The 144,179-nt window shown below is 42.6% G+C and overlaps 5 protein-coding genes across 9 annotated transcripts in view; 3 read left to right on the top strand and 2 right to left on the bottom strand.

The window, feature by feature from the left end:
* Positions 1-759, bottom strand: part of LOC306962325 (photoreceptor-specific nuclear receptor-like) — a gene marked incomplete at both ends in the record, with an annotated part of 4,341 nt that extends 3,582 nt beyond the window's left edge. Inside the window, one exon of the mRNA XM_079555445.1 lies at positions 599-759. Within this exon, the coding sequence (XP_079411571.1) occupies positions 599-759 (161 nt within the window). The remainder of the gene's footprint in view (positions 1-598) is intronic.
* A 33,249-nt stretch (positions 760-34,008) lies between these two features.
* slc67a1 (solute carrier family 67 member 1) lies at positions 34,009-48,912 on the bottom strand. Of its 2 annotated transcripts, none has more exons than XM_079554917.1 (10): positions 48,759-48,912; positions 43,754-43,851; positions 42,087-42,232; positions 41,383-41,515; positions 40,697-40,809; positions 40,491-40,595; positions 38,856-38,956; positions 38,659-38,760; positions 38,440-38,560; positions 34,009-34,364 (listed from the first exon to the last, which is right to left on the bottom strand). In XM_079554917.1, exons 1-10 carry the CDS (start codon positions 48,885-48,887, stop codon positions 34,147-34,149), a joined length of 1,266 nt encoding a protein of 421 aa, XP_079411043.1. In that variant the 5' UTR covers positions 48,888-48,912; the 3' UTR covers positions 34,009-34,146. The 2 variants fall into 2 exon arrangements, with proteins under 2 accessions (XP_079411043.1, XP_079411044.1); XM_079554918.1 differs by lacking the exon at positions 48,759-48,912 and adding an exon at positions 48,462-48,712.
* Positions 48,913-54,144: 5,232 nt separating this feature from the next.
* Positions 54,145-73,674, top strand: LOC306961949 (very-long-chain (3R)-3-hydroxyacyl-CoA dehydratase-like). Its single transcript, XM_079554924.1, has 11 exons — positions 54,145-54,397; positions 56,400-56,442; positions 56,637-56,710; positions 59,687-59,851; positions 59,929-59,980; positions 61,099-61,209; positions 63,607-63,734; positions 65,103-65,215; positions 65,306-65,412; positions 66,854-66,985; positions 73,338-73,674. The coding sequence occupies exons 1-11, from the start codon at positions 54,317-54,319 to the stop codon at positions 73,412-73,414; spliced, it is 1,083 nt and encodes a 360-aa protein (XP_079411050.1). The 5' UTR covers positions 54,145-54,316; the 3' UTR covers positions 73,415-73,674.
* Positions 73,675-75,012: 1,338 nt separating this feature from the next.
* LOC306961932 (sodium/potassium/calcium exchanger 1-like) lies at positions 75,013-106,521 on the top strand. Of its 4 annotated transcripts, none has more exons than XM_079554903.1 (12): positions 75,013-75,335; positions 82,285-82,689; positions 83,823-84,408; positions 91,183-91,416; positions 92,745-92,853; positions 92,978-93,022; positions 93,129-93,194; positions 100,216-100,328; positions 100,789-101,016; positions 102,884-102,973; positions 104,383-104,549; positions 106,221-106,521. In XM_079554903.1, the coding sequence occupies exons 2-12, from the start codon at positions 82,415-82,417 to the stop codon at positions 106,468-106,470; spliced, it is 2,163 nt and encodes a 720-aa protein (XP_079411029.1). In that variant the 5' UTR covers positions 75,013-75,335; positions 82,285-82,414; the 3' UTR covers positions 106,471-106,521. The 4 variants fall into 4 exon arrangements, with proteins under 4 accessions (XP_079411029.1, XP_079411028.1, XP_079411030.1 ...); XM_079554902.1 differs by having other exon boundaries at positions 75,013-75,161; XM_079554904.1 differs by having other exon boundaries at positions 75,013-75,161; positions 92,981-93,022.
* Positions 106,522-112,295: 5,774 nt separating this feature from the next.
* ctsd (cathepsin D) lies at positions 112,296-136,100 on the top strand. The gene is made up of 9 exons (XM_079554920.1): positions 112,296-112,501; positions 120,994-121,147; positions 124,667-124,790; positions 127,497-127,615; positions 130,234-130,433; positions 130,605-130,727; positions 131,377-131,521; positions 131,702-131,800; positions 135,877-136,100. The coding sequence occupies exons 1-9, from the start codon at positions 112,434-112,436 to the stop codon at positions 136,036-136,038; spliced, it is 1,194 nt and encodes a 397-aa protein (XP_079411046.1). The 5' UTR covers positions 112,296-112,433; the 3' UTR covers positions 136,039-136,100.
* Positions 136,101-144,179: the final 8,079 nt, after the last annotated feature.

Consider the following 144,179-nt stretch of genomic DNA (forward strand, 5'->3'; position numbering starts at 1 on the left):
TTGAATTTGAGTTGAAATGTTTTGCATCGGAATTACGACAAATGTTCATTACATTTAACAGTGGCGGGTTCCGAATTGGTGCCACTTGGTTCAGAAGGACCTTTGTTTATGAGAGATCAACAGGCCCGGTTGGAATCATGAGACTGTCCTTCCGTGGACTACCTGCAGGAGGACGTTTGCCCCACAACCGGCAACGGACAAGTGGAAGAAGATGGATGGATGGATGGATGGATGGATGGATGGATGGGTGGATGGGTGTGTTCTAAATTGTTGAACTGACAATTTTGGGTTTTGGAACTTAGAAAAACACAGTGGATGTTTTCTGGTCCATACTGTGACGATGTACACCATAAATGATAAACAAATGTTCGAGTTTTCAGACAGAATGAAGCAGCTCTGAAGCTCTGAATCGTTCCGAGACTTTTTGCTGGTAAAGCCTTGAAGCGTCACAAGGCTTCACTCGCCCATCACTGTAAAGAACCATAATCCAGGCCTAGACTCGGCCGTATCCCTGTCCCTAACCCTAATTTGTTGGGTTAGGGACAGGGACTTGAACTGAAAATCGCGTCCTGCCGTTTAAGGCGGGGCGGCTGCTGACCTGTAGATGAGCCTCCGTCGGACGCTGCGTTTGAAGAAGCCGCTGCAGCCGTTGCAGGCGTAGATCCCGTAGTGTTTCCCGCTGCTGCTGTCGCCGCACACTCTGCAGACCAGGACCGGACTCACCGACTTCCCGGGACCTGGGGCCAGAACCAGAACCATCAGACCACAGCACGACTCACATTACACCTTATTTGAAATGCAACAACATTCTGAATAACAACATAAAGAGAAGAAAATAACCAAGACAAATTTTAAAAATGAAGCAAAACAAAAAGAAAACAAAAAGGCGATAGCCATGATAATAATAATAAAAAAAGAAATAGCAAGAAGAACCAAAAAAAAGCTGCTCTCAAATACTCCACTTTGCCGGACTGGAATAATTGCATTCCCACATTGTATCGCTAGATGCACCATCTTCAAACAACGAGCAAACATTTCACTGCAGATGAGCTCTGCACCTCCCTCACCTCTCAGGACACCCTCCACCACCTCATTCACCTCACAGGACACCCCCCACCACCTCCCTCACCTCACAGGACACCCCTCACCACCTCCCTCACCTCTCAGGACACCCCTCACCACCTCCCTCACCTCACAGGACACCCCCCACCACCTCCCTCACCTCTCAGGACACCACCCACCACCTCCCTCACCTCACAGGACACCCCCCACCACCTCCCTCACCTCACAGGACACCCCCCACCACCTCCCTCACCTCTCAGGACACCCCCCACCACCTCCCTCACCTCTCAGGACACCCCCCACCACCTCCCTCACCTCACAGGACACCCCCCACCACCTCCCTCACCTCTCAGGACACCCCCCACCACCTCCCTCACCTCACAGGACACCCCCCACCACCTCCCTCACCTCACAGGACACCCCCCACCACCTCCCTCACCTCACAGGACACCCCCCACCACCTCCCTCACCTCTCAGGACACCCTCCACCACCTCATTCACCTCACAGGACACCCCCCACCACCTCCCTCACCTCACAGGACACCCCTCACCACCTCCCTCACCTCTCAGGACACCCCTCACCACCTCCCTCACCTCACAGGACACCCCCCACCACCTCCCTCACCTCTCAGGACACCACCCACCACCTCCCTCACCTCACAGGACACCCCCCACCACCTCCCTCACCTCACAGGACACCCCCCACCACCTCCCTCACCTCACAGGACACCCCCCACCACCTCCCTCACCTCTCAGGACACCCCCCACCACCTCCCTCACCTCTCAGGACACCCCCCACCACCTCCCTCACCTCACAGGACACCCCCCACCACCTCCCTCACCTCTCAGGACACCCCCCACCACCTCCCTCACCTCTCAGGACACCCCCCACCACCTCCCTCACCTCACAGGACACCCCCACCACCTCCCTCACCTCACAGGACACCCTCCCACCACCTCCCTCACTTCACAGGACACCCCCACCACCTCCCTCGCCTCTCAGGACACCCCCCACCACACACCTCACCCTCACCTGCCCCTCACCATGTAAACACAAACACATATGCAGAGATCACAAAGGTTTGAAGAGGCAGACGTGCTACAGTTAGCGGCTAACACAGTCAGAGTTCAGCATTATGACTGAACTTAACAAAACATCATGAACTGACAAACATCTGAGAGACCGTCTCTGATGCAGCTGAAATGTCTGTTAATAATCCAATATCTACTTTTTCCTCTGTATGATAACAAAACAGGCACCGGGAGGCTGTGAGGCGTTCAAGGGTTGTGGGAAAAAGGGGGCAGAGCAGGGTTCACTACTGATACCTACTGACAAAAATAATTCAAATCGACATAGCTGAGGGCAGCTTTAAATTGGCATTGAATTTACATTTCTTAGAAAATTATGACATTGCTCAACAATTTTGACAGTTTGAGTTCATTGAAAATACCAAAGTTTAAAAAAGTGTCAAAATAGCAACGGAAAAGCGCCACAAAGGTAACAGACGGCAACAAAAGAGAAGCTAAAAAACGGACAAAAAACATTCATATAAGGTGTGACACTGGCCGAGAGGCTGTGAGCTCCATTCAAGAAACTTAGTTTTGGGTAAAGCTGAACTGGAGAAAATGCACTCGGCTAATGTGGAGGTTAGCAGGTATTAAAATTGTATTATTTGAACAAAAAACAAGTCCAGTTTCCAAACGTATCACTTTGTGAGCAGGCTTTAGGTGGTAGTACTTGTGAGGACCCCCAGGGGGCCCCAGACCCCACTCTGGGAACCACTGGTCTAAAACATATTCAGCTGTCCAGTTCTTCTGTCCTCTGTTTGATGACTAATTTGCAGATCTTAATCTCTTTACCCTCAATTTAAACAAGTGAATATTCTCCAGTTTGACTTTACCCAAATCTAAAAGCTTCTCGACTTGAGCTCACAGCCTATAGGCCAGAGTAACGCCTCATTTGAAAGCTAAGGCCTAAAAACTGATATTTTTTGTCACATTTTGTAAGCATTTTTGTCATGTTTTGGTCACTTTTTCAGTGCAGTTTTGTCACTTTTTCGTGGCTCTTTCGTGGATAAAATGTGCTTGGTTCATGTGGGGGAGATAAATGTGCACCTTTTTTTTCTTCCTTTGATTGTGGCATTAAAATGTATTTTTTTTACTTTCAAAACATGGCATTAAATAGAATTACATTTGACTTGCCTCTGCCTATATTAACCATAAGTGCTTTTGTTTTGTGTATTTATTCTACATTAGGTGTATGTATATAAAGTGGCTTTGATTCATTTAAACTTCATCAACAGATCTTGTTTTAGTTGTCAATTTTTTCAATTTCTCTGGGTCGACTTGACATTTAAATTATTTTCTGAAACTCCCTGGGGCTTCACGGACAAAAAGCACAGACCTGTTCCTCTGGGGGGGACTTTTAGGGCCGGGCACCGTTAAACAATACCAGTCTGTGATCGGGAAAAACACTTAAGGTTCTACTGGTATCGACAACGTGAAAGAATAGAGAAAAAAAACTTTAGATCCAAGTTTTGATGCAGTTGGCCCAAGGACAGCATTAAAGCAAGTGACTTGGTTGTTTCAGCTCAAATAAATTTCCCCCATTTTGGTCCAATTTTTATTTTATTTTCCCCCCTAATATTTTCAAATTATTTCAAATTTTTGTGCCCCATGTTTGCCCCATTTTTCCAACCTTTTTTCTTTTTTTTGCCCCAATTTTTGCTCATTTATTATATATATTTTCCTTATTTTCTCCCATTTTTCACGTACTTCCTGACATTGGAGATGAACCTGAGATCGTGAATGTGCAGATCTTCCACGCATTATTCTGTTTCTGGTTCTAGATGACAGATATTTTAGGACAGGTATGGGAAAAAGTATTGTTCAGGTCTCAGTATCAAAAACCAAGTATCATTAAAGTACTGGTATGGGGGAAAAAATGTAACTGTACCCAGCCCTACACCCCTTCTTTGTACTTTTTATTCAGCTTTAAAGAGTTGCTGAAAATGTTAGTCACAGTTTTTGTCTCATTAGCTGCTCTTAATTCAGTTTTAGTCCATAAAATGGTACTATCCTAGTCCACCTGTCCTGTCCGGACTCACCTGCCGAGGAGCAGTGGTCGCCTGGACTCCGTGGAGACTCGTGAGGAGACGACGGCACCGACATCTTGCACAGAGGGTCCTCCATTCGTGAGATTGAAACAAAAAACTAAAACTAAAACTTAAAAATGAGCACTGAAAACGATGCCTCTGAAAGTGATTTCCAAAATGTCGCTTCAGAACAACGGCTTCCTTTACATTGTTTTTGCACAAACACTGTATTTAAAGGAGCAAACCAAAAAAAAACATAAAAGTGCCAGGCAACAATGTCAATAAAATGTCAAAGTTTGAAACAAAACAAAAAAAAACAAAAAAACTTGTTTGGCCCAAATGTAAAAAATGATTGTAATGCAGCGACAGGTGGTTCAAGCCTCTTTTTCCGATAGAATTTCTCTTCAAAAATTAAATATCACCCCAAAAAAAAAAAAAACGATAAATAACGTGAGCGAGAACTCGATTTGAAATATTTATCACGGGAACAAAAAGTCGAGGATGGTTGTCTTTTCACCCCCTCTGCGTCCTGCGTCCACTCTCGGGTCTGAACTGTGGGGTCCGGTCTCTGCGCTCCCTCATTAAAACCCGCTGCAGGGAGGAACCCGGGGGGGGTGGGGGGGTTGTGGTGGTGGAAAAGTGGGCGGGGCCAGAGCAAGGGGCAGAAGAACGCTGCGTCTGCGCTAAACTCCGGATCAGTTCATAATCTTTACCGTGTCGTCTGCCGTCGGCTCTCCTCCTCCTCCTCCTCCTCCTCCTCCTCCTCCTCCGCGGTGTGGGGGTGGAGGGGGGGGGGGGGGGGGGGGGATTATCATTACGGGACGTTTGCGGAGCTGGGACATTCAGCTATAATGGCGCCGACGGAAATGATCACGTGGACTCTCACCGGGCGAGGAACTTGAAAGGCGGAGGTCGAAACGTTTGTGATTAATATCTCTGTAGCGGCCGGAGCTGTTCACATGAAACAAAAACTGACACAAAGTCCTTTACCCAAATCCATAAGCTTACAGCCTATAGGCCAGACTAACCCGTCAGTTGAAAGCTAAGACCTACAAAACAAATCTAAATTGATCTTTGTCCTCACGTTGTTTTTCTGTTGCTCTTTTTTTGGGGTCTTTTTTGCTGTGTTTTCACTTTTTCATCGCTTTTTTGTCACGTCTTTGTCGCCTCTTTTGTTGAGTTTCCATCTCATTTTTGTTGCTATTTTGACAATTTCTTCAAGAAGCTTTTACATTTTTTATTTTGTTTTGTTAGCCGCGTTAGCCTCAAGACAAAAACATCCACCATCCAACATCATGGCACAAGGGTTTGTCTGTGAAAGATCAAAATAAACTGCAAAACATTGTCATAATCTGCTCTAAAATCATTGGAGTTAAACAAAGAGTCCTAAAACCTCTTTGGGAGGAGCAGGCGCTAAAGAAGCTATATGTATCTTGGGCCAGCCTCTCCAGGCTCTGTTCTCTGAGTTTTCGCTCATGCCGTCTGGACGTCGTTTCCATGTACCTTATCGGAAAACAAATCGTTTCTCCAATTCTTTTGTCCCCTCTGTCACTGAACTGTTGAATTCTGAAGGGAGTGTGTTCACCAAGTGACCTTTTTGAAATGTGTCCTTTTTTTTAATCCTCCATTTTCTGTATTGTTGGAAATGACACACAGTGAGTGTTGTAATGTGTTTGTGCAATATCTGTTTGAGGCTGCAGCAAAAACAATTGCCCTTGAGGGATCAATAAAGTTTTCTGAATCTGAATTTCAGGATTTTTAACGTAGGGCCTCATTTCCTATCCAAAGTGTTGTTGATTTCTAGAGATATTTTTTTGCAGTCCTTATATGTGAAGAGTTCAGTGGTGCCAGGCTAGTGCATGTCTATGGTAACTAGTAGCCTGCATTAAAAACAGTCGGACACATGCACAGTGCACCTGAGGCACTTACAGCACCAGACTACCCAAATAAATGTCTGTGTTGACTGAATTATTTTTGAAATATAACCATTTAAAATAACTTATATTTGAGCATCATCAGCTTCCTGGTTGTAGCTACGCAGCGGCGGAGTGATCTGCTAGCTTACCGGATCTACAGTAGTTTGTTTACCTGCGGCCGCATTACTACACGTGGAATTCACAAAGGAGCTTTTTACAAATCAGATATGGCAACGTTTGGAGGACAAATGAGGATTTTGAGGTTTTTAATCCAGGCTACTAGTTACCATAGACATGCACTAGCCTAGCACTAGCCTAGCATCACTAAACACTTTAAATATGAGGACTGCATGAATTTAAGAAATATATATATCTCCAGAAAGGAGATAGTCAAAAATCCTGAAATATCACTTTAATATTTTGGCAATGCTTAGTATTTATGTGTTTACCTGCGTCTCAAGACACATCACTGCGTCTTCTCCGTTGTCTCACCACTCTTCTCTCCTGCTCTCCTCTGTACTTCTCCGATGTACTTGTTTGTTTCTTTGTCATTATACATGAACTGTATAACGACGTTTGTCCTCTGCATTTAACCCACCCCTGGACGCCACTGGACGACCCATAGGGAGCAGCGGGCAGCATCAGCTCAGGCTATAAGCTCCAGAAGCTTTCTGATATAGGTAAAGCTGAACTGGAGAAAATGTCAACTCCTTTACATTTCTTTGCAGAACAGCCACTTAAGTCATATATTGCATACAACTGGCATTTGTTGAAAGTGATGCTTTACTTTGGGCGACAATTGACAATTTGGGGGTTCGGCCCTCTGTCTTTTGACCATGTAGAAAATCGGCCCTCCATGAGGCAAACTGGCCTACCCCTGATGTACAGTTAAGTGCAGAATAAAAAAATCTTGCATCAACAAGAGGGAGAGAGAGATTAACACTTGACTCCTCATCTAAAATGATGTGGACTACTGTTAAAGCCCTAATAGACAAACCTGATCCATATTTTCAACATGTTGAGGCGTTGTAACAGGCCGCCTGTTCATCGCGTTTTAATTGGACTTTGGTTGAACTAAACACTGAGGGTCGCGCAGAGTTCACGGGGCCTTTTCGTAATCTCACAATAATAACAGTTGCGTGCAATAAAGATATTCCGGGCTGTTGTTTGCGGTTCATCCACTCCACTGGACGTGGAGAAAGGCGCTCAGCTGCCGGGACATCTGCACAATCTCACTTTCCTCCCAACAGGCGGAACAATGGGGAATCTATCGGACCAGTTTTTGAGATTATCTGTGATTTACTTTGTTTGGGATTCTAAACATGGCGAGGAGCGATGATATTTGAGAGAATTTGCCAAAGTTTATATTTTTCATGGGGACATTTTATGATTTGAATGTTTGCTTCACTGATCCATTACCAAACCTGGAGGGAATAATATAGACATCTGGCTCATAATATATTGATCAAATTCATCAAATCTGCCTGAATGTAATGTCAGTTAGAAATCGAGAGGCCTATGTTTTATTATTTGCCGACTGAATTAATAATCCCGTCGTGGTCCACAAACTCTACATCCCTGGCCAGGAAAGGACATCAGCGTCTCTCTCTGCAAACCGAGACTCTCTGATAGTGATCTAGAAATACCTCAAATGTGCTCAAAATAAACAAAACATAAAGTTCCCACACTGTAATATTTGGTCGTAGCACCTTCAGCTTCGATTGATTTGATTCGGCCTGATTTGAGAAACTAAAGGGTCTGTCTCAGCAGCCTGGAGACTCAGTAAAAACGAACAGGGTCGGTTTCAGCACATGGAGTCCACATGGTCTCTGAGAGGTCTACAAGAGGTCTATGTCGTCTCAAGCAGTTGTGTCTCGAACACTATTTGTTGTCCTCAACCTGTGAGACGTTTCTGTGATGTTCCTGCAATGTCTCGAGGACCTGTCGGATACCAAGGAGATCTCAAAGAGACTTCATACGACTCTGAGATCTCCTTGGTATCAACTGCTTCAGACCACGTAGACCTCTCGGAGACTATGCGGACTCGCCTTATCTCCAGGGGACGGCTCAATAACATCTCTTTGACCAGCGCCGACTCTATCCCCCAACTTGGCCAGGCTCCAACTAGGCTCCAACTAGTCTGCAGGCCGGTTACTCTTGAATTAAGAAGGAAGATTTCAACACACTCAAAATTAGATGAAAAAAATAAATGAAATAAGATTGTTGTTGATGTTTGTTTTTATTCAAGGGGGTTTTCTGAGAGAAGTTCGGAGAAGCCATGGAGGAGGACTATCGACCGGCCTCAAGGATATTCTGGCAAACCATCCGGCGCCTCAGGAGGGAGAAGCAGTGCTTCACCAACACTGGGTGGGGAGCTGCTGACCTCGACTGTGGATATTGTCGCGGGTGCGTGTTGGTCTCCGCCAGGGCTGCCCTTTGTCACCGGTTCTGTTCATTACCTTTATGGGCAGAATTTCTAGGTGCAGCCAGGGGCCGGAGGGCGTCTGGTTTGGGAACTTCAGGATCTCATCTCATCAGGACCATCAGCGCGCTCTGGGGCGGTTTGCAGCCGAGTGTGAAACAACTTGGATGAGGATCAGCACCTCCAAATCCGAGGCCATGGTTCTCCACCGGAAAAAGGTGGCTTCCCCTCTTCAGGTTGGTGGAGAGTCCTTGCTTCAAGTGGAGGAGTTCAAGTATCTCGGGGTCTTGCTCACGAGTGAGAGCTGTATCGGGTTAGATTGCGGATACAAGCAGCTGAAATTCATTTCCTTCACAGGGTGGGTGGGCGCACCCTTTGAGATCGGGTGAGGAGCTCAGCCACCTGGGAGGAGCTCGGCGTAGAGTCGCTGCTCCTTCACGTTGAAAGGAGCCAGCTGAGGAGGCTAGGACATCTGTTTTAGATGCCTCCCTCGGGAGGTGTTCCAGGCATGTCCTTTTGGGAGGAGGCCTTGTGAAAGACCCAGGACACACTGGTGGGACTATGTCTCCGAGCTGGCCTGATGTCGCCTCGGGGTCCCCCCTTGGACCGGGAAGACTGGGCATCTCTGCTGAGACTGCCTCCGCGACCCGGCCCCGGATAAAGCGGAAGAAAATGGATGGATGGATGGATGGATGAGTGGTCATTTCTCTTCTCTCCCGTGGTTAAATACAGTGAGGCTGATGCGCAAGGCCGATGACAAATGCACTTTAATCGGTCCATGGGGAGGAAAGCTGTGCAGCCATATCTGATAATATAGTCCATTTTGCTTCATCAGAGCAAATATTAATTAAAAGCGGCGCTGGGGTTAGCGCTTGTGTCTCGCAGCAAGAAGGTGAAAACGAGCTAAGTGTAAGAAACTTGCCCCTAATAAGGCTCTAACATGTCAGAGATGTAAACATAGGGGTCATTTACCAAGCGTTTAGCTCATGTGCAAAACAAGCAGCACGTGCTGTATATAGGGCCCTGATATTGTAATTTGAAATAGATGCAACAGGGCGACAGTGGCGCAGACGGTAGAGCGGGTTGTCTCGTGATCGGAAGGTCGGGGGTTCGAATCCCACCTCCTGGAAGTGTACACTGTCGTTGTGTCCTTGGGCAAGACACTTCATCCACATTGCCCCCAGTGTCTGCGTACATTGGTGTATGAATGGGTGAGTGGATCCTTGCTGTAAAGCGCTTTGAGTGCCTAATGTAGGTGGAAAAGCGCTATATAAGTTGAGACCATTTACCATTTACCATGCAACATGTTCATGAACGGCTTTTGCACCCATCCTGATAAATGACCCTTTGTGGTGCGGATGGATAAAGCCAGCTGATAATGAACCTCAAAAATATAAATCAGAGAAAACACATTAGTGGATTTCCCTTTTGGTTATTTCCCATCAACAATGTACACAGAAAGGTATCTTCTGCGATCGAGAGACAGCACATTGTGAACTAACAAGTCCTTCTTGTCTCCACAACATCAAAAGCTCAGTAATTCCTTGAGATGTGGTCCATTTAAACCCATTGATGTAAAACAAAGCCGCTGTTGTAAAGCCCCGGTGTTTTCACGGCGCTAACAGGCTGAGGCTGCAGACCGACCGGGATCAGCCCCCGGCAGAGGAACCCGAGGGGGACAGGGATTAGTCCGGTCTGAGGCCCGATCAGCAGGCAGATTAAAAGAGCAGCGTGTTTCGCAGATGGAGCCACGAACTTTGACCTGGAGGAGTTCACACCTCAAGATCTGGACGCGCACACCCGGACACGTCTGCTCACGAACGGAGAGGGGGCGAAGTCACAAAGTCAAGTTCTGATGCCAATTCTGTAGTTATGTCAGTTGAAAAACACTTTAAGTCTGGGCATCTCTGCTGAGACTGCTGCCCCCGCGACCCGACCCCGGATAAAGTGGAAGAAAATGGATGGATGGAAAACCACTTTAACCAATACGTTTTCCAGTTCTGTCATGTACGCTGTGGACTCCTGCGCTGGGACAGAAACCAACAAATGAGAGACTTCTCCTTCCTCCTTCCTTCGCTAGGGTTCCTGGTGTTCCCATACAGTCTCCCATCCAAGCATCGACCAGGCCCTTCCCGCTTAGCTTTCTGTGATGTCTCTGCAATGTCTCCGAGACCTGTCGGATACTTAAGACATCTCAAGGAGACTCCATGTGACTTATTGAGATCTCCTTTGTATCCAACAGGTCTTGGAGACATTGTAGTCACAGAAATGTCTCACAGGTTGAGGACAACAGAGAGTGTTCGCAACGTGACCACAGCTGCTTGAGACCATGTACACCTCTCAGAGACCTTTCAGAGACTCCACTTTAGTCAAACTTGCTTTTTTCACCGAGACTACCTGGAGACTCACCTTCTCCAGGGGACATCTCTTTGACCAGCGGTGACTCTGCAGTGTCCAACTAGTCTCCAGGCCAGTGAGATTGGCCGTTGAATTTGAAACCCATGGACACAAACTTTGAAGTAAGTGAAATATGGGCAGAGTGAAACAAAAAAAAGAAAGAAGTCATTTATAAATGAGAAAATCAAGTACTTTTTTTGGTAGTTTTTGCGATTCTGAGTTCGTTTTGAGACTGGTCCCCATTAAACGGTGATGTTTAATATTTGAATAAGAGCTTCATTATTTATTAACGTCACATATCATTTGGATGTAATGACATTTACTCTGGCGTGATGAGAAAACCTTTTAGAATGCTAATATATCGTGCGGCCAATGAAGGGTTTACATTAGAATCTCCCACTCTCACTGGAATATCTCTGGTACAGATGTGTGGCTCAGTAGGTAGAGCTGCAGCACATATGCACAAGGTAATACCCTCCCATCAACAAGTTCACACAGTGGTGGTAAAGTAGGGCTGTCACAATAATGACTATATTCACTGATCGTTCAATAAATGACAGATAAACAGTACATTTTTGGGCTCACTATTTATCGTCCTTTTCCTTTTTTTCCCCATTTCTAAAAAGGTAGTACTCTATTTATTACACAGAGTAAGTTGTGTTTCATTATAATTCATGTTTATTGTAGACAGTTCTTTTTCAACAAAGCTTTTTCTGTCATTTTTAAGCTTTAGAGTTTGTTTCTGAGGCATTAAAAGGTCTTCAATTATATTTTCCTCCCTCGATATATCAAACTTCAGATTTTATTATCGTGACAGTCCTATGTGTAGTCACATTTTCCCCATGGGACAGACCAACAGAAGCACGACCCTCTGACAGATCATCTGACCACCACCATTCACTCACTGAGGTGGTCGTCTGCAGCACCGGGGCCCCTCAGGGCACAGTCCTCTCACCGTTTCTCTTCACCATCTACACATTGGACTTCACACACAACATGGACAGCTGTCATCTGCAGAAGTTCTCCAACGACTCCGCCATCGTGGGCTGTGTCTGAGATGAACAACTTGGAGTACCGGTCAGTTATCATGGACTATGTGGACTGGTGTGAGCGCAAACAAATGTGCTTGAACACCAGTAAGAAGGAGATGGTGATCGACTTCAGGAGGAAGTTCCTACCGCACACACCACAGAATATCCAGGGGGAGGACATTGAGGAGGTGGACAGTTTCAAGTACTTGGGCGTTCACCTCAACAATAAACTGGACTGGTCCCACAACAAGAAGGGCCAAGGTCGCCTCCACCTTCTGAGGAGACTGAGGTCCTTTGGAGTGAGCAGGCCTCTGCTCAGGACTCTGTGGAAGCCTCTGCTCTCCACTACGCTGCCGTGTGCTGGGCCCCGGGCCGCACAGAGCGGGACAAGAACAGACTGAACAAGCTGGTCAGGAGGGCCAGCTCCGTCCTGGGCTGCCCCCTGGACTCTGTGGAGGAGGTGAGGGACAGGAGGGTGTTAGCCAAGCTCACCTCCATCATGGACAACACCTCCCACCCACTGCACGGGACTGTAGAGGAGCTGAGCAGCTCTTTCAGAGGCAGACTGAGACACCCTCAGTGCAAGAAGGAGCAGGTCCTTCATCCCCACTGCTGTCAGACTGAACAACAAGACTGTGAAGTAACATGTGCAATAACCCCTTTGCAAAACTACGTGCAATAATCTCTGTATCTGCGCCACTTTATTCCCTGTACCAGCATCACTTATTGACAACCTGCACTAGGACTGTAACTTTACACCTACTTTTTATAATCTTTAATTATTTTTATCCTATTTTTTATTAATTCTTATTTCCTTATTGTTTAAGATTTTAGCTTTTACTTATTGTACATAAGATACCTCTAACTGTTTGCACATTTCCTATCTGTTGTTGTGAGATCAATAAAGGATTGTCTTATCTCTTAGCTTATCTGTTCTCACTCACTCACTCGGAACCTTCTTGCTGTGAAGCATGAGCGCTAACCACTGAACTCAGACAAGGACACGGAAACCCGGGTGATGAGGGTGCTGCAGCACTATCCACTAGTGGATAGTTTACGCGTTACAGGAACGTTTAATACATGGGAAATAAGCACAGAAAAAGCATTTTTGGAGGCAATTTCTCAACTCTCTGTCTCTCAGCACCGTAACCAAAAGAATTCAGATAGAAAATAAATGTGCCTGGGAAAAACAGACTCGAGCCGGTACCAGTGATTTAAGTCTGTTTAGGGTCGACATCTCAGAGTGGAACAAACACAGGCAAACAGGAAGCGGAGTAAACCAATCAGCAGGTGTCTTGTTGTTGATACGGTGTTATTAGCCTTAATATAGTGAAACAGAATTATGAATCACAAAACTGTCCATGTGTTTTTGGTCATTTACCGCACTCTCTCTCTCCCGTGCTCCATCCGTACATTGTGATTGAAGGGACTGCCGTGTCTCAGGAGTGACGCTGCTCGTGAACAACACGTGGTAGGTTTCCACTAAAAACATGTACAATAGGCCAGGATGAATGATGTGTGTGCGTGAATGACTGATGGTGGTCAGGTGTGTGCAGTCACGACAGCGCTTCTGTCAGTCTCCCCCAGGGGAAACTTACATTATGGAGTCAATGTAAAATTGTGTCATGGAAAACGCTTTATGACCATGTCTGTGAAAGGAGCTACACAAATGAAGCTCTTCTTCTTCTTCTTCTTCTTCTTCTTCTTCTTCTTCTTCTTCTTCTTCTTTCTGCTTCCTCTTCTTTCTTTGTTTCTTTGTTTCTTTGTTTCTTTGTTTCTTTCTTTCTTTCTTTCTTTCTTTCTTTCTTCTTCTTTTTTGCCTGTCCAAACTGATATCTGGTATAAAATATTTGGGCGGCACGGTAGTACAGTGGTTAGTGCTTGTGCTTCACAGCTAGAAGGTCCGGGTTCGATTCCCACCAAGGACGGGGCCTTTCTGTGTGGAGTTTGCATGTTCTCCCCGTGTCTGCGTAGGTTTCCTCCGGGTACTCCGGTTTCCCCTACCACTAAAAAAACATGTACAATAGGCCAGGATGTATGAGAGTGTGTTTGAGAGTGCGCGTGGGGGACGACGGATGAAAATTAGCCTAAGGCTACAATCCGGTGTGGCTTGTTCATTAACTTGCACTGTCCCCACCAAATAAACCATAAATAAAATAAAATAAATATACAGAGGAGTATCATTCTGGATGCCAGAAATAGCACTTTGGCGTCGCACATCAGCAACAGAGAGAAGATGCTCTGTGACGGTGGACACCCCTCACCACCCCCTGCCCAAATCAGCTCTTCTGAAGTGAACGGCTTCAATCAGATTTCATTTTGGGCAAAGAGCTAACCTCTAACCACAGAGGAGGACCTGTTGATGCAGAGGAGGGCCTGTTGATGCAGAGGAGGACCTGTTGACACAGAGGAGGACCTGTTAATGCAGAGGAGGACCTGTTGACACAGAGGAGGACTTGTTGATGCAGAGGAGGACCTGTTGACCCAGAGGAGGACCTGTTGACACAGAGGAGGACCTGTTAATGCAGAGGAGGACCTGTTGACGCAGAGGAGGACCTGTTAATGCAGAGGAGGACCTGTTGACGCAGAGGAGGACCTGTTGACACAGAGGAGGACCTGTTGATGCAGAGGAGGACCTGTTGACACAGAGGAGGACTTGTTGACACAGAGGAGGACCTGTTAATGCAGAGGAGGACCTGTTAATGCAGAGGAGGACCTGTTGACGCAGAGGAGGACCTGTTAATGCAGAGGAGGACCTGTTGACGCAGAGGAGGACCTGTTGACACAGAGGAGGACCTGTTGATGCAGAGGAGGACCTGTTGACACAGAGGAGGACTTGTTGACACAGAGGAGGACCTGTTGACACAGAGGAGGACCTGTTGACACAGAGGAGGACTTGTTGACACAGAGGAGGACCTGTTGACACAGAGGAGGACCTGTTGACACAGAGGAGGACCTGTTGACACAGAGGAGGACTTGTTGACACAGAGGAGGACCTGTTGACACAGAGGAGGACCTGTTGACACAGAGGAGGACCTGTTGAGGGTCAGAGGATGCCCTATTGTTACATAAGTGCATTAATGTTGAGGTCCAGATCATATTACGATGCTAATCTTTGTGCCGCGGAGTCAGCGCGCCTCAGATTACCGGCGTTATGCAAACACCTCGTCACGTCTTAAATCGAGGCTCGTGTCGCTCACAGATGGGTGATGCTCTTTCAAAGCGCAGACCGCCTCCCTCCTCCTTCCCAAATCCTCCGTGGAGTACTGTGCGGCATCAGAAACTGCACCCTCTGAGAGAGATGAAACTTGAGGACTTTGTTTCCAACCAGAGCTGCATGAAATATCACAGAATTATTGCACTGTCCATTTTGGTCAGGATTTTCTGTATTTACTTCCATTTGATCCTGATTTAGTTCCGTTTTGAGCTTATACAATCTGAAACAGTCTCCCTGATGACACTTTATTTGCTTTTTTAGTGTAATTCTATGCAGTCTACTTTTATTCCATCCCTGTTCTGTAAAGCACAGATTTCTTTGTCATATCAGCTTATGTACCAACAAACTAGTCCGTAAGTCTGCTGACAGCTTTTCTTACTTTACTTCTGAAAGTTCAAAATGATTCAACCATATTTTCTCCTGGTCAAGTCTCAAGTTTATTAAATTAATTCATGCTTGAACTTACGATAAAACATTGAATCAGTAAAAACACAATTAATAAAGATCAAGTTCACCCTTTCAAGCCTGAGAGTTGAGCGGGTCGTCTGATGACCAGAGGGGAATGGTCCAGGATTCATCCTGATCACAGGAAACGTAATGAAGGATCTGTGTAGGCTCTCAGTCATACAGGCCATGTCCATCTTCAATGAAGGTTCTTGACTCTGTAGTTCTCTGCAGTTAAAGTGTTGAACGTTTCGCCTCTCATCCAAAAGGCTTTGTCAGCGCACTATGGTTCAGCTGCCAACAGAGGGTCAACCAGCTGTTAAATCCAAGGGTTCACTCACTTTTTCCTCCCTGTCCTGTAAATGTTTACAAGTTATGGCTACTAAAAATCTGATAAAATGTAAATGTTTGGGTGGTATTAGTTTAAGCAGACACGGTTTATTCATTCTTGTGATTTTAACAAAGATCAGACCACATTTTATGACCAATTCGGGCACAAATGTAAGAAGGGTTCACACACTTTTTACTCCCACTGTAATATATAGTTAAGTCCTTCTGAGGTGATGTTGTGGGTATGATCTGCAAAGTACATTCAGGCTACATGTGTAATTGAATCATCCTAAACGCTCACGATAATTGTACTAATGATAATAATGGTCATCGTTTTTGAAATGGTCCAATATGGCGGCAGGTGGCGTTTTTGGTCACGTGACTCATAGAAAGCTGATTGCACATGTATTAAGGACGAACAGCAAAGGACAAAGAGGCCCCGTGTCCCTGTCCCTCGCTCCGATCAGGTGCAGGTGAGCGGTTAGCGTCAGGTGTAAGCGGGTTAGCTGCTCCTCAGTGTTCATCACAGTTATATAACGCAGTGTGGAGTCAGCAGAGCTCAGATCAGCGCTAAGCTAGCCCTCTGTCTGATGTTAGCTCCTGTCTCTGACCTGTTGCACGATATTACATTTCAAAACTTTTCCACGTGCTTTTGGATTTGGATTTGGGGGACAGGCCAAAACAGTTGCTGGAACACTCTCATTAAACACCATTTTATCATCTCAAATCTTTGTCGGATCCACCAAAACAGTCCTGGGGGGGATCCTATTCAGCTGTGGGACAGCGGGACTGGTCCTCCCACATGGGTCTGCGAACAGCAGTCCTACCAGACTCACACAAGCACCAATGTTTCCCATGTCCTCCACCACTGAAGGGTCTGATCCACCCCTAATCTGGGTGTGGGCAAACACAAGAAGAGCAGCATGAGCCTCTTTAAAGTGATAGTCTGTAAGTTTATATGTTGTACAAATGGATTAATTTGCGTATAATTCATTGTCCGGCTCTGAAAATGGACTTAATGTAAGTAATATTAAATAATCCTATTTTTTGTATAGTCCCTCCTTGCTGATCTCAGACACTACTCAGAAACTCTGGGCTGTCAATCTGACCAATGAGACGAGCTTATCCTGTGAACCGGACTGTCAGGTCCAATCAGGAGAGAGAGTTTGTTCTCGCTCTCCTCATTTTTTAAACTTACAGACCACCTTAACTGAGCACATATTCTGCAGTTTGGCTTTACCCAAATCTAAAAGCTTCTCGACTGGAGAGTGTTTTTATTTCATTTTTGTCATGTTTTTGCCTCCTGTTTTGTTGTGTTTTTGTCATATATTTGTCGCTCTTTTGCTTTTTATGCTATACGTTTTTATCCTCATTTACATTTTGTTTTTGTCGCTATTTGAAACTATTTGAAGAGTACATGTGCAAAAGCAGATATATATATATATATATATGTATATCTTTTTCTTCCCCAGAATCGAAATTTGTTGCTGTACTCTACAGAGGACACTCTTGAAAGTAAAGTTGTGTCAGTTTGATTAAGAATAGTGACGTCATTTTCACGGCTCTGAAACAAACCTGGAAATGAAAAACACTATGTAAAGATGGCTCTTCGCAAATTAACTCTACATTTCCATTTTGTAATACGAGTGGCCAAAGCTTCAATATTCCAGAACCTTTTACAGACGGTGAACCCCTTACCCCACACTGTAACCAAGAACATTTTCTGCAGTTCGGCATTACCCAAATCTAAAAGCTTCTTGACCTGAGAGTTTACAGCCTATAGGCCAGAGTAACGCTTCGAAAGCTAACCCAGGTAAAAATATAATATACTGTACTTGCTATACTAAAATTTAACATACTAAATATATTTTAGAATTTATAGTAAAATAAACTTTAAGCGTGCTCTTTTGAAACAACTTATTTTGTGCTTAGTAAATTTAAGTTGAATTTAAATATCATCTCATCTCAGCTTCTTCCTTGTTTTGTTTTAATCGATTTTGCCACATTTTTTGTCACGTTTTTGCCACGTTGCTGTCTTGTTACATTTTGTTAGATATTTGTCATGTTCTCACTGCTTTTTATGTAGCTTTTTTGTGTGAAATCTAAGGCCTACAAAACTGAAACAAACTTGTGTTTTTGTTGCTTTTCCCTTGTTTTTCTGAGTTGCTTTTTTGTTGTGGTTTTGCCACATTTTAAAAAATGGTATTATTGTTACTTTTCTGGCACGTTTTCGTCTCTATTTTGATGATTTTGTCAAGAGAGTGAGTCTTTATGATGGAAAATAAAGCTTTATTTATCTGTTGTTGATGTGGGACTGTGTGACTATCATTTCAACACGGATCAGACTGTGATTGCGTCCCTGGGCAGGACACCTCGCCCCATCACCTCGCGAACTTGCCACGGATTCGGAGGGTGGGGGGGGGTTTGACATGCGGACTGAGAGGTCTAATCATGAGGAGGGTGAGGCGGAGGGGGGTTAAGCCGCATGTTGTTTTGTGCGGCTGTAATTACCCGCATTGTCTTCAGTGTCTTCTGCTGCGGATTATCCTTTATCTGCTGACTGCTGACACAGGACGGACCGGAGAGAGAGGAGAGGAGGGGCGAGGATGAACCCGAGACGGACCGGGGAATAAGTCAACTAAAGCATGGATGACGATCGCCTTCAACAAAAAAATGCCTTTTGTCTATTGACGTGGCTCTCAGGCTTCTTGTTGAATTGGCACACTTACTGCAAATTTAAAGGAACAGGAACATACTGAGATATGTTCTTACCTGAGCTTAGACGAGTTGATGCGTACCTGCCTGGTCTTTGTGCCCGTGGAAGAGCTTGGCAGCTTCCAACTTCACCCCCGTTTGGAGCTATAGGTACAGTATATGCTGGGAGAGGCCAAATGCTAACATCTTTGGTCTTTGTGTGTGACTGAGGGCACACACAAAGACCATACAGGTACGGATCAACTCGTCTAAGCTCAGGAAAAACACAGTATGTAAAAACGGTGGCCTGTTGCTTTAATAATTCCACACAATTATAATGAAATTTGAAATTTTAGTGTAAGACAAAGCTGGAATCGAGATTCCAAGCCAAATTAAAGGTGTGGGGAGTTATTCAAATCTCTCTTAAATGCACCCAGTTGAATGTTTAAGTGCACTGACCACCGAATTGTGGCCCCCCATGCACAGACCGTGGACGGGAACTACTTTGGGACAGTTTTTGTTTGGTGTGGATAAGGTGATATTTAAGTTGGAGATCCATGAAGGGTCAAGAGGTTCTGTGACGGGAGCCCCTCACTGTTGTATTGGCGGGGGCGGGTCACGGGGGGTTCACTGGTGGAAGTGGTAGAAGTGTGATGCTGTGGTAAAGGTGGGGGGAGCTGGTTGGGGCGGTGGAGGGTGCTGTGGCTCTGGTTTGAGGGGGCGAGTTGAAAGGGTCAGGGCCGGGGCCGCGGAGGATTACGGACTGATGACACCATCTGCTGTTTAACTGCGTCGCTGACCCAACCAAAACTGGACAACTCTCAGTCTTTAAAGCCACACAGCGGAACTTTCCAGGTTACATGTCACTTTAAACGTCCTGTTTCTGACGATGTCCGGCTTCCAGCAAAGTCAGGTTTGAGGTGAGCCCACTCGGAGTAAAGTGACTTATCAAAGGATTGAAGGATGATGCTGTAAATGACCAAGTTCTGATGATGAAATGAAAATAAATACACTTTTCCAAAGCGTTAGTTTGGTTTGAATCAAACCTCGCATTTAGACAACAGGCAAAAATCTAATTAATGTAATTTGGGGGTACCACAGGGGTCAACATTGGGCCCCTACTGTTTTTGCTGTTCTGTCTAAAGTTTAAACTCTATACGGCTTGACTGAAGACTGCAAGGTAACCAGGTGCAAACACACAATTTAGCAAGAGATGATTGTAGAGAAGGAAATTTGCGCACTGAAGCGATCAAAATAAGGCTAGTGAAACAGAGAACGAACAGCTGCACGCCTGTTTTTCAGGGGTAAAAAAAAACAAAAAACAGTGAAATTGATGATTTAGCAGACGAGAGTTTACCAGTTTGGTTCTTTTTTTTGTTTGTTGCCGATAATCCCGCGTATCACTGATGTCACCGTGGAAACAGCTGCTTGTTTTGTGCGCGTGGATGTGATAAGACAATGGCGCGATCAGAGACAGTTGAACGATCAGGAGCTCCATTCATTAAACACAGCTCATTATGTCGGTGTCAAACTGCTGAGTGCGCTTCTCCGGCCTTCGGGAGGAATGAACGGGCACTTTTATAGAATTTCCACAGTCGGCCAGATGGAGGGGATTAGAGGAAACAACACAAAGATGGCTAATGGGCAGCGCATGACACTAACTGACGGACAGTTGTCTAATGTGAAGAGTTGCGTGCTTTCAGATTGTAGTTGTTTAGTGGGGAATCAGATTGGATTTTTATTACCAACAGAGAGCTGATTTTACACAGTGCTGCTTTTGTTAACTATGATGATGATGCAATTATTTCGTTGACACTCCTTTTCTAAACTTAGCTCTTTGGTGACTAAAACATGATAATACGAGACTGGACGAAAGCGTTGATAAGTGGCCTATCAGACATTCACAACGCACGACATCTGTCAAAAGCTTTCACTAAAACTAAACGGAACCTTTTTCACATCAAGGGCCAATCCTTTTCCAGAAAGTACTCCAAGGGCCTTACAATTATCAACAAAACATTCTGGAGTTCATCCAACACTGAGGTAGGACTGATAGTCATCATTTCTATGAATATCAGACTCACATAATGTAGTGGCTGGAACTGTTTATCGTTGTTGAGGCGTCTGATGTCAGCTGGCAGTGATGATGATGCTGCTTGAAGCTGGTTTTCCAAGTTTGGGTCAGTCTCGTGAAAGCTGCTTGCAGGGTACCCAAACTCCGAGCATTCATTTTTGAGGTGTAGCCCTGGTCAAATGATGTCCCCACCCCTGACATAGAGATTTAATTTACTAAAATGACTAAAACTAATAAGCATTTTCATCCAGAACTAAGATGGCTGCCTGCTCCAAACCACAGTGATTAGTAGACTTTTACATAATAAAATAAGAGGCTAAGTTAACATATACATCGGTAAGAAAGGACAGTAAAGAGTGGATTTGGCCCTGGAACGACGCCCTCTGGAGGCAGCAGCGTATATAAGATGCAATAGATACAGACGCCATGCGTCATAGAAGTGGACGTGGCTTCGCCGAGAGGGAAAAATAGAATCTTTAGGGGAAAACAGTTTTTTTCACTCTTTTTAGCCATTTTCTGTCAAAAATATAAATGTATTTATCACAAACAAACAAAGTCAAGTCTATGTCGGGTCCATGTGGATGTTTATTCACAGCAGATTGTTCAGTAGAAGCAAAAAAACGCAGTTGTAGCTAGCGTTAGCTCGCGTTCGAATTGTAGTAACATGTAGCATCTGTTAGAGAATTACCAATGGTGTTTGAGAGGATAGATGAAGAAAAGGCAGCAGTCTGGAGAAGTATATTTACCATTGTTGTGGGACCCGGAGACATGAACTCGAGACATTGCGCTTGTCCTACCATTCAAGTCTGTCTATGCTTCCAGAGAAAAGGGATAAATCCCCTCTCAGAGCGTCAGACTGATACACAAGAGTCTGAGCACCACAGTCAAGGCTATGACAGAGATAGTACGACTGTACAGCCTGACCCAGTATGATAATGGCAATTTAATGTTATCCTTTAACAGCATCATTTGCAGCTTTGTATGTATTGGCTGTTGAACCACTTTGCTCCTCTCCATGTCTTTGTATCTTTATTTAGTAAAAAACTATGTTCATAATTCAGCATTTGTCAAAGTAGTTTTTGAATAATTAGAGAAAGTTTCGATTTTTCTCCAAACTGTTTTCTCCCTTAACTGTTTTCAAACAGGACCATATATGTGCGATTCCAGCGACGCCGGCTGTATCTATACAGTGTGAATGAGACGCAAACAGTAACAACAAGTTTTGACATGGGGCCGTGAAGAGCGCACTGAGCAAAGTGAGAGAGCGGGTCGGTCAGTGATTCATTTCATCTCCCACCTTTCAGTTTCTCAGGTAAAGGGTCAGGGAACTATTTTGGAGGATCCGGCAAAGATCTGAGAGGATATAATGTTTAAGGACATTGTTCCGGCGACAGTTTTGGCCTGTTCCTCAAATCAATCACCGATCCAAAAGTGTTCCTGAAACGACTCATTTACAAATCAAGCACTGGGGTCGCTGACAGATTATGGGTTTAAAATGTAGTGTTAAAATCCAGGAAACGCAGTCTGGAGCCTCAGTGTGTGAAGAAATGGACACGATGACGAGTTAATAGCACTAAAACATGGTCAAAAGCTCTAATGAGGTCTATGCGTCCCCATTAAGAGGTCTGTAAAGTTTAAACGCACAGCCTGGCACATGTTAAACCTCGGCGAAGTGTCCCCTGTCCCCCCCCCTCTGCGGCGGAGCGCGGACAGACGTGTTATTACGGCCCATACAGCGGTGTACGGTTTCCCCTCGCGCGGCGTCCGGTGTGCCCCTCCGTGGCGCATTGGCGTTCATCTCTGACCTCACGGCGCTGGCAGGCCGATACCAGGATCACATGAAAGATTCAGAGCACCCAAAGGTCCCTGTCAGGGCGTCATCGGCAGCATTGTCCCCGAGCAAAGGCGACTGAAACTGGGCACCGCGGACCCCCCCCAAAGAGAGGCGCCTCCACCGGGGCATTGGGTGAAGCGCACGAGGCATCAGCCCTCACGGGGGGACACGGAGACGGAGCTATCAGATTAAAAATCCAGTGGTGTCAGGGAGCTCTGCACCACAGTACCAACTTAAAAGGAGTGACAACCCTGTCCTCAGTGAGTCTCCAGCCTCCCGCACCAAATATCTGACCTCATAATGTTCCACCAGATCTGCAATGACCGGAAACCTGGGCTAAACTAAGTCTGAGGTTGACTTCATTAATGGAACTAAATTGTGGGAAAAAACTGAGTCAAATGATGATGTTTTGAAGCGATACAGATCCGGTGGCAGCAGGTTTAGGAAAGGAAAAGCAGATTGATGAAAGGAGTGATGCGAAGATGAACGGGTTTGACACTGGTTTCAAAAGGCCACGCGAACATAAAGGGATATTTCAGGATTTTTGACATTTCCTAGTTATCCAGAGTGTTGCTGATTTCTGGAGATATTTTTTTTTGTAATTCAAGCAGTTCTTACATTTGAAGAGTTTCGTGGCGCTACGCTTGTGCAAGGCTAGCGCATTTCTATGGTATCAGCTAGCCTGCATTAAAAACAGTCTGACCCGCTCCACAGAGCACCTGAGGCAAATCACTTATAACGCCAGACAAACCATATAAATGTCTGTGTCGATAGAATAATGTTTGGAATATAACTGACCTTGCATCACATGAATGACCGCATTTTGAGGGACTATTTTCTAGCAGATCACTCCGCCGCTGCATAGCTTATACAACCACGAAGCTGATGCTGCTCAAATATAAGTTACTTTAAATGCAAAATGGTTAAAATTACTCTATGGACACAGACATTTATATGTTTGGTCTGGTGTTATAAGTGATTTGCCTCAGGTGCTCTGTGGAGCGGGTCAGACTGTTTTTAATGCAGGCTAGCTGATACCATAGAAATGCGCTAGCCTAGCACAAGCCTAGCGCCACGAAACTCTTCAAATGTAAGAACTGCTTGAATTACAAAAAAAAATATCTCCAGAAATCAGCAACACTCTGGATAACTAGGAAATGAGGCCCTATGTCAAAAATCCTGAAATATCCCTTTAATGTAAGAGCAGCACTTTCTAAATCAGGGCGTTTGGTCTGGTTTAGCCGCCTTTATCTTCTTTGGTGAATCTTGGTGATTTTAGTCATATTTAAGTGCTTATTGTGATGAAGTGTTGTTGGTTTGGGCTTAAATGTTAAGAATAGGTTTGGACTAGAGTAGAATAGAATGTTTTGCCAATAAGGTGCAGCATGAAGGATGGTAGATTCTCTCTTTAATATCCTGTGCCACATGTTGGACTGTAGCCGGACACACACTCTTGTGGAGGTGGTCTGTGGGCAGAGTGTACTTGTGTCAAAATACGCTCTGACCGCAGACCGCCTTTGCTCTGCCCGATCCCGACAGATCTCAGAGCTCAGCAGGAAGGGCCTGGGTGAATGTAGGAGGAGGAGGTGGGGCTGACCAGTGCAGGACACCATGCTCTGAGACGGGGACAAGCCCAGGAGGGGGCGCACCATTTCAGAGGATCAGAGACAGAGGGCAGCCAGGAATTTTGTGAATGTTGACTTAATGTATTGTGTTGTTGCATCTCATGTAAACATGTAACTAACTTAATTGTTTCATTACTACAAGCTACCAAGGACTGAACTAAGTCAGTTTAGCCACCACATTATTTAAATTACTTAGAATATATGAACGGGGTTGGGTGTAAATAAGTTTGTCTTCTTCCCACTGCTTTTCAAGCTAAAATGTTATTTATTTTATTTTGTTGGCCAAGTATAGAGGCAAAGGAAGTGTGTTGTGTGTAAAGGTAAAGGACTTGGACAGATAAGGCATGTACTCTCTGTATTCGTTCTTGAACACTGTTTGTATAGTTTTGTTTATATGACTTGAAATAAAATTGAAGATAACACTTGTCCGACATGAAACACTCAAATTAAAGCATTTGGTCCATTTTGTAAACAAATATTCACAGTTTCCTAATTCTAAGGGAAACCATAACAGGGACCTCTCCGTTAAAAGCAGCATTTGTACACGTGCCCCATAACTCACAATTTAGAGACATTTTATTTGGCGCTGAACATTTTGAACTGAATCTGCAAACTTTTAGCTTCATAGAGTTTAAGGACAAACCTCTGTGATGTCTCTTGCTACATAAAAGTGCCTCATCATGTACAAAGGTTAGAGACCCCTGACTCACAATGTGTAGTTCATACAAGTGTATTGTGTGTCTCAGATACAGCAGTGAGTTTGGGAAACAATATGTGACGTCACTAATCGTTTAAGCTTTCATTTTGACATTGTCTAATTTATACTAATATGGCTTGATTTCCCAAAAAATATACTGCACTGTAAATTCCAACTCATTGCGCTTACTTGGGATAAGTTGTAAACCCGATGCATAATTATTACGCCCAATGTTAAGCCACGATTACTAGTAACGCTGGTATGATTAAGACGGCTTTCACAGTGTTCATTGCTTATGATACAAGTTCTGATTACTAGACATGTTAGTACTGGCAACTGGGAATTCCGAGTACTGATTACTTTTGTTACTTAAATATGACCTTAACCTGTACTATTATGCTTAGTACTGGTTACTGGAATATTCCTGTTCCCTTTATGGTTTATTGGTTATTCCCATTATTGAAGTTTTACACATTTAGTACAAGTTATAAATGTTGTAATAAAGCAAAACAAAGTATAGTTATAAAGTCAATTTATTTAACATTAACACAGTGTAAAATATTTACATTTTTGGAGAAATTAATGATAGAACATCTCTATTTCTGCAGTTATAGTTCACATCAGTCCAAACAGGTGGATTAGTCTGTACTGAACCGATGAAGCTGAGGAGCTGAAGTGTCTCAGAAGGTTCCACCTACTTCAGATTGAGCGTGAGCACAACAGGATGACAAATAATCATTACTGGCATCATGTAAAGTTAGTTAGTACTTACAAAACCCTGTTATTGGAACAGAAACATAAGCTGTAAAATGGAAAAGCAATTAATCACAATTTTCTCTTGAAAATGTACTTCTTACATGGAATAGAGGGTAAATGCTGAAAATTTCAGGTCTCCTAGTAATTATAACACTTTATTTCATGTTACCACCTCAATCGGAATTTACAGTGTGCTTTCAATCGATAAATACATCAAATTCATTGTTTTGAATTTTGGGACCCCCACCTTAGTGTCTCGTGACCCCCCATGGAGTCCCCCCCCCCCAATTTTTGTCGATAATTGTCTTGTTTCCTCACATTACTCGTGACTGAAACATTTGGAATTGTAACGTCCCCAGTTGAAAGAAATGTCAGGTCCTGTTCTCCAGAGGCCAGGCTCGAGGGCACAAAGGCAGCCTGGCCTGAATGGGGGATGATTGTTGTATCATTTGAGATGAGTTCGTGTGTCCGGTGAGGCGTGCTCACTCTCTGACACGCTCCGCTAATCCCAAACCCAGGAGGAGAGTTTGATCAGAGGCAGGTCAGTTTTTCTATCATCAAAAGACCAAAGGGCTGAGGCGACACTTTCTACAAACGAAGGCCACAAACCCTAACCCGTTCTCAGACCTGGTGTAACACAAGGAAATGATAGAATTGACTGTATTTCCTGAGCGCTTTCACAGGTGTTTGATTTGTGTAATGATATTTCTCCACATCATCCGAGGTTCTACACTGGAGATTTAGTTCTCACCAGGACACACCTAAAACCTTTCATGACACAAATAAAAGCACACATTATGCCTTGAGCTGAAAATAATTTGCAGAATGGCCCTGTTTCAGTACAGCTCATATCGATCAGTCTTTGGTCACAGAGGTTATTGGAATGAAGATCTCAAAAAATCAGCTAATTTTGCAAATGGTCCCATGACCTACATTTGGAAAACCAGAGCCTTGCACGTTATTCAGGGACTGGTCTCTTGTGTTCATGAAACTGAAGGTCTAACTTGAACTGACATTGGCTTCGACTTCTGTTTTTGATGGACATTTCATGATCAACACATACACTGTGTTCCAAATTATTATGCAAATGACATTTTTCTAAGATTTTCTAAATCGTCAACTCAAATGAGAGTCAGCATAATTTTCAAGTCTTTAACTGGTAGAGGATCATTTAAATCTCCCAGTGGTCATTTGTTGAATTTGCAGCATTAGGAGGTCATATTTACTGAAATCAAAAGCAATTTCAATCAAACAAATATTAACAGGTCAAGTTATATTTAACAATAGGAGCCCTTGTGTGATAGCAGCTTCAAAATTCTTAAATCCATTAAACTTGTGAGTTTTTGGACAGTTCCTGCTTGGATTTCTTTGCAGGATGTCAGAATAGCCTCCCAGAACTGCTGTTTGGATGAAAACTGCCTTCCACCCTCATAGAAGTTTTTTTTGTTGAGGCTCCAAAGGTTCTCAATAGGGTTGAGGTCAGGGGAGGAGGGGGTCCACATCATGAGTTTCTCTCCTTTTATGCCCATAGCAGCCAGTGATGCAGAGGTTTTCTTTACAGCAGGACATGGTGCGTTGTCATGATGAAGAGGATCTTGTTCGGGAAAACACGGCTCTTCATTTTGTAGCATAGAAGACAGGGGCCTAATGGGGCCGACCAGCTCTCTCACCATGACTCTGGCCCAAAACATGACTCCGCCCCTCCTCACTGACGTCACAGCCTTGTTGGGACATTGTGGCCATTCACCAACTATCCACTACTCCATTGATTTGACCATCCAGGGCTACACGGCCTCATCAGTGAACAAGACTGTTTGAAAATGAGTCTTCATGTATTTCTGAGCCACTGCAGCCGTTTCTGTTCATGAGCTTCAATGAACAGTTTAGGGGAGGCCCGGATAGAAGGTTTATGCACAACTGCAGCCTCTGGAGGGTCCTACACCTTGATGTTCGGGAGACTCACCAGCAGCTTCAAATACCTGTATGCTGCTTTGTAGCTGCTGTTCTCTTAATCTGATGTGTTTGTCTGGCAGAAACCGTCCATGTTGTGCCATTATCTGCACAAACCCGAGTGTGCTCTGAATCATCCACAAATCTCTTATCTGTATGATGATTACGCTTAATCTTTCATGAAATATCGAAGGTTTTCATACCTAGACCAAGGCATTCAACTATTTCACACTTTTCAACAGCAGAGAGACCCTGTTTCTTTCTCATATTGCTTGAAAATTATGATCTGCGTAATAAAGTGGAACACCCTTTAGTTTTTCCCTTAACTGGGCTTAACCTGAAAACTAATCATCCCAGGTCTCTGAGATTATTGTCAGTGATTCATAGAGCCCTGAGACACAACACCATCCATGAGTTTCATTATTTGCATAATAATTTGGAACGCAGTGTATTTACCCATTTCCAGTGGGTAAATATATTGATCAGCTTTGGTTATTTAAAGTTCCTCACAGCAGAACCAACAGAAAGAACACCTTTTTATTCAGTGTGCAAAATAGCCGTCAATATTCGGGTATTTTGAATATTGACGGGTTCGAAACACCCAAACCCGTATTTCAAAGCTTTATCGGTCTTTATCAGTTTCGGCTTTGAAATGACCGCTCTGTCATGGCTACAGTGACTGATAAGAGTATAAAAATACGGTAGTTTCCCGACCAAAATGGGACACTTCACAACTATGACAAGGAATCATCAGTCGCATTGTTTAGAACTCATGCATAGCCTTGAAAAGTTCACTGGTTTTAATGCAGAAAAACGAACCTCTGCAGTAGCTGATTGATGATAATGTCCGGTCTGGCACCGTCTGGTTCATCGCGATACTTTCCTGCCTCAATATATCGACCTTCAAATTTGTTATTGTGACAGGCCTAACCTACGTGCCATCTATGTTACAGTATTTTCATACCGAGTCTGCACAATGTGCCCAACCCCTGCCCACGACGGGCCCTTCAAGTGCCGCTGGCCCAGCTCATCCACCGCCGGCAAGAGTGCAGAGTGGCTTCTGTCTGCACCTTTGCTCTAGTCTACCACGTTTGCCTTCGCCCTCAAGATCGGGCCCCAGTGGTCTGATGGTCTGCACTTGCTGGGCAGTAAATGTATAAACAAAAGCATGTGTTCACCCTTGCCCTCACCCCTTCCCGGCCACAGAAAGAGTCTGATTGGAGGAAAAAGGTCAGGTCCATTTTCTCGTATTTTAATGCTTGTTCCATTGGCTCTGGTTTCAACAGTCCAAACCTGCTCAAAATCAGCAAATGTGTAATATGGCATTTTTCCCAGCATGGGGGATCTCGGCCTGAAAAGTTAGTGAACCCCTGTTCTATAGACGCCCAACTGCAACAGCTTTAACCCCATGGACAAGAGCACGGAGGCTGTAACAGACACGAGCTGCCCTGTCCATGAAAGTGTCTTCTGCTGCAGATGGTCAAAGTGTTTGCTTCATGAGTTCAGTTTGTCGTGACCCATAAAACTTTGCTCCTGTGAGCCAGATGCCCTCCCGTCTTCCTGTAGTAGCTCAAATGGGGCAGATCAAAAGCACCGTGCAAAGAAATTCAGAAATGTGTATTTTTTTCAAGTAAATTTCTCCTTGATTTGAGTTACTCATTTTCAACCATCTGTCCCTGAGGCAAGTTTTTACATTTTGATTAAGACAAAAGATCTCAGCGCACTCAAAATCAGATAAGAAAAGAGTGTAAACCACGCTCTCTCCATTATTTGATCACTAAAACCCCTTTTACATGAAAACAGACAGCTCATTCTGAAGCCTGTCAACAGCCCCACACTAATAGCACATATCTATTGTTTTAGCCAACAGTGAAAAGCGTAATCTGGTTGATAATCCTGAAATGATGAGGTTTGAGATTAATATGGTGTTTTGGTTAATCAGACACGCGCAGCTCGGTTCAGTTCATTTGGACGGATGGCTCTGATGTTTGTTTTTGATCGGATTAGAGCTAAACGCTGCGACCGTTTGCGTGAGTCAGCGCCAACATCTGCGTCCAAACGAACCCCTAAACCAGCCATACGCCCGACACAATGGGGAGATTAGTGCCAGGCGTTACCCTGGCAGAGCGGGCACGGCCTGAACACACGTGGTCACAGCGTCGACCCTGTGCCGACCCCGACACGAGCCGTGAGCCACCCATTTCAGACGGGACTTGATAAATGGACTTTGTGACTTGAGGAAACGTAAAGGTCGTCCTCAAAAAACAGTATTAAATAGAACTGGAAAAAACATGTGCTCTTTCCTTTTGAAAATACTCTATACTCTCATTTTAAAGGCTTTTAACTGACTTTATAGTCAGGGTTTATGTTTGCAATGATACAGTAAAGGGGCTCATCTGTGAACTTTACAAAGTGCATTATAGTTTATGAATGAGCGCAATCCCCACGGTTTAACTCTTTTAGCTAAAATGTATTGTAGTTGACATACAGTGAGAACCAGATGTTTACATACACCTCATTAAAAGACACATTTGCACTTTTTCTGTTATTTTCTAGGTCAAGCAGAATTTCAAATAAAAATATTTCTATTTGTCAAATACCAGAAGAATGACAGAATTTTTTAGAAATGTTTTTTGTTAGAAGTCAGAAGTTTACATACACTAAGATTACTATACCTTTAAACAGTTTGGAGTACAAGTTTTGAAGCACAAGTCTGGTTCATCCTTTGGTGTAATTTCAAGACACTTGAAGGTTCAGGTTCATTGGTTAAGACAATGATGAAAATGTCCAGTCATCATACAGATCAGAAAGAAGGCGGTTCTGTCTCCCAGAGATGAACGTGCTGTGTCTGAAAGGTGAAGATCAACCCAAGAACAAATGACCTGGTGAAGATGCTGAACCTGGTAAGAGTTTGTCATTATCCAGAGTGAAACAAGTCCTGAACCGACATGAGCTGAGAGGGAACTCTGCAGGAAGAAGCTCTTAGTCCAATAGAAACAGAAAAGGCCAGTTTGGAGTTTGCAAATAAAAAAAGGATAAAGACTTTCATTTTTGGAGACATATCCTGTGTTCTGACGGAATAAAAATCAAATTGTTTGGCCAAAATGACCATTGTCATGTTGGGATGGTGTTTTCAGGCTTTTTCATCCAAACTGTGAAATACGGTTGGGATGTTTGTTAGGTACTAATTGACCTAACAAAGTACCAGTTAATTCTGGTTTTATGTCAGACACTGAGAAAAAAATGCAAATGTGTCTTTTTATTGTTGTATGTATGTTTAAAGGAACAGGCCACCGTTTTTCCATACTGAGATATGTTCTTACCTGAGCTTAGACGAGTTGATGTGTACCCAATACATTCCTATAGCTCCAAACGGGGTGAAGTTGGAAGCGACCAAGCTCTTCCACTGGCACGAAGACCAGACAGGGACGTATCAACTCGTCTAAGCTCAGATTAGAACATATCTCAGTATGGAAAAACGTTGGCCTGTTCCTTTAATTATATGCTTCCAATTGACCACTGTTTCTATGAATTAATGAATTGCACTTCAGTTTACAATGAGTTTACAATATCTTTAGACCCAAGGTTTGTTGTTTTCCCATCCCCCATTTGATCATGCATGCGTCAATATATTGGTATAATTATAAAGCTCTTATTTTCACAATAATACTACTTATTCATAAATGCTTACGTTTCGGGCCTTTAATCTCATGACTTCCTTCTTCACCTGTCGGTCTATGACAGACTCCAATGATTGCCTGGCCTGCCAAACTACATGCTATTACAGAGATGCTTTTTCAAAGACATGTAATCTGAAAGTGAGCGTGAACTCAGCGATTTCCCAGTTGGCGTGATTGACAGACGGGATCAACCAATGAGAGAAACGCTGGATATGACGAGCTGCAGGAAGCCTTTTCAGTAAACACTTATGTCTGCCAATACAGCGCTGTTTCTAATTTAAAACAGACGAAAGAGCAGAAGAAAACTGTGCATTAGTAGAAGCGCACTCTATCTTTAATGTTTTGTGTGGATGAACTCCCTTTCAGATCGTGACTGACCGATAGCTGCCCAGACGGTTGAGGAGGGCACATTGTATCCTCAGGGTGTCTGACCTGAAGAGTCACTCTGAAGAGTCACTTCATAGTAACAGTGGTAGGTTGGAGACATATTGACCGCCAACAGTGTCAAGTTAACACTGGGACATTTGTTGTGTATGTTTCACCACAAAAACCTCAATCTTCATCCACCAGGCTGCCAGAAGCTGAACTCTCCCCTTCATAAAGAACTCTTGATCAGTTAAAGGTCAGTGGAGTTCAAAGTAAAGCTAAAGTCTAAATTTAAATAACCTTTCCTTTCAAAAATAACTGTGTATAATAATAACCTTCTTTTTTAATCTGAAATGATTCCAAGTCAATTTTTTTATTTTTAATCTGCCCTAAAACTAAAATAAAGTTGGGAAAAAGAATCACATTTTTTGTAAGAAACACGCAGAAAACTGAAATAAAATATACATCATGAAAGATTTAATAAAATATCAGAACACAATCGGGATACAATCAAAGGTATACGTCTTACTTTGGTCCTAAAGACTCGAGTGTGAGCCTGCAGTGTGCTGCCCTCTGCTGGTCATATAAGGACACTTCTTCTGTTCTTGGACATCAAACGCATTTTTAACTTCACATTTGCTTTAACTCAACTTTTACAACAATCTGGTGATTATTCAGCATAAAAATAAAGATCATGCTCATATTTATGGAACTAAAACCATTTGTAGCGACTTTTCAAAGTGATTTTAAACGCTAAAATTGTCAAATGAAAAATATTTTCATTCCTGGTCATTTGTCATCATGGCTTAAAGTTTTTTATATTCAGATGTTTTTATAAATAATGTTTTGAAAAGGACAGAGAACAATAAAATTATTGTTTTATACAAATTTAAATAATAAATGTTTCGTAATATTTTTCGTAATATCAGATATTACATTTATGACACATTTACACACTGACCATTTTGAACAGATATAAGTAAAACATGAGCACCATCCTTTTGTTTGGTTATGGTTTGGAAAAGTCCAAACTTAACCTCTTAATCCCCACCTGAACACACGTTTTGTCCAGTTTGGCTTTACCCAAATCTAAAAGCTTCTTGGGGAAAAAAAAGCAACAAAAACGGGGATGAAAACGTGATCAGATTTGTAGGTCGTAGCTTTCAAATGAGCCGTTACTCTGGCCTATGGGCTGTAAACTCTCAGGTCAAGAATATTTTAGATTTGGGCAAAGCCGGACTTGAGAAAATGAGAATATTTAAAGGCACAATACCTGATTGTTTTTGACATGGAACGAACTTTGTTTTGTCCTCCTTAAAAATATTGTGAAGACGTTTGTGGGAAAATCGAATTATAAAAAGTTTGTATCAGTTTCATGAACTTGTGGTTTTCTTGCATTTCTGTGAAGTTGTGAAACTTGCCCATAAATAGGGCAATGACTTACAATTATTTTGTTATGTTTTCAAACTTTTTCCCACATAAAGCTAAAGCGGCGGCGCTGGAGGACGTGCTACTAGAGTGAACTTAGACTGAATGTTTGTAGGAGGCTCTAAGTGCTAATTCTGCTTTATGATCTGAGATTTACGAAATTTACAATGTGCAAACAACAAAGTCGTTTTTTACCAGAAAACGATTAATCGAACACTAAAATAGTTGTCAACTATTTCAATAATGATTATTATTCTTATTATTTACGGCTCAGTTCCAGTCGACTGAGGAACGGCTTCGTACACAGGGACATCGGGAAGCTGAACTCTCTGCCCTCCCTCCCACCCCTCTTCCCCCTCCCCCCGCTCCATAATCAAGGATGAGAGAAACATAATTTCAAACCATTCACATGGTTTGACAAATAAAAAATCGTGAATCTTGAATTTCTTTCAGCCCTTCCTATGCACTTTTCCCTGTGAAGAATTGGGAGGCTACAAATAATACCTGAATAACATTTTTTTTTTCTCTTCATTGTTAGAAATAAGAAAAGATCTTTAAGCTACAGTATATTCAATTTTATACATTTTAAAGCAGAACTAAGTAACTTGTTTACCTTAATAAATCCTTCCCGTAGTCCCTCTGGGGTGATACAAGTGTTTATGGGATGATTGGGGGATCTTTCAACTCCCCCTGGTGTCTCTGGCCAGAAAATCGCAATTGCTCTGACCCGGAGCACCAATACACACTAATGGAACCACGAAGAAGAAGCTAACAGGCTAACGGGCAAAGCTAACTGTGGGCTAGCGCCACAGTATTTACAGACAATCTCCATTGTGTAATTGGATGTACAATCTCCCTCTGTCCTTTTGTCTTTCCTGTCGGCGTAGTATTTACTCTCACGGACAATTAATGAGTAAAAAAACTGCAACATGCTACGACACCTGCAGTGGCGCTTATGGCCTCTAGGGGCATGAGTGACTTAGTACTGCTTTAAACTGTGGCTTCATAAACTAACTTCCTGCTTTAGGCCGTTTTTATACCTGTTTTTGTCCTAGTACACTCTGTTCAGTGCTGGCTTAATCCTGCTTCAGTCCTTACAGTCCAGAGGTTTGTTGGTTTGGTCTCGATTCAGTGCTGTTTGTCCGGTCGCTGGTTGGATTCCCTGAGGGCCGGGCTCTTGCTCGTCGGCTGCAGCAGCAGCAGCACGACGAAGACGGCGGCGTTGACCACACACTGCGTCAGGCCGATGGCTTTGATGCCCCCGTTCACGTAAAGGAAACCTCCTAAAGTGGGGCCCAGAGTTCTCAACAGGGACTGCTCCGCGGCGCACAGACCCAGCATCGTCCCTGCAAAACCAGAAAGCCACCGCTCCATCAGACAGCGCTCCAAAACTGCACTACAGTCAGAGCAACCAAGGCTTCAAATCATTCCCTCACCTCCACATTGGCATTTTACATTGTTACAAACTTCTGGAAATGGGTGAATTTAACACAAGCAGAGGATTGTTTTAAACAAATGCTTTGTCCAGTGAGAGCAGGGAGGGCGGCTGTTTCAGCAGGATATTACAGACAGAGAAGTCCCAGCTCTCTTCTCTCTGTGCAGATACTGGGTGTTTCTGCAGTGCCAGGATCACTGAAAAAAGCTTTTTGTTCAACCAACTTTAAAAAATCACTTCTATTGGCAGGATCCAATTAAATCAAGTATATTGAACTTATCTTTTATTGTTTAACAGACTGATATGTTAAAGTCAAATAACAGTAATAATAATAATCATTTGATTTAATCCAGTTAGTTGTTTTTGTTGTTGAGGAACCTACTCACTAACAATACTTCAATTGGTAACCCACAATTAAATTAACTTAACTTATCTTTTAATGTTTAACACATACACTGTAAAACTAAGAATGGACTGAAGGTGCGAGGCTCCCCCCGCAGTGTTCAGCGCGGGCTAGCTGAAGCTCGTTCATGCTAACAATTTGACTGGGCTTTTGAAGCCAGCTCTATTATTTACAATAGGACAAATTAGGACAATGTTGCCCATGTTCAGATAAACACATGAGGTCAAATTGACAAGCCTGTGAGCGGCAAAAAAGTTTCAATGGAAATTCCAGAAGAGCCAAGAACTTTCCTTACGGTCACAATAAGTTCATTAATTTTACAGTCTGTGGTTTAACAGACCAGAGATAATTACATTTTCTCTAATTGGCTGTTTCATCTAGCGTAAAAAGAAACAGGAAACCAATTTAATATTTACAGATACTGTTAGAAAAAATTATAAAAGCTTCACTCTAAGGCAGTGGTTCCCAAAGTGAGGGTGGGGACCCCCTGGGGGGGGGTCGCGGGACAGTGAAGTGGGTGGATACACAAACAAGCCACACCTGATTGAAGCCTTGGGCTAATTTGCATCCATTGTCCCACACTCGCACTCTCAAACACACTCTCATTCAGCCTGGCCTATTATACATGTGGTGGTAGGGAGTATCTGGAGGAAACCTATGCAGACACGGGGAGAACATGCAAACTCCACACAGAAAGGCATGGGACCTTCTACCTAAGAAACACGAGCTCCCACCACTGCGCCACCGTGCTGCCCGGTGGTGATTTTGACTCAATATTTTTTGCATTGCTGACGCTGAATTTGATGTATTTTTGTTTGAAAACAGCATATTTTAGTTAAATGAAGCCAAATATCAAAGTACAGTATCCAAACTAACACCATTAAAGCAGATTTGGAATGTTTTTCATTGTTACAAATGCTAATTACATTTTACAGCTGGGGGTCCCGAGTTGTTGGTTGAGTGATTTGGGGGGTCGTGGCCCCCCTGCTCTAAGGCAAAAGTAGACTGAAAATCAACGTAATAATTAGATCTTTTCCTGTTTCAAATAGTGCTACAATGTAATGCAACACTTATTTAAAAATCTACTTAATTTAATTGCTGAGACAAACCAATTTGTGTCAACATTACATTAAAGCAGTGCGTCGTGTCTGCAATAAGATCACAGATGACGATATCCATCCATTGTCCCATTACTTCGAGCTCCTTCCGCCAGAGCAGATTTACAGACTTCCTTGTGCCAAGAAAAATGTGTAGAGGAATTCTTTTGTTCCCTTTGTCATCAAGGAGCTGAACAAGTTGTAACCACTAATGTTGTTCAGTCAGTCTGTTCTTTTTCCTTTTCTTTTGATGAAGTGAACCTGCTGCTGCTGTTTCTGCAATGAACTGATTTTATAATGAACTGATTTTATTATGTACATTGCTGCGCAAATGTATTCGAATGTATGAGCAAGCCAAAGGCAAATTTCTGCCATCATTGTGCATGGTAGACAATAAAGTTTTTTCTATTCTATTCTATTCTGACCAATTGAAGTCATTTTTATAAAGTCTCCACTGCTAAAATTGTGAAGTTTTAGCCCTGCTTCCCATCCCTATAATTGTTCATGTAAGTCTGTCATTTTATCTGCGATAACCTGGACCTGCTAATGTTTAAACTGAATTCCTTGCAAATCTTTCATCATGCAAATAAGATTCCCTTCCTTCGCTCTCTTTTTTATTTTATTTTATTATTTTATTTTATTTAATAATGCTGATACACATAACACTTCCTTCCCTCTCTTTTTTATTTAGATTTGTTTATTTATTTAATTTAATGTATTTTATTTTATTATTTTATTTATTTAAAGTGCAGAGCCTGGCAGAGCCTTTCCCCACCCACAAACTAAAGTCAAAAATTGCTGAGAAAGGGGTGGTCTCGGAGACTTTGGGGGAGACGAGGGGGGTGAGTGTGTAGGCGGGGTCTGCTCTGTTGACAGTCTCAGACCAAGCCCCTAGATCTGACAGGACTGACAGACTGCTGTTACCGCTGTCACCACTGTGCGCAAGTTTTTTTTTTTGTAGGATAGTTGGTACACTCTCATTGCTTGATGTAGCAATCCTACAAAAAAATAGCTGCCGGTAGACGACTCGCTCGCTGTCAGTGACTGCGAACAGAGAGAGAGCATCGCACAGTAGCTTTTCTAAGGGATTTATTTCTCTACACCACCTCAGCCTAAGCGTGAGCATCGCAGGGGCGCCATCTACTGGTTTGACTGCGCTACGCGTGTCCTGCTTGCTACGTGACGGAGGCAGAGGCGTGAGTGGGCGGGGCCACAGAGGCACAGAGGCAGAACCACGGGCAGAACTGATGACGTTTTCTGGACGCCGTGGACACACTCTCCTCCAACCGCAAAAAATCAAATGTAGTTGCTGCGTGAAACCAGTAGAGGCGCTAACCCTGCGGTTTTAGACACAAAAGTGAGATTTTGAACAAGTTTGCACCAAATGTCAAAATATTGACTGGGACATGTAGCTAACTCTATTCAACAACCATTTAGACCGTTTATCAGCAAAAAAAAGTGGATTTGGTGTTTAGTTACTCTTTAATAATGCTGATACACATAACACTTCCTTCTCTCTCTTTTTTATTTATTCATTCATTTATTTATATTTATTTATTTAATTTAATGTATTTTATTTTATTATTTTATTTATTTAATAATGCTGATACACATAACACTTCCTTCCCTCTCTTTTTTATTGATTTATTTTTATTTATTTAATTTAATGTATTTTATTTTATTATTTTATTTATTTAATAATGCTGATACACACACACACAACACTTCCTTCCCTCTTTTTTTATTTATTTATTTATATTTATTTATTTAACTTAATGTATTTTATTTTATTATTTTATTTATTTAATAATGCTGATACACAAAACACTTCCTTCCCTCTCTTTTTTTAATTTATATTTGTTTATTTATTTTATTTAATGTATTTTATTTTATTATTTTATTTATTTAATAATGCTGATACACATAACACTACCTTCCCTCTCTTTTTTATTTATTCATTTATTTATTTATATTTATTTATTTATTTAATTTAATGATTTTTTTTAAATTTAATTTAATTATTTTATTTATTTAATAATTATTTAATAATGCTGATACACATAACACTTGCTTCCCTCTCTTTATTTATTTATTTATATTTATTTATTTAATTGAATGTATTTTATTTTATTATTTTATTTATTTAATAATGCTGATACACACAACACTTCCTTCCCTTTCTATTTTATTTTATTTTATTATTTATTTATTTATTTATTTTATTGTATTATTTTATTTTATTTAATAATGCTGATACACACAACGCTTCCTTCCCTCTCTATTTTATTTTATTTTATGATTTTTATTTTTATTTTATTGTATTATTTTATTTTATTTAATAATGCTGATACACACAACGCTTCCTTCCCTCTCTATTTTATTTTATTTTATGATTTTTATTTTTATTTTATTGTATTATTTTATTTTATTTAATAATGCTGATACACACAACGCTTCCTTCCCTCTCTGACCGCTTGATCCCTCACCTGAGTCCGCGGAGGGCACGCTCTTGGTGAGGATGCTGTCTGTGATGACGTTGAACACGCTCAGGGTTAGCATCATGGGCGCCGCGGTGAGGCAGAGGTGCACCACCGTCTGCATGTACGCCTTCAAAACAAGAGGAATGAAATGAGGTGGCGCTTTGACCTCCTCTGCCGTCGTCGGTTCATGGGCAGGGGAGTGCTTCTAGTGCTGGCGAGCGTTACCTGGCCCAGTCCGACCGCAGCAGCGCCGGCGATGGACAGCAGCAGCAGCGACCTCTCTTTGAACCGCGCCGTGAGTCTGCCGATCACCGCGCCCTGGATCACCTGCAGTAACAACCAATCACTTTCAGTTTTTCTTAGTTCATAGAGGATAAACTCGTGTCTCCAGGGCTGAGTTAGATCTGTGCAGCCTCTCTCACCATCTGCGAGATCCCGAAGAAGGCCATGAGGTAGCCGTTCTGCTGCGGCTCCAGTTTGAACACCTCCAGAGCGATGATGGAGAACATCACCTGGAAAATACCTGCAACAAAGGGTCGTGGTTTTATTCTGAACCCCCCACTTGTTACTTAAGTCAATGCACAGTTTCTATACTTCAGTGGTTTAGTTTGACAGTGTTGTTTGTACACAAGCTGTATACTCACATCATGTATACTTAGTGTGTAGTTTGTTTATTGTGTGAATGCTTGACTTTGTCATCTGGATTGGCTTTAGCGACAAAAATGTACAGGGTGTGATACAGATGTTTAAATTGGTAGTCGGCCTTTTGAAATGATTATTTTTACGTCGACCTTAATTAATAATATCACCTTAAACAGGGGGCTGCACTGGGGACACAGGGTATTTTTTTGTTGGTATAATAAATGTACATGATCTGCTTTAAAATACTAGTTTATCTTCGATAATTCATTGTATGATATGTTGCCTCATGCCTGTGCCTACAGTTTATATGTTGTTCAATTATTGTCCTAAAAAAGCTTGAATAGTCTTATACATTTTTACTTGAACCACGTCAAAAGATTCTCTAAAGCTGTGCATTTATAATGATTAGAGTTTGTTACAGATAGACATGGCAAGAAAGAACAAATGACCTGAAATGTGTCAATCACAATATGAAACAGTAAAAACAACATTAAGAAAACAATCAAGATCTATAAAACAATATATATATATAAATAAAATGAAGCAGTCTGCTAATATGCGTGGCAAATTTGCATAATTAATTTGACAGTGGATAAAAGGAAAGGGAAACTTTAGCGATTGAAATGAGGAGAGAAGGAGCGGAGAGAGCTGCTCAGCTTCCCTCTGCAGTGCAGGCATAGAGGGAGGCACTCGTCTTGGCTCATGTTTAACTGTCATCACAAGAAAGTTACATCCCAGGCCCTCTAAAATAGTGTTAAATAAGAGCGAGAGGCAAGACTAATATTTCTCTTTCCTAGCTCTGTGTCATTGCATTACAGAGCTCACCTTCTTCAAACACATGCACACTGTGCTGAACACCCATTTTTTGGCCCATTTTTAAAGGGGTGTCAGGGCCCTAGAATTCAGCCGTCATTGTCGTTTATGCAAAATTCTGTCTAGAAACCATTGTATTTCAGCCTGAATGTGGCCTAAACGAGACTAACTTTTTCTATCTATCTATCTATCTATCTATCTATCTATCTATCTATCTATCTATCTATCTATCTATCTATCTATCTATCTATCTATCTATCTATCTATCTATCTATCTATCTATCTATCCATCTATCCATCCATCCATCCATCCATCTATCGTTATATAGAGATAGAGATGGATAGACTCGATATTGTATGCTTGCATATCTCCCAAACAGCAATTCCGATATCACCCTATTATAATACCTTATACATTGCCCACCTCTAACTGTGTGCGCTAATTCACACACCTGAAACCTGGGATCCGTCTGAACGTGCAAGGGCTTTCATCTTTTTTTTTCTTTTTTGGAAAATTATACTAGAACGTAAATCTATAACGTGTATAAATTCTTAAACACTGACTAATTCTCTGTGTATTACGGATGCTTTCCGTTACTCACCTGAGGGTAACCCGGAAACGATCTTCACAATAAAAGTGGGAGCGACCCCTGGATACTTGAGCAGCCGCGTGATCTCCCCCAAACTGAACAGGGACTTCTTCTCAGCTGCAGAACAGATCACACGGGAAATGAGAAAGGTCTACACCCAGCAGAGGGGCTAACCACTCTGCTGCAGTGCCAAAGGCAGGACAGACGCGCGCTCTGACCTTCTGTGCTGGCCTTGGCGGCTGAGGATTTGGTGGTTTTGGGGATGAACTTCAGCACCAGCATGAGACTGAAGAGACTCCCCGCGGCCCCCACACACGCCGTCAGCTTCTCTCTGGAAAACAGCAGCTCTGTATGGCAACACTTCAAGACACGCAGTACACCGCGTTCCAAATTATTCAGGATTTTCTAAATGATTAACTCAAATGACAGTCAGCATCATGTCAAGTCTTTACCTGCTAGAGGATAATATGAATGTGATTGAAAAAACCTCACAGTGGAAACAGTATTTAACTAAAAAATATATATAATAAACAGCTTAAAATCTACTGTTCCAAATTATTATGCAACTCATAGTGTCAATGCATTTTATAAGTTGTAATTAACTGAAGGTGAAGTTTTTTGACACTTTTTTGTTGTGTTTTTTATCTCTTTTTCCAATTTTTCTGTCTTTTTTCCATCGTATTATTCAAAAATCGAATTTTCTCTAAATTTCTCTATAGGAAAAATACATAGAGGAGGCTCATGCAATGAAAAGTCTCCCAGAACAGGCCTACTTGCGAATTGTCCGCATACGTTAGGCATGGGCCGCTTCTCCTGTTTATTTCTATGGTTAGAACCAAGATGATGTTTCTGTCTGGTCTCAACGGTTGCCATGATTGGACGATGACTGTTTGGGAGCACTGACCCGTAGAGAGTGTTCAAGTGTCCTCCTAAAGTGGAGCCGACGATCATCCCGACCCCGAAGCACAGCCCGATCTTTGACAGAGACTCCGCCCTTTTCTCTGGCTCCGAGAGGTCGGTCACCACCATCTGACACGCTGCACCCACACAGGGAGTAAATACAGTCACAAGACTTTACAAAGCTCCTACCTCTCATTTCTCCTGCTCTCAAACAGTGTCTTAGTTTAACCCCTTAACTCCCACCTGAAGCGAGCACATTTTCTCCAGTTTGGCTTTACCCTAGTCCAAAAGCTTCTGGAAAAAAGCTGTGAAAATAGCAACAAAACAATGATGGAAATGTGACAAAAAAGTGAGAAAACATTGGCAAAAAAATGACAAAAAATGACAAAAAATTGACAAAAAAATAACAAAAAAAATGACAAAAATGTGACAAAAATGTGACAAAAAATTGACAAAAAAATGACAAAAATGTGACCAAAAAATGACAAAAATTTGATTAAAAAAAATTTGACACAAAAAATAACAAAATGATGACGTGAGGAAAAAGATCCTCTCGGTTCAGGCGGGAGTTAAGATGTTAAACACATTTCAATTTCAACACATTTCTAGCACTTATAAACCTTTCCACACATCTCCATTCTTCACGGTCATGAGCTGAAGTTTGAATTTTGAACGTCATTGCAACACAGACGAATCTCAGCGTCTTACCGGGCACAACGTGCATGAAGAGCGTGGGCAGTTTGTGGATGAAGAGCATGGCTGGGTGTTCTGCTGAGGCCAGGAGCAGGAAGAACACCACCGTCGCACCACAGGACAGACTCAGAGCCGCCCGGGCCCCAAACAGGTCCCCGAACCTGGGGAGAGGAGAGAGGTACAACTGGTCCAGTGTTTCTCCAGTAAGAGTCAACGATACTGCGGCAACTTCAGTGAAAGGAAGTGCTAAGGCGAGACGCTGCAGGTGAAAACGTACATTTTTCACACATGTTGAGAATTTGTTTTGTTTTCTCCTTTTAGAGTTTAAAAAAGTCACAACTTAGATTATTTTATGACTAGTATACAAATACAAAAAGGTTTGGTATCCACGTATGGCACGAAAGGCTGTGACTGAGATGACGCTGTAATCCAAATATGGTCATTTCCTGTGTGGGAGACAGCAGCGGCTAAAGACTGGAGATATATACACAGGGCATATGTGCAGACAAGGGACTAAACTTTAGGGCCGTTTTCATTCCACTCTTTACCCTCTTAAACCTGAACCGAGTACATTTTCTCCAGTTCAGCTTTACCCAAATCTAAAAGCTTCTCTATGCCAATATGCCAATTCATTGAAAAACACCTCATTTGAAAGCTAAGACCTACAAAACTGATCTGAACAGATCTTCTTCCTTACGTTGTTGCAACTAGGGCTGCTCGATTATGGAAAAAATAATAATCATGATTATTTAAACGATTATTTGTTGCCTTTAAAAAAAGTCTGTCTTTATTTTATTTATTTATTAATCAAAACACTGCGCTGATATTTTCTGTTTTCTGAACAGTCATAAAAGTACAAATGATATCAAGTTTGCCTCGATTAAGGAGAGGTCTCTGTTTCACACCTGCCCCCCTCCGGCCAGTCCTCACACCTGCACAAGTAAACTGAGCAGCGCGGCCTGATGACATCATCACACAGCGCTGTTTGTTTTCTATGTCAGGCAAAAGCATGAGCCATGGCACATGAAATGCAAAGGGAAAATAATCCCAGCGGCCTGAAATAACGCAAGTCTGCTTTGCAAAAGAAAAAAAAAGGTTTTTGAAAACAAGTGTAATAGTTTTTTGGCAATTATGCTAATTTTGTAATCGTTTAGTGTTGTAATCGCAAATCGTAATCGAATTTCGATTAATTGCACAGCCCTAGTTGCAACATTTTTTGACAATTCTTTTCATTGCTCTTTTGTGGTGGTTTTTTGTCACTTTTCCTCACATTTTTCTGTCTTTTGTTGCTTTTTTGTTGCTCTTTGGTGGCGTTTTTGTCACTTTCTTTCTTTGACACTTTTTAAAAAAAAAGCTTAGATTTGGGTAAAGCCAAACGCTCCAACAGACTCCACACTTTACAGACTCAGACTTTTTTCAGAATATCTAGGATTTTTTAATATCTAATTCCTGCCTGCCTTTATTCAAAAAATTAACTAAAATGTACTAAAATGTTGAAAAATAAAACCACACATTTAAACCTGGCTCTATCCATTATTTAGATTTTGTAGCAGAAATCATACATTTTTATGCATAAAATGCCTTATATATATATATTTATATACATATATATTTTCCCCCATTCACCTGCAGCCTCTGGCCTTCAGTATTCAAAGTTTGAAAAGAGGTGAGTGCGACTGTACCTCCCGAACAGAGGGTTCCCGATGAGCTGCAGAACTCCCACCATCGTCTGCAGGTAACCGAACCACAGCGTGTCCAGGCCCAGCTTCTTCGCCAGATACTGAGGGACAACCAGAGTTTTACATTCAAGAAAAGGCAAGACTTAACTGATCTCACAGCAGCTCTTATGAACACGCAGAAAATATACAGGCATAAAAGAGCAAGGTAAATGTGTAAACAACACGCACATATGCAGTACACAGTAATAATACAGCAATAACTAGGGATGGGTACAATTTTTTCCCATACTGGTAATTTTACAATAATTGATTTTCGATACCAATACCCGAATGATACTTTTCCGATACCTATACTAAAATATTTGTCGTCTAGAACCGGGAAACAGAACAATAATGTGTGGAAGATCTGCACATTCACAATATCGGGTTCATCTCCAATGTCAGGAAATGTGTGGAAAATTTTGAATAATTTAGGAAAAATTGGGAGAGAATATAAGGAAAATTGTGTTAAAAAAAATGGGCAAAAATTAGAAAAGATTTTTTTTATTTGAGCTGAAACAACAGTCACTTCCTTTGGCAGTCCAAGGAAAATGAAGGACTTTTACTTAGCACACGGAGTGCCTCGGATGTCTTTTTTGACAGCGAATACCTAACAAGGTAAACACAGTAAGTCATCTGCTCTGGTTTTGAGAATTTGCACTGGCGTCATTCTTGACGCGCACTCATGGACCACATTCAATCACAACATACAAAGTGGACCAGTTTGACGCACCTACGTCTATTCATTCACCTCCTTTAACGTTGTCCCTGGACCAACAGCATAGGAAGTCATTTTTTCCCCGTACCTGCTTTTGATACTTTGATACTTTTTGATACCGGTACCTAAGTTTAGTACCTAAACTTATTTTTTGATAACATACCGGTAGGGCTGTGCAATTAATCTAAATTCAATTACGATTTTGATTATTACACTATACCAGTGGTTCCCAAAGTGGGGTCCGGGACCTCCTGGAGGGCCTCAGAAGCTCTACAGGGAGGGCCCCAAAGCTTGTCTGCCAAACAAGTACATTGAAAAAAGTTCATTTTGAATGGAAAAATACATTTATCTGGACAAATGCACCAGTTTAAACCAGTATATAGCCTACTGCCATTGTTAGATGTTACTTTTAATGTCATTTTAGCTGTAACATTATAAAAAAGATCCACATAAAAGGTCCACAATGTCACAGACTTTGGGAATGGCTGCACTAAACAATTACAAAAATAGCATAATGGAAAAAAAAAATATATATTTTTTTTTACAAACAGCGCTGTGTGATGATGTCATCAGGCCGCACTGCTCAGTTTGCTTGCGCAGGTGTGAGGGCTGGCCAGCAGGGGGCAGGTGTGAAACAGAGACCTCTCCTTAAAGGGGGTGTATTATGCAAAATCCTGTGTGGCCATTGTTCCCAAAGTGATAAACAGTAGCTCCTTTCCAACAATAAAAAATAAAATGCACCGATCGTAGTTTCAATACTGTGGAGAAAGTGTTGTGATGCCACAGACAGCGTGTGGAGGGGGCGTGTCGGAAAGGGTCAGAGGTTCTTAAAGAGACAGAGGCCTATTTCAAGCCATTTGCTACGGCCATTTTGAAAGAGCAATTTTATACAAGGCAGTTATTCTAATTTACTGCATTGACAGACCAACAGAAGGTTTCGTCATCATTGTAGTGTGCTATAGACTGGTGCTATGTGGCTGAAAAAAGCATAATACCCCCTCTTTAATCGAGGCATAATTGAAATCATTTGTACTTTGATGACTGATCAGAAAACAGAAAATATTCAGCATGGTTTTTTGATTAATGAATAAATAAAATCAAGATAGACTTATTCTTAAAGGCAACAAATAATTGTTTGAATAGTCATGATTTCAATTATGACTAAAATAATTGTGATTACCGTATTTTCAATTATTATCATTTAACGGGACCCATGTTATAAAAAGAAAGAAAGATAATGTCTGGCTTCCACCTTTTTCTCGCGGGGAAGTGAGATCTTCTTGCAAGTGTCTATGAAAGCCTATAGTGAGAATCCAGCAGATCTCTGGCAAATACATCCATATTTCAAACTGACTCGCTCGGCTGGACAGCAACTTTCATTATCGGAGGAGACTTTAAACTGTCTGTAGAACTGTCATAAGGGCGTTTTGGATTGCTGCACGATGTGGCTACACTATTTGCGCAGACCTGTTGTGAGGAGTGTCAAAAAAGTGACGACAACGCGAGGAAAAACATTTGATTAGATGAGTTTTGAAGGTCTTTCAAATGAGACATTACTCTGGCATCTAAACTCAAAGCTTTTAGGGTTGGGTAAAGCTTAACCGGAATAAATGCGCTCGGTTAAGGCGGGGATTAAGAGGTTGATGTATTACTGTATGTGAGCCTTCAGCTTTATGACAGATTGATATTCATTAACTACAGGGTTAGCAGATTCTTGTTAGTTTGGCAAAGGAATAAGTAAACGCATGGAAAGTTCTGTCCTCTTTTGGCTGTGTAACACCTCATTTGAAAGCTAAGACCCACAAAACTGATATTTTTCCTGCGCTGTTGCTGTGTTGTGTCATGTTTTTTTTTTTTTTTTTTTTTTTCATTTTTATTGAGTTTTTGTGACATTTTTGTTTAATTTTTGTCACATTTTTGTCACATTTTTGTTGACTTTTTGTCACATTTTTGTCACATTTTGGTTGAGTGTTTGTCGCATTTTTGTTGACTTTTTGTCACATTTTTGTTGAATTTTTGTCACATTTTTGTTGACTTTTTGTCACATTTTTGTTGAATTTTTGTCACATTTTTGTTGAATTTTTGTCACATTTTTGTTGAATTCTTGTTGAATTTTTGTCATTCTTTGGTTGAGTTTGTGTCACATTTTTGTTGAATTTTTGTCACATTTTTGTTGAGCTTTTGTCACATTTTTGTTGAATTTTTGTCACATTTTTGTCAAATCTTTGTTGAATTTTTTCCCCTTTTTGTTACGTTTACATCCTTGTGTGGCTATTTTGGCGCTTTTTTTCCCCAAGAAGCTTTTTGATTAGGGTAAAGCCAAACTGGAGAAAATGGGATCCGTTCAGGTGGGAGTTAAGAGGTTAAATGGCTATTCATCACACTGGGTCAGGCTGTACAGTCGTAATATCTCTGTCATAGCCTTGACTGTGGGGCTTAGACTCTTGTCTGACGCTCTGAGAGGGGATTTATCCCTTTTCTGTGGAAGCACAGACAGACTTGAATGGTAGGACGAGCGCAATGTCTTGAGTTCATGTCTCCGGGTCCCACACCGATGGTAAATAAACCTCTCCTGTATAAGCCATCCAGACTGCTGCCTATTCTTCATCTATCCTCCCAAACACCATTTCTAATTCTCTAACACCAGCAAAAAAAAGTTTGTGAACCCCTGCTCTACCCCCTCTGCTTACTGTGCAAGGAGTACATGGAGTTGTATTTTGCATTTTTCTCCCTGTCAGGAGTTGCTTCTCTTGCACCTACAGGCCTAACATTTACATACTTAAGACACACAATGCACAACCATTCACCGGTCAACAGAAAACCATTCATCCTGCACAGCCAACAGCACCAGAGGATCGACTGGAGGCGTAACATTACTGCTTTTGAGCTTTTTCTTCTGTCATTTCTGTTTCTTAGAATATATTTCCAGACTTTGTTACTCTATGTAAAAAGGCCTGGGGTGAACCGGTTTGAATGAGTATAGACACAAGAGATAAGCAAGTTAATGAGGTGAAAGGGTGAACCACTTCAGAAACAGAGGAGGAGGAGGAGGAGGAGGAGGAGGAGGAGGAGGAGGAGGAGGGCAGCATCGTGAGCAGGTGGAGCAGAGCAGTGAGCAGGGGCGGACTGGGACTGAAAAACAGCCCTAGACTCTGAGCAGCCTGGCCCAAATTATCGTAATTGTGCACTTCCACAAATACATATTTGAACCTCTAACCACCCGCCTTAACAATAACGAGTGCATTTTCCCCAGTTTGGCTTTTTAATATTATTTTTTTGACTGGTATCATCAGCAAAAAGAACGGGAAAGGTGGTCGTAGAAACAGAAGCAAAATCATGAATATAAATAACAAATAATAATGGTCCCAAAATTGAACCTTGTGGTACACCATGCTCCACGGAATTCCTTTTAGATTCATGTTTTTTTTATACTGGGCTTTACCCAAATCTAAAAGCTTCTCGACTGGAGATCAACAATGTAACGCCTCATTTGAAAGCTAAGACCTACAAAAGCGATGGAAACTTTTCGTCACGTCGCCACATTTTGGTCATATTTTTGTTGTTTTTTGAATTATTTTTTCTATCATTTTTTGTTGTGTGTTTTTTGTCCGTGTTTTTCTCATGTTTTCATCCTCTTTTTCTCGCTATTTTGAGGCTTTTCTTTTGAGCTTTTAGATTTGGGTAAAGCTCGGTTGAGGCGGGACTGGTGGCCCTAGAGCCGGTGGCCCTTCTGTGCTCTTCCAGAATGGACATATGGCCAGTCCGCCCTTGGCAGTGAGGGAACAGAACATAAAAAAAATAGGATTGTTTGTGAATAGTGCAGGAATATTATGCTTTTAGAAGATTACGAAGATACCTTGAAGCAGCCGTTCTAAAATGACAAATAAAATGACAATTAGCGATGACTGTGTGAGCTAGCCTATATGCTGATGGCAAAATTAAACGAAAACATACAAATTCCCTTTGAAACTCAACTTTCCTCCAGTGTCCTTGTTTGCGCAGACAAGTTGTGTGACCCCACTTTGGGAACGAGGGCTTTAAAAGGCAACACATTGATATACAAACATTTCGTAACTATTCGTTCGTTATCGTATTATTGTATAATCTGGTGATGCAATTGTGGACCTTCCTGCTTCCCATACATGATCCCCTTCACTAACCCCCGTAAACTCCGCCACTCTTTCACCCCACAGCAGCAGGTTCAAAGGGTCGTTTCAGCTTCCCCAGTTCTTTCCTCTCCTCTTTACTCACAGGAGTCACGGAAAACTGCAGGAACATCCACGTGATGTCCAGCGCCGCGATCACGTAGGTCGCGCGGATCACGGTGCGTTTCCGCGCGGGGCTCAGCTCCGGTCCCGCGGCGGCGGCGTTTCGATCCATTTTCTGAGTCCCAAACCGGGATGAAAGCCCGGGGTCTGGAGAGGTGGAGGAGGTGGAGGAGGTCTACGCGGAGCAGCTGCGAGCAGGAGGGGCGCCCTTTGCCATAGTGGCTCCCGAGACTTTGGACACGGAAGGAAGGAGGGAGGGAGGAGGGACCGGGAGGGAGACGGCCGCGTTACGCGACTACACGATTAAAAAGATCATCATAATCATGCATCAATAAATAAGGCAAAGGGAAGTGAGAAACTGCGAGAGAAGTTATGGAAAGGGAAGGTTTCTGAAAGGAAAAATATGTATATCAGAGCCAGAGAAAGTGCTGTTGTAGCCGCTGCCTTCAGGAGCACCCAGGAAAAGAGGAACTTTAAACGTTTGTAGTTTTCAGACAGGGATGGGGCCAATTTTCTTTTTTTTAAATGTAATATTTAATGAAATGATTAGGATCAGGGCATATCCTCTGTGCATTTTGTTTTTCTCAAAAGTTTATTCAGCGGCGTCCTTGCTGTCCGTGTAAGAGTAATTCAAGCTTTAATGACCCTGGCAGAGTGGTTATCCTGTGTGTCTCTGAGGGTCAGACTCCTGACCTTTCTAGAGTGGAGCATGCATGTCCTTATATATTGTAAATAATATGAAGTTTTAATGATGAAATAACATAGTGATAATAATAACAGTATTAATAATAATGATACAATTAATTAATAGCAACCAAACTATTTTAACTTTTTTTTCTTCTTCTTGATTAATTAACCCTTAATCACACCTTTTAAATATGACACCAAGGATTTGTTTCTAAGTTAAAATGTGTTTATGTAGTTTAATTTCGTAAAACACTATAGTTTTGTGGGAGATTTGACACAAAACTGTGCTTGTAACTTCAGAGAGCTAAAACTCAATGAAGCAGCAAAAAAGGTAAAGACAGCAGATGTTTTGACAGAACCTACCCCTGACAACCATGAAGCTGCAGTTTGTGACATTTTCACTTTGCAAAAGTTGTTTACAGTTCAACTTTTCATCGGCACCGGTAAACTCTTGATAGACACCAGGTACAAACAGATGGAGGCATCTATTTGTACTCCTTTACGTAAAGGTTTTATATTTAGGAAAGTTGAAGGGAATGCAAAAAACATTTACCAAGCATTTTAAGAGTACTTTGACTGGTCCGTAAGACCTATTTTTTTTTATTGTTTATGGTCGTTCAAATAATAAAAGAGGAGAAAAGAAATACAAACACATTTACCAAGCATTTCCTCAGATCTTTGGTCGGTCTACAATACCACCTATTTTATCATTCATGATCGAGCAGATGATAAAATAGCAAAAGAAATGCCAGCATTCTGGCAGCATCTGGGCTCTTATTCATGTTTTACAGTCGTTTTGTTCATATTTGAGAAATATAGACTCTTTATAAACCTTTTTTAAGTGTGCCAGGTTTTTACAATGTTTAATGCTTTCATCTAGATTTTTCCATATTTCTGCACCACGTCTCGTGGCACACATGCTTTTCAAGGTAGTTCTGGAGAACTGTTTATCAAAACTCGTTTGACCTCTCAAGTTGTCCTTGACTTCTCCTTAGCAGAACATATTTTGTATATTTTCAGGAAGCGACATTTGTGAGGCTTTGAACATGATTTGAGCCATCTTAAATTCAATTAGGTCCAAAAGTTTCCTTGTTTTTGATTTCAAGAATAATGGATTTGTGTGTTCACGGATCCAGCTTAATGGATTATTCTTATTGCCTTTTTCTGAACTTTAAACAATGACTCAAGATTACTTTTATATGCGTTTCCCCAGATCTCTACACAGACTGTTAAATGGGGAAGGATAAGAGAATGATATATAGTATATAGAGCTTTGTTGTCAATGATATATTTTGATTTATTCATTAGGGCTGAAATCTTTGCAACTTTTGTTTTCATTTATGTGATGCGAGGTTTCCAGCTGATTTTATGATCGAGTGTTACACCAAGAAATGCATGTGCATAGACTCTTTCAATAGTTTTGTTGCCAATTTTACTGATTGTACATTCATTATTTCCAAAGAACATTGCTTTGTTTTTTGTAATATTTAGAGACTATTTGTTTACGCAGAACCAATCTTTCAACTTATCCATTTCTTCTGTAATCGCAATCACTATTTCCTGTAAGTCTGCACCTGAAAGTATGATTGTTGTATCGTCTGCAAAGAGGACCAGTTTAAGCTTCTTAGAAACCAAGTACAAATTATTTATATATAATAAAAAGAGTTTAGATCCCAGTACCGATCCCTGGGGGACACCACACACTAGGGCATCACACATGGATCTGCACTGTTCCATTTGAACATACTGTTTGCGGTTTGTTAAGTAGGATTTGATCCAGTTGACCGCAATACTCTTATCCCATATTTTTGTAGTTTATTCAGGAGTATATTGTGATCCAGTGTCGAAGGCCTTCTTAAGGTCGATGAAAATACCTATTGAATACTTTTTCTTGTCGATATAACTATACTACTATTAATATAAATGCGTCTAGTCGAGCTGTATAGAGCTTTTCTAAGATTTTTGAGAATTGAGTTTTGTCACCATTTTTATAGATGGTAAAAACTTAAGCCATTTTCATTAAATCTGGAAATTTACCAGTTTCGAAAGATAAGTTAAAAATATGGGATAGCGGTATGACGATGTGATCGCTCCAGGTACATCACTGGGAAGCAGAGGCTGGGGACTCAGATGGGGACTCGCCCATCAGCCAAACTGAAGTCACCGTGGTGGTTAGAAAGCTCCTCGGTGCCAAGGCTCCGGGGGTGGATGAGATTAGTCCTGAGTTCCTTAAGTCTCTGGATGTTGTAGGACTGTCTTGGCTGACACGTCTCTGCAGCATCGTGTGGCGGTCGGGGACAGTGCCCCTGGATTGGCAGACCGGGGTGGTGGTCCCTCTCTTTAAGAGGGGGTTGATTCTTGTTCAATTAGTACATGCTTCCATTAGGCCAACTAATATCCAGTAACAATGTGTCCTATCACAGTTATGCAGACGATGCATATCTATGTTTCACTGACAGCAGGTGAACATGGGCCTGTAGATTCACTGTGTCATTGTATCCAAGAGATTAGTTTGTGGATGCAAAACAACTTCCTCAGTTATATATAAAACTGAAATCAATGTCTTTTGCACAAAAACACAGAGAGGCTGTCATTGGTCATCTTGAAGTTCTTTTACTAGAACCAAAAAAAACCAAGTTAGAAATATTGGAGTAATCATGGACTAAGACCTGAATTTTAACAGCCATGTTAAGTCAAATGCATCAGTGGCCTATTACCATCTAAAAACATTGCTAAAATAAAAACATATGTCTAAACCAGACTTAGAGAGACTTATTCATGCATTTGTCTCCAGTCGATTATTGTAACGGCCTGTTCACTGGCCTTTCCAAACGAGCTGTCAGACAGCTGCAGTACATTCAAAATGCAGCGGCCTGAGTCCTGACCAGAACCAGGAAATATGGTCATATTAGTCCAGTGCACTGACTTTAAAACAGCTCTGCTTGTGTGCAAGTCTCTTTGGGCCCCAAAGTATATAGCTGACATGTTACAGCCGAATGAACCACCTCCACTGGACCTGAGGCCTCCACCCTGACTATGTTTAAGTCCCACCTGAAAGCACACCTATTTACTAGTATGGCACGTGTTTTCACAAATAATAATAGAATCATATATCTAGATCAGGGGTCGGCAACCCGCGGCTCCGGAGCCGCATGCGGCTCTTTCATCCTTATACTGGGCTCTGAGTGGCTTGGGAAAATAAATTAAAAAAACAAAAAAAAAATAAGTATTTAATTGAAGTGTATTTTATTTGTGTTAGTTCTTTAATATTTTAGTTCTAAATTGGAAGATTATTGTGATCTTGACATGTTAGAATAAATATATTTTATTGTTTTTCGTCGCTCAAAATAAATGTCATACTCGAAAGCCGGTATACCCGCCAAAACGCCGGCTTTTCCTCCTCCTGCGGTCGTTCCTCCTGATGTCCCCCCCCCCCTGGAGAACCCCACTGTTATATATTTGTCACGATTTTCCTGCGTTTGTGGGGGGGGGAAAGGGACAGTAAGAAGTGCGCCTTTCCTGCTGTCCCTGAATGCATCTCCCACGCTGCCTCGCACCAAAACAACAGCGCATGGTTCCAGCAGCTACACCACAGATAGGTTAAGGCTTATTTACAACCTTAGACACGTAAAGCAAGCGGCGATGGGCGCGGGGCAGGTGGAGACAGGCCTGTGTTTGTGGATTATAAAGTTTTTCCAGCTGGAGCTGAGGACTGACCAGACGAGTGAGAATCATTGCAATCACAGCAAGTTAGACTACGACGGATCCTCAGGAGATCGAGTGCACAGTGAGTGTAGTGTTTTTATGTTTATTCTGTGTAGTAAAGTCAGCCCTTAATGTGCGGCTGTTGCACGGACTTATCTGACATGAAGCGCGTGCGTTTGTTGATGCGTTTGTCCTGATAGATTCAGTCTGCGTTTGCCCGTGTTGCACATTGACAGGAGCGAGGTTGAACTGGTGTGACTGTCCCATAGACTGAAAAACTATTGCTATTCTTCAGTATATGGACAGGCCTGAGCTGGTGTATTTGCTTTTTGTTTAACCCGATTTGGCAAGAGCCCAACGAGTCAGGGGCGCACGGCGGAGCGAGACGTCCCTGCTCCGTCTCCAACCCGGTGTGCGCCCAATTCTTGACAGATTTTTGACAGAACGCGACAATTCCCAATAACTCGCAACAGCTCGCAGCAGCACGCAACAGCGCGCAACAGCGCGCAACAGCTCGCAGCTGTGCGGGACGCATATTCGTGACCGTGCGTAATAATTCGTGCCATTAATCGTAACACGCAGTAACAGGTCGCAACAGTTCGCGGCGGCGCGTGAAACCTCTACCCCGTATCATCACATTCGTGATCCTCGGCCACGAATGTGGATTTGTGGCATTCGTGACTTGTCGTCGTTGTGTGTAAACCCAGCATAAACCCAGCATTAGATGTCAAAAAGTATTTGCGGCTCCCAGTGTTTTCTTTTCCGTGGAAACCGGATCAAATGGCCCATAAGGTGAATATTTTTCTTTGGCCAAATATTATCATTATATTTGTGTGTGTTTTGGTTGTTGTTGTGAGGCACATTGAGTTTTCTCTAACATTAAATTTTACTATATAAATAAACTTGCCTTGCCTACTTGAGTACATATTTTGACTACTCTGGTTCTGTCTATCCAAGTCTTTTATTGTGAAACTCTCCCGCCGGCACTTCCTTCCGATGCTCTTCCTGTTGTGGGCGGCCTTTGTTGTATCCGTGATGAGGACAGCTCTCCATCATCCTTTAGCCTCGTTTTAACCAGTATTTCCATTTTGAAACAAATCAAACCTCCGTGTCATGTAGAGCGGGCCCTGACGCAGCCTCCAGCCGAAGATGCAGCTCCTCACGCCGCATGTTTACTGGGCCCAGCGCCGCGGGGAGATCTTCCTGCGCGTGGACCTCAGCGATGCCAAGGTACCGCTGCAAAAAAAACTTAATAAAACCACACGTTTCATGGGTTTTTATTTAATCTAAAGATGTTGCTATTAACTAAAAGGGCTTTGCAGAGATGCACGCGTAGAATAGCGTGATGAGTTAACTTTGTCACTAGTTTCTAACATGCTAAATGAATGCTAGTGTCTCCAGTGATGAACGGGGCAGTACGAGCATAGCACTGGATTAACATGTAGTATTAAATATTAAAATGAAAGACACTGTGCAGAACGTCCCGGGTTACAGGTCACAAGAGACGCCAAACGATGTGAACTTAGAGGAATAGTTCAGTTTTTTCCATACTGAGTTTAGACGAGTTGATGCGTACCTGTCTGGTGTTTATGCGTGCCCGTGGAGGAGAGCGGTAGCTTCTAACTTCACCCCCGTTTGGAGCTATAGGAATACATTGGGAGAGGCCAAATGCTAACAACATCTTTGCTCTTTTTGCGTGACTGAGGGCACGCACAATGACCAGACAGGTACGCACCAACTCGTCAAAGAGCAGGTACGGTAAAGTCATTTATTTCCTTTCTCATTTATAGAAACACAGAAATGGGCACTTCCAAGCCTCACTATGGAGTAGTTCGATAAAGTCCTGAGAAATAAACAGAGAAGTGGAAGCGCATGGAGATTGTTGATCATCTGCTGAAGTGAACAGGTTACAAAGAAAGACTGGAGAATAATCATATGAAAAGAGCCTTGTAAAGCATTTCACCTTCCAAGTGCCACCAGGCGAGGGCTGTGCAATGAATTAAAAAACAAACAAACAAACAAACAAACTCTTATCTCAGTTATCTTCCTCTCAGTTACAGTCATGAGAGTTTTTAATCCTCAGTTCTACAGCCAATTCCAATTCCGCGTCTAGAATAGGCTTGAAGTTGTGTAAATCCTGTCGAAAATACGTCTGTTTCATGTTTATGGAAAAACTTGTGTTATTTTTTTAAATTCTTTACAGATACAGTTGATTATGTTGTGTAAAAATAGCTCACAGGTGATAAAGCATTGGTGACGGGAATGATTTGCATAGCGAGTGTAGCTGAAGGCAAATGAACGGACGGCGTTACAGAGGGCCTTTGTCTCGTGGGCGGAGGTGGAACGTGGTCCACTCCGCCCTGCGTGTTGTAGCGCTCGGCCGACAGGTGCTTCCTACGGACGCTCCAGACATGTATCTTTAATGAAGGCAGCAGACTGAGAGCGGGAAGGACCGGGAAACGGGAGGAACGTGTAAGATCTTCTCTCACCTGTCATTTAAGGGTTAGGGTTAAAGTTAGTTTAGTTATAGAAATCATAAAGGCTGATGTTACTTGGGTAAAACGGTGTCCTCTGTAGAGAAGTGCATGTCCCGGTGTCTCCTCGGGGTTAGATTCTGTAGTTCAGAGCTCTTCAAGCGTGTGCGGAAAAGCCTGTGACTCTTGCATTAGTCGAGCAGCTCATATTTCTGTCTGTTCTTAAATGGGAACGATCCTGGACGTTTAAAAAAAAAAAAAAATGCAAATCTAATTGTAATTCACTGGGTGGAAAAATGTAATTATACCTTTTGGTTAAAGTGAGTCAAGAAGAGTCTGTAATGCTGCGTTCATGTGGACTGGGGAGCTCGTTCTTCTCAGATGTGACGTTATTGCCCCCAGTTAGTTCATTCAAACTCCAAAACTATGTGCTTTTACTGTTCAAGAATTGAAAAAAATGACAATTATGATCCAAGGCAATTATTGAAATTCACAAACAAAATTAAATTTCGATTAATTGCCCAGCCCTACCTCATCTTTTTAGTTTTTCAGGGTAAAGGGTCCGGGAACTATTTTGTAAAATTGCACAGATTGAGATAATGGTGTTTAATGAGAGGGTTCGAGTAACTGTTTCCCAAATCCATCACTTAGATCCAAAAGTGTTCCTGAAACTGTGATCGGTGGATGAAACTGATCATTAATACATGTATTTTCTCTCATATCTTAATCTCTTGTTGTTTCCTGGTGTTTATTTCCAGAATCTGAACATCAGTGTGGAGGAGAACACGCTTCAGTTCAGAGGTTTGTCTTTTCTCTCGGTCTTTGTTTCCTCAGCCGTCGCACTGACCCCGCCCTCGGTGTCGTGTCGCCGACCACAAACACTTACCACACAAAAACATGACCAAGACGGAACAGTTTCAAATTCTATTATTTCCCTTACCCAACCAGAATGCTTTCATGTACTTCCTGTATATTTTCATGTGGTGTTGTTTCAGGTCAGGGCCACGGAGCCAAAGGGGAGAACGAGTACGAGTTCAGCCTGGAGTTCAGAGAGCCGGTCAGACCAGAGGTTAGTGTCATTACAGACTCATTTCCAACGCTTTAGAAAACGCTTTTCAGACCTTGCATGTGGCCAAAGTGCTGTGGAGATTTTTTTAAAAGTCCGTGATGGACAGAGACGAGAGCCCGGCCCGCTCTGCTCATACGTGCGCTAATACACTGAAAGACTAGGGGAAACATCCTCTCTATTAATAACCTGATAACCACAGCCTCCTCTCTTCGCTTACTCATCCCCGCGCTACATTCAGGTGGTGAATTGAGGAAGAAGTTTGTTTTCACTCAGCCTTTTGTTTAACATACGCACGCCCACAGTAGATAACGTTCACAACACAGTGGACGTGCACTGTGCGCAGACCTCGACCCCGTCCCGGTTTTCAGGCTGGGAAATGTGGTGACCGTATTTTCAATTAACCTCTTAACTCCCACCTGAACATGTTTTCTCCTGTTCTCCAAATTCTCCAAATCTAAAAGCTTCTTCAAAATAGCGACAAAAAACGAGAAGAAAATGAGGATGTAAATTGACAATAATCCAGGAAAAAATAACAAAAATCCAGCAAAAAAGTGACAAAAATCCAGCAAAAAAGTGACAAAAGTGCCATAAAAAAGTGACAAAAACACATAAGGGAAATAAAAAGTGACGACAATGGCAAAGAGGAGAGAATGCATTTGGTTTTGGCGGTTGGTAAGAGGTTAAATAGACTGTAATCAAGGTAAAATGGCACATTTAGCTTTTGACTTTTTGTTATTTCACTCTGTATGGCCACATTACTGTTGTGTTTTTTTTTTCTGCATCACCAGATAGTTTTGTACATTGCAGTCTATGGTCGCTGGGCTGGCTGCTCTGCTTTATGCCCACGACACTAGAGGCCGCCATTGCTGTAGTACCTCCATAGCGCCGCTAGTCCCCCATCCTCTGGAGGAGCCCTCTGCCTCGGGAGCGGTGATTGCCTGTGGCTGCTGGGGGGCTGTCTTGTGGGTGTCTGGATGGAGGTGTGGTGTGGTGTTGTCCGGGCACCCTGTGTTGGTCCCTGTGGCTGCAGCCGAGGTGCCGCTCCCGATGCAGACGGCTCCTTGGATGGTGTTCCCTTACCTGGTTTATCTGCACCCAGCCTTATCTTAGCCTTTTGTTCATAGTCTCCACTGTTTTACCTTGAGTGTGTATTGTGTGCTTGTGCGGTGTGTCTCTGGGGAGGTGGGTGGGGGGAGTGTGAATGCGACAATGTGTCTGTATTTTTGGAAGGAAGTGGGTGTGAGAGAATGTTTTTAAATCTGTAAAGCACTTTGCGTTACATGACATGTATGAAAAGCGCTATACAAATGAAATTGATTTGATTTGATTTGATTTGAAAAGCATTGGTGTTTAGACACGTTAATAACAACTTTAACGCCTGGTTTCTATTTTTTCAACACTAGACTAGGCTAGATATTCCTCCTGTGATAACGCTGGGTTAGTCACAGAATTTTAGAAAACTCATACTTAATGAGAGTCGGACTGTTGACATTGGAGCAGCGCGAGCTACACGTCACGCAAGGGCGGAGTCAGATTCAGATTCATTTATTGGCCATTTGCAGTTTGAAAAACCACATTGGAAAAAAATGTGCAAAGTGCGATATGTAAAACATGTAAAAAGACACAATATAAAAAAACAGAACAAATAACAATGCCAGATTAAAAGCCTAAGGGCAAAACATTGTACAATAAAAGTCCACATCGATAAATATAATAGAAGTGCCTGTTTAAAGTGCCTTGTTTAAAGTGATCACAGCTTGAGGAAAGAAACTGTTCATATGTCGATCAGTAGAACATAGCTACAATGAAGATCCCGCCCTTATGCCCTTTTTAGGAACATGCTTCGTCAGAGCTGGGGAGGGGGAGGTGTCTGTAAATCCGCCATGACTTCCCCCACGACCGTGGTCATTATGGTAAACGGGGAGGAGTGAGCAGAAGCTGTCTATTTATATACAGTCTATGATTGCAGTGCACAAAAAAGTTATTGCCCAAGTTTTGTTTTCATTGCCAATCAACAAACACCTTTAGTAACAAATGGGATTGTAGATCACCCTCTATATTACACTGTAAAGACTAATAGTCTTGCTTTCTTGAGAAAAACAGACCAAGTAGAGTTACTCTATATCCAAAACCATGAACAAGTTGAATAATATAGTTTTTTCTTAATTTAGAAAATACATATTAGGTATCGGATCTCAAAATCAAATGACTTTTACTCTGGGGCAAAAATCCCTGATCGGGACATCCCTGGTTGTCACCACATTTTGTTGTGTTTTCATCACTTTTCTGCTGCTCTTTTTGGCTTTTTCTGTTACATTTTTGTTGCTTTTTCATCGCTTCTTTGTCACCTTTTTATCACTTTTGTTGCTCTTTTATGGCTCTTTTGTCTCTTTTTCATACTTGGTTTTTGATGGCGATACCTTTTTGGATACCTATGCCAAAATATTTGTCGTCTAGAACCAGGAAACCGAACAATAATGTGTGGAAGATCTGCACATTTACAATATCAGGTTCATCTCCAATGTCAAAATGTGTGAAAAATGGAGAATATTTTTTGGGGAAAATTTGAGGGAAATTGTGGCAAAAATTAGTGGAAAATTGTGTAAAGCGATATATTGTATTTTTTCCAGTATCGGCGCCGATACTGGAGTGAGTGTTTCTATTAGAGCTCGACCAACGTATCGACCAATATAAGCTGATAAAAGACTGATATACCCAGCCCCAAAGTCACACAGACTTCCCACTTTTCAGTCCAAACCTACAAATGAGCTGAGAGACATCGCAGTGAAAATAGTTAGAGTTTCCACACCTCAGAGACAGGGATTCCTATTGTATATATTTCATGTTACAGACTTTTGCGTATAATTTCAGAACCATAAGAGACAGAGACTTGGTGAAAATGTTTCGGAATCGGAAGTACCTACTAAACATGAATGTCCTGAATATCTAAACTAAAGCTGAAGGTCTGCCCTGCAGGTGGAGCACAGGTCGACGCAGCGGCAGGTGGACATCCGAGTGCGCAAACAGAGCGAGCACTGGTGGGACAGGCTCACGCAGCAGGAGAAGAAGCCGCTGTTCCTCGCCCCCGACTTCGACCGCTGGCTCACGGAGTCTGACGTCGAGATGGAGCTCAAGAACAAGGTCAGGACGGGACGGCTCGGATGCAATTCCTTCTAGCTCCTGCCCTCCCGCCGCGCTCACCTGTGTGTGTGTTTCAGGAGGAGGAGCGCATCAACAGCATCAGGGTGGAGTCCCGAGTCCACAAAGACCGTGAGTTTTCTACCCAATCTGAGCTGATTCCCCACTAAGGTGCGGTACCACGATACTTGGTTTTCAATACCAATACCTGAACTATGCTTGTTCCAAGACCTATGCTTCAATATTACAATGTTGTCTTTGTTTGTTTTTACATTTTTGTCCAATATTTCCATTTTTCCTATATTTTACCCCAACGTTTCCACATTTCCCCCACATTTTTCCTTGTTTTCCCAATTTTCCCATGTTTTTCCCAATTCTCCCCCCATTTTTTCCTCCATTTTTAATGACCAACAGCATCAAAACTTTTTTTTTTAACTTTTTATTCATGAACATTTTTTTAAATTTATTAAACATGAACATAGGTCACAAGATGACTCTTATGATATAAATGACAGAGAGAAAAATGCACAATTCCACTTATTACTGAGGACTATCACAGTTTGTAAAACCCCTTTTTCCAACGTCGTTTTCCTATCTCCCCTTGGAGCTGTAAGCCATAAGTCAGTTTTATGTTTTATACAATAGCTGTAAAAAGATTCAGCGTGGGAGACTGTTTCTTTAACCAGCATTTTGTTATAGCCTTCTTGGCTGATGCCAAAAAGATTTTCAAAATTAAATGAATAAAAATGTTCATATTTTGTATAAGCTGAAGTTTATTGGACAGCTCTGTGTCTTGTCTTTGATCATAAAACATAAGTACTAGTTTCACTACATGTGAATTCATCATTTGAAAGCTAAGATAATTCAGAAACTGGAGGCAGCACTAGTGAGTGTGGGACTTCTGCTTTAAGAATTGTCTTGAAAATCAAAAGGAAAATGTAAACATGAATTACTTTTGTATCAAGTTAAGTGTTTTTGTGATGTACTACATGAATCTATATGACCGTTGTCATCTTTAAAACCAACATCAACTCACATTTAGGAAATATTTGTAACATAACGTGCATACCCCTTCCTTTAAAGACAAAACCGGTTTACCATAAAAAAAGCAAAATGTTGATGTAATCCTTTCTTTCTCGGATTGATCAATTCAGACAGTCGATTCATCCATTGTTAAAACAGCTGACAATTGTTTAAATATTGGATGAGTTGTTTCTGCCGTAGATAATAACTGTTTCCTGTGTGCGCAGCGTTCCTGGGCGTGAAGCGTGGATATCTCTTCATGTATAACCTGGTGCAGTTCTTGGGCTTCTCCTGGATCTTCGTCAACATGACCGTGCGCCTCTTCATCCTCGGACAAGGTCTCCAGCACCCACAGCACCCACTGCTCACTGTGCCGTCCAAAGACACCACAGCCAAAACATGCCATGACATTTACCATTACCATACATTTCCCATAATATTTAGGAGAACGATGCACTATGTAGTACATCGCTCTCCTAAATATTATGGATCGATAAGTCTGCAATAAGTTTGCTAAACTTCGGTAATAATGGATTTTCTGCGACCAAATTGAAGAGACTGTTTCATATTTATCAATAAATATTTTCAATTTTATCTGTTCAGAAACTTTCCACATCCTCATCTCCGCTCTGAGGGGCCTTCGTCGCCAGCCTGACTCTCTGTCCCTCCCCTACAAAAATACTAACCCACTCTATTTTTCAGCTTCGTCAGAGTCTGGTTTTCAAAGTAAACTCCCTCCGCCCTGACTTTACTTTAACAAAAATGTCACAATATAACAATATAAGTGCTCAGTAGGAGTTTGTTATCACAAAAACAATCACACCATCCGATTAAACTTCTGCTGCTCTTATTGCTCACTCTAAAAAAAAAAACAACAACCTTGTGACAGTGAAAGAGAAGTGGTCAAGCTTCAAAAATATCTTTTCTGTGACCGGAGTTTACAGCTCGATACAGCCCGATATAGTCGCTGTAGGGAACACAGTGGACAGAGATTATAATTATGTTTCATCTTCTACACTGCGTTCCAAATTATTATGCAAATTGGATTTTTGTGTCAAAAAGGTAAAAAAAAAAACAATAATAATGAAACTCATGGATGGTATCGTGTCTTGGGGCTCTGTGAATCACTGACATTAATTACAGAGACCTGGGATAATTAGTTGTCGGGTTAAGCCCAGTTAAGGGAAAAACTACTGAAAAAGGGTGTTCAACTTTATTATGCAGATCATCATTTTTAAGCAATATGGGAAAGAAAAAGGGACTTTCTGCTGATGAAAAGCATGAAATAGTTGAATGCCTTGGTCTAGGTATGAAAACCTTCGATATTTCATGAAAGATTAAGCATAATCATCGTACTGATAAGAGATTTGTGGATGATTCAGAGCACACTCCGTTTTGTGCAGATAATGGCACAATATGGACGGTTTCTGCCAGACAAACACATCAGATTAGGAGAACAGCTGCCACAAAGCAGCAGACAGGTATTTGAAGCTGCTGGTGCCTCTGGAGTCTCCCAAACATCAAGGTGTAGGACCCTCCAGAGGCTGCAGTTGTGCATAAACCTTCTATCCGGTTCTCCCCTAAACGGTTAATTGAATGCTGATGAACTGAAACGGCTGCAGTGGCTCAAAAATACATGAAGACTCATTTTCAAACAGTCTTGTTCACTGATGAGGCCGTGTAACCCTGGATGGTCAACTCAATGGAGTAGTGAATGGTTGGTGAATGACCACAATGTCCCAACAAGGCTGTGACGTCAGTAAAGAGGTGGCGGAGTCATGTTTTGGGCCAGAATCATGGTGAGAGAGCTGGTCGGCCCCTTTAGGCCCTTTTAGGCTCCCTGAAGGTGTGAAAATGACCTTTGAAAAATATGTGGAGTTTCTGACTGACCACTGTCTTCTATGCTACAAAATGAAGAGCCGTGCTTTCCCGAACAAATCCTCTTCATGCATGACAACGCACCATGTCCTGCTGTAAAGAATACCTCTGCATCACTGGGTGCTATGGGCATAAAAGGAGAGAAACTCATGATGTGGACCCCCTCCTCCCCTGACCTCAACCCTGTTGAGAACCTATAGAGCCTCAACAAAAAAAACTTCTATGAGGGTGGGAGGCAGTTTTAAACTGTCCAAAAACTTACAATTTTAATGGATTTAAGCATTTTAAAGCTGCTATCACACAAGGGCTCCTATGTTAAAATATAACTTGACCTGTTAATATTTTTTTGATTGAAATAGCTTTTGATTTCAGTAAGTATGACCTCCTAATGCTACAAATACAACAAATGACCATTTTCAGTTAATTACAAGCTTTAAAATGCATTGAAACGATGAGTTGCATAATAACTTGGAACAGTGGATTTTGAGGTTTTTACTATATTTATTTTTGAAAAAAATACTGTTATCACTAGGAAATTTTTTCCACCACATTTAAATGATCCTCTACCAGTTAAAGACTTGAAAATTATGCTGACTCTCATTTGAGTTGACAATTTAGAAAATCTTAGAAAAATGTCATTTGCATAATAATTTGGAACGCAGTGTACTTATGAAACTCTTGCATGTTTTTCAAGTCCATAACAAGTCCTCACTGGTCTGTTCTTCACTCAAACTGCATGTTTTGTTCCTTATTCCAACATGGTGTTTTGTTTTCTCATGATTACAGTTTTCTATGTTATATCTGTTGTTAAAACTTTTGTAACCGAGTTTAAATGTGATGAAATGTCCATGTTTCAGACTCTTTCTACGACACCTTCCACTCCACGGCGGACATGATGTATTTCTGTCAGATGATGGCGGTGCTGGAGGTGATCAACCCTTTGCTGGGGCTGGTGCGGTCCGCCTTCCTCCCCGCGCTGCTCCAGGTAACGCCTCCTTTATGTCACTGTCAAACTATGCTGTTATTTAGGGCGAACGTTGTCCTCCACAGAGAACTGAACGCCACAGAGCTTTACAAACAAGTAAAGACTGGTCGCAATTTGTGAACTCGCTATCCTCAAAGTATACGAAAAGGAGGATGAAGACGCAACAACAATGTGATTAAAGAAAGCCACAAAGAAGCTATGGAAGACCGACAAAAACGTGCCAGAAATGCAACAATAATACAACCGAAAAGGGACAAAATTGTGGTTAAAAAAAAGATGAAAAAGCAACAAACACACGGCGACAACGAGACGGAAACGTTAGGATCGGTTTTGTAGGTCTTTGCTTCCAAATGAAACCCTGTTGCCCTCCAGTCGAGAAGCTTTTAGATTTGGGTAAAGCCAAACGGGAGAAAATGCACTTGGTTCAGTGTTAATTTCGTCGACTAAAATATTTAGTCTTAATTTTAGTAAAAGTGGTATTTTTGCCGACTAAAATAGGACTAAACTAAATTAAAACTTTCTCATGAGACTAAAACTATGACTAAAATGTCCAGATATTTTAGTCGACTAAAATAAGACTAAATAAAAATGAAACAAACATCTATTGACAGTCTGAAAAAGCCTCATATCATTTAAATTCACTGCCAAATGAACAGGTTTGTGCCTTATTCATGTGGGAGAAGCTCCATGAAGTCGAGGACCACGATTAAATATGATTATAATGAATATTATAAATATAAGTTGACTAAATAAGTCTTAATTTTAGTCGACTAAATTGACATGCAATTTTAGTCGACTAAAACTAGACTAAAATTGAAAAGTTTTTTTTGACTAAATCTTGACTGAAATTAAATTACATTTTAGTCAAAAGACTAAGACTAAAACTAAAATATAAAATATGTTGTCAAAATTCACACTGACTTGGTTAAACATTGAGCAAAAGTCAACAAACTGATAGACAAAATTAAAGATAAAGACTTGAAGTAATTGGAATATAATTTGAATAGATGTACAAATCTTTTCTTCATTCTATATAATTTTTTACTACAATCGATCCCTGGTTGAGACTAAACAACACAAAGGTTGTTTATGAACAGGTTGAGAGTATAAAGAGGCTGGACTAGGACAAGCTAACTCCTCCCAGTGGTCTTTATTAGTCCACTTGTGGGCAGAGCGCTTGGTGTTGCTGATGAAGCTTTTTGGATGAGAGGCTGAAAAGCCTGCACTTCAACTACAGAGTACAGATGATGACTCAAGAACCTTCATCTAGGATTAAAAAGTACTGCGACTAATCCGAATCTGATCTAAATGAGGATTTATTGAGTCAAAGAAGACTGAAAATAAGCAGTGGATGGCGTTTATTTGCAGGTGACGGGGAGGAACGTGATCCTGTTCGTGATCTTCGGGTGCGTGGACGAGATGCAGAACAAAGCCGTGGTCTTCTTCGTCTTCTATCTCTGGAGCTGCATCGAGATCTTCAGGTCTGGCCTCACTTCACCCGCCCCCGTTGGAAGCTGTTATGGAGTTCATGAACGTGCTGTAAATTGAGTGAATGTGTGGATCTCCTGCAGATACCCCTTCTACATGCTGGGAGTGATTGGCACCGAGTGGAAGCTGCTGACGTGGCTCCGGTACAGCCTGTGGATCCCGCTGTACCCGCTGGGCACCATCGCGGAAGGTGAGGAGCAGGGCCATATGGATTACTGTTGATATCACCATATATAAGGAAAATGATATATTTCATGCTGTAATTGACAAAATACTGACAAATTTCATCATTTTCAGCTATTTTATGAAGAAGAATAAAAAAAGCATTTGGGGCACGTGTTTGGCTTCAACATAGGGCTGGTCAAAATTATCGATTTGGTTTAGAAATCAAGTTGGTCAGTCAAATTGATTCGTATTTACAATTTTTTGAGTAGTTGGATGGTTAAAAATCTCCGAAGAGAAGTGTCATTTGATCCTAAAATAAATAGACAGTTAGCGAGTTGGCTAGTCCTTTTGCTCTATGTATTTTTCCTTTAGCTGTTAGCATTAGCCGTGAAACATCACAAAGGATGAATCAGTCAGATGTTTTCAGCTGTTATCAGCCACCAACCTCAGAAAGCCTTGTTAGAAATCATAAATGAATGTACAGACCTTTTGGAGATTTCACTTAAAGGGACTATACAGAGTTTAAAAATAAATGTTAAAATTATGTATTTTCCTCCCCCTACATGTTTCAGCAATGTCCTAATGTGTAGAATGACCTCAGACAACTGCCTCTAAAATCCTGCACTGTCATTCAAAAATGTGTTCATTCGGGTCCAAAGTGCCGTCATGCACGAGCTTAATATAGAAGCTGCAGTTACACATAAAACCTGAGGTGGCAGTAGTGAGTGTAAAATGGCCAACTTGCATCTAGCCCCTTTAAGTTACAAATTAGCGTCTAAATGCTAACTCAAATTCAGTCAGGTGTTTGATATTTGTGGGGGCAGATAATCCTCCAATGGCAATGACACATCATCCTTTAAGATGTTAAATAAAACCCACAGAATTTGTGTAAATGCCTGGAAGTAACACAACACACCTCTCTAGCGTTTTTCCGATACCAGTACTTGGGTTGAGATTAGTCGCCGATACCGAGTTCCTGTCTGATACTACAGTAAGGGAATAAAAAAAAAACAAAGTCTGTAAAAACATGTCGAAACCTACAACACATGGCTCATTATGCAGATTGAACAAAGTCTGTTCACTGTGACTTATGCTGCTTGATTCTACGTAGGAAAAAAAACAACCTCGCCTTTTGTCGCTATTCATGTGTATGGAGACAGAAGGCTCCATTTAAACGGGCCTGGGACTCCACGGCTAACAAAATGCACACAGACACCGCAAGATGCAGATGTTTTCACTTATTCCAAAAACTAAACAAGATCCATCTTTGAAAATTAACTAATACATCAACAATTCAAAGTTCAAACTTGGCTCTATCCAACACAAAATGTGACGGAAATGCTATACAAGAGCGACAAGACCGTGATGAAAATGCAACAAAGTGACAAAAAACAAAAAATCTATTAAATAAAACCCTGAAAATCCTAAAGATCCACTATGATGACGTTAATGTTCTTGTCCTCCAGCCGTGGCGGTGGTGCAGTCTCTGGCGCTGTTCGATGAGACGCTGATGTTCGCTCTGCCGCTGCCCTCGCTCCTCGGAGGCTCGCTCAGCTTCTCCTACTCTCTGCGCCTCTACCTCATCCTCATGTTCCTGGGTAAGAAGAAACGCCGCACACACTTCTCTGCATGATGACATGCATGATAATATCGTCCTTTATGACCTCATCACGATAAGCCGATAAATAATTTTTCGCCCGGTAATTATAAGCTCAAATTACATTGAATCTACGGCTCCAGCTTGCTGTAGTAGTAGTAGAAGATGTATTGTGCCCGTGGGGAAATTCATTTGCAACTAAAAAATACACAAGGTCAACAATAACCACAACAGATCCAAACATTGACAACATGTAAAGAAGAGGCCTGAGCTCAGACCTTAGTTTAAATGATGTTAAAAACATTACCTACGTTCTTTAAAACCCTCTCTGACAGACCAGCTGTGGTTGCTTCATTATCTTTCCATAATCTTTGTTTAATTGTAAAATGACTTGGTCCTGTTTTTAGACCGGGCTGGGCAGCTCAAAGTCTCTAAACAGGATGTTTTGAGTCCAATAGTATTTTATCTGCTTCATCTAGAGCTCGAGCAAAATAAATGTCCTGCCGACTCTTCAGGGGAAATTTTCCTAAGAGAGTTCATTTGCGCCTCAGTTATGGCCCTGAACCAAGAGACAATACAAAAAGTCAGAGCACTCTCCACCAAAGCATTGTAAAACACTTCAAGGGACCCCAGTTTCTGCATAAAATATAGTCTCTGTTGACCCTTTTTGTTATGTGGTCTGTGTTTTTGTCCCACTTTCATTTGTTCTATCCAACATCACACTCAGATACTTGTGCTCAGAAATGGAATCAGTGACTTCTCCTTTTATGGTTGGGCTAAGTGTTAACTCCCGCCTTTCTCTCAGCAGTGCCACCCCTTGGGTTACTCGGGTTATTTGTATCTACTTAAAGGTGCATTATGCAACTTTTTACGAGGAAAAAATAAGTTGACATTAGTGTGTATTTGACCTTGCAGTGACACACTGGCTGTATGAGTGGTCAGCATGACACCTTTACTTTACATCCCAGTAGGCTTATGGACACCCCAGGGTCAATTGTTTGAAAGGTTTTCTCTGTTGATGGACCCTCTCACCAGGAAACGTACAAAGCAATCGATCCTGGAGCGTCGTAGCGACCACTGTGATGGAAAGTAAAGGTGCCATGCTGCACTCACACAGCTGCTGGGTCACTGTGTGATCAAATACGCGCTAATGTCAACTATTCTTTTTCGCATAAAAAGTTGCATAATGCACCTTTAATGTGCAAACGTGAATCTGGCACAGGTTTAGCATCACTTCTCTCTAGACTCGGTCAAATACTCTGTCTATATTTCAGTTTTGTATCTAAGAATTCATAAATATGATGTCAAAAAACAGAAAAATACTAAGAAAGACGTAGTAATATATATATATTTTTTAATAAGTTGTGACACGGATGAGCAGAGACAGACCTGCCCAGATGATGGAATGGTAAAAACCCTGAGCTTTTAGACAAAGGTGGAGACCCAAACCCAAAGTAAAACCCATTATTTGATCTATATATTTATACACTTGTATATTTTTGGGTAGAGTTTGTACATTTTGGGCAAAACTGTGAACTGTTACATTGATTTCTTGTCACAAAATGAAGTGCAAATACATATACATCAGGTGGCATTATCGGTTATCGATTAACATTTCCATTATTGTGCACCACTAGCTAAAACATAAGAGAAAAGATCCCTGTAGCCTTTGCTGTGCATTCATTTAGCCTTTAGAGTGGAGTCTTGGTATTATATACGCAGAGTCATTAACCATGTGCTCCTTATGACTTTGACAAAACAATAGAACTGAAGCCCCTGGAGAAGCAGTTAGAGCTGGAACAATCACCTCTGCTGCTGTCGTTTTGAGAAGGGGCTTAAATGCTGCAATTCAAATATGTAAAAATGGCCGTAATGTTCCGCAGTGTGGCTTTAAGATGCACTGACTTGTAAGTTTTTGCATTATGTAATATTTGCGTAAATCAAACGGAGAGAAAGTACTTGTGTTGAAAAGAACAGTGGTGTTTTGGTTGGAGTTCGTGCCCAGCGCTTTGTCTAAATTACACTTATGTAAAATGGATTAACCTTCTGCTGAGAACAAGCAACATCTGGAGAGCCTCATCCTGTGGACAGACGGGCCCGACTTTGATGCAAGTATCCAAAAATCCTGTCGTAAACAAGGGACTGAACCAGGACTGGAGTAGATGGAGCTAAACCGGGACTAAAGCAGTTGCGGGCTAAACAAGGACAAGAGGGAGCCAGCGTGACATTCATCGACTGCTATATTTTAAGTCAAAGTCATATTGTTGCTGACTAAAATTAAACAAAAACTAAATTAAAACGAGAGTAAAACTGTGACTCTAGGGATATTCACATCAGAACACTGGGAAAAATGGGACAAATGACTTAAAATCATTTTGAGTCCGTTTGAACTGAACAACATATAAATACTAATGCCCACGGAGCAAGCACAAATTAGCTTTCAGTTTTAAAAAGATTTATTTTTCACTTGAAAGACTGAAAAACACTGCAGCACCCTCCCTTTTCATTTCCCTGTCACAACATCCCCATGCTGACCAGGCCGAACAGCACAACATTTATCACCAAACGTTCACATGAACCACCTTTTCCAGCTTCTGTTCAACCACAGAGTTTATCGGCGACTGTGTGTTGGGATATATCAGCTAACGTTAGCTACTCGGGCTGAGGTCTGTCTCCTTTTCTTATTAAGTCCTCTGAAATACTTGCCTGGCTCTGCCATACTATTGTCCATTCCACGCAGGGAAGTTCGTCTGGTCATGGAGCAATTGGAGCAGTTTGAAGGGGCGGGTCTAAAGCGCACAGATTGTCAGTGAAATAAACCAATCAGCATTTAGCGGACGTGACGACAGCTGTGGTCCAGTTCACAAAATATGAACTGAATATAAACTTGGGCGAGAACGCAGAGGCAAAATCCTCCACTACTTCATCCATGATTAGTTTTCGCTCATGTTAATGTTAATTGAACGAATAACATGCGTTTCATGTGTCATTTCTCTGTGACGGTCATCAGACCCGCCGCCTTCTTTCACGCAGAAAAGAAGTGGGTGTGGTTTATCAGGCTACTGGAATACGTCGCTGACTTTTATTTCCATTTGACTGAACTATAACTAAGTTCAGGACTCGAACCTGCAGCTCTGAACTGTGTTGTGCCGACAGTGATCACATGACCCTGTTGACCAATCGGACACGCACACGCGTTTTTCCCCCGCTCACAAACAGAGGCCGATCTTTGATCTGATCTGGGGTCAGTTTTTCTCGTCTAAAGAGGGAAATTGTGCAGGAGAGACTGTGTTATAAAACATCAGCTGTAACAGCAGACAACTATTTGATTAATTGTAAAATTAATCTGTAGATGAATTGATTATAAATATAATGGTTCGTTGCAGCCCTAGTGTAGTGATTCTCAGTCATTATGTGTGAAGCCCCAGACCTTCTATAAAATAACACTAAATCCAGTCGTGTAGTGTGGATTCTTTATGAAATGTTTCAGGTCTGAAACAAATGGTGTAGTGTGTGCTCAGCTTTAGGGTCCATTCCAGGCCTGGGACGGAAATACTGGACTTTTTTTCTATTTTCAAGTTGTTTTAGGTCAATGTTGCCTCTTGCAATGTTTAAAGTGTTGAATAATGTATGTTTGGAACAGATGATCACAAAATAATATGTCTCCTGTAAAACATACGAACTTCAGTGATACAGACTGAACAGGTCTGCGCTTTGAGACATGAAGCATCAATAAATATGTTTCAGCACAAATATAATCGTAAAGTCTATTTGAAATTCTAGATTAAAACTAGATTAAACATAAAACTGAAACTAAATGACATTTTTCATCAAAATACAAGCCCCAGTCTGACCAATCCTGTGCATGCCCAGAACTGAGCTGGGTCTAAACCAGAGCTGAGCCTGCGTTGCGCCCCCTCCGTCCCGCAGCGTGGAGGCCGTCATGGCGGGCGCGCACAGATGGGGCAGAGCTGTGGGATTGGGGACAGAGCAGGAGATTATGAGGAAAAAAGTCTAAAAATAAGGAGTTGTGTTTGAGGAGGTTTTTCACTGAGGGTGAGGGACCTGACCTCTGCCGGCTCAGATTAAACACCACCTGTCGTTCGCTGGGTTTGGGACCGTTTTTCTTTTGTCATGGCCTGTGCTTTTTTGCCACCAATACTTAGGGGAAGTTTGTGCCTCATCTATAAGGTCCCAGGTTCGATTCCCAGTCAGCTTGTGGGGTTTAATGAGGCTCGGAATGGGCAAAATGGTTGAAACGTCCATTTTGCTTGATAATGAAATCAGACTGTCATATTGGTGGGTTGTGGTATACAGTGGGGTGCCAAAGTTTAGATGCCCCGGATCAAAATGTTTATTAATGTGAAGCTTTTACATTTGAGCAATGCCAATATATGTGCAGAAGAGACGCGGGGACAGCTTTCCAAGAGCACGAAATGCACAGTATAAATAAACATGCCTTGCCTTGTTTGGACTGGTGTCACACTGTTTATTGTCCCACTGAAACATGGAAAAGCAGTTCAGCCTTGACATTAAGTAGGAGATTTCAAAAATTCTTCTTACGAAAACCAGCCTGGTCCCTTAATTGTAACTAACCCAGCGTTATCACAGGAGGAATATCTAGCTCTAGATAGTTCCAAAAAAATTGGGACAAGGCTTAAACAGAGATACACACAGGGAGAGGAGCGCACTCGTACTGTTCTCTTTTCCACAACGACGCGACACGCATTGATCCCAGTAGCAGCGGCCAGCAGACGGAGTGACGAGGGATTTCACGCCTCGGATTTGTAGTTAGCATGCAACGCACTGACTAAACTGACGACGGCGGCGGCTACTGCTTCCCACACTGATCAGAGGGAGACTGACATTTAAAACAGGAAGGAAGGCAGCTCAAACGGCGGCGCGAACGGTGGACAAATGGGGTGAGTCTACGACGCCACGGGGCGTACACCAGAAATGGTGCGGACGGTGGGGGTGGAAAGGCGCTCGCAACTCGAGAGTTGTTACAGGGTATTATGCTTTTTTCAATCACATAGCACCAGTCTATAGCACACTACAATGATGACCAAACCTTCTGTTGGTCTGTAAATGCAGTAAATTAGAAAAACTTGTATAAAATTGGTCTCTCAAAATGTCTGTAGCGAATGGCTTGAAATAGGCCTCTGTCTCTTTAAGAACCTCTGACCCTTTCCGACACGCCCCCTCCACATGCTGTCTGTGGCATCAGTGGGGAGGGGGCTCTGCTGAGGAGCAGTGGTTGGTTACTCGGCTGGTGACGAAAGCTCGGAGGCGTCTCCAGGAGGTGGGGGCGTTCCTAGGAGGACTCAGGCAAACCTATCCCTAAAATGGCCGCCATCAGAGTTTTTACAGATTACTCAAAAATACGTGAATGTGCCAAGGCAACACTTCAGGCATGTTTTTAATGAGGGAATGACATAATAACATGATGTAAAGCTTGAAAAAGTCGATTTTGCATAATACCCCCCCTTTAAAAGTTGTTTTTAACGTGTCTAAAGTCCAATGCTTTTCAATGGGGGCCCAGCGGCGATTATGGAGGTACTACAGCAATGGCGGAGCAATGGAGGCCCCCAGTGTTGTGGCCAAAAAGCAGAGCAGCCAGCGGCCATTGGTACTTAAGCTGTGCATTTCGTACACGAGGCAACTTGATGCCCAAATGATCCCGTGTTTTGGCTCAGTATGCAGGAGAAACAAACTACTGTACTGCAGAAAAAAAGCTATGGATGATGACACTCAGGCGTCCGTCCGAAGTAGAATTGTATATTTGTGTATATTTCACCTTTCAGTGACCCAGGGGGCTGTATGGGAGCTTTCCATCCCGGTGACCTCTAGGACGATCCAGGATCAATTGTTTTTTAAGTTTCTGGTAAGTTTTCTGGATGGAACATAATGTATGTAACCATGGAGACACTTCAATCAGCAACGGAAACCTGCCAAATACCTTAAAAACAATTGATCCTGGAGTGTCCTAGAGGCTACGGGAAAGCAATGGTGCCAAGCAACCACCCAAACAACCACTGGGTCACAATCAAATGGCTTTTTTTGAATTGATTGACTTTTTTTTTTTTGGGGAGTTGTACATTAGCAAGTTTTTCGACTCCGTATAGTCCCTTTGAACTTTTATTATTGAAATCAATGTAATGTGTTGCTGTAGAAATCCTGCTCCACTTTCACTGCGTTTGATAAATACCCCAGGTGCCGCAGTGTAAGCCCTTCGTAAATGAAATATACGAACAAATCAGTCTCTCATTTATGACAAGGCGACCTGTCATAAAGGTCAAAGTGTGGGATTTTACAACGCAAAGAGAAAATCATGTTGTGTCTGTCTGTCCCAGGGCTGTTCATAAACTTCCGTCACCTGTACAAGCAGCGGAAGAGGAGGTACCGCTCCAGGAAGAGGAAGCAGCACTAAAGTTCCACCGCTTTCAACTTTCACTCAGTCCGTCCACCGGTGAAATCAGCAGCTTCACCGACGCCTTTCCCTACCAAGAGCCTCCTCTTCAGTATCAAGTTTGAGTGCAGTGTGTGCTTTGATTTTGGGTCATATTTAACTCCACTAAACCTAAATGTATCTTTGCTCCTTCAAACCGACCAAAAGTGCTGATCTTTTATGCCTTTTATCCCTGGGTTCCATGTTTACACTGTGTTGATTTTTTAACTGCTTTTCCCTTTTCCCCCACAAGCCTTTTTTTAATCATGAGAATTCATTTTTGTTTTTGCGAATAATTTTCTGACAATATCCTTGTATCAGTATGAATAAATGATTTCAAAATGAACTAATAGTTGTATTTTTATTCTGTAGGGTGTTAGTTATGGAAGCTTTGAAGGGACAAACCTCAATAGGTGCCATGTCTGTTCAAATAGGTAGGTGTGACAGGTTTTTTGTGTGTGTGTTTTTTCAGTTCTTGAGCCGATTATCCAAACCTACAGATTGTTGCCAGATACTAAACTGTGTGACGATCCAAAGAATGTTGAATGTTACTTTGTCGAGCTCAAGGGCTCATCTTGTTTGAGTGACAGCAGTCGTACCGGTGGATTAATGACCAGGGATGAGCAGATTACTGATGACTGATACAATGTAGTTAATCTAATCTAGTCTAGTTACTACTTTTAATAACTCTATTTCAAACGTAGTAGGATTACTAGGTGTTTACGTCAAGATTAGTATTTGGTGACAACTTGATTACCCTTGTGGATGAATAAAGTTTTGCTAAGTGGATGAAACGATGGGCTCTCTGTGTCACATGAATCCGGGCTATCGGCAATGATAAACATTGTGATTGTGGATGGAGGAGTGTCGCTGCCGCCTCCTCTTTCTCTTCTGTCCTCTCTATCCCCCTTTCCTCTCTTTTCACTCTCCCCTTTTCTCTCTCCTCTTCTCTCCCCCCACTCTCTTCTCTTTCCTCCCTCCCTCTCTCCCCTCATCTCCTCTTTCACTCACCTCCTCGCCGTCTCTATTCTCTTCCCTCGTGTCCTCTCCTCCTTCCCCTCCTCTCCCTTTTGCCATCTCCTCCTCGCTTCTTCCCCCTCCTCCTCTCTTTCTCCCCTCAACTCCCTTCTCTCTCTCTCCCCTCCGCACCTCTTTTCTCCCTCTCTTCTCTCTCCCTTCGTGCCCTTTCACCTTTTCCCTCCTCTCCATCCTCCTCTCTCACTCTCCACTCCTCGCCTCTTCCCTCCTCTCTGTCTCCCCTCCTCTCTTATGGTCTCTCCCACCTCTTCCCTTCTCGCCTCCCTTTTCTCTCTTTCTCTTTCTCTTTCTCTTTCTCTTTCTCTCTCTCACTCTCCCCTCCTCTTCCCCCTCCTGTCTTCTCTCTCTCCTTTTCTCCCTCTCCTTTCCTGTCACTCTCTATCTTCCACCCCCCTCGTCTCCTCTTTCTCTCCCTCTCTCCTCTCTCTCTAACCTCCTCGCATCTTCCCCCCTCTCTCTCTCCCCGCCTTTCACTCTCTCTGTCGCCTCTCTCTCTCCCTCTCTCCTCTCCTCCCCTCTGGACAGAAGCTGATTGATGCTAATCCTCTTATCGTGGCTCCAGCTTCTCTCTCTCTCTCTCCCCCAAACCCTCGGAGTAAGCAGCATCCCTCCCTCCGCCGACCGCCCCGTCACAGCTGGAGCACCGGGCATGGCGCAGCAGAGGACCCTGGCGGCTGGAGCGTGTCCGCAGGTGAGGCATTTCCACCACATTTAACCAGGTTTTTTTGTAGCCGGAGACATAAAAGGGACGAATGAGACACGACGTGAGCGATGCGAGCGGGAGGAGAGGAATCCGAGCGTGTGGCGGTGTGTGTCGAAGCGCTTCTCGCATCAGCAACAAGTGGCTCACAGGCAGCGTCGGCAGGTAATTCCCCCTCCATAACGACCTCTTCGTGGACTCTGAGGGCTGAATTTTCAAATGGAAATGGCAATAAGCAAGGTCGTAATTCAGCCTTCTGTTTCTGTGTGCTCTTAATATCAGAAGTGGTTCAGATTGGCAGGTTTTCTTGTTCCTCATTAATGCATAAGCATCTTGTTTATTTTAGCCGACACCGATTTGGAAACGGTCTTTGTTTCTGAAATGTCGGGAAGGGGTTTCCTGACATTACACTTTTAGAATTTAAAGCATTTTTGATGGTTGAACTGCACGTTTTTGTGAAATGATCACAAATATATCTAAAGAGTAGTGAAGAACCAGATCTGCTTTGCACCTGAAAGGCAAAATGCTCATAATAATAGTAGAACCTGAAAGCAGGTACCAAAATGATATATAGTTTTTGATGTTGTTGATCCAGGGACAGCATTAAAGGAAATAATTGATATTATTTTTCAATTATTGAAAAGTCAATGCTTAATGCTCTAATTAGTTAAATTAGTTGGGTTTGAATATTGAGGGGGGGTTGTCACTCTCCAATCCCCCCACATTTTGCGCCTATAATTCAGATATCGGTGTCAAAAACCAAGTATCGTTAACCTCTTAATCCCCACCTTTAAGGTATAGGCCACCGTTTTTACATAGAAATGTTCTTACCTGGTGAAAATACCAGCAGTAGTTCGACATCCGCGCAGTAATGTGAAGGTATAAGCATGTTGAAGTACTCCTGGTATTATTACGCCTACAATATAGTTCCCCTTTTTCTCCGCTTAGAAAATCCACATTGTTTAATTCTGTGTAATTGTACTTTTGTAGTGGAACACTTCACGTAACCATATTTAAATAGGGAAAACTTGGAAGAGCTTAGTAGCTTCTATCTTGACCTGGTTTGGAGCCATAGTGGAGAGGGGGAGAGGCTAAATGCTAACGCCGTCTGTGCTGTGTTTACATGACTGAGGGTACGCGAGAAGACCAGACAGGTACAAATGAACTTGTCTAAGCTCAGGTAAGAACATATCTTAGGATGTAAGAACAGTGGCCTATTCCTTTAACTGAGCACATTTCCTCCAGACCGGCATTACCCAAATCTAAAACCTTGACCTGCTCACAACCTACATAGCGTAACGCCTCATTTGAAAGCTGGGCGGTGCGGTAGCACCGTTGTTAGCGCTCGTGCTTCACAGCTAGAAGGTCCGGGTTTGATTCTCGATTTCGTCATGTTTTTGTGGCTTCATCACAGTTACCTTACACTAAAATCAATATCGGCCAAAATGCTAAAAAGCAATGAGAATGTGACAAAAACTAGAAGTAAATGCAGTAAAGCAACAAAATCATGGCAAAACCCCACAAATCAAAAGATTCCAAAAACGACTAAAGCTTGACAAGAAAAACATGGAAGAGGCTGCTCCTTTGTTGACTTTGTCACTTTTTTGTAGTTCTTTTGTGGCACTTTCATCGGTTCATTTTGTCACTTTTTTGTTGTGTTTTCATCCTTGTTTTCTTCTCGTTTTTGTTTTGCTATTTTGGTGTTTTTTTTTCAAGAAGCTTTTAGATTTGGGTAATGCCAAGATGGAGAAAATGTGCTCAGTTCAGGTGGGGATTAAGAGGTTAACCCATGACTAGCTGATAGTCATGGGTTCGAGTCCCAGCTTGAATTATTGACTAAATTGTCTCTTATACATCCTTCGTAACAATTACAGAGCATTTTGTGCTGTTTGTATTTAACTTTGCTGAGTGAAGAATAATAATGCACTAGTGCCGCTAGTGGAGTTTAGACACTTTAAAAACCACTTTGACGCCTGGTTTCTGTTTTTTAAACACTTCCTATAGCTCGATAGTCCTCCTGTGATAACGCTGGGTTAGTCACAATTTAAGAAACCAGGCTGGTTTTCGTAAGAAGAATTTTAGAAATCTCGTACTTAATGAGAGTCAGACTGTTAGAATTGGAGCAGCGCGAGCTACACGTCACGCAAGGGCCGAGTCTGCGGTGAAGTTCCCGCCCTTATGCCCTTTTTAGTGACATGCTTTGTCAGAGTCATTATGGTAAACGGGGAGGAGTGAGCAGAAGCTGTCCATTTACAGTATGGTCTGGGCTCATGGAGCCCTTTGACTCCATGTTCAAATATGGAGGCGCAATCATAAAGGTGGGGAGAACATTTGCTCTAAAAATCCCAAACTGCTGTGGCTCATGTAGAACCCGGAGTTTGGGATAATCCGATTTCTGAAGTGAATATAAACACAATATAAACGTAGCCAGTGTCTCATCTCTGTTGTCTTGACCGAGATTGAACCTATTAGGATCTCGGTCAGGACAACCTTATAGCTGGGGGACTACACGTTTGTTAAGTGTGACCCCACACACAAAATAAGCTACTCTTGGTCCAAACTGTTGAGAGTTTCATAGATTAAAACAGCAAAAAACACATCTGAATCTCCTGCTGAAATAACAGCAGAAACTGTTGGCCTTTTATCTTTTATCATTTTATCTTTATAACCATCTGTACAGGAAAAATGAAGATATTTATTTATATATAAATTATCCCATTTGAGATTAATGCCAGAAAAGCATCATTAATGATAATCCAGAGTTAAAGTGATATTTCTGTGTGATCAGATGTTTAAACAGAGCCTGTAGTCGGCTCTACAGCAGATCCAAATCAGCTAAATCCCATTATAGTGAAATAGGGCTAAAGCGATGACATAATCACTTAACGTATTGTGCATGTTTTAGTTTGAAGGGGAAAACCAGCAAATATTTAAAAGCTGTTTTGCACCAGAGAAGTCAAGTATCTGACCTCTAGCCCGAGAGGAGAAACAAATCATTCTTCTTTGACTGTATGTGCACAACCGCCATTTCTGTATTTGTGATGATGGCCTTAAATGTCATTAAAAAGCATTCTGGATCCAAACCAGCTTTTTTGGGGAAAATAACGACATCGCTCGACTCCTTTTGCTTCACAACTTTGTTGAAAATACAAAAATTATATAGTCTCTGGTAGGTTTTGTTCTGATATGCCGCCTGAATAGATTGAAAAAGTAGATAAAAAGATTAAACCTGCGTGCACACACACAGGCATAACACGCAAAGTACACGCGGAGAGATCTCACCGGGACTCGAACCCAGGACCTGTGAGATTAGTGTCATCATCCTGAACCTCCATGTGCTGACGGCAGGTTTACGGCGGCGGAGGCGGATTAAGCTCAGGACATGTACGAAGGATCGAGAGTACAGTCCCGAGCCATTCACAGATGTTTACTTTTTTATCTGATGTGACATTGTGTATTTGGGCACTTCAGAGATTACAGATTATGATTCGAAAAGTTGAACCCGCTGAAACTGCTAGCATGAATAATCTTCTGTTACAGTCTGTGGTCCTGACAAACATTTTGACACAATTGCATTATTTCTTAAATGTTTGTCTTGTTTTAACGTCACATTTGCCTTCACCCAAAGTGAGTTACAGACAAAAAAACAAATGTCTCTGTCGTAGATTGGTCTAAATCTAAGGCTTGGTTTGGCGACACATAAACAAGCAGCCACCTCCCTCTCTCTTGATACAGCAGTTTTTTCTGCATTTTTGGTTTTGGTGTTCCACATTGCGGCACAGAGGAGCTGCAGGAAACAAAACAGGGACAGATGAGGAAATGGTGAAAGACTTTTGCGGGTTGGAGGGAGCTGCGCAGGAGGAAGAGGATGGAGGAGGTGGAAGAGCTGACCAGTGCAGGACACCATGCTCTGCTGCGTCTTCACAGTGTATTTGTTCAATGAGAAAGTCAAGAGTCTTTTTCATTTCTTCAGCTTCCTCAGTTGACGCCGGGCTCTTTCTCGTTAGGAGGCATATTGTACCGTTTACTTTTTACAATGACGTGTCAACTGACTGCGAAATCAGGCGCACCAGTTTGTGGCCGGCTTCGGCTCTTTCTTACTTTCTACGCAAGTATTTTTTTACTAAATCCAATGTCCATTTACATGTGTTTTGCCAAATTAATCCAAAAAGCTATCGCTCACAACCAATACAGCTGATGTTTATGAATTCAAATGACACAATGAATGTGTCTTTCGTTTCAAGGCACAGCTGACGTTCCTCTGAGACACAAAATCACAGGCTTATCCCTTCGCCATTTAGAGTGGATAAATAATGCAGGGAGAGCTTTGGGGGGCTCAGAGGCGCTGCAGGGGGGGTCCTCTGTGCACGTCTAATAACAAGCTCATGAAATGAAATGGACTTTATATTAAGCAGGCGTTAATTGTTTACATTTACTATTATCTATGTTTGTGTTTCCCAACATTTTTCATTTTTTTCAACACTATTTCAAACTGCTTTAAAGGGATATTTCAGGATTTTTGACATGGGGCCTCATTTCCTAGTTATCCAGAGTGTTGCTGATTTCTGGAGATATTTTTTTTTGTAATTCATGCAGTTCTTATATTTGAAGAGTTTTGTGGCGCTAGGCTAGTGCTAGGCTAGTGCATTTCTATGGTATCAGCTAGCCTGCATTAAAAACAGTCTGACCCGCTCCACAGTGCACCTGAGGCAAATCACTTATAACACCAGACTAACCATATAAATGTCTGTGCCCATAGAATATTTTTTGGAATATAACTGACCTGCATCACATGAATGATCGGATTTTGAGGGACTATTTTCTAGCAAATCACTCCGCCGCTGCGTAGCTTATACAACCACGAAGCTGATGCTGCTCAGATGTAAGGTATTTTAAATGCAAAATGGTTAAAATTGTTATCGACACAAACATTTATATGGTTAGTCTGGTGTTATAAGTGATTTGCCTCAGGTGCACTGTGGAGCGGGTCAGACTGTTTTTAATGCAGGCTAGCTGATATCGTAGTGCCTTGCCTTTATTCCATTTGGTTTGGAGGACTGTTTTCAGAGGCTCTGGGAGCCCCTACGAAGGTGAGCGAGCAGTGTTTTTGTCTTGAAGTTAATGGCCTGTCTTTAGAATAAATTAGGGCTGGGACTTTTTTTCACAGATTTAACACGTTTTAATGCAATTAATCGCACTTTCAAAAAGTCCAGAGCCGGAACCTTTCTATTTGTTTCTGGTATGTACACGCACACTACATCTGTTCACAGTGGCGATGCACGATGAAGACGTTTCACTTGGCGGCTTTGGACTGGGGATAGAAAAAAACTGTGAAACTGAAAACTAACCGAATGAATCTAAAAGCTTCTTGGAGAGCTATAAACCAGTATAAGCCGCCTCATTTGAAACCTAAGACCTACAAAACTGATCTATATGGATATTTTTCCTTGTGTTGTGGCCATGCTGTCATCACTTTTTTCCAAGATCTTTGTCATCTCATTTTGTGACGTTTTTTGTTGCACTTTCACTGCACATACTTTCTGACGGGAGGACCACAGTGTCAGCGGCAAGTCCTCCAGAACCATCACACTGAACACGGGGGCTCCCTAAGGCTGTGTGCTGAGTCCCCTCCTGTTCACTCTGCTGACCCATGACTGCACTCCAAAGTACGACTCAAACCTCTTCATCAAGTTTGCAGACGACACAACAGTGGTGGGCTTCATCAGCAACAGAGACGAGTCAAACTACAGGAGTGAGGTGAGCAGTCTGGCCATGTGGTGCACACAGAACAATCTCTCTCTAAATGTGGAGAAGACAAAAGAGATTGTTGTGGACTTTCGAAGAGCGCAAGTCCAGCATGCTCCTCTAACAATCAACGGTGCCGCTGTGGAGAGGGTGACCAGCACTAAGTTCCTGGGTGTGCACATCACAAAAAAGCTCTCCTGGACCATGCACACTACATCACTGGTCAAGAAAAGTCATCAGCATCTCTACTTTCTCCGCAAGTTGAGAAGAGCCAGAGTCCCAGCCTCCGTTATGTCCAGCTTCTACAGAGGGACGATAGAGAGCATCCTGACCAGCTCCATCACTGTGTCGCATGGCTATAGCTCTGCCTCCAGCCGAATGAGCCTCCAGCGCAACTTTATTCATACCATGCATTTCATGCTCAGTGCGCCTTACAAAAGAAGATATGCAAAATTTCAATCAGGTTAACGTTAAGGCAAGCTAAAAAAGTTATATAAAGTTTATAATGTAGTCATGCAGCCTCAGTCCATATCTGGTTTAGCTCCGTGACTTGGCCTTGAATCGGAATGTTATGTAGGAGAGATAAGAGGTCCAGCTGCTTTCCCTTATCCCTGGAGGAAAATAATTATTCCGGTTATTCATAATTTATGATTGATTATCTTTTACTCAGCATTAGCTAAGTTCTCCAGAGCAGGTAGTTCCCTCCACAGTTCATCCCTTTAAAGGGATTTCCGTCTCCACAGCGAGCTGCCAGGTCACAAATAACAGTTCATCACTGCGCGTTGCTTTTTGGTGTAATTCCATCACTCCCTGCTCCAAAGTAGCCTGTTATCATGAGTCCAAATTAGTAAATATCTTCAATGTTTTTGACTGACCGGACTGCGAGGCAAACGATCCTCCACCTACTCCACGCATCCATCACATACCCAGCTGTGAAAGTCCAGTCAGGACAGACGACCTCCTCCGCGGCCCCTCTTATTTGTAAAAAAAAAAAAGTATAAATTATATTGAGAGACCAGTTAATCAGTTCCATAGTTTAGCGGTTTGGGAGGACAGCGAGCAGGGGTCCAAGAGAAATAAAAGTCAGACAAAGACACTCGCAGAGGCAGGAAAAAAGTCCGAAAGCCTAGAGCAGTCAGAAGACACGTCTGCACTCGACAGAGACAGAAAGTAAATAAGTGTGAAAAATAGGCTTCAAAAACATGAGAATGTGTCCTGAATTCACCCTCTGTACGACAACACGATGGGGACAAATCTTCTTCCGTGTTGGGAGTCAGTGGCATTTGTCAGTGACATCCACACAGCACCACCTACTGTTCTGGAGTGTGCATTATGAGGCTTATCAAATAATTAATTCTTATTGTTGCAGGTCAAACTGAGTCCAGAGGGATCAACGACTGAACCATGAGCCTAAACCGACCTCAAAACATGCTCCAAACCCAGAGCTAAACCCGGACTGGCCCCGGGACCCGAGGGTTTGGGCTTGTCGGACCCGAGTCATGGCTTATTCACGGAGGAGGCTGCGCTTCGGCCGAGTGCTGCTCTTTGCGGCGTGTTTGCTTCTGGTTCTGGTCTACGCCTGGTCCCTGAGGCCTCGGGACCCGCTCCAGGTGGGAGTCCGGGATGTGAAGGAGGGTCTGAGCCGGGACCAGGGGCAGGCCGGACCTCCCACAGTGCTCACAGTGAATCGGACCGACATCGAGACCTGTGTTTACGTGGACAAGCCGGAGCCGGTTCCAACAGAGGCTCCCTCCACAGGGAAACCCGCCAAGAGGTACGACCCGCTCAAACCTGGATTTAGTCCTGGGCTAGTCTAAGGCCAGGTCTTCTGGATTTGGGGTCGGAGTTGTTTTACCGATTATGAACGCATTGTGCCTCTATGTAAACCCAGCATAAGGAGCAGTGCCCGATGTTTGATGTTACCCCTCTTGTTCCCTCAGCAAGGGCCAGTACCTCGTGTTTTACCCCTCTTGTTCCCTCAGCAAGGGCCAGTACCTCGTGTTTTACCCCTCTTGTTCCCTCAGTAAGGGCCAGTACCTCGTGTTTTACCCCTCTTGTTCCCTCAGTAACGGGCAGTACCTCATGTTTTCCCCTCTTGTCTCCCCAGTAAGGAGTAGTACCCTGTGTTTTACCCCTCTAGTCTCTCCAGTAAGGGGCAGTACCCAGTGTGTTACCCCTCTTGTCTCTCCAGTAAGGGGCAGTACCTCGTGTTTTACCCCTCTTGTTCCCTCAGTAAGGGCCAGTATCTCGTGTTTTACCCCTCTTGTTCCCTCAGTAAGGGGCAATACCTCATGTTTTACCCCTCTTGTCTCCCCAGTAAGGGGCAGTACCCGGTGTTTTACCCCTCTTGTTCCCTCGGTAAGGGGCAATGCCCCGTGTGTTACCCCTCTTGTCTCTCCAGTAAGGGGCAGTATCCTGTATTTTACCCCTCTTGTTCCCTCAGTAGGGGGCAGTACCCCGTGTGTTGCCCCTCTTGTCTCTCCAGTAAGGGGCAGTACCCTGTGTTTTATCCCTCTTGTTCCCTCAGTAACGGGCAGCACCCCGTGTTTTACCCCTCTTGTCTCTCCAATAAGGGGCAGTACCTGGTGTTTTACCCCTCTTGTCTCTCCAATAAGGGGCAGTACCCTGTGTTTTACCCCTCTTGTTCCCTCAGAAAGGGGCAGTACCCCGTGTGTTACCCCTCTTCTCTCTCCAGTAAGGGGCAATACCCTGTGTTTTACCCCTCTTGTTCCCTCAGTAACGGGCAGTACCCTGTGTGTTACCCCCTCTTGTCTCTCCAGTAAGGGGCAGTACCCTGTGTTTTACCCCTCTTGTCGCTCCAGTAAGGGGCAGTACCCTGTTTTTTACCCCTCTTGTTCCCTCATTAACGGGCAGTACCCTGTGTGTTACCCCCTCTTGTCTCTCCAGTAAGGGGCAGTACCCGGTGGACCTGTTCCCTCTGGAGCAGCGGCGCAGTGGCTGGGTCACCCTGCACTTGTTCGGGATGGTCTACATGTTCGTTGCCTTGGCGATCGTCTGTGATGAGTTCTTCGTTCCCGCACTGGAGGCCATCACGGAGAGACTACAGATCTCGGATGACGTTGCCGGGGCGACCTTCATGGCGGCCGGCGGCTCCGCTCCTGAACTCTTCACCTCCCTGATCGGGGTGTTCATTGCCCGCAGTAACGTGGGAATTGGGACGATCGTGGGCTCCGCGGTCTTCAACATCCTCTTCGTCATCGGCATGTGCGCCATCTTCTCGCGGGAGATGCTGCACTTGACATGGTGGCCGCTGTTCAGAGACGTCTCCTTCTACATCCTGGACTTGATGATGCTGATTGTGTTCTTCCTGGACAACGCCATCCGGTGGTGGGAGAGCGCGCTGCTGGTGAGCGGGTACATCTCCTACGTGACCTTCATGAAGTTCAACTCTCAGATCGAGGCGGTGGTGAAGAGAGGCTGTGGGAGACACAAGGGCACGGTGCAGGTGTGGAGCGCCGAGCAGCCGGACAAGGTCAGTGTGGCCAAAGACAGGTTTCACCACTTTGAGATTCATTTTCTTGATATCTCCATCTTAGTTTTAAAGGAGCTATACCTAAATGTATTTCTTTTTGTAAGGTAAAATTATTTTTGCCCCATAAAAGTATGTTGTAAAAGTAGCCATTTGTGGAAAAATCCACCTGATTATGATCCGATCCTGATACTCACTATGTGATGAAAAGAGGTTTACCTTTTTCGTTACATAGTGATGCCGAAGGACAGCAGTGACGTAAAAAATCCAATGGATCTGAGTCATGAAGATGTGCAGAGAAGAGGAACAGTCCTTCAGGATAAAAATCAAACAAACTAAGACATTCCAAAAGTAGAGATAATAAAAGGCCTTTATTAAAACATGTCTAGATGAGATGAGCGTTTCGGCTCTAGGCCTTCCTCAGGGCAAGCTGAGCTCAGCCCCTCAGTTGGTTTGATTTTTTTGCTGAAACTGATCCCTGCGCTGAAGAGCACCCAAAAGACCAAGTTTATACAACTTTTTTACATCCAAGTAGCACTCCAGCCTCCCAATTTTTTCTACTGTCCTTCAGGATATTCTGGAGGGTCTATGTGAGGCTTGGCTGTTTGCGTAATCCCACATATTCAGTCTGTCTCCTTCTTAAGGCTGGAAGATGCTCTGTCCCTCCTGATTAGGGATGCTCTGATCCATTAGCAGAGGTGATACAAAAAAAAAAAAAAAAATCGGGTCTCAGCTACAAATATCCGATATCTGATACTGAACCGATACCTGTTTTGGCTCTCGCCGCTTTAAAAACACAACTTCCACCAACTAAATCTCAGTGAAGGACAGGTGGACACCTTTTTAAGAGCAAAACCTGGAGAATTCAATCGCTGTGTTAGTTTTAACCTTCGCATAATAACGCAGCGAGCAACAGTATGCCAGTGCTTGCAGCAGCATGCTAATGCTAACGGAAACTATTCAAGGCTGGGAGTGATTTTTTTTTCTTCTATAGGATAGTTGGTACACAGTGTACTGTACATTCACCATCCAATCAGAGATGTATTAAGATTAGGCACCTGTCTCACTCTCCTTAAGGTTAGTGGCTAGGTCAGGGTTAAGCTGATTGGTTGATATACTGTATTTCATTCTCATTACTCGTGATTGGGTTGATGTATCCGCGGAAAAATAATTCTGCAGCCTGCGACAGAAATTATGATAGTTTCACCAAATTAACCAGTTACCTGCCACGAATCTTGCACATACTGTATTTTCAGAAATGGCAAAGTCTTGGCTTTCGTATTAGGCATTGCACTGGCCGACGAAAACACAACAAAAAAGCAGTGAATACGCAACAAAAACACAACAACAGCTTCCCTTTCTCTTCTTCTTTTCTTCTTCTTCTCTCTCCGTCGCATTTCTGTGGTCGTATAACACTTACATTACACAAAAAAACAAAACGGAAGAGTCTTGGGTGAGTTTTGTAGGTCTTAGCTTTCAAATGAGTCGTTACCTGGGCCTATAGGCTCTAAACTCCCAGGCCAAGAAGCTTTTAGATTTGGGTAAAGCCAAACTGGGGAAAATGCACACAGTTATTAACCTCTTAACTCCTACCTGAACGGATCCCATTTTCTCCAGTTTGGCTTTACCCTAATCAAAAAGCTTCTTGGGAAAAAAGCACCAAAACAGCCACAAAAAATGAGAAGAAAACAAGGATGTAAACGCAACCAAAAAGAGACTAAAATTCAACAAAAATGTGACAAAAACTCAACCAAAAAGTGACAAAAACTCAACCAAAAATGTGACAAAAATGTAACAAAAATGTGACAAAAATGTGACAAAAATGTGACAAAAATTCAACAAAAGTGACAAAAACTCAACCAAAAAGTGACAAAAATTCAACAAAAATATGACAAAAATTCAACCAAAAAGTGACAAAAACTCAACCAAAAATGTGACAAAAATGTGACAAAAATTCAACCAAAAAGTGACAAAAATTAAACAAAAATTGACAAAAATCCAACAAAAATGTGACAAAAACTGAACAAAAAATTAAACAAAAAAATGACAAAAATTCAACAAAAATGTGACCAAAAAAAACATAAAAAAGGTTACACAACACAGCAACAACGCAAGGAAAAAGATCAGTTTTGTGGGTCTTAGCTTTCAAATTAGGTGTTACACAGACCTATATAATGGCCAAAGTTCAGGCGGGTGGTAAGAGGTTAAGGCAGTTAAGAAAGTCTCTTGGTCTCAGTTAGTATCGGATATCGGCACATACTGAAACCCCCAGTATGTGGATCCTAAGCAAAAAGGCTGAATTGTGCCTCTCCACACCTGATGATGTCATGAGGTGGTGCCCTGCTTTGAAAGTCGCTGTGTCTTCGTCACCCAGTCATTTCTCGCCTTAGATCGCCAGCTTCCCGCGGCGTAGATTAGAGGGAGGTGGACCAAACGAGGGGATTCATGGACTGGAGATCAGTGGGTGTGAGAGGATGCAGAGGAGAGGCTCAGACGGTGCAGAGGATGTGTTGGCGCTGAATGGAGGGAGGCAGGGAGGAACAATGGGGCCCTGTTTGAACGAGGCAGGTGCGCTTTGATACAGCAGATGTCAGACCCTCCACCTCAGTCCCACTTTTGTCCTTCCCTGATGTTGTGCTGGTTTAGTCGTATTTTATTAGGTTCTTGATTCATCGTCCGCACTTCGTTGTTCAAGTGTTGGACGTCAATTTTCCATGTGTTTGGTTCATGTTAAAAGCCGCAAAATGCACACTCTACGAACAGTAGGTGGCGCTGTGCAGATGTACTGCCAAATGCTTCTGACTCACCGTAAGGAAAGACGTTTTGAGGGGAATTTAGGTTAAACGCTCATTTAAACGGATTTGTACTTTCTACTTGAAAGAAATCTTTGAGTATTTTTGCATAATACTTTGACAGACAATTTGACCTGTACTGGAGTAATATTTGACTAGTAATATCTGTACTTTTATTGGAGTCATGACATGACAGAGTACAGATGATGACTCAAGTGCAGTTCTGTTTTAGCCAGTTCAAAAGGTTTCACTCCATTCGTTGCTGAATAGCCAACTTTACAGTCGACGTCACTTTGGTGATGTGCTGTTGTCGCGGATCATAATGGTGTTTGGAAATGGGATCAAAAAGGTTTCCACTACTACTACTACTACTACTACTACTACTACTTCTGTTTCTTCCTCTTCTTCTTCCTCCTCTACTTCTTCTTCTTCTGTTGCTGCTTCTTCCTCGTCTTCTACCACTTCTTTTACTTTTTCTTCTTCTATTTTTCCATAGATATCATAGAAATGTCCTTAATGGCTACGTTCCATTGTCGCAATACGGACAGCACGCCGCCATCTTGATCTGGCATAATGTTATTATGCCAGTCATTGTAATGTAATGGCTTGACATAATGACTGTTGGCATTTTTCTGATAAAGCCCATCATAACAACAAATGCAAGTATGATCATGAGGATTAAGGGTTGCGATGGAATACATTATACTTAAATCAGTAAAAAATACCAGCGACACAAACTCCTTTTAACGTTTTGTCAAACGAACGTTAACCAAATCTGATTGTAACAAACAACCAACTAAAATTACCAAAATAACAATACAAACTTTAAAGTATAATTCATACCTGAGAAAGGTCATTCTCTGCTGTTTCATTGTGACTGTCCTTTGATTACAACAGTCCCAAACTGCACAGGAGTCTCTGCTCGGATCGTGAGCCTTGAGCTCTTGCTTCAAACCCCATAATGTTAACTTTAAAGGTGAAGGCAGCCTACAGTACGGCCAAGTATGATATGTTTCACGGTATTTATTTATACTTTTCTGTGGTTTCTTTATCATGTACATGTCATAAAATTATGTTAAATGTCCACTAGATGTGTGTTTGTGAATCCGACTCACCAAAAGCAGAAACTTGAACGTGATTTAGCATTAAGCTCAGAGGACACTTTTAGACGCTAATTTGTACAGTAAGTCTGTACATTCATGAATGATTTCAGTAAGTCTGAACATTCATGAATGATTTCAGTAAGTCTGTACATTCATGAATGATTTCAGTAAGTCTGAACATTCATGAATGATTTCAGTAAGTCTGAACATTCATGAATGATTTCAGTAAGTCTGTACATTCATGAATGATTTCAGTAAGTCTGTACATTCATGAATGATTTCAGTCAGTCTGAACATTCATGAATGATTTCGGTAAGTCTGAACATTCATGAATGATTTCAGTAAGTCTGTACATTCATGAATGATTTCAGTAAGTCTGTACATTCATGAATGATTTCAGTAAGTCTGAACATTCATGAATGATTTCAGTAAGTCTGAACATTCATGAATGATTTCAGTAAGTCTGTACATTCATGAATGATTTCAGTAAGTCTGAACATTCATGAATGATTTCTGTAAGTATGAACATTCATGAATGATTTCAGTAAGTCTGAACATTCATGAATGATTTCAGTAAGTCTGTACATTCATGAATGATTTCAGTAAGTCTGAACATTCATGAATGATTTCAGTAAGTCTGTACATTCATGAATGATTTCAGTAAGTCTGAACATTCATGAATGATTTCAGTGAGTCTGAACATTCATGAATGATTTCAGTAAGTCTGAACATTCATGAATGATTTCAGTGAGTCTGAACATTCATGAATGATTTCAGTAAGTCTGAACATTCATGAATGATTTCAGTAAGTCTGAACATTCATGAATGATTTCAGTAAGTCTGTACATTCATGAATTATTTCAGTAAGTCTGAACATTCATGAATGATTTCTGTAAGTATGAACATTCATGAATGATTTCAGTAAGTCTGAACATTCATGAATGATTTCAGTAAGTCTGAACATTCATGAATGATTTCACTAAGTCTGAACATTCATGAATGATTTCAGTAAGTCTGAACATTCATGAATGATTTCAGTAAGTCTGTACATTTATGAATGATTTCAGTAAGTCTGTACATTCATGAATTATTTCAGTAAGTCTGAACATTCATGAATGATTTCAGTAAGTCTGTACATTCATGAATGATTTCAGTAAGTCTGAACATTCATGAATGATTTCAGTAAGTCTGAACATTCATGAATGATTTCAGTAAGTCTGAACATTCATGAATGATTTCACTAAGTCTGAACTTTCATGAATGATTTCAGTGAGTCTGAACATTCATGAATGATTTCACTAACTCTGAACATTCATGAATGATTTCAGTAAGTCTGTACATTCATGAATGATTTCAGTAAGTCTGAACATTCATGAATGATTTCAGTAAGTCTGAACATTCATGAATGATTTCACTAAGTCTGAACATTCATGAATGATTTCAGTAAGTCTGAACATTCATGAATGATTTCAGTAAGTCTGAACATTCATGAATGATTTCAGTAAGTCTGTACATTCATGAATGATTTCAGTAAGTCTGAACACTCATGAATGATTTCAGTAAGTCTGTACATTCATGAATGATTTCAGTAAGTCTGAACATTCATGAATGATTTCAGTAAGTCTGAACATTCATGAATGATTTCAGTAAGTCTGTACATTCATGAATGATTTCAGTAAGTCTGAACATTCATGAATGATTTCAGTAAGTCTGTACATTCATGAATTATTTCAGTAAGTCTGAACATTCATGAATGATTTCAGTAAGTCTGTACATTCATGAATGATTTCAGTAAGTCTGAACATTCATGAATGATTTCAGTAAGTCTGAACATTCATGAATGATTTCAGTAAGTCTGAACATTCATGAATGATTTCTGTAAGTATGAACATTCATGAATGATTTCACTAAGTCTGAACATTCATGAATGATTTCAGTGAGTCTGAACATTCATGAATGATTTCACTAAGTCTGAACATTCATGAATGATTTCAGTAAGTCTGTACATTCATGAATGATTTCAGTAAGTCTGTACATTCATGAATGATTTAATGATGATTGTGGTCGATGGTTGACAACAGCTGAAAACATCTGTATGGTTCAGAATTTGCGTCGTTTAGTGGCTGATGCTAACGGCTATAGGAAAAATACATTGAGCAGGCTAACCGACTGAAAAGTCTCCAGGACTAGCTCGCTTGCTACCTGTCCACATATGTTTTTATTTCTGTCCTCTTTTTCTTCTTCTTCTACTTCTTATCTTCTTCTTGTTGTGACCATTTATCTTCTTTCAGCTTAAATAAATGGTAAATGGTCACATTTATATAGGGCCTTAATTTCTACCTGCTTTAGGCACTGAAAGCACTTTACATCAAGGAACCACCCACCCATTCTCTCTCTCATTCATACACTACCCGTGCAGACACCATGGGTAAAGTGTTTTGCCCAAGGACACAACGACAGTTTGCACATAGTTAATGGTAGACGGCTATCCAAACTAAGCCACCTGCTGTATAGAGCTTATACACGTTTTGTAGCAGAAAACTGTCAAAGACTGCCTCTCAAAGCGACACAGGCCAAAGGCACCTATGCAAAATGAGTGCTTGTTGGACTCGCTTTACACCCCCATGATGCGTTGCAGCTATCTGTTTTTAGCTACTGTGGAAGAAACGAACAAATGCTCTGTGACGGAGTTTTTAGACCAAACACAACTCCAGTTCTGTTTTTGATGAGAATATAACTTTACAACATGGTTAAAAGCCCCCCAAAAGTTGGACAATATATGACCTTTATGTTCTATGTGAAATGAGAAAAAGGCACTTTGATAAACATCTGACTCCTATAATTGTTGCTTTTCTATTTGCTGTTCCTTTTGTTGTTACCAGGTGACCGAGGCCCCTCCTGCTCTCCCTGCCCCAGCCCCTAAACCCAGGTCCAAACCGGAGTCCAAGCCCACAGACCCTAAGCCCGAGGTCAAACTCGAGATCAAACCCACACTGGTCCCAAAACCCGAATTCAAGCCCTCACCGGCCCCTAGACCCGATGTCAGAGCAGATCTTGAGTCCCAGAAACCAGAGATCAGACGGACTTCAGACCCTCAAGACCAGCGGAGACCTAAGGTGGATACATGAGACATTATCAAACATACACTGCCCTAGACAAAAACAAAAGTCTCACGCTGTAATAATAGTTTTTGAGGATCTTACTTTACTTAGAGTAGTATTTTTATCAAGAACTCTTTACTCCACTACATTTGAAAGATAAATAGAATGCTCAAAACAAGCAAGGTCAAGGTTTGTCCCCATTGTGTTGCCGTAAAGAGGGGGATTCAGGCACAGTTTATTGTGTCACAAAATTATCTTTCTACTTTGAAAACTAGTTTCTACTACATTTTGTGCCTTTTTCTGCGAACTGCATTTGTGGTTTCTGTGTTCAACATTGTTTTACTGGATTCTTTTGTGCGTCTTTGCCGTGTTTTTGTGGAGTTCGGTGTATTTTTTTTTTACTGCAGAGAGTCCATAATGGTCCGGAAGCAGCTTTTTAAAAGTAGACGATCAGAGGGGACTCAAAGCAGCCAGCCAGGTTTGCTCCGGGTGCTACAGTCACCTCTACCGCCATAAACATGCTGGTGAGGTTGACCCCCAGTGGCGGCGCGGCTCAGTGGCGGCGAGGCTCAGTGGCGGCGCGGCTCAGTGGCGGCGCGGGTCAGGACATAATCATAATTTAATAAAAGAACAATGCTAACCAGGGATCTAACGTTAGCTCCATGCTACATATGCTAACGTTAGCAACAACTGCTGTGTTTTTGCTTCTACTGAACAATTTGCTTTCCAAGCTATCCATCCATCCATCTTCTTCCACTTTTCCGTTTCTGGGTCGCGGGATCACATTGCACCAGTCCCTTATGGCTCCTCCTGCATGAGTGTGATAAGTGTTACATTCATCGTATGTGGACAGCCTGGTCATGTATTTTACGTATAGCCGTTAGCACTAGCCACCAACATCGGCAAATGATGAACAATCCAGATGTTTTCAGCTGTTGTCAACCATCGACCACATTTAGGTCAAAGCCTCATTTAGAAATCAATAATGAATGTACAGACCTTTGAAATTTTGCTTTAGATAAAGATTAGTGTCTAAAAGTGTCTTCTGAGTCAAGCTTCTTCTTTTGTGGGGTCAGATACACATCCAGTGGCCACAAAACATCATCATATAATATGATGAAACAAATAAATTATAGTATATTAACGTATTGCGCTTGTCTTTCGTATTCATTTGAATGGGATGGAATATTCTATTTAAATCTGGGATCCGAGATTCGATGGTGAACAAAAATGATCATTTGTCTGAAAAGTCTCAGATAGTTAAAGGCATTTCTATGATTTTATGGGTACATTCATTTCACACAAATGAATAAAAATTGATTGATTGATTTTCCTTGTTTCAGGTGCGTCCAGTCCTGCAGAGAGGGGGCAGCACCGCGTCACTCCACAACGCGTCCATCAGGAGCACCATCTTCCAACTCATGATCCACACACTGGACCCGTTGACCGAGGGTAAGACCTGGACCGGGCCCGGACCGAGCCAGGACTAGAGCTATTATTAGTTTGAGGCTTTATTAGAAGTTGATTGGGTTGAGGCGATCAGTTTTGACTTTACGCAACGCTGTTTATCACTCAGCAGATTTGTCGCTGAACGGAGACGTCAGGGCAGGCCAGCGCAGAGGTAAGACTCTCAGGTGTGTCTGTGGAGTCCTGTGCCGTGGTGTCACTGTGGAAGTCTTTTAAAAACGAATGCGCTGTTTTCTGAGAAGTGTGTTTCTGGTTTGCAGCAAAGTGCAGAGTGAAGCCGCTGACGGAGGTTTTAGCGGTGACAGAGGAGAACAATGTTCTGCAGGGTGAGCTGTTCTGTGCTGTGGATCATGTGGATGCTTTCACTGCTCAAAGTCTGAAAAGAAAAGGTCAGGTCTTTGGTGATGTTTGGTGTTAAAACACATAGTACAGATTTACGAACAGTATCGACTGGTAAAGTCGAGGATGTTTTGCTTCAATCGTCAGAAGCTTCTTCATGTAGTCACGAAGTCAGACTGGTTAAACACACAAGCTACAGTTCTGCGCTTCTCTTCATACTTCCCACAAATGTGATGGAGTCAATGGGTAAAGGAAGCGATTAATGCACTTGCCAAATTTCTTAGTAAGATCATTTGCTTTGCAAACACATCATCAACAGCAGTTCAAGTTGCTGCTTCTTTTAAACTTTGAAGACACCACCACCGTGGCCCGAGAGGAGTCCTGCCTCAGTGAGAGCCAATCCAGAAAACACGAGGCGCATGGCACTTATTGACCTACTTCTGTTTTGTGAAACCCATCACTCCAATAAATGGTAGTTTAGCCTCATACTCCGTTTGACAGAAGTAGAACAATGTGCTAATTAAGTGATTGACGCAATTGTGTCTTGAAAGCACCGTGGAAAATGGCAAAATATGTATAATTTTATGGAAATAAATTGCTTGGGAGGCCAGACCTGGCCCCTGGGCCGGGGTTTGCCCGGGTCTGCCATACTCAGACTTGCGGAAGCGAAGCTACCAGCCTATGCCATTGGTCCCTCCCACCACCACCAACCACTCACTCACTCCATTCATTCTAGCCTGTAGTACATGTCTTTAGTGGTAGGGGAAACCTACCTCAGTGCTTGCTCGCTGCCTCATCACCTCGCTTTCTGTTTGGCTACTTGTCTCAGTCCATAGGCTGCGGCTCATTTGTCCTCGGGGCTCACCACATACGAGGAGAAATCATGTGTGGTGAAACAATCCAACATGTTGAATACCCCCGATTTCAGATCAGAGCGGTCCCAACGTTTTTCTGAGCGAGAGCAGTCTGAACCCACCAAACATGGCAGATGTATCTGATAATATTATCTTTCAAGCCAAGCCAAGTCATCGGAGCGCTTGAAGATTGTCGAAAGGGGAGAATCGGGGCTAAAATCGGCCTAATTATCCTGCTGTGTGAACCAGGCTTTAGGCTGTCTACAATAAAAGGGCAGTTTAGCTTTATTGGAGCAGTATGGTGTGACACTATTTGCCTTGTGCAGTGCAGCACATCTCCTTCATAGAGCTGATCCAGTTGTTGATATTGACATTTTGAATTTTGATCTTGTCAGGTTAAGCCCAGTTAAGGGGAAAAACTTCTTAAAAAGGACGGTCCACATTATTAAGCAGACCATCATTTTCAAGCAATATGGGAAAGAAAAAGGATCTCTCTGCTTATGAAAAGCGTGAAATAGTTGCCTTGGTCTAGGTATGAAAACCTTTGATATTTCATGAAAGATTAAGCGTAATCATCGTACTGTCAAGAGATTTGTGGATGATTCAGACACACACGGGTCTGTGCAGATAAAGGCACAATAAGGACGGTTTCAGCCAGACAAATATATCATATGAATAGAACAGATGCTACAAAGCAGCAAACAGGTGTTTGAAGCTGCTGGTGCCTCTGGAGTCTCCCAAACATCAAGATGTAGGACCCTCTAGAGCAGGGGTCGGCAACCTTTAACACCGAAAGAGCCATTTGATCCGGTTTCCACGGAAAATAAAACACTGGGAGCCGCAAATACTTTTTGACATCTAATGCTGGGTTTACACATAACCACCACAGGATCACGAATGTGAGTGATTCGGGGTAGAGGTTTCACGCGCCGCCGCGAACTGTTGCGACCTGTTACTGCGTGTTACGATTAATGGCACGAATTATTACGCACGGTCACGAATATGCGTCCCGCACTGCTGCGTGTTATTGCGAGCTGCTGCGTGTTGTTGCGTGCTGTTGCGCGCTGTTGTGAGCTGTTGCGTGCTGCTGCGAGTTATTGGGAATTGTCGCGTTCTGTCAAAAATCTGTCAAGAATTGGGCGAATGTGGACAAGATCGCTGCCGCGCACACCGGGTTGGAGGCGGAGCAGAGAGATCTCGCTCCGCCGTGCGCCCCAGACTCGTTGGGCTCTCGCCAAATCGGGTTAAACAAAAAGCAAATACACCAGCTCCGGCCTGTCAATATACTGGAGAATAGCAATAGTTTTTCAGTCTATGGGACAGTCACACCAGTTCAACCCCGCTCCTGTCAATGCGTAACACGGGCGAACGCATCAACAAACACACGCGCTTCATGTCAGATAAGTCCGTGCAACAGCCGCACATTAAGGGCTGACTTTTCTTCACAGAAAAGCATAAAAACACTACACTCACTGTGCACTCGATCTTCTGGGATCCGTCGAACTTGCTGCTCAAACCTCTTTATCCATGATTCGCTCTCGTCTGGTCAGTCCTCAGCTCCAGTTGAAAAAACTTTATAATCCACAAACACAGGCCTGTCTTCACCTGCCCCGCGCCCACCGCCGCTTGTTTTTGGTGTCTAAGGTTGTAAATAAGCCTTAACTTATCCATGATGTAGCTGCTGGAACCACGCGCTGTTGTTTTGGTCAGTGGAGGCAGCGTGGGAGATGCATTCAGGGACCGCGGGAAAGGCGCTTCTTACTGTCCCTTTTTTCCCCACAAACGCGGGGAAAATCGGGTCAAATATATAACAGTGGGGTTCTCCAGCGGAGGGGCAAAAGGGGTGGCAGGGACTGGCTCCCAAACATCAGGAGGAACGACCGCAGGAGGAGGAAAAGCCGGCGTTTTGGTGGGTATACCCATGGATCTATCATAATAACCGGCTATACCGGTATACCGGCTTTCACGAGTATGACGTTTATTTTGAGCGACGAAAAACAATAAAATATATTTATTCTTACATGTCAAGATCACAATAATCTTCCAATTTAGAACTAAAATATTAAAGAACTAACACAAATAAAACACACTTCAATTAAATATTTAGTTTTTTTTTTTTTTTTGTAATTTATTTTCCCAAGCCACTCAGAGCCGCAGTGTAAGGATGAAAGAGCCGCATGCGGCTCCGGAGCCGCGGGTTGCCGACCCCTGCTCTAGAGGCTGCAGTTGTGCATAAAACTTCTATCCGGCCTCCCCTAAACTGTTAATTGAAGCTGATGAACAGAAACAGCTGCAACGGGTGCAACGATGGTTGGTGAATGTCCGTGTCCCAACAAGGCTGTAACGTCAGCAAGGAGGTGGCGGAGTTTTGGGCCAGAATCATGGGGAGAGAGCTGGTCGGCCCCTTTAGGATCCCTGAAGGTGTGGAAAATACCTTTGAAAAATATGTGGAGTTTCTGACTGACCACTGTCTTCTATGGTACAAAAAGAAGAGCCGTGCTTTCCCGAACAAGATCATCTTCATGCATGACAACGCACCATGTCCTGCTGTAAAGAATTCCTCTGCGTCACTGGCTGCTTTGGGCATAAAAGGAGAGAAACTCATGATGTGGACCCCATCCTCCCCTGACCTCAACCCTATTGACAACCTTTGGAGCATCAACAAGCAAAACATATATGAGGTTTGGAGGCAGTTTTCATCCAAACAGCAGCTCTGGGAGGCTATTCTAACATCCTGCAAAGAAATCCAAGCAGAAACTCTGAAAAAACTCACAAGTTTAACGGATTTAAGAATTTTGAAGCTGCTATCACACAAGGGCTCCTATGGTAAAATATAACTTGACGTGTTAAGATGTTTTTGATTGAAATAGCTTTTGATTTCAGTAAATATGACCTCCTAATGCTACAAATTCAACAAATGACCATTTTCAGTTAATTACAAGCTTTAAATGTATTGAAACGATGAGTCGTATAACAATTTGGAACAATAGATTTTGACTTTTTTACTTACTACCAGTTAAAGACTTGAAAAGTATGCTGACTCTCATTTGAGTTGACAGTTTAGAAAGTCAGCAGTTTTGTTATCGTCAACAGAGACAATAGTGATATAATTTCGTTGTGACACCTTTTTTTAGTGACGATAACCAGTGCTTTATTTGACCCGCATTCCCCCACCTTTCAGGTTTTAAGGTTAAAGGATCCGGGAATGATTTGATCTGATATAATGGTGCTGAGAGTGAGAGTGGCCTGTTCCCCCGAATCCATCACATCAGACCAAAAGTGTACAAATTAAATTAAATTAAGCACTGACGATAACGTAGCGATGACAAGCTCAAAATAGCTCTTTTGTGAATAAAGCGGTTCATCAGACCTTTAACAAACAGAGTGTGCGGAGCGGGAGAACAGGCCGAGTGGTGCCGTCAGATCACATGGGCTCACATACTGCAGGCTCCGCCCCTCTCTCCCCCGTCTGACATCGATGTCACAGGGACTTTATCTTTTCTCATGACAGTTTTAAAAACCGTAGCGTAACCCTAACACAGAAAGCATGTTGATGAACCAATGTGCAGACGACACTGTTGATTAAAAATCTGAAAGGGACGAGAAGAGCAGGCGCTTTTGGGAAAGGTCATGTTCTGCCAGTGACTATTGTGGTGTAATCAAAAGCTATAGATCCAAGAGATTAGAGATTAAAAAGTTAGTCTGTCAACCTTAATCCCAATTTCCAATACTTTATTATTAAATTAACTGTTACTTTTTATAATGAAACTGACTAAAACTATCACATTTAGAAATGACTAAAATGTGACTAAAACAACACTGCCTTACAGAGGGTTATTATTGTTGTTGCAGACATGTGTGGAAGTAGCACTGATGCTGCAAACAGTTGGCTTGGTTTAGGTTAGTATTGTAAAGATTACTCAGGCACTGTGCGCCCTGAAAACTGTCAAATGTGCTGAATTCAGCCCCACAAAGAATCAGGGTGTTAAAAATGTGGAGAGAAAGTAAGGAATGAGTTTGAACCACAAGAATTAAACATGTGTGAATGCCTCTGGACATGGCTCCAGGTCTGTTGTTGATGAGGAGAAAGCACTGTGATATGGTAGAAAGCTGTAAAACCTTTTTATAATCAATTGTCGGCTTCTGATTCTGGCTTTATAAACGTGCGTCCGAATGAACTACTCCATGTTCTGGGACACTGAAGAGCTGTGGGCCCTCTCCAATCAGCTCCGGTTCACTGAGAGCTTTCTGAAGAGGATACGAATGAGCCAATCAAGGGCCGGCGCTCAGGGCAACGGCCAATCAGGGGAGGCACTCGGGAGCACGGCCAGTCGCGAGCGGGGCCAGTACACGAGCGTTAGCGCCACTTCAATCAACGCGAGAGCTGTTCTGAATAATAAACACGGATGTAATTATGAAGGGGGAGGATGCCCTGATATCGGAGAGATGAGGGAAAATGACAATAACTAGATGTTCTGATTCCTTCTCTTTTTACACAACTCTCTGTTCGATTTAGGCTAATCAGGCCAATGCAAGATGACCGCCACATTTCCCATGACAACACTGGTTATTTCCCATCTACAGTATTAATATCCACCTTATTCCGACGCCTTATGAGCTCTTGCATGAAGTATGGCTGCCATTTCCGATAGGACCATGTGTAAACTATGTGGGAACGATAAACTTACAACCATGGCACCTTGGCCATGCCTGTTTGACAGTGGTTTTGTGTTGAGTGGTCCCAGCGCTGCTGAAGTCGAGTGAAAGCAGCCAATATTCAGAAAAACACAGCTCCAGGCAGAGGGAAGACACACAGAGCACACGGAGGTGAGCGAAGGCAGCACGCGCTGATCAAATCTGCCTGAACATGTCGCTACAGACACGATAATCTGCAGACGTTTAGTGGCTATTGCAATGGCTGCGATTTAAACTTGGCTGAGGCTGAAGTTAGTCTGACCAACTATAGTAAATATGGGTATTATATGGTATTATATATTATGATATAACATATTATATATGTTATGATATATATTATATTACATTATATTATATTATATTATATTATATTATATTATATTATATTATATTATATTATATTATATTATATTATGTTATATTATATTATATTGTATTATATTATATTATATTATATGGGTATTATTAAAAGAGGATAGTAACCCCTCTCAACCCTGGTCATGTGACTCGTACAGTGTGAACAGGTCAGTCACATATTAGTGCCAGTGTTGGGCAAGTTAACTTAATATTGTAATATATATTAGTAGTTTGCATACCATCTTACTGTTTCAAAAATGTAACTGAGTTACACTACTTTGAGCTACTATTGGCAAAATATAAACTGAAAACAACAAGAGCAAAAGTGCAGTCAAAGATTTCCTTTTCCTTCACTTTCCCCATTCTCGTGTTTTGTTTTGTTTTGTTTTGTTTTGTTTTGTTTTAACTGCAGTGTCCAACTTGATTTGATGCTGCACTAGTCATTTTTTCATTCATACAAACCGTTTAGATGCATCGGTTTTATATAGCGCTTTCTGGACACTAAAGACGCTTTACATTTGCATTATTCATTCACTCCATACTTGGTGGTGGTAAGCTAATATTGTAACCACAGCTGCCCTGGGGCAGACTGACAGAAGCGAGGTAACCAGTCTGTGCCATCGGCCCTTCCGACCACCACCAACCACTCACTCACTCACTAATACATTCACCAGGCTTCCTGGTCTTCCTGGTCTTCCCATCAGTCTCCCATCCAAGGTTCAGAGACCTGACGGGATTGGACAGAGCCACAAATGTCACTTTTCACTTTTTTTCATTTAACCATGAACAGCTAAACATATTCCCCTGCTGCACGAGGACATCGTTTTAAATGTTAGGGGGGTCGACCGTTTAGAAAATCATCTAGAAATGTTCAAATAAACTGCCATGTGAAATGGAAGCTCGTCCTGGAAACTCCTGGAAATCAGTTTCCAGGTTTTAGGAAACTGATTTCCAGCATCTCACCTGGAAAACGTGTCCATAATGGTTTCTACATAAGTTGCCCAAGGAGTAAGTTGGATATCTGTGTTCCTCCGGGGCACATGCCCTCACCATCTCAGTCTGTGGATTTGGTTGATTGTTAAATAAGTCTGCTGTGTTTCAGACGGAGAACAGAAGCCGACAGAGTGTGACCCGACCGGAGCGGAGCCGTCCACGTCCCAAAAGCCAGACGACAAACTCCCGGAGAAAAGCCCAGAGCCGCTTTACGAGACTAAGGTTTGTATTGATCCAAATGTACTGTACCCGAGCAGCATGTGTGTCGAGAAGGTTTGTCCCCGTCGTGTTGCCGTACAGAGGGATTCAGGCCACACACACCACAAAGTTTTTTTTTACTACACTACACAAACAAATGAGTTTTTTTTGCATTTTCTTTGGAAATATTTGTGTGTTACAGTAAGTCGTAACTGACTTTTACATTCAAACAGTTTCTCAGCATTCAAGTTTTTCTCACTTTTACTTGAGTATGTATTTGGCTCACTCACTACTTTTGACTTGTACTTGAGTAAAATCATTTCAAAGGGACATTTCTCTTACTTGAGTAAACATGCTGGCTGCTCTACACACCGACTAAAGCAAGACACAAAAACAGAAAAGCTGGACTAACTCTTGCAAACTAAATGAATGTTGTGACTAAGGCTTTCACGATCCTTTGCTGAAGTTGCGTCTTGTGTTGCAGATCCCAGAGGAGAGCGAGCGGAGTTCGGGAAGCGGCAGCAGCTCTGCCTCTTCAGATGAGGCGGGGGGAGAGGATGAAGAGGCAGAGGAGGAGGAGGAGGAAGAGGAGGAGGAGAGCGCCCCCTTGAGTCTGGACTGGCCTCAGACCTGCCCCAAACAGGTCTCGTACCTGCTGCTGCTGCCCATCGTCTTCCCACTGTGGGTCACACTGCCCGACGTCCGCAACGCTGTAAGGAAAAGTCCATCATCATCCCCTCCACAGACCCCAGTGTTCAAAACACACTGAACTTCAAACACAAACTCATTATTTTCATGTAGTTAACCTCCAGGTCTGTATGAGATTAGTATTTTAATATTTGGGATGCACGTTCTGCTCAATTTCATGAATCGATGAATCAGTAGCTTACTGTATATTTAATCTCGGAAGCAGGGGCGTCGGACTGGGGGGTAAAGGGTACTGAGTACCCAGGGCCCAGAGCAGGGTTGGGGTCCTCAAAAGTGCTGCAAAAAGCGTTCTGTATTGTACTTTCTAAGTTTCCTCATAATTGATGCTATAAGAACTGAACAACCGGGCTGAAATACAATGGTTGCTACACAGAATTGAACAACAATGATTGATAATATCTCAGGGCCCTGACACCCCTTTAAAAATGTGCCAAATGGTTCTGCCCACACCGGTGTTCAGCACCGTGTGCTTCAACTCAGCAGTGACTTGATGAGGTGGACTCTATAATGTAATGACACAGAGCTATGAGGAAAGACAGATATTAGTCTTACCTCTCTGTAATGTGCTTTTCTTTAACACTAGCCTTTTCTAGCGGACCTTAGAGGCAACTTTCTTGTCATAAATGACACTTAAACATGAGGTGAGGTGAGTCCTGACTCTGCCTGCTCTGAGAAGAGGATGGTGCAGAGTCAGAGTCAGAGACAGAGCTCCTTCTCTCCTCGTTTTAACCTCTAAAGTTTCTCTTTCCTCATATTTATTGTAATTGAGCCATCAGGCCAATACAGGGACAAAAGCCACAGGTCGCGCATGCCATTTTCGCCGAATTAATTATGCTAATTAGCCGCGCGTATTTGGATTGATGCATTATAAATGTGCAGCTTTGGAGACAATACACTTAAAGGTATAGGCTTCAAATATGGTGAGACTAAATCAGACTGAAGCCCTTGAGTTTTTTGTTCAGGCCTGTGGGCCACAGAGACAACATATAGTATGATATTTTGTGTAAAATAGCATTTTAATGCCTATTTTAAAGTCACAAATGTGTTATTCTCAGCACAAATATCCCATGTCCCTGGTGCAGCCCTCCTGTTTAATGTGATATGCTAATAATCATATGCTATATCTAAAGCTGGCCATTTCAATCGGCCCAATGAAAGTAGAATATTCCACCCTAATCTAAATATTTATGTCACTACAGGATTAAAGGTTATTCAATTTCTTTAACTGAAGCCAAATCAGATGCAATTTCAAGTCAAACATTGACCTGAAACAAACAAACAAACAAACAAACAAACAAACAAACAAACAAACAAACAAACAAACAAACAAACAAACAAACAAACAAACAAACAAACAAACAAACAAACAAACAAACAAACAAACAAACAAACAAACAAACCATGACCTCAGTACCCATGGGATTGGATGTGTGTTTGGATGTGTGTTTGTATAGGAAGCACTTTTTTGGCCGACCCATTTTTTCACTTAGTTAAGGTATATATGATAAAGTTATAATAGAATATAAATGAACTGCACTGTCAAACCACTAAACCACTGTTATGTGGTCAAAGAACATAGAATATGAAACGTGAATTTCACATGGGGGGTCCACCAAGATAGTTTGTACCCAGGACCCAGAATTTGGTGCTACGCCCCTGCTCGGAAGCCTTTAAGTTAAAAATAGGGCTGGGCGAATCAAAACTGAAACATAAAATGTTTGAATTTCGTAAATTGCTGCAGATATTTATGCTGTATTTGCTTTACTACTAACAACATATCTTTCCAATTTGAATACAGTGAATATCGTCCTTGTTTTAAACCTCCAAACCACGTGGACATGACAGTTGACCATCCTGCTCTCGTTGTCCAGGACTCGCGCAGGTTCTTCGCCATGACGTTCCTGGGCTCCATCCTGTGGATTGGGGTCTTCTCGTACCTCATGGTGTGGTGGGCCCATCAGGTCAGTGTGTGGGAACAGTGTGAGTTATAAAAGTGAATGTGGCTTCTTGTTGGCAGGAGTCGTAGCCCAGGGATGGATTTACTTATGGATAGATTAGAAAGGCTTAAAAACATTCCTTTAGCACCTCAGCGTTGATATTTGACTTTTTGAACTTATGTCGATCTAAAGAAATCAGCGGCAGGAGTTTGAGACTGAGCCAGAATTTCAAATCGGTACGGAAGCAGTGACGACAAGCTTTAACTTACAGCTAACAAATCGATGGCGTTGTGATGAACACGCTTTGAGCCAAGAACGACTCACCATAGGCCGTTAAAAAGAATAGACGTCTCCTGCTCACTCTTCCCCGTTTGCTACATGACTATGACTATGACTACGCTCGAGGGGGAAATTATGGCAGGTTTACAGACTCCTCCTCCCCAGCTCTGACGAACGAAGCATGTTCCTAAAAAGGACATAAGGGCGGGATCTTCACTGTAGACCCGGCCCTTAAGTGTCGTGTAGTTTGCGCTGCTCCAATGCTAACGGTCCGGCCCTCATTAGTACGAGATTTAAAAAAAAATCTTAGGAAAACCAGCCTGGTCCCCTTAATTGTAACTAACCCTGCGTTATCACAGGAGGAATATCTTGCTGTAGAAAGTTTAAGAAAATTAGGCACCAGGCTCTAAAGTAGTTTTTCAATGCATTTCAATGGGGGACTAACGGTGATATGGATTTACTACAGCCATGGCGGAGCAATGGCGGCCCCTAGTGTTGTTGCCAAAAAGCAGAGCAGCCAGCGGCCATTGCTCAGAACCAGTCAGTGATGGATTTTGGACAGAAAGTTTAGTGTTGTTTCTATGATGCAACAAAATCCAGACTCATGAAGCTAAATTCTACTCCAGGGCTACGTTCAGACTGCAGGTCTTTATGCTCAATTTAGATTTCTTTGCAAGGGGGATGTGGCTCGAATGTGTCACATGTGCAGTAGGTGCTCTGCTGTTTGAGGAAGTAAACACAGACTAAATCATTTTAGAAATCATTTAGAGAGCGCAATAAGGGCTCGATTATTAGCCCGCGGTGGACGTTAGCATTAGCATCGCAAACTGTCCATTTTTAACCGTAGAGGCTCACCAGCAGGGGGCAGTAGAGGACAACTGAAGAAAACACAAGAAATGTCAAAATGTTGTAGTTGGATGTTTTTATTCACTGCTAACACTCTGCGTCGCCATGTTGTTTTCCCCAAACTTGGAGTTTGTGAGGATTGTCCGATTTCCCCAGTGGGAAATCACACATCGACGCCAAAAGTCAGCAGTCTCTCTAAGCTGCTCACCCTATAGTTTTAAATGTTGATGCTCCTGGACCGGGACTATTACAAACACAAGGTTCCAGCCTGCTCTCTGAGAACAGCCCCTCCCTGTCGCCCCCTGCAGGTGGGAGAGACGATAGGCATTTCGGAGGAGATCATGGGCCTCACCATCCTGGCGGCAGGCACCTCCATCCCTGACCTCATCACCAGCGTCATCGTGGCCCGGAAAGGACTGGGAGACATGGCCGTGTCCAGCTCTGTGGGCAGCAACATCTTCGACATCACTGTGGGGTAAGATTACAGGGCTGTGGCAGGGACAAAGGCAACAGACGAGAGCAGTGTTTCACAAACTGGTGTGATGCACAGGCTTTATTTGGTGTTTTTAGGGTTCTTCTGGCATTCTATCCTTTGTTTTGTGGAGTACATGTCCTTAATGGAGGGAAGAGGGGTGAGAGAGTGGATACATGTTCTTAATGGAGGGGAGAGAAGCTCCGCAGATCTTCTCTGGAGGCTCCTTCGGCAGGGGGCAGTGTTGGCGCCGTGCCACGCAGTGATGGAGCTGGTCAAGATGCTCTCTATAGTCCCTCTGTAGAAGGTGCACATAACAGGGTAAACAGCCCTTCAGCACTGTTAAAGATGTGCCCACAGCACACTCCCCAGCCAACAGTCCTGACCTCAATCCAGCAACACAATGGAAACGTTTAGCTAAACTGTGCTGTTTGTCATCAGTTGCTCTGTTTATTTGGTAAAGACCTACCTTGATGATTTAAAGTTGATACATTTTGCTTCATCAGGACAGTAATCCAAACGTCCATGCAGTACGTATTCATTATTTCTTCACGCAAAAAAGAGGCGTCAAAGCGAAAGTAGTTCGACCCGAGGTCGGCCACATTCACACCCGCTCCGAACCGCAGAGCAGCGCAGGCTCCGAGAGACACCTGTTTCAGCCGCACTCGGAGCGGCTGTTTAGACCGGCCTAAAGTGCTGCGGTTGGATCCACACTGACCCCAAAGAGCCGAAAGCCCCTTTAGGTCGACCTAACTAGAGCTTGTGTGAAAACAGCTGGTCTGTGCATACGGCACCGATGCTGCTCCTGTTTGATGCGGGAATCTTCTGTGAGCTGTCTCGCACTGTTTTGGATCTGACAGGACACAAGAGGACTTTGAACACGAGGGACATCAGTGTTGTCTGTGGACTTCACCGGGAAACACAGCACACTTTTCTTCAGATTTGCTGAAGTGGATTCATGTGGTTTGACTCTGGCACATAGACTGTAAAAATAATAGACAGCATCTGCTCACTCCTCCCCATCATGACCACGTTCAAAAGGGAATCCATGGCGGATTTACAGATTCCTACACTGCTCCGACCGAGCATGTTCCTAAAAAGGGCATAGAGGCGGGATCTTCTCTGTAGACTCGGCCCTCGCGGGGTCGTAGCTGCGCTCTCGCCGTTAGCTCTAATGCTACCAGCCTGTCAGTCAAAGTCCGGCCCTCATTAATATACCGGATTTCTAAAATGTTTCTTATAATTAAAGGGACCAGGCGGGTTTTCGTAATTAACCCAACGTTATCACAGGAGGAAAATATAGCTGTAAAAAGTTTTTAAAAAATTAGGCACCAGGCTTTACAGTTGCTTAAAGCGTGCGGGTAAAGTGCAATGCTTTCTAATGAGAAGCTAGCTTGTTATGCCACTCCTGTCTGGCACCTTAAACACAGGTGGATTTTTGTGGTTCGTTTATAGAAAACCTGTCGTGGCTGTTTTGGCGTTATGGGTGTACGTGCAGTGAGACGCACAGACACAGGAAGTGCAGTGGCAAAGTGGGCGTGCATGGTTGTAGAAAAGTCTGCGTTTGTGGAGATATCGGGATACGTGTGGACAGGGCCTTAGTGCATTGATTGTAAAAAAAAAAAAAAATGTAGCTGTACTCGAATTACTTTTTTAAACCCCCTCTCTCTGCAGTTTACCCGTCCCATGGCTGCTCTTCTCCCTGTCCCACGGCGGTGAGCCAGTGAGGGTCAGCTCCAACGGCCTCTTCTGTGCCATCGTGCTGCTCTTCCTCATGCTGCTGTTCGTCATCGCGTCCATCGCCGTGTGCCGCTGGAAGATGAGCCGGACTCTGGGCCTCACCATGTTCCTCCTGTACTTCCTGTTCCTGCTGCTCAGCGTCTTACTGGAGGACCGCATCCTCACCTGCCCCGTGTCCGTGTGACCCGGAGCGGACTGTCACCTCCAATCCAAGCTGCATTTTAGCAACAACACCGCGCTACATGTAATATGTTCCCGGTTTTGTAAAGTTTTCGCTCACATTTTCAAGTTGGGATGAATTTGGAAGACTGTACAGTCACAGGGATCTCTAACACGTTTGATATTAATAGAGTTATTAGAGTATCATCATCTATATTTTTGGTCATCATTTTAGTCAAAGTAGTAGTAAATAAAAAGAATAACTTGTGATCTTCAGGGACACAGTTTGAAAGAGGCTCATATCATTTGAATTCACTGCCAAAGGAACAAGTCTGTGCTTTGACCATGTGGGAGAACAAATATGAATATGATTGATTACATATAATTGAGTTGCATAATGTAGTTTGAGGAGCGCTGGAATTCCCAGAGTGGATAATGGAGGTCGTGCACATTTTACAAAATTTGTAAAACATTTCATCTTCCATACTATCACTTTAACTAACTAGAAGTAATTGTTTGTTGAAATCTTGACTAAAGCTCAATGACATTTTCGGCAAAAGACTCAAACTACCTAATATAGCTACGTAATATGTTATTCAAATTCAAATTGGATGTGAATGTTACTTTTAGTCAGAGCCTTCAGTATAAATAACGTTATTTATCATGTTTTGAAATAGTGTGGACAAATGTTCATGTAGCGTTAGCATCTTATTAGCTAACTGTGTTTGTTTACATACAAGTTTATTCCGCTGGACTCTGAGGTCGGAAGTTATTATTTTCAAGTAGGAAAAATACTAGTTACCAGTTGCCTTGAACGCAACATTAAGCACGGCCACTTGGGGAGCTTTTAGCGTAATATTGACCGAGGACAAAGTGAATCATGATCCAGTGGCAGTGAAATACTCAGTGTGTGAGCCAGATTGGACATTTCCGTTTCTGATTGAATGAGAAAAGATCAGACAAATGAATATTAATTGATTGATTTTATTATTGGGTGGCATGGTGGTTAGCGCTCAGGCTTCACAGCTAGAAGATCCGTCCGGACTGAGTCTTTCTGTGTGAGTTTGCATGTTCTCCCCATGCCGGTGTAGGTTTCCTCCGGGTACTCCGGTTTCCCTTACCACTAAAAATGGTGCAAATTGGCAGCCTCACTTCCATCAGTCTATTCCCAGGGTGGCTGTAGCTACAGTAGTCGCTTACCACCACTGAGAATGGTGTAAATGAAGGACGGACATTGAAAATTAGCTTTCACTAAAATGTTGTAGTTTGTACCATGAGCCTATGTAGCATACTTGCCCCTATTCAAATAAACTTAAAGAAATAATGAAAATAGCGCTTTGAGAAACTTGGTAACATAGGCTTGTAAAGCACAATACAAGTTGCAGCCATTATTATGATGTATTTCAATTTTTAATTTACATTTGGAACTGTTACTACACAATGCGGTGTTATTACCAAAATGCGGCTCTGCGAGGAGGCTGTGGGTTGGACTCCTCGTCTCCCTGTGTCACTGTGGCACAGTGCTGATCCTGTCTGTAAGCCTTACCCGACTTTGGCCTCAGTGATTGTCCATTTGTTGTATTTACTGTGTGTGTGAAACAGCGTTCGGACATCAGTCTCCTACACATTAAGCTTGTTTGAGGTTTTAGTGTGATAATCTTGGCGTTCAAATCATAGAAATCACAGAGACAACGTTAGCTATGAGCCTGTTCCCACAAATTTGCAATTCTATGAGCAAAAGGCTTCCTGGACCTGTTTGAAAGTGAAGCCCGGCCTATATTACAATATGGCATGACCTCACACATATCATTTGTGTGTTGTGTGTGTGTCTGTTTTTTTGTGCCGGAAAAGCAACAACAACACGATAAAAAAGCGTCAAAAACATGGCTAAGAAGTGATGAAAACACGACAAAAAGACGTCAAAAAGCAAGGAACAAAAGTGATGAAGAAAGCAACAAAAAAATTGACTTTTTCGCCGCATTTTTGTCACAATCAGTTTTGTCGGTCTTAGCTTTCAAATGAGGCGTTACTCTGGCCTATAGGCTATTTTAGATTTGGGTAAAGCCGAACTGGAAAAAAATGCATTCAGTTAAAGTGGAGGTTAAGAGGTTAAATGGTTCGTGTGGATTATGCAGAATAAGATATATTACTTATTACTTATTACTGTTTGATGGAATCAGGGATGCCAGGTCTGCAGTTAAAAGTGACCAGCAGCTATCTGTATTAGAGGTCGACATTTGGGGATTTTACAATATGGGCTATTGGCCAATCTAGTGCCAAAAAAAGCCAATATCTTCGGGATCGAAAGTGATAGAGACTTTTTTGCAGGAGTGAAGTCAGAGCTTTAAAACGAGTCCCCCCACAAGTCCCTCGGCCTCAGGGGAACAGAGAAACATTGTGATGAAAGTTGGTTAGCTGCAAGTTTGTTAAATACAAGTTTGATTTTGAAGCTCAGAGCCTGGAGAATTCAATCACTGAGTTAGTTTTAACCTCCACACTTGCATTGTTGATCGCCGCGCGAAATGTTGTTGCGACAGTAGGCTAATGCTAACAAGAGTATGCTAATGCTAATGGCAACTAATCAAAACTGGGACAGAAACTATTGGATCACCTAAAGTAATTAAATAAAATCAGTATTTGTGTTTTCACAGGATTATAGACCAGACATTTGGAAATATTGGAAGAGCATATCAGCATCGGCCAATAAAAATCCCCCAAAATCTGCATTGGCGTTAGAGAAACCCGTATCAATCGACCTCTAATCTGTTTAAACTCTCTCAGCATTGCATTGTTAAAAAAAATTGGACACCTGGGATGGAGCCGCCAAGCCCACAGTAAAACTGCGGAACCTTTTGTGCTTTGCAGCAAGTGAAAAAGTTGTCTGTGTGTTTAGGCCATGCTGTTTCGTGTAAAATAGGCTCTTACTTCTTGATAAACATTACGAGTTAGGGAGCGGGTTTGGCTGCTGTTTCAAATCCATGTAGACACGGGACAAAGGGCTAAAACTGGGACTATCCCGGGTCAATACGGACGTCTGGTACCCCTATATCTGAGCCAAGCTTGTCCATTATTTAGGTCTGGATTCTTTGCCCAGACAAATGAAGTCAGTCCCTATATGTTTCATTTATGTGGTTTCTTGTGGTTAACTTGTTTTAAAGAGGAGGTTCAGTGGTCACTGGACTTTTCACAAACCAGATTCAGTTTGTTTGACATTTGCAGTGTAAGAAATGTACGATTTTCAACAATTTCAGGTCGGATGGTGTGGAGGGAACCACTTTAGAATATGGAGAAACGGTGGATTTAGTGTGATACCGGCCTTTTAGGTGAGAATGTCTGATTTGTTCCCTGTTTGTGATTGTCAAACGAATCTGTCCTCAGTGTTTTGTAACTTGTTTTTGTCCAAATGTGCTTAGTGTTCAAAGGTTTTTGAACAACAAATATAAATGACATTATTACCTTTTTTCAAAACTGTTTCTGCAATAAATGATTTTCCGATGTGATAAGGGTTGAGTTCGTTTACTTCACAGCAAGATGGTCTCGTGTTTAAAGGAACAGGCCACCGTTTTTGCCCACTGAGATATGTTCTTACCTGAGCTTAGACGAGTTGATGCGTACCTGTCTGGTCTTTACACGTGCGCTCAGTCAAAACACTGAACATGTTGTTAGCATTTATCCTCCTCCTCTCTATGGGGCCAAACGGGGGTGAAGTTAGAAGTGACCAAGCTCTTCCACGTTTTCCTTATTTAAATACGGTTACATGAGCGGTTACATGATCCTATGGTGTTATTGCGCCTCACAATATAGTTACACAAATACTTTGTGTAACTATATTTGGATGGTGTAAACGCTCATGTAACCGTATTTAAACAGGGAAAACGAGGAAGAGCTTGGTCACTTCTAACTTCACCCCCGTTTGGCCCCATAGAGGAGAGGAGGAGGAGGGGCTTTTGCTTCTCGCTCTGTTTACGTGACTGAACTGGCTCGCGTAAACACCAGACAGTTACAATAATGCTCCAGCGACGTCTGACCAGGATCCCCATTCAGACCTGGGGGGAAGGACGGGTGTAGCTAAACGGGCCATTTTGTCACAGGGCAAAAATGTAAAAGGAATACATTTCTCCAGCGCACGCTCTGATGTCTGAGGGTCAGTTCCAGCTCGTGTGAGTTGTGGACTCCCCTGTGTCTTTTATTTTATCTAGTTAGTTTTATTGTTTTATCTACTATTTTTATTTATAATATTGTTTTATCTTTTTTTTAATTTCTATTTGTTTTATACGTACTATTTGTTGTTTTATGCAGGTTTTAGTGTAGTCTCTTTTGTTTCGTTTTTATTTTTAATCTGATAATTGGTTTTGCATCTGTTTATTGTTTTCATGATCTTAAGTGCAGCACTTTGGAAATGTTTGTTGTTTAAATGTGCTTTAAAAATAAAGTGTATTCGATTGGATTTTCAATAATCCTGATCTGTGTCCCACGCTGAGCGCAGATACTATGAGCGCCCAATGACCCCACATGAGGGGCGTGTGGTGTCTCTACAGACTGCAGTCACTCACTGTACATGCTTCCGCTCGGGTCCATCATTTCTAAACATAATTTGTCCTTCCACCTTTATGCTGATGATGTCCAGATCTATTTACCGGTACTCCCCAACACTGCCTCTGCTCTCGAATCACTCCATAGCTGCCTTTTGGACATTAAACTATGGCTTGCTCAGAACTTTCTCCACCTGAACGAAGCAAAATCTGAATTTGTTCTTTTTGGTTCCGGGGATGTCCTTCAATTTCATTCCAGGGTCATGGGTCCAGTTCGCGATGCAGTTCGGAACCTGGGAGTCATCTTTGACCGCGAGCTGAATTTTAAACAACAAATAAATGCTGTTGTCAAAGCCAGTTTTTTCCAGCTGCGCCTTTTTGAGCAAAGTTAAACCCTTTCTCTCGCGCCAAGACCTGGAGAAGGCAATGCACGCGTTTATCAGTTCTCGGTTGGACTATTGCAACGCTCTCTACTCTGGCCTCCCACAGTCGTCACTCCACCGGTTACAGTTAGTGCAGAAGCAGCAGCAGCCCGTCTTCTCACCGGTTCATCCAGACACAGCCACATCACTCCCGTCCTCTCCTCCCTGCACTGGCTCCCGGTCCGTTTTCGGATTGATTTCAAAATTTTAATGTTTGTTTTTAAAGCCCTCCACGGTCTCGCTCCGTTATATCTGACTGAGTTGGTGACCGTACATCGCCCCAGCAGAGCTCTCCGGTCTGCCGATCAAATGGTTCTGGACGTGCCCAGGTCCCGGTACAAACAGTGTTGGGTTGTAGCGCCAAAACTGTGGAACAGCCTGCCCCTCAGTCTGCGTGTTCTCACAGAACTGTCCCTCTTTAAGTCTAGATTGAAGACACCTCTGTTCAAACTAGCTTTTAAGACTTAGATCGCACTTATTTGATTGATTGATTTTTTAATATTGTTTTATCTGTCTGTGAAGCACTTTGGTCTTCCTTGTGTTGTTGTAAGGTGCTATACAAATAAACTTTGATTGATTGATTGATTGATTGCAGTGAAGACCTGTGTCCTCACATCAGACATGAAGCACAGAATTTGACAGAATACTGTTTCATCCATCCATCCATCCATCCATCCATCCATCCATCCATCCATCCATCCATCCATCCATCCATCCATTTTTTCGTCAAAAGAGACTAAAATTCTATAAAAGTAGTAACATTGAGGCTATGTAAAGTTCATTACTTTTCACAGATAAAAATCACGAAGTGCTGTTCAAAACATAACACAACAGTCTTAAAAAAAAAGAAAAAACCTACAGGAAGTGAGGTCACGGCTCCCGGAAGCTCCGTCACCGCACGTGACGGGCTCCGGGTCAGCTGATGTTAGAAAAGGCTTTTCTCTGAAGTGCTGGCTCATTGTCGTTGATCGCGTTGTTTTTGTTGTTGCGAGTTTCACCTGCGGAGGTCATCGAACGTCTCGACCGGTGCCAACATGAGACTCTCCCCGGGGTTTGTGTGCGCTCTGGCGGCGCTGGCTGTCTGCGCGGACGCCCTGGCTCGGTAAGAAACACGACAACAAGTTCAGACATGTACAACTCAGCGTGACACGATGTATACCCTCAAATTATACACACGCGTGTTAGTTTATTTTTTGAATAGGCTCACGTAGTTTTGGTCGCAGTCTGCGCATAATGGTTTATCCCGCGCGTAAACGCCCTGAGCTGCTGAACGAAACTATATTCAACCTGTCACAAACACTAAAACCAACAACAAACGTCCAGCTTGGATCATTACGTCTGCTGTTCTGTTTGCATGCACGTGTATCATTCATTTAACTTTTAAAGATCACGCGTTTTTGCGAGTTGCCAAAACTTGCTTAGCTTTTATTGTTACGTTCAAATAAATCAAATCAAAGCGACGTTTCGGCTCTCACAAATTAAAGTAGCAATGCCTCTTTATAAACTATTAATAACCTCCACGGACCACTTATAATTCATTTTGTGTACGTAGCAAACGCTTCATAACCGCCATATATTTATTTGCGTAACAGGCTGGTGGTTGAGCTTTCGTTGTGGCGCACAGTGTAAATCACATGACCGCCTCTGTGTGACTTTGAAATGGCGCTGATGATTTGTTTGTTTGTGCTTTGCTTTGTGGTGTTTGAAATCAGGTCACGTGCAAACAATGTCCTTTCCAGTTTTGGCATATCTTCAAATTACGCACGAGGAGGTCATGAAACAAAATAAGATATAAACCCCAATATAACACGCAGGTCTTTTTGGATTAACCTCTTAAAGAGGGGGTATTATGCTTTTTTCAGCCACATAGCACCAGTCTATAGCACACTACAATGATGACGAAACCTTCTGTTGGTCTGTCAATGCAGTAAATTAGAAGAACTGCCTTGTATAAAATTGCTCTTTCAAAATGGCGGTAGCAAATGACTTGAAATAGGCCCCTGTCTCTTTAAAAACCTCTGACCCTTTCCGACACGCCCCCTCCACACGCTGTCTGTGGCATCACAACAACACTGCACTCGTTGTCTCAACAGTATTGAAACTACGATCGGTGCATTTTAATTGTTATTGTTGGAAAGGAGCTACTGTTTATCACTTTGTGAACAATGGCCACACAGGATATTATTTGGAGACGAACCTTCCACACCGGACGCTTGGAAGGGGCTCTTGCCTGAAAAATAACTGCTGTTTGGAGGCTATCTCTTTGCATCTGCCATGCCCTATGGATCTCTAACTATACCCCCATGGACTACACCAGGATCTGCAGGAGCCCATACGATTCAAAAGACGGACATTATCTGTGCAGGTGGACAATGGTTTTTCGAGGTTACCCGTTAGCTTGTTATAATCGACCAGGGCTGGACTGGCAGAAAAAATCGGCCCGGGACTTTTGGGTCAAGACCGGCCCTCCAAAAAAAAAAAACAGTCATATTCAATGCAATAGTCGAGGTGAGGAGCAAAACAATAAAACCTTGGCTTGAACTAAAACAGTATAAGCTACGAATCGAGGACAATAGTTGCATTTTGTTTCTGCCGAATTCAAGCTCACACCTCACAGCACTCAACACTTTAATCTTGTCATTTATAACTTGAAGGAACTTTTGTAAAATTACTAAACAATCTTAAAATGTGCGTTCCGTTAATGAAGTTCCACTCGCGACTGCAACACAAATAAACTTCTCAAAACCAACCAAATTATCGCACTGTAGATGAAGATGAAATGGTAAAACTCACCACGGAGTTATGGAGGTGTGGAGTGAAGATAGAAGTCCCAAAAAGGCCAAACATTGTAAATCCTTTCAATGGAAACTAGAAGATTTACAAACTGCGCGCACTGACGACGAGGGGCAAGACAGAGTCACCTGACAACTCCCAGCATGCACTTCTTTGCAAACATTTGTCTAAAATGTATAAGAAATAGAGGTCTAAGGTTCTGTGGGTCCTGGAGGGAGTTACAATAAACTATTTCCTCTTATATTCACAATGTGAGGGGCATGAGTGTTATGTCAGAGAGGCCCATCGCTCATTACACCAGATTATCTGTGAACCATGACTCAAGAAAGCGTGCTACTAGAGGGGTATAAAAACCGTCATATCCCTCTAGAGGAGGAGCTGTGCAATTGCATATATGTCATGAGAGAGATTCTGTCGGCTCTTCCCGTCAATTGTGGGCCGGTGTAAGGTATTATGGGCATTATTATTTCGGTGTGATTAACCTATCCGGCCCGAAAGTACGTCGGCCCACCGGGAAAACTCCCGAATCTCCCGATGGCCAGTCCGTCCCTGTAATCGACTACAGCTCATTGTTGATGAAAAGTCTGTAATAAACCACAAATGTGTAAAGCCAGGCTCATTGTGTGATCATCGTAAAGGCTGCTTCGAGTAGTTGCCTGCTTTATTGACGTTATTTGTGCATAGTATGCTGCCTGTTTTCAATGAATGTTGTGAAGGTGAAGGTTGTTAGCTTGTCGCGGCTAATAGTGCCTTAGCTCCGGGAGAAAACCACTCGGCTACGACTCACTGTAGATGAAATGTGAGCAATAAACTACACAATCAACAAGCCCGGCTCCGTGTGTCATCGTCATAAAGGCTGCTTCAAGCAGTTGCCTGTTTTAGTGACGTTTTCAATGCATAATATGCTGCTTGTATTCAGTGAATTTTCCCGTTAGCTTATCGCGGCTAGCTTGTTAGCTCCGGGAGAAAACCACTCGGCTACGACTCACTGTAGATGAAATGTGAGCAATAAACTACGAAATCAACAAGCCAGGCTCAGTGTGTGATCATCATAAAGGCTGCTTCAAGCAGTTGCCTGTTTTAGTGACGTTTTCAATGCATAATATGCTGCTTGTATTCAGTGAATTTTCCCGTTAGCTTGTCGCGGCTAGCTTGTTAGCTCCGGGAGAAAGCCACTCGGCTATGACCCATTGTAGATGAAATGTGAGCAATAAACTTCCAAATCAACAAGCCTGGCTCCGTGTGTGATCATTGTTAAACGGTTCTTTATGTGTGTGGTGGTTTTATTGACTTTATTTGTGCATATTTCTCGTTTTCACGTGATGACTCGAGGTTTAGCTTAGCATTAGCTTTCTCCGGAGGCTCTGTGCATCATCAAGGCCCAGCGCAGAACCAGACACTGAAATAAGTGTTCTTGTCACCGGTTTTAATCCTGGGTGTTTAGGTAACAGAAATACTGATGTGTGTCTTTGTAAAAGTCTGCTTTGGCTCCGGTTCACAACACATGAAGCTAATCCTCCACGATGACTCTGTTTACATCTTAGGGCTAGACACTGCGGGGAGGGGGTTCTGCTGAGGGGCAGTGGTTGGTTACTCGGCTGGTGACGAAAGGTCGGAGGCGTATCCTGGAGGTCGAGGGCGTTTCCTGAAGGAATCAGGCGTTTTATCCCTAAAATGGCCGCCATCCGAGTTTCTACAGATTACTCAAAAATACATGAATGTGCCAAGGCAACACTTCAGGCATGTTTTTAATGAGGGAATGACTTAATAACATGATGTAAAGCTTGAAAAAGTCGATTTTGCATAATACCCCCCCTTTAACCCCCAACCTTAAGCGAGTACGTTTTCTCCAGCTCGACTTAATCAAAATAGCGACATAAAGGAGGATGAAAACACAGCAAAGAGTATTGAAAGAACGACAAAAACACAAGAGGGGCGCCAAAAGAGATTAAAAAAAAAGGAACAAACATACAAAAAAAAAAATCCCACAACAAAGTGACAAAAAAAGCGACTAAAAAACAAACACGGGCAAGGGCCATTAAACTCAATGGGACTTTCCTGATAAAATAAAGGTAAGATAAGAAAAAAAAAAAAAATGTGACAACAAAGCAAAAACACACGACCAAAAAGTTCCTACATCGCAAGGGAAAATCTCAGTTTTGTAGGTCTTACCTTTGAAATGAGGCGTTACCTATTCGCTGTGAGCTCCAGTCCAGAAGCTTTTAGATTTGGGTAAAGCCAAACTGGAGAAAACAAGCTCAGTTAAAGGAACAGGCCACGGTTATCCATACTGAGATATGTTCTTACCTGAGCTTAGACGAGTTGATACGTACCTGTCTGGTCTTTGTGCCCGTGGAAGAGGCGTGGGATCTTCCAACTTCACCCCCGTTTGGAGCTATTCACCTTATTCCGCCCCGCCCACTTTTGCCACTTTTTGCTTTGTCTTGACACTTCCGTTGTACGGACACTTCCAACACTGCACCATTTCTCAGCACGGCCTGTTTTCGTGTAGTGACTGATTTTATGTGGACTTCTCCAGTCCCATGTTAACAGATAGGAGAAAAGGAGTGGGCACAAGTAATGTCAGCGCCCACGCGAGCCTCCGGAATAAGGTGAATAGGGATATGCTGGGAGAGGCCAAATGCTAACAACATCTTTGGCCAAAAAGACCAGACAGGTACGCATCAACTTGTCTAAGCTCGAGTAAGAACATAATCTCAGTATGTAAAAACAGTTGCCTGTTCCTTTAAGGCTGGGGTTAAGAGATTAAGAACCCAATGAGAATTTGTGGAGGGAGCCACAAATTCTGCCTCCGCCTTGAATTGTAAATTCTAATGTCAATTTAATGGTACAATCGGCAGTAAAGTGATACTTTTGTGCTTAACTGTAGCTATTGACACACACACGACCAAAATCATGAAGTTGCCAGTCAAAAATGGCTGCTTTGGGCGTGGGAGTGATGGAAAACTGGAACACCTGGGACAGAAATTGTGTAAAAATTGTGACAAAATAAATCAATGGCCCCTCCTGGAACCGCCACCTTAACGTGGTGGAGGGGTTTGAGCACCCGAATGATCCTGGGGGCTCTGTTGTCGGGGGCTTCGTGCCCCTGTAGGGTCTCCCATGGCAAACCGGTCCTCGGTGACGGGTCAGACAAAGAGCGGTTCAGAAGCCCCTTATGAGAGACCAACAGGCCCGGTTAGAACCATGAGGCCGTCCTTCTGTGGACCCACCACCTGCAGGAGGAGCCATAAGGGGCTGGTGCAATGTTATTTGGGCAGCTCCAACAGATGCTCCCACGACCCGGCAACGGACAAGTGGAAGAGGATGGATGGATGGATGAAAATTCTCACAACTCGGACTATCCTGGTTAACATCTGGACATCTGGTCACCCAATTTGGGATGGTTTTAATAGTTTACTTGAAATGTTGAAACGTTTTCAACCGTACTGGATTCGTTGAGTGATAAGAGATGTTTTTTGTTCATTGAAAGTAGTTTGGTTGGAAAGCAAAGACATTCTTGGGGCAGATCTATAGTATTTAAGTCTTTTATCAGTTTAGCGGTTCGTATCAGTCTTCCTTCAAATGTTCAAACTGTGGGCGTGTTTAAAACGTATGCACGGTCGGCTGAATCTTGATTTGTGCTACCTCTAAGTGAAGTGGAAATTCTTGTAAATTTGGGTGCAATCTTTTTTGTAATCGCCTAATGTCTAAATGAAAAGTCATACCAGTAACTAAATGGAGACGCTTAAGCTTCTGGGCTGATATTTTTTTCTGTTTAAGCATGATGTCCTGAGTGGTTATTACACATGGTACTGCTGATGCCCTCCCATCCACCTATGGTAGTAAAATAACTTGTGTTTATAGACTAGCACACACTAAAACGCCTAGAGCTATCACCACATTCTACTGAAACAAAATAGTTTTAAGGTTCTGCATACTTTATTTGTCATGAGTTTGAGCGTCAGCGTTGAAATGTTCAGAGCTGTGGGGCAGAAAAGTGCTGTGGTTTTTTTTTTTTAGCTGTGACACACGCCAACCACAACTGACTTTCCAAATGATACCGACTGATCATATCTCAGCTGCAGAAGTGCAAATGTGTGAAAAAAACTACAAGACAGTTGAGCCAAGAGAGCTTGACTTCTGCACCGTTCCTTTCATTGACATTTCATTTTTTGCAGACGAAAATTAGACCAAAACGAAATAAATAGGAGTTAAGAAAAGCTATGTGGACTCAAAACGACCCTGGATAAAGCAGAAGGAAATGGATGGATGGATTCAAAACGAGAGAATAAATAGATAAATAAAGTGAAAGAAGGGACTAAAAACATGTGAACTTCTGTGACACTTGAATTTCCTGCCTGCCTGCACAGGTCTGTGCTTTGCTCTTGTGGGAGAACAAACAACATAGCTACGTGTGAAGTTGACCAAATACATTTTGATTTCATTCATGTATTCAATTTGAGTGAATTAAATTGACATGTAATTTTCGGCTTCGAAAGCTTGACTAAAATAACACCCAAAAAAGACGCCAAAAGACTAAAACAAGATTAAGATATGTCGATTAACTCTGGACTTCAGGATAGTGTTGGATAAATTGACTTCACTAGAACTACTTGGCACTATTTTGAAAAAGATATCCATTTGCAATTATTATCATCATTATTGTCATTGTGTACTCTTTCAGAATCAACATTCAGTTCTGTGGCTTTGCACATTGTGCACATTCAAATTGCAGTTAATGTGATAAGATTAGAAGTTCATTGAACTTGTTTTCCACCCACTGTGTTAAACCCTGGCCTCGCGTGGTTAGTCCTGACATTTACAGCCTTTCATGCTTCAGCGTAAGTGTTTGGATGACATTTCGCTCACAGCATTAGAGCTCTCCTCAGATCTTTACTCGTGTAACTCATTTCACTGACGCTCACAGGGATGAGGATAGGGCTGTGCAATTAATCAAAATTCGATTACGATTTCGATTATTACACAAAACGATCATTAAATTAGCATAAAAGAAAAATTTTTTTTTTGACTTAATGCAGACGTACATTATTTCATGCCGCTAGGATTATTTTCCCTCAGCATTTCATGTGCCATGGCTCAAAAACAAACGCTGTGTGACGTGTGAGGCCACGCTGCTCAGTTTACTTATGCAGGTGTGAGGGCTGGCCAGCAGGGGGCAGGTGTGAAACAGAGACCTCTCCTTAAACGAGGCATTCTTGAAACAATTTGTAAAACATAACATATTCAGCATAGTTTTTTGATTAAGAAATAAATAAATAAAATAAGACTTTTTTTTTTTCTTTCTTTTTTTTAAGGCAACAAATAATCGTTTGAATACTCTGGATTTTCAGTTATGACCAAAATAATCGTGATTATTATTTTTTCAATAATCAAGCAGCCCTAGATGAGGAGCAGCTGAATCAAGAAATAACTTGGGTTTATGCTGCATGATATTGAAAAGAAAAAATGCAAAAAAAGTGAGCAATATCACAATACTAAATACTACAATCCAAAGTTCCATATATTTTGAGTTTTAGGCTCAGTTTGTGAAATGTATTGTGTCTGCCAGATGAAGGCTTGAGAGATTTTGCGAAGAGGTTGAAGATTTATGAAAGTCACTTGACAGACAGTTCAAAGGTCATTTTAAATTGATTTCTAGTGATGGACTCATCTGTGAACTAATCAGCCCTCTGTGATTAGTTCACAGATGATAAAGAGAATGCAAAAAGATCCGGCTCTTTTCAGAAAACAAGATCTAAACGTCACTGATGGTCGTGTTTCTGTTGGGTTTGTAATTGGGACTTTATAATCGTCAGGTTTACAGCCTTTTCTTTGGTAGAGCAAACTCCTGTTTTTCTCTAGTTTTGGAGTTATGACGGGACAATGGAGATTCTTGTGTGTTAAATGAAACTGGAGGAAAACATTTGTCTTTGTTTGAGCTGAGGCTTGTATAAAGTTGTTTAAGTTCATGATTTGGCCACAGCTATTTATTTTCATTATGAAAAAAGAAAATGGAGATCGATCAATATGAGGGATTAATATTTTTGCCGTTTTCTAGGTGTCTCGACAGTCAAAGGTGAACCGGTTTGCGCACAGAGGGGTCTAAACCAGGCCTGGGTATTGTTTAATGATATCAGTTGTATTGTATTGATAAAAAAGACTATAGCGTAACATTTTGCACTGACTGGGGGGGCACTTTCAGATTTTGCCACTCCAGACTTAGCGCATTTAAGTGGGAAGTACGTGAGGCGGAGAAGCAGCCGTGGCCAAAGGTGGTGTTATGTACAGCAGCCATTTCCTCCAACCAGACTCCGTGGCCGGGAAGGGGCGTCTTCAAGTCTTCATCTGACTTACGAACTCAGCCTGAAACACAAAATGCATGGAGCTTGTGTACAAAATGATTTTACTAATTTGGTGTGATCCATGAGAATGGCAAATTATATGGTTAGCAAAACAAAGCTAGCCAAGCCACGGCTGTTTCTTGTTTTGGCACTTGCAAGAAAAAGAATATGCTTCTCTTGTTTGGAAACTTTTCGAACACATCTCACACTTGTTAAATCCTTTTCAGTGCATTATGAGTTGTTACAATCTTGTAGAAAGAGACAGAGTGGTGAAATAAATATAAAAACCTGATTAAAAGTAGGAAGTAGTTCTCTTTTTGGCATAAATGTAGCCCCACAGCGCCTCCTGTTGGAAGGATTATTCATTCAGAGGCGTGTCATGAACAAACATTCTGTTTTCTGAATTCTGTTTTGTGGTATGCTTCACATTTTAAATGGCGTCTTGTCCCTCGTCCAGGATCCCTCTGAAGAAGTTCCGCTCGATCCGCCGGACCATGACCGACTCTGGGAGTTCTGTGGAGGAGCTGCTGGCCGACAGCCACAGCCTCAAGTACAACCAGGGCTTCCCTCCCAAAGCCCCCTCCCCAGAGCTGCTGACGAACTACCTGGACGTGAGTACTTCTGCTAACTGTTAGCACCGCTTAGATGTGTAGACCAACGGTTTAAGATTCTGTGATAAATCAATATTTCACGCAGTGGTCAAAGTTGAGATTTTTGTAGTTTTCTCCTTAAAGGAATAGGCCACCGTTTTTAAATACTGAGATATGTCCTTACGTTAGCTTAGACGAGTTGATGCGTAGTTGTCTTTACGCGTGCCCTCAGTCACATAAACAGAGCGCCAGACGGCGCTAGCATAAAGCCTCTCCTCTTTAACCGGTTAATCTTGACATCCCTGTCCACTTGTAGCTAGGCCAGTCACAATATTTAAAAAAAACAACTCAATAGATCATCTCTAAAAATATGGCGATAAATTATAATAGTGATTATTGATATTTCATCTACATAATTCTGGTGAAATCTTTCCTGACAAAAACTCAATCTCCAAATTGGATGAACGGTGTAGGAATTAAGCGTTTGTATGTGAGCCTCCCACTTTTTAAGGGATCTTAAGTCATGGGACAAGTGACCCTCATTATCCCATTCATAATTAACAGATGAGACGTGTGAAGTGTGATTTTTGCATTTTGGATATTGTTGCTATTATTTTCAATATCAGATCCAAAGAGCTGTCAGTGTCAGTGAAGCAAGCCATCATTAGACTGATACATCACAACAAACCCATCAGAGAGATAGCAAAACATATTTGGAAACATTATTAAAAAGAAAGGTGAGCTGAAAAACCAAAGTCAACAATCAAGGGAAGATTCACCAGAGAGAATACAGACCATTAACCACAGGGTGTAAACCACTGAGCCTCAAAAACAGGAGGCAAAAAAATGGTAAATGGTCAATTTTACCAGGATGCAAAAAACATGTAAAAAAGCCTTGTCAGTTCTGAAACAACATCCAAGGACAGATGAGACAAAGATCAACTTGTACCAGAGTGATGGAAGAGAAAAGTCTGGAGAAAGAAAGGAAAGCTCCACCTCCTCAGTGAAACATGGTGGTGCAGCATCATGGCCTGGGCTTGAAAGGTAAAGATAAAGGTTTTATCTGATCTTATCTTGTTTGGGCCAATAGAACTGTTCCCTTGTATTTATTGATGATGTGACTGTTGACGAAGGCAGCAGGATGAATTCTGAAGTGTTTTGGACAATATTATGAGCTCATATTCAGCCAAATGCTTGGACTCTGCTTCACAGTGCAGATGGACAATGACCCGAAGCTTCTGCCAAAGCCATAGAGCTTTTTAAGTCAAAAAATTGGAACGTTATTCAATCACCTGACATGGATCAAACTGAGCAGCAGTTCAGACATTTGCAGTAGCGACTAACTACCTGGTTAGCGGTACTGCGTGTATGTATTGTCCTGGTCACAATCCTTCTTTAATCTTTACAGTCATAGGGATTTGTTCAGTCAGAGGCTGTGACGGTAAAGTCCATTAGACCATGCTAAGCCCATTTAGTCCTGTGTACATATTAGTTTAATAAATTAGGATTGACTGGTTTGTGTAGAAATCAACATTCGAACAGTTGAAACTGGCACACAGGCTGCAATTATAAGAGAATTGAATGTCCTTGTGACAGCATGATGTTTTACAATGTATAAATCACTGTTACTTAGATCAGATAGACAAGTTTTATTGTTGCCTTCCTGGCTTCCGAGTGATTCCCTGGGTTTGATCTGAAAGGCGCTGCAGCGTCCGGATTCTTTTCCATCGACATCTCTCCGCAGATGTCGAGCCTTTTTGCAGCTTTCTTTGTGTTCTTCTTTGTGTTCTTGGTTGTTGAGGCGATTTAAATAAGTTTTATCCAGTTTTGTTAAAACGATCCATTGGCACTTGTAACGCTTGTGACACTTTCCCTTAGTGAACAAGTGGGCGCTTCCTGCTTCCTCGTTTCACATGTTTTTCCTGTGACAGGATTGGTCAATTACTCTGTCAATTTGACCTTTATTAAAATCGCGATAAGATTTAAATTCAATTCATTATTTTGTTAGTTCTCCCGGATTTGACTGAATCCTGATTTCGAAACCTATAATAGTCATAAAAATGGCCTGGTTCAGTCTTTGTGGCCTAAATTCCCTTTTTAAGCTCAAAATTCTCATTACTTCCCTATTTTCTGCCGTCCCCTTGAGTTTGTCGCAGCCTAAGCACTTGTGTAAAGTAAACACTGGTTAACACAGATGGTTAGTTTCCCTGTGTCAGTCTTGGACGAGGGGAACAGGGAACATCGGTCACACGATCCGCCAGCTTTCCACATGATAACAGTGTGTCAGAGCACGAGGCTATTTTTATCAAGTGTTTATATGTCTGTGAAGAGGTCAGAGTTACATTTACTCAAGTATAAAAGTAACTGCCCTGACATGCAAAGGAAACCCGTCCTGCGTCCTCACCACAGAAATCAGCTGGAATATTAATTAATTGTGCCAAAGGTTTAGGCCATTAATGTTATATAAAAAAAAACATGCATTTGGGTTCAAACTAGCATATTATATACATTTCATGGAAAACAATAACATTGCACTGGTGTATTCAATATTAAATTTGTTTTAACGCAAGCGTATTTGTGATCACCACGCAAAACTGTATGTCCACTATGCTAAGTATTAAGTGAGTTTTGCAGCTTTTTTTTTGAGTTAAACATACAATATAGTGGCTTATTTCCATTTCCCAGCTATTGTCCAACTGAAAAACACTTGGCATTAGTGTTAAAACTAGGAAGGGAGAGATTAACACTAAACTAAATTAACGACTAAAATGTTGTAGACTAGTCTGTTGAAGCCCTAGCAGATACTCAAACCTGCAGTATCGCTATCGGCAATGCAGTAGGAATTTAACTTGACATTCATTGTTCACATTAACGGACAACGATGACTCTGCAGTTTATTTCCCAGTTTCCCAAGACTCATACTTCACTTTTTTTTGCTGACTAAGCCAAAATCGAAGCGCTGATTCAGTGTATCCATAGGTTTCACTTCTTAATACCTCCAGTAAATGTTTTGTTCCTCCACAGTTGACCCTGTTCTTTTCGCACAGAGGCTCTTTCACAGTAAAAAGCCTCTCAGGAGTTTGGCTAATCCCGGTTTACCATGTTCTGAGGGAGAGTAAATGAGGCTTTCCCGTTAAGGGGTCTAAACCGCCCGACTGAGCCACGGTAAAGACTAGAGCTGCAGGAGACGCAGAGACTTAAGGGTGACCTCAGCGTCTCTAACTTTAGCTTTTAATAAAGAGGAAGTGAAGTCTGCTCAGACATTTGGAAATAATTGTGCAAAGTCACAAGAAGAACTGAAAGAATGACAGGACCCTTAAAACATAACTCTGCTGCTTATTGTTTAGTATTCATTCTCTGGAGTGGAGAAGAGCTATAACTAGATATTTATATCTCTATATTCCTATTATATTTCTTTCCTTATTTATGATTCTTATGTTGTTTAATTCACCCATAGAATGTACAGCACTTTGTCCATAAGCCGGTCTTCTGTCTTCTGTCATATGATTTTTAACATTTAGTTTAAATGTGTTTCCACAGGCGCAGTACTTTGGGGAGATCAGCCTGGGCTCCCCTCCTCAGATCTTCACTGTGGTCTTTGACACCGGCTCCTCCAACCTGTGGGTGCCGTCCGTGCACTGCGCCTGGACGGACGTCGCCTGCTGTGAGTGGCCTCTGGTTCACTGGAAACTGCTTCATGATGTCACTAAAACTCAAAGATCTGTGCTCTTTAAATGGGCTGTATCTGAATGTTCACTCTAGTTCAGTGCTGCACACTTGTAACACATCATTTACCATAAACACAAGGATATAATGTAAAGTGATGTACAATAAAACAGACAAGCCAAAATAAAATGCAGCAGAAGTGATGCTGTTAGATAAGTATGAGTTACATAAGCTCCTTTCTGACCGCGAGGGAAACGACGATAACGCAGGAACAATCTCTCGACCGTTTTCAAGTGTCCTTCCTGTGCTCTGCTGTGACTAGGGCTGGGTATCGTTCTTTTTCCAATACCACTACTTTAACGATACCGGCTTTTTGGTACCGCTGTCTTAACGATACCTGCGTTATTTTAATTGAACTAAAATAATGTAGTAGCTATAAAGAAGTATTGTTCAGGAGAAAATCCTAAAACGTTTAGAAACAGAAAGAAAACAGGCCGCAACAGTGTCACCTGTAACTTTATGTTTTGGGTAGAATTCACACTTAAGCAGCGATAAAAAGAGAAAGGACATTATTACCTCCTGAGATGCAGAGACAGATCCACATCAGTCACCGTTTTCTTTCAACTAAACTTTTTTAAACTCTAAAAATCTAAAAAGATCTGTTACATAGTGGGAGCGCTCACTATGTCTGTCACTTATAATTTACTGTAAACTTTCCCAAAATTGGCTATAGCAAAGTGAGTGCTCACATTTTCCGTAAACAATCTCCTTCGGTGCAGCTGGAGTTTAGTAACAACAGCAGTAACTTCAGACTGCAGGTCTTTCGCTAAAGGTAAATAGCCGAGGTGTTTCTTGTTGTTTTTCTCTTTGTCTAAGAGCTCTAGTTTCTTATTCAGTCCTGGCTCAGACCGCGGCTCTGCCATCTCTGATATTGACTAAAGTGTTAGTAAGTTCTAGCTTTGCTTCGCATAATATCCGCATTTGCGCTGAAGCTGGTCATGAGTTCAGGCTTTTTTAGACTCACTGCGGATCATTTATTGATGTCTGGAGAGATAAAGTACAGAAAATTAGCACCGAAAGAAAGGTTTTTTCGATACTAACCCCTACCGTAGATTTTCGGTAGATTAAACGGTACCCAGCCCTAGCTGTGACTCTCCTTGTTCCTCTCACACAACAAATTGCGAACTTCAAAGGTAATTGACCTTTCGTAAAAGCCCCACGCCCTTGGCCAATGTTGGCTAGGTCTGCAAAGAAGTGGAGCTTAACACATAATATAACAGGGTAGAAGTTCATGTTAGTGACTCTGGTACAACACCAGCGCGATATCCTTCAGATAAATATGGGTTGCAATGTACAGTGTGGGAGTATATTCAAAATATGCAACAAAGGAGACACTACAGCTATCAAGGCTAAAGCAGCAGTGTGACAGGAAATGGGGAGCTGGCACTAGTCATGCTCTTGCACTACAGGGTAAGACCTCTTCTTTTGTTAGTCCAGTATTGATTAAAATACGAGCCATCTGCCCCCGCTCCAGCTGAGGAGAGGCAGGCTGCAGTGGCTTTGTCTCCCCCACGGCTCAACGAGGTAACACAAAAGTATGCTGCGATGTCCCACGTCTAGCAACTATCAACGCGAAAACAAGCAAACTCCACGATATCAGTGTAGCATGACAACTTTCCCAAAAGGCCGCAACTTTCCCGTAGCTATTCCAATAATCTGCAATTTCCATTGCAACTATTCCTTAACTCCACACCTTCTGCGCAACTGAAGTGACTTTTCAGACGACGAGACAGATGGTAAATGAATATTGGCTTGACCCACAAGTTAGTAGGGGGTGTGTTTCTAGCCGATAAACAATATCAGTTTTGAATGGTGAGAAATGGGTTGGACAAAGGTCAATTAAAGCAGTGACAAAACCCTCTGCCAACCACAAATGGGAACCAGGTACCGCAGTTGGAGAATGGATGGTCCACTTCGAAGTTGAGGTTAAAGCAGTACTAAGTAACTCTTCCCCCTATAGGCCATTAGTGCAACTGCAGGTGTAGTAGCAAGTTACAATTTTTTAACTTATTGTCTTGGAGAGTAAATACTACGCTGACAGGAAAGGCGAAGGGAGAGAGGGTTACTGTGCATCCAATTATACAATGGAAATATTTATTTTCACTCAAACTTGGCTGTAAATACTGTTTAAAGTGACGTTAGCCCGCAGTTAGCTTTGCCCGTTAGCATGTTAGCTTCTTCTTCGTGATTCCATTAGTGTGTATTGCTTTCTCCGGACCGGTGGCAGTCAAGTTGCAAACATGGTTTTCTGTCCAGAGACACCAGGGGGAGATGAAAGACCCTCCAATCATCCCATAAACACTTGTATTACCCCCACAGGGACTAAAAACAAAAACACGTTACTTAGTACTGCTTTAAGGTTATCAAACTGAAAAGATGCCCCAAGAGGTGGTGTGGTGGCGCAGTGGTTAGCGCTCGTGCTTCACAGCAGGACCTTTCTGTGTGGAGTTTGCATGTTCTCCCCGGGTCTGCATTGGTTTCCTCCGGTTTCCACCACTAAAAACATGTGCATCACATCTGGAGTTGGGTCCTCACGGGTCGTCGAAAGGATGGGTCCAATGCAGAGGATGAATTTCGTTGTACAGTTGTTGAATAATGACAGGAATAAAGGTTGATACGTTTTGCTTTATCTGTCTCTTTCCAGGGCTGCACCACAAATACAATGATGCCAAGTCGAGCACTTTTGTGAAAAACGGCACGGCCTTCGCCATCCAGTACGGCTCGGGCAGCCTGTCGGGATACCTCAGCCAGGACACCTGCACCGTGAGTCAGAAGAGCTTTGGTATCGTCAGATTTACTGGCACAAAGTATATTAGGGCACAGTTTATACATTAAGTCATTCAAAAGGCTTTATTCAAGAATACATTTGAAATGGGCTGCATAAACGTAAGCTCAGAGGCAAATTATTATCATTATACCAGTGCAAATAAAATGAGGAAGTGTGTCCGAATTACAAAGAAGTAATGTAGTTTTAGTCTTTTGATGAAAATGTCATTTACAGGGTTTCCATGTGCAGGGCATTAAAAACACTTAAAGTCATTACATTAATTGTGAAGAATTTAAGGCCTTACATATTATTTAAAAGCATTACATTTGATTCCAACATGGGAAAGCACAGGGTCAGGCTGTAAGTGTTCCACAAACATCAGACATCAATTTAAAAATGTTAGTCCAGGAAGCTATTGTGCTAGGATTGTTCCAGAAAGTGTGAGCTCGTGAAGCCTGTTCCTGTGTTCACCCCATGGAACATTTTGGACAGCCGTACTTTGGAGAGGTGTAGCCTGTGTAGAACTTTGAATTGGAGCAGTCCATGACGAGCACAGACTAAAGATGAGTGGACGATGTCTTGAGCTTTAGGCCATAGAGATTCACTGATGTTTATTACAATGTTACGCACATATTCCATATCTGACAGTTCCTGACATAGTTTAGCATATAAGTACATTATTCATGTCTGAGCTGGGAGGCTGAAGAGGAAAAGATGGGAACATTGATTTAACAAAGCTACCGATTTGACACGGCTGATCAAAAGATGCAAACAACTCCCTTTGCGTTACAAATATCTGATATTGCACAACCAGTAATCAAACTGAAGTGAGGCAATCCACCAAGTTCCTTTGGTCTGTGTATTCTTTTTACCCATTTTAAGGTTAAGTCATGATTACTTACTGCATGATTGCTATATTGCAGTTTTACAGTATATTGTTTTAAAAGTCTATAATTTAGGTTCTGTTCTGTTTAATGCAGCTCTGTGTCAGACACAGGATTTAACCAACCACAGTGTAATTTCCAAAATCATTATTAAAGCTTCAGATTCAGAAAACTTTATTGATCCCTCAAGGGCAATTGTTTTTGCTGCAACCTCAAACAGATATTGCACAAACACATTACAACACTCACTGTGTGTCATTTCCAAAAATACAGACAATGGATGATAAAAAAAGAAGAAAAGAAAGGACACATTTCAAAAAGGTCAGGGTCACTTCAGAATTCAACTGTTCAGTGACAGAGGGGACAAAAGAGTTGGAGAAACGATTTGTTTTCCGATAAGGTAGGAAGGCAGAAGGCATGAGCGAAAACTCAGAACAGAGCCTGAAGGCTGGCCCAAGATACATTTAGCTTCTTTAGCGCCTGCTCCTCCCAAAGAGGTTTTAGGTCTCTTTGTTTAACTCCAATGACTTTAGAGCAGATTTTGACAATGTTTTGCAGTTTATTTTGATCTTTCACAGACAAACCCTTGTGCCAGCAAACAAATGAAAAAGTTAAAAGGCTCTCTATGAAACGGCAGTAAAAGTTGCAGAGAATCCTTTTGTTTACATTAAAAGAGTTCAGTTTCCTTAAAAGATAGATTCTTTGCTGACCGCGTTTAAAAATGAAGTCTGTATATGCGTCAAACCGCAACTTGTTGTCCATCCAAGAACTAGATATACGAGATATTTGTACTTCTCCACTACTTCCACCACTTCACCATGAATGACACTGCTGCCCAGAGAGGGCGCTGTGGAGCGTCTAAAGTCAATAATCATGTCCTTGGTTTTTGAGACATTTAAATCCAAGTAGTTGCTGTCGCACCATTGGACCAACTCTGTCAATGCAGGGCCGTGGTTCATTTCAGATGCTGAAAGTAACGACACCAGGAAAACTTAACCAAGAACCTGTTCTTCTGAGTGACCCGGCAACTGTCCGTGTACAGTATGAACAGCAGAGGGGACAGAACACACCCCTGAGGGATCCTCTGTTAGAGATGGATGCTGGGGACATCTGACCATTCACAGGCACTCGCTGGATTCTGTCTGTGAGAAAATTTAAGATTAAAAAAAGAAGCTGCTCAGGCAAATTAAAAACAGTGGCAAGTCTCTCAATCAGGATGTCGGGCTGCATCTTATTAAATGCAGAAGAAAAGTCGGCGAACAAGAGTCTTACATGAGCCCCAGTTTTGTCGAGGTGTCTTGCCGTTTCTCCCACCACTCATTAGAAAGAGGATTAAGGAGAATTTGGGTTTAGGCGGAGGAAAATACATGATTTTAACATTTTTAAACTCTGTATAGTCCCTTTAAGCATTTTGGTGTTTTGAATGATTGAAAATTCCCAACATTTCTGAGCAAAAGTTCCCATTCCCAACAGTCATTAAATCAACTTTTCTTGGAAAGTAATGACAATATTAAACTAGTTTGAATAAGTTTGTCAGAAATACCAAAACTCTGGTCTAAAACTCATTCCCCTGCAGTTCTGGATGAAATTTGACTTTATTTTTTGCACAAACGTTTCCCATTGTCTGTTCAAGTGCAAATCTGATGACAAAACACATCACTATCATGCTGCAGTTGGCTGTTGCTTGGACCAGATTGTGATGGTGATGTTGCCTCTGCCCGCTCCCTCAGGTCGGCGGCATCGCGGTGGATAAGCAGCTCTTCGGAGAGGCCATAAAGCAGCCGGGCGTCGTCTTCGTCATGGCCAAGTTCGACGGGATCCTGGGCATGGCGTATCCGCGCATCTCGGTGGACGGAGTGCCCCCGGTGTTCGACAACATGATGAGCCAGAAGAAAGTCGAGCAGAACATCTTCTCCTTCTACTTGAACAGGTGAGCCTTAAATAATCGCTAGTTGCAGCCCGATCACAGCGTCATATGCAGTTTGGCTGTTTTTACCTTTGGCCTGTTTTGCATTATGAAGTCACCCTAAACAAAACACTAAGTAATAATAATACATATCCCTGCCTTAATGTATTTGTTTTATGTTTTTTCTCCCTTCAGGAACCCAGACACGCAGCCCGGGGGAGAGCTGCTGCTCGGAGGAACAGACCCCAAATACTACACTGGAGACTTCCACTACGTCAACATCACGCGAGCGGCCTACTGGCAGATCCACATGGACGGGTGAGGAGGGGGGAGAGGCGAGATGATGGAGAGGAGAGAGAAGAGAGAGAGGAAAGAGAGAAGAGAGAGAAAAGAAAGAGAGAGGGAGGAGAGGGAGGAGAGAGAGGAGAGAGGAGAGGGAAGAGAGAGGGAAGAGAGAAGAGAGAGGGAGAAGGAGGAGAGAGAGGGAGAAGGAGAGGGAGGAGAGGGAGGGGAGAGGAGAGAGAGAGGAGAGAGGGAGGAATGGGAGAGGGAGGAAGGGGAGAGGGAGGGAGGAGAGAGGGAGGAGAGAGAGGGAGAGAGAGGGAGGGAGGGAGAGGGAGGGGAGGGGAGAGGGAGGGGAGAGAGGGAGGAGAGAGAGGAGAGAGAGGAGAGGGAGAGGAGAGGAGAGGGAGAGGAGAGGGAGAGGAGAGGGAGAGGAGAGGGAGAGGAGAGGGAGAGGAGAGGGAGAGGAGAGGGAGAGGAGAGGGAGAGGAGAGGGAGAGGAGAGGGAGAGGAGAGGGAGAGGAGAGGGAGAGGAGAGGGAGAGAAGAAAGGAGAGCGGGGAGAAGGGGGGTGAACACCGAGTTAATGGCCATGATAGCTGCCACTGTAGCAGAAACCCAGTAGAAATGTCAGTGTGCTGTCAGATCCTTCTCCTCTGACTCCCTTGTATTTGAATGTTGTCCAGGCTGAAGGTGGGTTCTCAGCTGGGCCTGTGTAAAGGCGGCTGCGAGGCCATCGTCGACACCGGCACGTCCCTGATCACCGGACCTGCCGCCGAGGTCAAGGCTCTGCACAAGGCCATCGGAGCTCTGCCGCTCATCCAGGGCGAGGTGAGCAAAACAAAGGGGATTCAGTGGATGGATAGGGACACACATCTGGAGACATTAGTCATAGGTCTTTAGTGTTAATTTAGTGTTAGTCTTAGAGCGCCTGCGTGTGTGTGGTCGGTGAAATGAACATGAAATCTTCTGGTTTCCTTTGATAACTTGTTTCCCCCGTGTTTATTTCAGTACATGGTGAGCTGTGATAAAGTCCCGACTCTTCCCGCCATCACCTTCAACATCGGGGGCCAGGCCTACACTCTGAAGGGCGAGCAGTACATCCTCAAGGTACGTCCCACAGCGCCGGCACGACCAGCTCCTCCCAATATTTGGTGTGATCAAAAGCATTTTGTGTGAATATTAACCGCCCTCGATGGAATGCAGCTCTGAAATTTACAAAACACTAAATGTGGACTTGCATCGAGTTAGACGGAGCAGCATGAACCCTGTGATGAGACTAGTCGGCGAGAGAAGACCCCGGAGCTCCATTCACTACCATAGACTGATCTGAGGCCGAGTAGTTTTTACATTTAATGCATGATGCAACTAAAAGTAAAAAGGACAAATGGCGTACATCCTCCAGACACGGTTAGCGAGCCGGCTACTCTGAAAAATACTTCTCACAAGATGGGTCCTCGGGCGCAGCACTGCCCACTGCTCCTGACCAGTCGTCCAATGGCGTCGAGGGATGGCTTAAATGCAGAGGACACGTTTCCTTGTACAGTTCGTGTATAAAGATGACATATAAAGCAAAAAACAAACTTCCCAATGTAGTTTTCCTGTAGCTGCTCACAATTCGGTTACACGTCTAATGGCCACTAAACATCATCTAGTTAGTTGTGGAGAAACTTCAGAAATGATATAAATCCCATGAAACAGACATTCTTACCTCACCTTACCCGTAACTAATATGGCGGACTTCGTTGCCGGACCCGGATTCCCGAGTGGACTGTTGGGGATGGGAACATGTGGGGACCTCACGATTACAGTAAATCACTTTCTATAGAAACGTACACTACCGCTCAGAAGTTTGAGGCGCTTTTTTAAAGGAGCTATATCATGCTATTTTAGCCATTCCAAAGTTAAGTATAGGCATTTATATGATATATTGTACCTCTACCGTTATGGAGCACTCATTTTTGTGATAAATATAAGTGTTTTCTGGAGGTATTTTTCGAACCCGGAAGACACAACGCTTCGATTCAGTTGACTCCGCCCCCTCTCTCCGCACATACAACTTTACCGTAATATAAATAAACAGCAATAAGTGAAGTCACTTCACAATGCAGTTATACGGAGTTGACATCTGCAACACAGCTTCATAAATGGCTAACACACATGCTAATATGCTAACACACAAGCTAACCCGCGTTTGGATTGACTCACCGCTCTGGTCCATCGCTGTTTACATTATGGGACTTGCGTTGGTTATAAAAGTTAATCCACTTTGATTCTGGCGAAGGTTCACCAAACATCCATCAGTGACAGTCACAGAAAAACAATATTTTGGCTGATAGTCGCTGAATCCCGGAGAAAAAAAACAGCTGAGTGGCCTCTTCCTGAAAAAAGGTTGAATAAACTCCTCGTCCTTTTTCTCTTTTTCTCCGTGACATGATCGTTAGGTAAGAATAAGAACATGTGTGTCCAGAGTAGGTAACGAGCTCCATCTTCACAGCTGCAGCGCAAACATGACTGATCTGTTCAGACGCTCAGGGGATGTGTTTGTTTTGGCCTCAGCTGACCTGGAAGCACCTCGGGCACTTCCTTTTTTATTTTTTTAATTATTTTTTTTAATTATTATTTTTTTCTCTTTGTTTCTCTCTTACGACAGAAATAATGAAAACGCTGTTTTACAAATTAAAATCAGGCCGTAAGCATAGAATTAAGACATTATATTACAGACGTCGAGCACTTCTGTTCCGCTGTGACGACAGAACTGAACACTCAGGCTGTTTCTCAATTGCGAGGATCCGTCCTCCGTTTGGCCACTTCGTTGACGTCCTCGGTGGTGGCTCCTCCAAAACGGAGCGGAGTGTCCTCTCTCCGCCGCCTTTGAGCTCAAATGGAACGGCCTCCGGAGCGAGCGGCCGCGTCAGGTCACGTGTCAATCTATGCTCATTAAAACAACTGTTTTATGAATAACAGAGGCCAGGAAACTGTTTATGTGGAACAAAACTATTTTAAAGTGAGTTCAAACTAATAAAGTTTTGCGAGAAAAGAAAAAAGAAACTATGCTGCAGTGCATCATGGGTAATTTCAGCTCTCCGAGGCAGCGGAGGATCCACAGGTGTATCCTTCGTAAATGAGCCAAACGGAGGAGTCGAGCTGCGAGGGGGCGAGTGGTCCAGGTGAAATGGAACACCACTTGGCGGCGCCGTGATGACGCGAATGACGTCCGAAGTGGTCGAGACGCCGAGGATCCTGGCAATTGGGAAACAGCCACAGTCATTCACCAGGAGAGGGAGGAGCAGCTGCTCAGAGAGCAGGATTCAGGACGATTACTGAGAGCTGCGTGAATGAAGCCACAAACCACTCTGGGGGTGTTTTTGATAAGGAAATAGCATAACAACATGGCTAAAAGCAACAAAAAGTCGATTTTGCATGATATAGGACCTTTAAGATTCGTTTTTTCTTTTATTTCAAGACCATTTACATTGTAAATTCTCACTGAAGACATTAATGAATGAATGAACGAACACATGTGGACTTAAGTTGAAATAGATTCTACAAAATGCTTTGATTACTGCTTTGCACTTTTGACATTTTCTCATTGAGCGTCACAATGTTGTCAGATATGGTTTTGACTTCAGACGTTAAACCTTTTATGAAGCATATTGAGAAAATACCAAGAATAAAGGTTGTAATAAAGAATAATGAGAATAATGAAGAATTGTATATATATTTTTATTATTATTATTATTATTATTATTATTATTATTATTATTATTATTATATATATAACAGTTTATTTTATATATTTTATATACTATTATATATATTTATATATATATTTATATACATATTTATATATATATTATTTATTATTATTATTATTATTGTCACATGAGATTATTGTTTCCTCCATCATCCAATGTGTTCATTTATAGTTTAACGAGAATCACACACAGTGTTGGAAATAAAGAAAAGCCGATACATAAAAGCATACATGTTCAAACTTTTTATTTTTTTTACACGACTTTATACAGAAACTATAATTCTCCTGAATTGTTCCTGATTTCCTGAAATAAGTAAATGATCAGAGGATCAGGTCGGCCATTTGTCAGTGAATGAGTCAATGTCATGAGTCGGTGACATCACCTCATTTACCCCACTGTCCTGTTAATCCTTATGACCATGTCCAGTGCTGCCCTCTGCTGTCCTCACTCCATTGTTGACAGATGTTGGCCTCTTGGATGTGAAAGCAGTGGTGCACCACAGCCTCATTTAATTAGCCATGACATAACTAAAAGTATCAGCATCAAAATTCGTGATTTATCACAAATCAACAGTGCATGAAATGCCATTAAAAATTCAATTAGATTCAAACCGGCATTGAATTAATATCTGTTTTTTAGGAAAAAAAAGTGATGCTGCTTGACTATTTTGAAATAACCAAAGTGAGTCTAAAACGTATTCAGCTGCAGTTTGGCCTAAAAAAGTTTCGCTTCAAAGTTTTCTGCTGTGTCCAATTACCTTTTTCATGATTGAAGTGTCCTTTTTTCCTCTGTTTGGAATGTTTGATGGAATGTTTTCACATCACAACAAATTAATCATGCCCAAATATTTGAGCTTTTATGGCATTAGGAAACATTGTTGCTGCCTGATCTTATCTGTAGCAGCGTTTCTGGAGCGTTACAGCTAAAGGGCCCCGCAATAAAAATAATTTACTCTGTTCGAAATATCCAATGGTTTTCATTTTTTCATTTTAGGCGTTAAATTTTAACAAATAAATCAACTTTTTTTTGTTTCTAGTATACTCTTTTGGAGACCAGATTTGGGGCGCAGTGTCTCCGAGGCTCACACAGCAAAAAGTCATCTTGAAATAAGTAAATGGGTTGATTTGAGTCATGACATGAGGGAAGAGTTTTACACATGAACTAGGAAAAATCTTATTGCACTCAAAATTAGATCAAAAGTAATCTTAACGGTCGTAATTGTTTTATCTTAATTTAAGTGTAAATATCTTGTAGCACTGTATTAATTAGTGAAGGGTCCTGGATTTGTTTGCATGGAAATTTGCAGCGTCTGAAAATTGAACTCATGGGTGCACTGAACGGCAGTCGCCACCAGAGGGCTCAGTCTACTCACCCACTGACCTCCCAAACTGTGTCCTCCCTCCCTCCCTCCCTCCCTCCCTCCCGCAGGAGTCCCAGGGCGGGAAGGCCATCTGCCTGAGCGGCTTCATGGCGTTGGACATCCCCCCTCCGGCCGGGCCCTTGTGGATCCTGGGAGACGTGTTCATCGGGCAGTACTACACCGTGTTCGACCGCGACAACAACCGCGTGGGCTTCGCTCCGTCCAAATAAATAAAGCCATGGACCGAAAGTTTGAGTCCCACGAGAGTCCGGCGCAGCGCAGGGAGGAGCTCGGCTCGGTCATCATGATTTCAGATATGTTTTTGGTAGTTGATCTTTTGCTGAAGGGGAATACGCACTGGTCAGAGCTGGGATCGAATCAGATACTTCGAATTTAGTTGTTCTGAGGTATAATTAGTTAAAAAAAAAAAACGTATTCCATCAGTAGAGGATTTTTTCCCTGAACATAAGAAAAAACTTTGTAAACTTTTAATATTTCATATTTTTGTCATTTTAAATCTAATCATTTTTTTGTTGTGTGATGGGAATCTTCAGCTGCTTCAAAATCCAGTGTTTATTTAATCCTGCAGTAAGACGGATTTAACTGTTTTAAGTTTTTACTAATGAGAAGATTTGTTTGCCAAAAAAATGCAGCGTTTGCATTTTGGTATTTTGTCTGTTTGTTTCTCTTGTCAGTTTAAGTCAGACCCATTCAAGACCCATTTTGAGGGCTTATGATTAAAAAAAATATATATAGTATTTTAAAATACCATGACAGCGGTATGTCCGGCTGGAATTGTGAACGAGACCCAGGAATTTTATATTCACCACGTTCTGTTTCAACATGCAAGTAGAGACGCTGCAGGTGGAAACAGAGATTTTTAGCTACTTTTCTCTTTTAGCATCGTCGTCTTAATGTCAAGAGTGAAAAAATAAAAGACAAAACTGCTTATTCATTCACAAATACTGAAATGTTTGGTATCCACGTGTAGCACCAAAGGCTGTGACCGAGATGACGCTGTAATCCAAATATGGTCATTTCCTGAGTGAGAGACGGCAGCGGCTAAAGACTGGAGATATATACACAGGCCACATGTACATACAAGGGGCTAAACTTTAGGGCCGTTTTCATTCCACTCTTTAACAACATCTGCACTTCAGCAGCTCCTCCACCTGCAGCGTCTCGCCTTCAAACACAATTGTACATTTCATTTATTTCTCAGTAGTAAAGAGCGCCCCGGCTCCTCTTCTATGCGACGTACTGTTTTACAAGTTTATTGGCATTACTCCTCCTCGCTCCCTGCGCTGTGGCTCCAGCAGCTCCTCCTCCAGCTCCTCCTCCTGCTCCTCCAGCTCCTCCTCCTGCTCCTCCTCCTGCTCCTCCAGCTCCTCCTCCAGCTCCTCCTCCTGCTCCTCCAGCTCCTCCTCCTGCTCCTCCAGCTCCTCCAGCTCCTCCAGCTCCTCCAGCTCCTCTAGCTCCTCCAGCTCCTCCTGCTCTTCCTCCAGCTCCTCCTCCAGCTCCTCCAGCTCCTCCAGCTCCTCCAGCTCCTCCAGCTCCTCTAGCTCCTCCAGCTCCTCCTGCTCCGTGTTTGCACTGACGTGTCACAATCTGACATCTGTAATTATTGTTGTGGAGATTTGTAAAGGTGCGAATGTAGAGAAATGTTCCAGACGCTTTGTGAAGCTTCGGCTCAGAATTTTTTAGCTGATTATTTCAGAGATTTTTAAGAGTTTGAGTCATTTGAAATCTGGGACCGATTTTGGGAAACACAGTTGTGGTTTTGAGTAAAATGATGTGGCTCCTACTGTAACTACTGAATGGTTTTAGGTGATCCGTTTCAATAAAAATTTTAAAAACACTCTTTGCTGCTGGGATTTTGTAGATAACTTTGTAGGACCCAAAACGTATAGCGTAACAAACGTATAGCGTTTAAGTGTGACGTCATGACATCCGCTTCCGGGTCCTAGCAAAGTGGCTTATATGCGAGAAAGAAAACATTAAAAACTCTTTAATACAATATCAATATTTCTGAAACTTAACGGGGAGTGCCTGAACCTACTTATTTCTCAGACGCATTAGCCAAAAATTCCGCACCTACTGCTAAAAAAGTATTATTTACTAAAGTCTGTACTTCCGGGGCTAGCGTAGCTGCTCCGCCGTTAGCATTTATCTCCGCTAAACCGGAAGTACCTATTTACTAAAATAGGTACTTCCGGTACCGCAAAGACAGTTCTGTGATAAATACCTGTTATATGGATTCACCTGCACCTCGGCGGATCCTCCGCAGCCTCGGTGTTTCTTTTGCGGCGAGGTCTTGGCTAGTACCTCGATGGAGCCATCCCATCTACAGCGACACTTGACCACAAAACATCCAGAAAGTGCGGGTAAAGCGGAAGAGTTTTACAAACGAAAGCTGATGGGATTTAAGACGAGTCCGTCATTAAAAAGGCCACAAATGTCTCCAGCAAAGCGCAGGAGGCCTCCCACGCGTGTCATTGCTTGTGGCCAAATCTAAAAAGCCATATACAATGGGCGAACAACTGATCCTCCCTGGCGCGACATTTTTGGCTGAAAAAATGTTTGATGAAAAAGCAGCAGACACATTCAAAACAGTCCCGTTATCAAACCACACAGTGTCCCGACGAATCGCTGATATGTCAAGTAATATTGTGCAGCAAAGTAGTGTCTAAAATGAAGCGAGCGGGACAGTTTCCGCTCCAGCGGGATGAAATGACAGATGTCAGTGGAGAAGCTCAGCGTTTAGCGTTTGTACGGTACAAAGATGAAACGGACATAAGCACTGCCAGGAAAGACAACTGGTGAAGAGATATTCCAGATGATTCACAGCTTTTTTAAAGAGCACGATATTGAGTGATATTGATCTGCACAGACGAACTCCTCTCTACCGCTTCATTTCTCCTCCGGCTTCAAAAGCTGACCCCAAATCCACAAAGATAGGCCTGCGTTTGTGAGCGTGGGGAAACGTGTTTCTGTCCCGATTGGTCAACAGTGTCAACAATGTCACAACACCGCAGTGCTAGGCTAATGGAGATAAAAGTCGGCGACACAAACAAGCGGGACGTATTTCAGTGGATTTAATAAGAAAAGGAGACGGACCTCAGCCCTGAGATGGAGGAGACATCGGAGAGAGGCGAGCGGAGAGATATATAAACGTCTCCATAGCAGCGTGACATCTTCCAATAAGCGCAAGTGGGAGGGGCGGTAGATGCTAAAACTTTAAATGAACTAGCCAGGGGCGTAGCACCAAATTCTGGGCCCTGGGTACAAACTGTCTTGGTGGACCCCCCGTATGAAATTCACAGTTCACATTCTATGTTCTTTGACCACATAACAGTGGTTTAGTGGTTTGACAGTGCAGTTCATTTATCATTCATTATTTTTTTCACACGTCCTCTATCAGAAAAAAATGACCGGTAGAACGTTGGAAAATCCCATTCAAATCAATGGAGCGTTCTACTTATGTTGTGAAGAGCCGTATAATAAGTTATTTTAAATGCAAAATGGTTAAAGGGACTATAAGGAGTTTAAAAATGTTAAAATTAAGTATTTTCCTCCCCCTACATGTTCCAGCCATGTCCTAATGTGTAGAATGAGCTCAGACCTGTTCACCACAACTGCCTCTAAAATCCTGTACGGTCACTCAAAAATGTGTCACTTCGGCCTGAATTGCCGTCATGCACGAGCTTAATATAGAAGGTGCAGTTACACATATGGCCTGAGGTGGCAGTAGTTAGCATAAAATGGCGAACTTGCTTCCAGCCCCTTTAAAAATATTCTATCAACACAGACATTTATATGGTTAGTCTGGTGTTATAAGTGATTTGCCTTAGGTGCACTGTGGAGCGGGTCAGACTGTTTTTAATGCAGGCTAGCTGATATCGTAGAAATGCGCTAGCCTTGCACTAGCCTTGCACTAGCCTAGCACTAGCCTAGCACCAACCTAGCGCCACGAAACTCTTCAAACAGCACACGAACTGCATGAATTACCAAAAAAATATCTCCAGAAATCAGCAACACTCCAGGACTAGGAAATGTGGCCCTGTGTCAAAAATCCTGAAATATCCCTTAAAAACAAGGAGAGAAGGAGCTCTCTGACTCTCACCATCCTCTTCTCAGAGCAGGCAGAGGCAGGACACGCCTCACCTCATGTTTAAGTGTCATTTATGACAAGAAAGTTGCCTCTAAGGTCCGCTAGAACAGGCTAGTGTTAAATAAAAGCACATTAGAGCGAGGTAAGACTAATATCTGTCTTTCCTAGTTCTGTGTCATTACATTATAGAGTCCACCTCATCAAAGTCACTGCTGAGTTGAAGCGCACGGTGCTGAACACCGGTGTGGGCTGAACCATTTGGCACATTTTTAAAGGGGTGTCAGGGCCCTGAGATATTATCAGTCATTATTGTTTGTGCAAAATTCTGTGTAGCAACCATTGTATTTCAGCCCGGTTGTTCAGTTCTTATAGCATCAATTATGAGGAAACTTAGAAAGTACAATACAGCTTTTTGCAGCACTTTTGAGGGGCCCGACACTGCTCTGGGCCCTGGGTACCCAGTACCCTTTACCCCCCTGTGTGTGGGGAGATTCTGCCTGTGTAGCAGAGCGAGGTTTTTGTTTTAACCTTAGCTTTAAGACACACAGATAAGTTCCATTGAAAAAGGGCACAAATGTTCCATTGGCTAAATAAGATTTATTTGTTACAAAATGTTTTTCTTTCATTGCATTTCATAAGTATGCTTGATTCAAAACCTTTAGCACATAGGTTTAGTCCATGAGATACAGATTCCACATTTAGGATAAGAGTCCTCCAACAAGTCCCCGCCGACCGCTGGACAGACCCAAATCACACACGGACATTTAGTGAAGACAAGACAGCGATGGGCAGTGCTGGTGCTACTGCCTGCGCCTATTAAAAAGGAATGCATATTATTAATTACATATATGTTGGCCTTTGCTACCCGCCGCTAGAGTTGAAAACATACCAGTCAGCACAACCTTTCGTGCGCTGTACCAGGGAACACGCTCATCAACAGGACCATCGGGGAACCGCACACCCAATCTACTGCGATGCTACTGCGATGCTACAGCGTTGCGCCATGACGCGCTCCCGTGAAGGGACCCACAGCAACACTAACACGAGGAAACACTAATCAGGGCGAGCATAAAGGATGAATTTAAAATAAATGTTGCAGAGATATCTACCTGTCGGACAGAGCACACCAGCGCCAACACCGGGTACAACAGGCAGCAGGAGATACACAAGGTCAGAGGGCAAGCAGCACTAACCCGGGGCCTTTTATAGTGCGCCTCTAGTGGCATGCGACACTACCACAAATTACTCACATCACCACACCTGTACGCCTTAAATAATGCAAGGATAGCTAAAAAACCTTGAGTTCCTCAAGTCTACACATCGCTCTCTTAGAGCAGAATACATCAAGGCAGCGTTTCTTCTCAAAAACCTGCCCCTCAACAACAAAGTAATTATGTCATTATCAGCACTAACACTCATTTCCGAAGACTCCATCCTGGATGCGTTCATTGCCTTAGCCCAGGCCTTGCCCAATGTGTTGGGTATACCCATGAATATACCCATTAAAAGTCATCAGAATACTCAAAATGTAACCGAAACGTAAAAACAATTCTGGGGGAGGACCTCCAGACCCCCCGTGTAATGAAACCCCACCCTTTCTGCTCCAGTCTCACAATGTTTCATTTTGGGTGTTTGGGAGTTTCTACTTAAAGTATTTAGTCAGTCTGTACTTTGTTTACTGTACGATGTGTAACACAAAAACACTGTGTGCCCCGCGCTGCGCCACATTTAGTGATCATTTATACCAGGAAACATTTTCAGTCAGATGATTTTTTCTGCCTTATTAGCGGACCGGCAAATATGCGAGAAGAAAACATTAAAAACTTACATACAACCATCCATATTTCTGAAACTCAGCAGAGAGTTACTGAACCTACTTATTTCTCAGACTCATTAGCCAAAAATGCAGCACCTCCTGCTTAAAAAGTCATTTTTACTAAAGTCACTACTTCCGGGGTTAGCGTAGCTGCTGCACCGCTAGCATTTCTCTCCGCTGACCCGGATGTACAGATTTAGGTAAATATTACTTTTATAGTAGTAATAGTTGGTTCAGCATTTTTGTAAGAGTTTTTTTCTCCAAAACAAAAATTGTCAAATGTTTTTCCTCATCAGCCATTAGCCAAAAACTAAGACAAAAATCTGAAGTTTGACGGTTACTATAGTGACTGCATTACATTCTCAGCTGCTACACCTCAATTTGAAATGTTGTGACGTCACTTGAATGCAACCTCTTCAGCATTTGTTATAGTAATGGGGAGAAATGGGAGAAAGTTCTGTTTGTTTTCCCTCTGGCTGCTTCAAATATGACCATATATGGGCATTTTAAAGAATTGCCCATATATGGTCATATGACTTCCAAAAGTTAGTCATGTGACTGAATTCCATTCATCCATGTATTCCATCGCTATAGAAACAGGGCAGTGATCATGTCATTTGCATAACGTGTGTGTCACTCTGCAGACAGACACGTGAGGCTTCAGTGATCATTTCCACGTCTTTACGACACGGCAAAGCTGATTTTCACACAGCGACGGCTAAATCTATACAGAATAACAGTTAATCATCAACACAGGGCCCTGTTTTACCCGCGCTTTGGAAGATTTCACAGAAAATAGCGCTATGAGCAGCCCACGGTCGAGTCCTGTCCAAGGTCCCTCTGTGGCCAGGACATCGACGTCTGACCCCCCAAAATCTATTCTCTCTCGGTCGTCCAGCTCTCAGTCTAACACATCGAAGAAATCTGTGACCTTTACGTTTCCAACCCAAATAATATCTCCTCCCAGTCCTGAACTACAAAAGAGCCATTTGAAGCCCGTGGCTGAGTGGATCCCCACCCCATTTCCTCACACAACTCTGCAGCTCATGTCTCTAGCTGAAGAAGACGAGGCAGTTCTAAATGCCCCAACATTCAAGGAGTCTGTGATGGATCAGATGATGCAACATGAAGCAGAAACAGAGGAGGACGCAGCAGATGACTCTCCTCTGGACGAAGTCGTGCCAAAGATCTCCACAGAAACAGTTCAGCCGCTGGTTCTGTCGTTCTGGGGCAGACTGAGCTCTTTAAACTTTAAAGAGCCTGACTCCAGGGTCAATCTGGCTGAGATGATTAAGAAGGTCATTGATTCTCTTGCTAACCTCTTCCTGGAGGCCTTAAGGAACATGGTGGTGGAGGCGAGAGTGACACAGCGCTCTCTGCAGGTGTCTGAGAAGGCAGTGAACAGAGGCTTGCTCAGAGGTCTCAGAGAGAGCTTTAATGCTGTTGTGGGTTCCTCTGACCAATCCATGAAAAATCTACTGAATCTTTTGAGCGCAGAAGTGACAAGCCAAATAAACGCTGTCCTGTGCTGCAGCCGAATTAAGGGAAAGCACCTCCTACTGCCTGAAAACAGAGACTACAGGCCTCCTAAGGAGAAAATGAAGGCCCTGATGTGCTACGCCAGAGCTATGCTGCGCGCCATCCAGGAGAAAGTGACAACGTGCTGTCACGGCCAGGCCTCACCTGAAGACGAGTCTTCACAGGCAGAGAACCAAGACCAGCCTCTCCCTGCGTCACCCATGCTCGACAGAGTCCCCAGTGTCCTGGACGAGGAACAGGAGACTTTCTCGGAGATGATTCAACCCAGTGAAGAAACACAGAGTGAGGAAAAGCCAAGATGCTGTGCCAACCTGTGGTCCAAACTCTGTGCCTCGCTGACATGTGCCTGCTGTAGGGGCACAGACACACTGTCTGTGGACTTCTCTGAAGACGCTGGCAGATCCTCCAGCCCCAGTGTGAGAGAGGCAACTGCAGTAGTGGGAGATATACTGCTCAATGAGGCTGTGGAACTGAGCACAGAAGACAGGGCCAGTCTGAGTAAACACAGCCTGGACACAGCTTCCGCCATCGTCCACCACCTCATGGAGGAGATAACCCTCCAAAAGGCAGTGTCTGGAGACTCTCTCCACAGCACGGAGCAGAGCAACGTCAGCTACTCCCAGAGGACCAATTATCTGACATCAGTTGCACACAAGGTCAAAGCTTTCTTCACCATGTCTTTTGCCAAAGGCTCACTGAGGAAGTTACTGACCCCACTGTGCTGCAGCGCTAATGCCAAACCTAATGTCTCCATGGAGGAGGTGATGGAGCAGGCCACTCCTCTTCTACAGCAGTTAATTCAAGAAGATGGAGACGTGTATGAAACTCTGCCCAAGACCATTGCGGTCAACCAGCACTCAGAGGTGAGGCGGGAGCTGACTGATGTCATCTCCAAAAGCATGGCG

The sequence above is a fragment of the Gobius niger genome, assembly GCF_951799975.1.
Source record: "Gobius niger genome assembly, chromosome: 4".
NCBI lineage: Eukaryota > Metazoa > Chordata > Actinopteri > Gobiiformes > Gobiidae > Gobius > Gobius niger.

Bases quoted from the DNA above. Each gene is read 5' to 3' on its own strand.
- slc67a1 (XM_079554917.1), bottom strand. From the start codon at position 48,887: ATGGATCGAAACGCCGCCGCCGCGGGACCGGAGCTGAGCCCCGCGCGG. The intron at 41,516-42,086 runs GTAAGACGCTGA...GTGTGGGTGCAG, and splicing joins CTTCATGCACGTTGTGCCCG to CGTGTCAGATGGTGGTGACC. The intron at 38,561-38,658 runs GTAACGCTCGCC...CTTGTTTTGAAG, and splicing joins CTGCGGTCGGACTGGGCCAG to GCGTACATGCAGACGGTGGT.
- LOC306961932 (XM_079554903.1), top strand. From the start codon at position 82,415: ATGGCTTATTCACGGAGGAGGCTGCGCTTCGGCCGAGTGCTGCTCTTT. The intron at 91,417-92,744 runs GTGGATACATGA...TCCTTGTTTCAG, and splicing joins AAGACCAGCGGAGACCTAAG to GTGCGTCCAGTCCTGCAGAG. The intron at 92,854-92,977 runs GTAAGACCTGGA...TTTATCACTCAG, and splicing joins ACTGGACCCGTTGACCGAGG to CAGATTTGTCGCTGAACGGA.
- ctsd (XM_079554920.1), top strand. From the start codon at position 112,434: ATGAGACTCTCCCCGGGGTTTGTGTGCGCTCTGGCGGCGCTGGCTGTC. The intron at 127,616-130,233 runs GTGAGTCAGAAG...CCGCTCCCTCAG, and splicing joins TCAGCCAGGACACCTGCACC to GTCGGCGGCATCGCGGTGGA. The intron at 130,434-130,604 runs GTGAGCCTTAAA...TTCTCCCTTCAG, and splicing joins TTCTCCTTCTACTTGAACAG to GAACCCAGACACGCAGCCCG.
- LOC306961949 (XM_079554924.1), top strand. From the start codon at position 54,317: ATGCAGCTCCTCACGCCGCATGTTTACTGGGCCCAGCGCCGCGGGGAG. The intron at 61,210-63,606 runs GTCTCCAGCACC...TCCATGTTTCAG, and splicing joins CCTCTTCATCCTCGGACAAG to ACTCTTTCTACGACACCTTC. The intron at 65,216-65,305 runs GTCTGGCCTCAC...GATCTCCTGCAG, and splicing joins AGCTGCATCGAGATCTTCAG to ATACCCCTTCTACATGCTGG.